Source organism: Bufo bufo, chromosome 2 (assembly GCF_905171765.1).
Source record: "Bufo bufo chromosome 2, aBufBuf1.1, whole genome shotgun sequence".
Lineage (NCBI taxonomy): Eukaryota > Metazoa > Chordata > Amphibia > Anura > Bufonidae > Bufo > Bufo bufo.
The window spans coordinates 381785153-381929331 of NC_053390.1; positions in this window are offsets into that span (position 1 = coordinate 381785153).

A 144179-nucleotide genomic window follows, 5' to 3' on the forward strand; every position below is an offset into this window, starting at 1 on the left:
GTTCTAGGATGCTCCAGTCGCTTGCAACCCCATTACATGTTGAAATAGCAGCTGGCTAGTTTCCTGCTGCTGCTTGTTATCCTCCCGCTGCTGCAAGTTAGCCTTCACGAGTGCTTTCACGACCGCCTCCATATTATCCGGGGACACGGGTCGTAACCTTGCCGGGCTTAATATAGGACATGCACCTGTGCCCGGGAAAAAAAATAAAAATGTCGGCCTTCAGGCCTGCCTCACTGTGTTTGCCCACATCTGACACCAATTGTGGGGTTTTGCTCTGGTAGACAGGCTAGCGGACACAGTATAGAGGCAATCACAAAGTCTTTAACTTAAACAGTTTGGTGTTTATTCACACATAAGGAAAAACAAAATGACCGTTCACAGTCTTGGTGTTTGTTCATACCATGCAATGTCCATAGAACAAAATCTTCACCTGGTTAGAAGTTTTCCCCCCCGCAGTCCACAGCAGGCTTTAGGGGCCTGTTTCCCGGGATGCGGCTCTCAGCCCTTTAGACAGCACAAAGTCACAGGTCCCAAAACACAGACTCCCCAGATTCTCTGTCAGATGGAGGATAAACCACCACCAGCTGAGACTGCTGGCTGGGTTTTATATAGGCTAAAAAAGACCCAGCCTGGAGCGTGGGGAGAGGCAACCCACCCAGCACTTTGGCTACTCCCAGTAAGAGACGGCCCAGATGGGCTTTAAAGCCATGCTAACAACAAACTGTCAGTCAGCACTAGCACTTAAAACTACTGGCTCTTACCTCACTGAGGCCAGGATTCTCAGTGACACATACCTTCCATCAATGACGACCCCTTGCGCCTTCCTACAATATCTACATACACTCACCTAAAGAATTATTAGGAACACCTGTTCTATTTCTCATTAATGCAATTATCTAGTCAACCAACCAAGGGAAAAACATCCAGTATGCGGCAGTCCTGTGGGCAAAAATGCCTTGTGGATGCTAGAGGTTAGAGGAGAATAGGCCGACTGATTCAAGCTGATAGAAGAGCAACGTTGACTGAAATAACCACTCGTTACAACCGAGGTATGCAGCAAAGCATTTGTGAAGCCACAACACGCACAACCTTGAGGCGGATGGGCTACAACAGCAGAAGACCCCACCGGGTACCACTCATCTCCACTACAAATAGGAAAAAGAGGCTACAATTTGCACGAGCTCACCAAAATTGGACTGTTGAAGACTGGAAAAATGTCACAAGTTAGCGGAAAATGATGATTTTTTATTTTTATTTTTTTCTTACAAAGTCTCATATTCCACTAACTTGTGATAAAAAAATAAAAACTTCCATGAACTTACTATGCCCATCACGAAATACCTGGGGGTATCTTCTTTCCAAAATGGGGTCACATGTGGGGTAGTTATACTGCCCTGGCATTTTAGGGGCCCGAATGCGTGAGAAGTAGTTTGAAATCAAAATCTGTAAAAAATGGCCGGTGAAATCCGAAAGGTGCTCTTTGGAATGTGGGCCCCTTTGCCCACCTAGGCTGCAAAAAAGTGTCACACATGTGGTATTGCCGTACTCAGGAGAAGTTGGGCAATGTGTTTTGGGGTGTCATTTTACATATACCCATGCTGGGTGAGATAAATATCTTGTTCAAATGCCAACTTTGTATAAAAAAATGGGAAAAGTTGTCTTTTGCCAAGATATTTCTCTCACCCAGCATGGGTATATGTAAAAAGACACCCCAAAATACATTGCCCAACTTCTCCTGAGTACGGTGATATCAAATGTGTGACACTTTTTTGCAGCCTAGGTGGTCAAAGGGGCCCACATTCCAAAGAGCACCTTTCGGATTTCACCGGACATTTTTTACAGATTTTGATTTCAAACCTCTTCTCAAGCATTCGGGCCCCTAAAATGCTAGGGCAGTATAACTACCCCACAAGTGACCCCATTTTGGAAAGAAGACACCCCAAAGTATTTTGAGATGGGCATAGTGAGTTCATGGAAGTTTTTATTTTTTGTCACAAGTTAGTGGAATATGAGACTTTGTAAGAAAAAAATAAAAAATAAATAAATCATCATTTTCCGCTAACTTGTGCCAAAAAATAAAAAATTCTAGGAACTCACCATGCCCCTCACGGAATACCTTGGGGTGTCTTCTTTCCGAAATGGGGTCACATGTGGGGTATTTATACTGCCCTGGCATTTTAGGGGCCCTAAAGCGTGAGAAGAAGTCTGGGATCCAAATGTCTAAAAATGCCCCCCTAAAAGGAATTTGGGCCCCTTTGCGCATCTAGGCTGCAAAAAAGTGTCACACATGTTTTGGGGTGTCTTTTTACATATACTCATGCTGGGTGAGAGAAATATCTCGGCAAAAGACAACTTTTCCCATTTTTTATACAAAGTTTGCATTTGACCAAGATATTTATCTCACCCAGCTTGGGTATATGTAAAATGACACCCCAAAACACATTGCCCAACTTCTCCTGAGTACGGCAATACCACATGTGTGACACTTTTTTGCAGCCTAGATGCATAAAAGGGGCCCACATTCCTTTTAGGAGGGCATTTTTAGACATTTGGATCCCAGAGTTCTTCTCACGCTTTAGGGCCCCTAAAATGCCAGGGCAGTATAAATACCCCACATGTGACCCCATTTTGGAAAGAAGACACCCCAAGGTATTCCGTGAGGGGCATGGTGAGTTCCTAGAACTTTTTATTTTTTGTCACAAGTTAGCGGAAAATGATTTTTTTTTGTTTTTTCTCACAAAGTCTCCCTTTCCGCTAACTTGGGACAAAAATTTTTTTGGGACAAATCTTTCATGTGACAAAAAATAAAAAATTCGAGGAACTCGCCATGCCCCTCACGGAATACCTTGGGGTGTCTTCTTTCCGAAATATGGTCACATGTGGGGTATTTATACTGCCCTGGCATTTTAGGGGCCCTAAAGCGTGAGAAGAAGTCTGGAATATAAATGTCTAAAAATTTTTACGCATTTGGATTCCGTGAGGGGTATGGTGAGTTCATGTGAGATTTTATTTTTTGACACAAGTTAGTGAAATATGAGACTTTGTAAGAAAAAAAAAAAAAGAATTTCGGCTGACTTGGGCCAAAAAAAATGTCTGAATGGAGCCTTACAGGGGGGTGATCAATGACAGGGGGGTGATCAATGACAGGGGGGTGATCAGGGAGTCTATATGGGGTGATCACCCCCCTGTCATTGATCACCCCCCTGTAAGGCTCCATTCAGATGTCCGTATGTTTTTTACAGATCCACGGATACATGGATCGGATCCGCAAAACACATACGGACGTCTGAATGGAGCCTTACAGGGGGGTGATCAATGACAGGGGGGTGATCAATGACAGGGGGGTGATCAATGACAGGGGGGTGATCAGGGAGTCTATATGGGGTGATAACCCCCCTATCATTGATCACCCCCCTATAAGGCTCCATTCAGATGTCCGTATGTGTTTTGCGGATCCGATCCATGTATCCGTGGATCCGTAAAAAACATACGGACGTCTGAATGGAGCCTTACAGGGGGGTGATCAATGACAGGGGGGTGATCAATGACAGGGGGGTGATCAGGGAGTCTACATGGGGTGATCACCCCCCTGTAAGTCTCTAGTCAGACGTCTGTATGTGTTTTGCTGATCCGATCCATGTATCCGTGGATCCGTAAAAAACATATGGACGTCTGAATGGAGCCTTACAGGGGGGTGATCAATGACAGGGGGGGGATCAATGACAGGAGGGTGATCAGGGAGTCTATATGGGGTGATCACCCCCGTCATTGATCACCCCCCTGTAATGCTCCATTCAGACGTCCGTATGTGTTTTGCGGATCCGATCCATGTATCCGTGGATCCGTAAAAAACATACGGACGTCGGAATGGAGCCTTACAGGGGGGTGATCAATGACAGGGGGGTGATCAGGGAGTCTATATGTGGTGATCACCCCCCTGTAAGGCTATATTCAGACGTCTGTGTTTTGCGGATCCGATCCATGTATCCGTGGATCTGTAAAAAACATACGGACATCTGAATGGAGCCTTACAGGGGGGTGATCAATGACAGGGAGGTGATCAATGAAAGGAGGGTGATCAGGGAGTCTATATGGGGTGATCACCCCCGTCATTGATCACCCCCCTGTAATGCTCCATTCAGACGTCCGTATGTGTTTTGCGGATCCGATCCATGTATCAGTGGATCTGTAAAAAACATACGGACGTCTGAATGGAGCCTTACAAGGGGGTGATCAATGACAGGGGGGTGATCAGGGGTTAATAAGGGGTTAATAAGTGACAGGGGGGGTGTAGTGTAGTGGTGTTTGGTGCTACTTATTACTGTGCTGCCTGTGTCCTCTGGTGGTCGATCCAAACAAAAGGGACCACCAGAGGACCAGGTAGCAGGTATATTAGACGCTGTTATCAAAACAGCGTCTAATATACCTGTTAGGGGTTAAAAAATCGCATCTCCAGCCTGCCAGCGAACGATCGCCGCTGGCAGGCTGGAGATCCACTCGCTTACCTTCTGATCCTATACGTCTCGCGAGATGACGCGTATATGCGTGACTCTGCGCAGGGCTGCCGCCTCCGGAACTCCATCCTGCGTTAGGCGGTCCGGAGGCGGTTAAGGACCTGTGATCTGCTAAATCCTGTGATCAGTAGTTATGGCAACCTGGAGTAGGACTGCAAGCTTCTATTGGCTGATAAGGGAAGATCGATCCAGTCGTTTGGTCGCGCATAAAGAACGTCCAGACAGACTTCTAGACAGACAGACAGAAACTCATTTTTATAATATAAGAGATATATATACATATATTTCTGTTGTCTGTCTGTCTGTCTGTTCTTTATGCACGGCCAAACCACTTGACCAATCTACACCAAATTTGGGCAGATAGTTAAGTAAAGTGCTAAGTTTTTAAACCAGGTTTTAGCTCTCTAGGACGTACTGTACCTCAAAAAAGCGACTATGGCACCATGACATGACCAGTAATAACCAAAAAAGACTTGCAACTCCTTCACTCATTCCCTAACCAACATACACATGGTCACATGACCTCTATTGGCCAATAGAAACCCGTAGGTCCTTCAGTCTTCACCTCACTGACATGCACACAGTTTTACACTATGTTCCCATAACAACTGTGACTGTTATAGAGCTCTGTGGATGTCACTGGTATGGGAGCGCTGTGGATGTCACTGTTATGAGGACACTGAGGATGTCACTCATATGGGGACACGGTGGTTGTCACTGTTATGGGGCCACTACACAAACAATAAATGAAGTACACTCATGAGAAGCTGAGAATTTTTGCCAGGATATATCTATATATATATATAGTGGAGACTCGCTCTAGTAGACAGGATTAGCGAATGCAGTATAGAGGCAACACCAAGTTCTTTGGATCAAACAGTTCAGTGTTTTATTCACACTTTAGGCAAGTGACAAAACAAGCAGTCATGTTCAAACAAAAAGTCACCTTACGGTGTTGGTGGTAATTCACACCATGCAGGAATTCTGCCTCAAAGAGTCCTTGCTCATAGCGGCACCAACCTGTTTTCACGCCAAACAGGTAGCAAGCCTTCATCCAGACACAAGGCTCCCAGATCCCAATACAGAGACATGGCTTCTGAGCCCAGCTGCCTATTTAAGGACGCCAGGTGCTGCCAAAACCCGGACCAGCATTTAAAATCCGGTCCGGTATTTGACTTAACCTGGCTGTAAATCAGCCCAGCAGCACATGCTGGGAGGAAAATACCTGTTTTCCCAGACCAAACCTCTCAATGTACCACATTCCCCCCCCCCCTCTTTATTCAACCCTGAGGGGGTGAACACATACCAGACAGTCTACCCGGGACAGGCCATGCACATTTCCCTGTAATCGGTCTGCCCTGTGTTCCACCAAAAACTTAAAGTTTTGTAGGGAGAGAAACCATCGGGTAACCCAGGCATTTCTGTCCTTGGCCTGGCTCATCCACTTGAGAGGGGAGTGGTCAGTCACCAGGCGAAATTTTCCCCAATAAATAATAGCAGAAATATTCTAGTGCCCACTTGATAGCCAGGGACTCTCTCTCCACTATACTATACCGGATCTCAGCTGAGTTGAGCTTACGGCTGAGGAAGACAAGGGGATGCTCCTCCCCGTTGACTGTACAGGTCTGTACTATAAACTCCCTTTTGAAGTCGGGCGCGTCACCAAAACCGGGAACCTGCACAGGGCCGACTTTAAAGTGGAGAAAGCCTCTTCCGCCCAATCATCCCAGCTAACCATCATTGACTTGTGTCCCTTCAAGAGTCCTGTCAAGGGCACGGCTAGAGTAACAAAGTGGGGAACACACGTCATGTAATAGCCCACCATTCCCAGGAATGACTTTTTTTGCCTAGTGGTGACAGGTTGGACCAATTCTGTATCACCTCTATTTTGTTCACTTGGGGTCTGATGACTCTGCGCCCAATGACATACCCCAGGCACTTAGTCTCCTCTAACCCAATCGCACATTTTTTTGGGTTAGCGGTTAGGCCAGCTTTCCAAAGGGAGTCCACTACAGCCTGCACTTTGGGTAGGTGACTTTCCCAGTCGTGGATGACAATATCGTCCAGGTAAGCCGGAGCGTACCGGCGATGTGGATGAAGCACAATGTCCATTAGTTGCTGAAAAGTGGCGGGGTGCTATGCAGACCCAAGGGTAAGACCTTAAATTGATACAGCCCCTCAGGCGTGATGAAGGCAGTTTTCTCTTTGGCAGCCTCCGTTAAAGGCACCTGCCAGTACCCTTTCGTGAGGTCCAAAACAGAAAAATACCGGGCTTGTCCTAACCTCTCGATGAGTTCATCCACCCGGGGCATGGGATATGCATCGAATTTGGAAACCTCGTTAAGTTTTCGAAAGTCGTTACAAAAGCTCAATGTCCCATCCAATTTGGGTATCAATACTATAGGACTGGCCCACTCACTTTTTAATTCCTCAATGATGTCTAGCTGCAACATTAGCTGCACCTCCTCCGATATGGCTTGTCGCCGAGCCTCGGGTACCTGGTATGGTTTTAATTAGACTTTTGCCTAAGGCTCAGTAACAATGTCATGCTGAATTATGGAAGTGCGTCCGGGGAGGTCCGAGAACACATCCGTGTTCCGAGTAAAGAAATCCCTGGCCTCCTGAGTCTATTTAGAGGAGAGGCTGTCAGCAATTTTTACTGTGGCAGCTGCCTCTCTTGCATCAGAACGAGGAGCCGGTACCTCTTCTGTACAGGTTTCCCTATCTTTCCACGGTTTGAGTAAATTCACATGGTAAATCTGCTCTGGCTTTCACCGCCCTGGCAAGTGTACCTTGTAGTTTACATCTCCAATTTTCTTGAGTACCCCATAGGGCCCCTCCCAACTAACCAGGAACTTATTGTTCACGGTCGCACCAGAACCAAAACCCGATCACTGGGGTTAAGGATCCGGACCCGAGCCTGCCGATTATAGACCCAACTCTGGGCTTGCTAAGCTGCCTGGGTAACGTACTCAATGACACTTTTATGTGGAGTGGGTTGTTGTTCCCACGCCTCTTTGGCCACAACCAAAAGACCGCAAGGGTGTCTGCCATGTAGCAGGTGAGAACCCAGTAGAGGCTTGGGGTACCTCTAGCACTGCGAACATGAGATAGGGCAGAAGGAGTTCCCAGTCCTTCCCATCTTTAGACACTAACTTTTTAACATATTTTTTTATGTTTGGTTAAACCGTTCTACCAGACCGTCCGTTTGCGGATGGTAAACGGACATCCGTAGTTGTTTTATGTGCAGCAATTTGCAGAGTTCCCTCATCACTTTGGACATAAATGGGGTCCCTTGGTCGGTTAGAACCTCTTTAGGTAGTCCTACTCGGAAAAACATCTCCATTAACTCCTTAGTTATGAGTTTTTCCGAGGTAAGTCACAGTGGCACTGCCTCCGGGTACTGAGTGGCGTAGTCTAGAATGACTAAGATGTGTTGATGCCCTCTGGCGGACTTCGGTACTGGGCCTATGAGGTCCATAGCTATTCAGTCAAACAGTATTTTGATAATTGGGAGAGGTACTAGGGGACTATGGAAATGTGGCTGGGGGCTAGTTATTAGGCAGGTCGGGCAAGACTTACAAAACTCTTCCACTTCTTTGAACGTGCTGGGCCGGTAAAAAAACGCTGTAGAATACGACCCTGAGTTTTCTGCAGCCCCAGGTTACCCCCGAGAATGTGTTGGTGGGCTAGATCTAACACAAGCTTGCGATAAGCCTTGGGGACCACCAACTGTTCAATAGGCTGACCCCATAGTTGGTTTACCCGATACAACATATTTTGCTGAACCACAAAACAGGGAAACACTGACTCTTCCCCAGGTTGTTGTGGTGCACAATCTACTATTAACACATTTTCCCAGGTGTGGTATAGGGTTGGGTCGTGACTAGGGATGAGCGAACCCGAACTATACAGTTCGGGTTCGTACCGAATTTTGGGGTGTCCGTGACACGGACCCAAACCCGAACATTTTCGTAAAAGTCCGGGTTCGGGTTCGGTGTTCGGCGCTTTCTTGGCGCTCTTTGAAAGGCTGCAAAGCAGCCAATCAACAAGCGTCATACTACTTGCCCCAAGAGGCCATCACAGACTTGCCTACTATTGGCATGGCTGTGATTGGCCAGTGCAGCATGTGACCCAGCCTCTATATAAGCTTGGGTCACGTAGCGCTGCACGTGACTCTGCTGATTCAAGCATAGGGAGAGGTTGCTGCTGCGACGTTAGGGCGAGATTAGGCAGATTAACTCCTCCAAAAGACTTCATTCTGTGATCGATCTGCAGCTGTGGATCATTGAAGTGCTAATATCGACTTGCTCACTTTTTTTTGGCTGCCCAGAGCGTTTTATATCACTTTTTTCTGGGGTGATCGGCGGCCATTTTGTGGCTTGTGGTGCGCCAGCACAAGCTACCACCAAGTGCTTTTAACCATCAATAGTGTGGTTATTTTTTGCTATATCCTACATCAGCTGCAGGCTGAGCTTATGTCACCGAAGTGCATTTAACTATCAACAGTCTGGTTATTTTTTGGCCATATACTACATCAGGTGCAGGCAGAGCCTGTGTCACCCAAGTGCATTTAACCATCAACAGTGTGGTTATTTTTTGGCCATATACTACATCAGGTGCAGGCTGAGCCTGTGTCACCCAAGTGCATTTAACCATCAATAGTGTGGTTATTTTTTGGCCATATACTACATCAGGGGCAAGTTGAGCCTGTCACACAGCGCCTAAAAAATAGACCTGACATTTCTATTAAACCAAATCTGTACTGTTTTAGCTGGTCAAGTTATTTGTAGTGACCGTAAAAGCAAAGTTTTTGTTCTGGGTTGAAAAACTATTCCCAAATTTGCCATTCTCAAAATAAGTAGTTTCTGCTATATCAGGCCTACTTTAAATCTATCCCAAAAAGGATATCTTAGATTCTTGGTGCTGATAGTGTCATTCAGAAAAACTTAACACACACGCTACCGTGCAGATACAAGTCTAATTCTGTGATTAAACGTATACCTGTCACACAGCGCAAAAAAAATAGGCCTCACATTTCTATTCAACCAAATCTGTACTGTTTTAGCTGGTCAAATTATTTGTAGTGACCGTAAAAGCACAGTTTTTGTTCTGGGTTGAAAAACTATTCCCAAATTTGCCATTCTCAAAATAAGTAGTTTCTGCTATATCAGGCCTACTTTAAATCTATCCCAAAAAGGATATCTTAGATTCAAGGTGCTGATAGTATCATTCAGAAAAACTTAACACACATGCTACCGTGCAGATACAAGTCTAATTCTGTGATTGAACGTATACCTGTCACACAGCGCAAAAAAAATAGGCCTCACATTTCTATTCAACCAAATCTGTACTGTTTTAGCTGGTCAAATTATTTGTAGTGACCGTAAAAGTACAGTTTTTGTTCTGGGTTGAAAAACTATTCCAAAATTTGCCATTTTCAAAATTGTGGTGAACGGGAACAATGAGGAAAACATCTAATAAGGGACACGGACGTGAACGTGGACATGGTCGTGGTGGTGTTAGTGGACCCTCTGGTGCTGGGAGAGGACGTGGCCGTTCTGCCACAGCCACACGTCCTAGTGAACCAACTACCTCAGGTCCCAGTAGCCAGCAGAATTTACAGCGATATTTGGTGGGACCCAATGCCGTTCTAAGGATGGTAAGGCCTGAGCAGGTACAGGCATTAGTCAATTGGGTGGCCGACAGTGCATCCAGCACGTTCACATTATCTCCCACCCAGTCTTCTGCAGAAAGCGCACAGATGGCGCATGAAAACCAAGCCCATCGGTCTGTCACATCACCCCCATGCATATCAGGGAAACTGTCTGAGCCTCAAGTTATGCAGCAGTCTCTTATGCTGTTTGAAGACTCTGCTGCCAGGGTTTCCCAAGGGCATCCACCTAGCCCTTCCCCAGGGGTGGAAGACATAGAATGCACTAACGCACAACCACTTATTTTTCCTGATGATGAGGACATGGGAATACCACCTCAGCACGTCTCTGATGATGACGAAACACAGGTGCCAACTGCTGCGTCTTTCTGCAGTGTGCAGACTGAACAGGAGGTCAGGGATCAAGACTGGGTGGAAGACGATGCAGGGGACGATGAGGTCCTAGACCCCACATGGAATGAAGGTCGTGCCACTGACTTTCACAGTTCGGAGGAAGAGGCAGTGGTGAGACCGAGCCAACAGCGTAGCAAAAGAGGGAGCAGTAGGCAAAATCAGAACACCCGCCGCCAAGAGACTCCGCCTGCTAATGACCGCCGCCATCTGGGACCGAGCACCCCAAAGACAGCTTCAAGGAGTTCCCTGGCATGGCACTTCTTCAAACAATGTGCTGACGACAAGACCCGAGTGGTTTGCACGCTGTGCCATCAGAGCCTGAAGCGAGGCATTAACGTTCTGAACCTTAGCACAACCTGCATGACCAGGCACCTGCATGCAAAGCATGAACTGCAGTGGAGTAAACACCTTAAAAACAAGGAAGTCACTCAGGCTCCCCCTGCTACCTCTTCTGCTGCTGCCGCCTCGGCCTCTTCTGCTGCTGCCGCCTCGGCCTCTTCCTCCACCTCTGGAGGAACGTTGGCACCTGCCGCCCAGCAAACATGGGATGTACCACCAACACCACCACCTGCGTCACCAAGCATCTCAACCATGTCACATGGCAGCGTTCAGCTCTCCATCTCACAAACATTTGAGAGAAAGCGTAAATTCCCACCTAGCCACCCTCGATCTCTGGCTCTGAATGCCAGCCTTTCTAAACTACTGGCCTATGAAATGCTGTCATTCAGGCTGGTGGACACAGACAGCTTTAAACAGCTCATGTCGCTTGCTGTCCCACAGTATGTTGTTCCCAGCCGGCACTACTTCTCTAAGAGAGCCGTGCCTTCCCTGCACAACCAAGTGTCCGATAAAATCAAGTATGCACTGCGCAACGCCATCTGTGTCAAGGTCCACCTAACCACAGATACGTGGACCAGTAAGCACGGCCAGGGATGCTATATCTCCCTAACTGCACACTGGGTAAATGTAGTGGCGGCTGGGCCCCAGGCGGAGAGCTATTTGGCGCACGTTCTTCCGCCGCCAAGGATCGCAGGGCAACATTCTTTGCCTCCTGTCTCCTCCTCCTCCTACTCAGCTTCCTCCTCCTCTTCTTCCACCTGCTCATCCAGTCAGCCACACACCTTCACCACCAACTTCAGCACAGCACGGGGTAAACGTCAGCAAGCCATTCTGAAACTCATATGTTTGGGGGACAGGCCCCACACCGCACAGGAGTTGTGGCGGGGTATAGAACAACAGACCGACGAGTGGTTGCTGCCGGTGAGCCTCAAGCCCGGCCTGGTGGTGTGCGATAATGGGCGAAATCTCGTTGCAGCTCTGGGACTAGCCGGTTTGACGCACATCCCTTGCCTGGCGCATGTGCTGAATTTGGTGGTGCAGAAGTTCATTCGCAACTACCCCGACATGTCAGAGCTGCTGCATAAAGTGCGGGCCGTCTGTTCGCGCTTCCGGCGTTCACACCCTGCCGCTGCTCGCCTGTCTGCGCTACAGCGTAACTTCGGCCTTCCCGCTCACCGCCTCATATGCGACGTGCCCACCAGGTGGAACTCCACCTTGCATATGCTGGACAGACTGTGCGAGCAGCAGCAGGCCATAGTGGAGTTTCAGCTGCAGCACGCACGGGTCAGTCGCACTGTGGATCAGACACACTTCACCACCAATGACTGGGCCTCCATGCGAGACCTGTGTGCCCTGTTGCGCTGTTTCGAGTACTTCACCAACATGGCCAGTGGCGATGACGCCGTTATCAGCGTTACAATACCACTTCTATGTCTCCTTGAGAAAACACTTAGGGCGATGATGGAAGAGGAGGTGGCCCAGGAGGAAGAGGAGGAAGAGGGGTCATTTTTAGCACTTTCAGGCCAGTCTCTTCGAAGTGACTCAGAGGGAGGATTTTTGCAACAGCAGAGGCCAGGTACAAATGTGGCCAGACAGGGCCCACTACTGGAGGACGAGGAGGACGAGGATGAGGAGGAGGTGGAGGAGGATGAGGATGAAGCATGTTCACAGCAGGGTGGCACCCAAAGCAGCTCGGGCCCATCACTGGTGCGTGGCTGGGGGGAAACACAGGACGATGACGATACGCCTCCCACAGAGGACAGCTTGTCCTTACCTCTGGGCAGCCTGGCACACATGAGCGACTACATGCTGCAGTGCCTGCGCAACGACAGCAGAGTTGCCCACATTTTAACGTGTGCGGACTACTGGGTTGCCACCCTGCTGGATCCCCGGTACAAAGACAATGTGCCCACCTTACTTCCTACACTGGAGCGTGATAGGAAGATGCGCGAGTACAAGCGCACGTTGGTAGACGCGCTACTGAGAGCATTCCCAAATGTCACAGGGGAACAAGTGGAAGCCCAAGGCGAAGGCAGAGGAGGAGCAAGAGGTCGCCAACGCAGCTGTGTCACGCCCAGCTCCTCTGAGGACATGGTGGAACAGTACCTGTGCACACCCCTCCACGTACTGACTGATGGTTCGGCCCCATTCAACTTCTGGGTCTCCAAATTGTCCAGGTGGCCAGAGCTAGCCTTTTATGCCTTGGAGGTGCTGGCCTGCCCGGCGGCCAGCGTTTTGTCTGAACGTGTATTCAGCACGGCAGGGGGCGTCATTACAGACAAACGCAGCTGCCTGTCTACAGCCAATGTGGACAAGCTCACGTTCATAAAAATGAACCAGGCATGGATCCCACAGGACCTGTCCATCCCTTGTGCAGATTAGACATTAACTACCTCCCCTTAACCATATATTATTGTACTCCAGGGCACTTCCTCATTCAATCCTATTTTTATTTTTATTTTACCATTATATTGCGGGGCAACCCAAAGTTGAATGAACCTCTCCTCTGTCTGGGTGTCGGGGCCTAAATATGTGACAGTGGCCTGTTCCAGTGGTGGGTGACGTGAAGCCTGATTCTCTGCTATAACATGAAGACTGATTCTGTGCTGACATGAAGCCAGATTCTCTGTTACGGGACCTCTCTCCTCTGCCTGGCTGCCTGGGCCTAAATATGTGACAGTGGCCTGTTCCAGTGGTGGGTGACGTGAAGCCTGATTCTCTGCGATGACATGAAGTCTGATTCTGTGCTGACATGAAGCCAGATTCTCTGTTACAGGACCTCTCTCCTCTGTCTGGGTGCCAGGGCCTAAATGTGTGACAGTGGCCTCTTCCAGTGGTGGGTGACGTGAAGCCTGATTCTCTGCTATGACATGAAGACTGATTCTGTGCTGACATGAAGCCAGATTCTCTGTTACGGGACCTCTCTCCTCTGTCTGGGTGCCGGGGCCTAAATATGTGACAGTGGCCTGTTCCAGTGGTGGGTGACGTGAAGCCTGATTCTCTGCTATGAAATGAAGACTGATTCTGTGCTGACATGAAGCCAGATTCTCTGTTGCGGGACCTCTCTCCTCTGTCTGGGTGCCAGGGCCTAAATGTGTGACAGTGGCCTCTTCCAGTGGTGGGTGACGTGAAGCCTGATTCTCTGCTATGACATGAAGACTGATTCTGTGCTGACATGAAGCCAGATTCTCTGTTACGGGACCTCTCTCCTCTGTCTGGGTGCCGGGGCCTAAATATGTGACAGTGGCCTGTTCCAGTGGTGGGTGACGTGAAGCCTGATTCTCTGCTATGAAATGAAGACTGATTCTGTGCTGACATGAAGCCAGATTCTCTGTTACGGGACCTCTCTCCTCTGCCTGGGTGCCTGGGCCTAAATGTGTGACAGTGGCCTCTTCCAGTGGTGGGTGACGTGAAGCCTGATTCTCTGCTATGACATGAAGACTGATTCTGTGCTGACATGAAGCCAGATTCTCTGTTACGGGACCTCTCTCCTCTGTCTGTTTGCCGGTGCCTAAATATGTGACAGTGGCCTGTTCCAGTGGTGGGTGACGTGAAGCCTGATTCTCTGCTATGACATGAAGACTGATTCTCTGCTGACATGAAGCCAGATTCTCTGCTATGGCATGAAGAGACTGATTCTCTGCTGACATGAAGCCAGATTCTCTGCTATGGCATGAAGAGACTGATTCTCTGCTGACGTGAAGCCCGATTCTCTGCTATGGGACCGCTGTCCAATTGAAATTGGTTAATTTTTATTTTTTTTATTTTTATTTTAATTCATTTCCCTATCCACATTTGTTTGCAGGGGATTTACCTACATGTTGCTGCCTTTTGCAGCCCTCTAGCTTTTTCCTGGGCTGTTTTACAGCCTTTTTAGTGCCGAAAAGTTCGGGTCCCCATTGACTTCAATGGGGTTCGGGTTCGGGACGAAGTTCGGGTCGGGTTCGGATCCCGAACCCGAACATTTCCGGGAAGTTCTGCCGAACTTCTCAAACCCGAACATCCAGGTGTTCGCTCAACTCTACCTGTAAATAATCACACAATTTTAAGAATTTAGATCAAAAACTCAGAATTCATAACAAAGTAATAGATCAAGAAATTCTGAGATGTATTGCTCTGCTTGGGATTATGATTATACACATGGTGTATTTTCCTAAATTAGTGGTTTTATAATATGCGAAAAACAAGTGTTATAGATGGATAGAACTAGTCGAAGTTACTAGGTACGATGAGCTAACAAGCGGATTTGTTAGGAGGATGTGCTATAGGGCAGAGGACCGGGCCTTGGAAGATTGTTTGCCAGGCCGCGGCGATCAGGGCCGTCTTTAACGCGGTACTAATAAAGCGCTTCCATTATGGAAGCGCTTCATTAGTACAGGAGGACCAGGAAGCGGTGAAGGATCTGTACTCACCGCTTCCTGGTCGTCGGCTATGCAGGGCTGCGCACAGCGTGAGGTCGCTGTGTGACCTCACACTGTGCGCCGCGATACACAGCCGACAGCAGAATGAAGAGGTTCGCGATGGTGACCAGGAGCAGGAGAGGTAAGTGTTTTTTTTTATTTTTATTTGCACTGGGGGCTGACATGGGGGTCTGATGCCTGATATGGGGGCTGATAGATGGCTAAAGGTTGGGGGGTTGATCTGAGGCATTGGGGGACTGATCTGAGGTCTGATTAACATTGGGGGTCTGATTGCTGGTCTGACCTGAGGTGTAATGAAAAATATTTTTTTCTTATTGTTGTACTCTAAAACCTAGGTGCATCTTATATAGGGCGAAAAATACGGTACAGTGCAGCACAGATCAGTGCAGCATAGACCCTAGTCAGTTTATATAGTCGTTATATAGTGTTATATATTTTAACCGTCTCCGGACCGCCTAACGCAGGATCGCGTTCCGGAGGAGGCAGTCCCAGGCACAGTCACGCATATATGCGTCATCTTGCGAGACGCGAGATGACGCGCTTTGCCAGCCCGCGCATGCGCATGGCGGGCCGGCAAAAGTTAGAGGGGGGTCACGTCATCAGCTTGCCAGCCAATGATCGTGGCTGGCAAGCTGATGATTTAAAAAAAAACGAATCAGAAGCCAGTTAACACATATATATATGGCTTCTCTGCTCCTCTGCTGGTCCTTTTCGTCGGTTGGTCCCAGCAGAGGAGCAGACATCACAGTGAGTACACACCAAACACCACACCACGAGTCTCTAATACATTTTACCGGGCGCCTTGGCTTCAAACAATACATCCCAAGCAAGCGCGCCCGGTATGGGGCCAAATTGTATAAGCTCTGTGAAAGGGCCACAGGCTATACCCACAAATTTCGGATCTATGAGGGAAAAGATCAGACCCTGGAGCCGGTCGGTTGCCCTGACTACCTGGGGAGCAGTGGGAAGACAGTCTGGGACTTGGTGTCACCCTTATTTGGCAAGGGGTACCATCTTTATGTGGACAATTTCTACACAAGTGTGGCCCTCTTCAGGCATTTGTTCCTAGAACAGATTGGCTGCTGTGACACCGCGTGGGCTTCCCCCAACGGCTCGTTACCACCCGTCTTGCAAGGGGGGAGAGGGCTGCCTTGTGTAACGAAGAACTGCTCGCGGTGAAATGGAGAGACAAGCGTGACGTTTACATGTTCTCCTCCATTCACGCAGACACGACAATACAAATTGAGCAAGCAACCAGTGTCATTGAAAAGCCCCTCTGTGTCCACGGCTATAATTTGCTCATGGGAGGGGTGGACTTCAATGACCAGATGTTGTCTCCGTATTTAGTTCCCCGACGCACCAGACGCTGGTATAAGAAGGTGTCTGTATATTTAATTCAATTGGCTGCATATAATAGTTTTGTTCTCCACAGTAAGGCTGGGAGAACACGATCCTTCCTCAAATTTCAGGAAGAGATCATCGAGAACCTCCTGTATCCAGGAGGTTCCGTGGCCCCATCCACCAGTGTAGTTAGCCGTCTACACGAGCGACATTTCCCCAGTGTCGTTGCCGGCACCTCAACCCAACCGTCACCCCGAAAAAGATTTTGTGTCTGTAGCAGGAGTGGAATAAGGCGTGACACCCGCTATTTCTGTCCTGACTGCCCTGACCACCCTGCCCTATGCTTTGGAGAGTGTTTCCGGAAGTACCACACACAGGTACACTTAGCATAGGGATTGCATCTCACAGGACAGGTACACAGGGCTATTAGAGCCCTTACACTCACAGCTGCTGCAAACCTCTCCTTTCACCTGGGACAAAGTGCATAATGTACTTCGCCACATCTTTGGGCGATTTGCACTTTGCACATTGTCCCATGGGGAAGGAGAGGTTTGTCCTATAAAGTAAAAAAAAAAAAAAAAAAAAAAAAAAAACACCAGTAAGCAAAAAAGTTAACGTTCAGTTCAAAAAGTTAAATAAAGTTTATATGTTCTGTTCAAAAGTTATTATAAAGTTAATAAAATTAATTGCGTTGCGGCCTGGTTTTTTCTTTTTTGTTTAGTTTTTTTTACCTTCCAGGTGGACCAACCGATCGACTAGCTGCAGCACTGATGTGCATTCTGACAGAAGCATTGCGCTGCTGTCAGATTACACACAAGTCGGTGTATGCGGCGCTGCAAGACGAGATTTCTCCTCTGCAGTAAAAGATACGTTTGCCGAGGCATATGAGCTGAGGAGGCGGCGGTGTTCATATGCTTTGGCAAACACTTTGTATATCTAAAAAAAATAAAAAAATCCCGGCAATGATTTATTCATCCCCATTGATTGATGTGAATGGAGAAATCGGGTTTGCCAGGGCATACGAGCTAAGTGGGTATGGATGTTGGGCGGAGCTCCTATGTCCTGGCAGACGCCTTTCCCCTCCTTTTTTTTTTTTGTCAGAGATTTTTTCATCCACATTGATCGATGCGAATGAATAAATCTGTGCCGTTCATTTTTTCTTTCAGCCCAGAGGCTGAACGGAAAAAACAAATCTCATTACCCGTATGCTCAATATAAGGAGAATAGCAGAAACTCCTAATGCTGGCCATACATGTAATGATTGCGGAGACCCTCAAATGCCAGGGCAGTACAAACACCCCACAAATGACCCCATTTTGGAAAGAATACACCCCAAGGTATTCACTGAGGGGCATATTGAGTCCATGAAAGATTGAGATTTTTGTCCCAAGTTAGCGGAAAGGGAGACTTTGTGAGAAAAAAAAAAACAATTTCCGCTAACTTGTGCCAAAAATAAATAAAATCTATGAACTCGCCATGCCCCTCATTGAATACCTTGGGGTGTCTTCTTTCCAAAATGGGGTCACATGTGGGGTATTTATACTGCCCTGGCATTTTAGGGGCCCTAAAGCGTGAGAAGAAGTCTGGGATCCAAATGTCTAAAAATGCCCTCCTAAAAGGAATGTGGGCCCCTTTGCGTATCTAGGCTGCAAATAAGTGTCACACATCTGGTATCGCCATACTCAGGAGAAGTTGGGGAATGTGTTTTTGGGGTGTCATTTTACATATACCCATGCTGGGTGAGATAAATATCTTGGTCAAATGGCAACTTTGTATAAGAAAATGGGAAAAGTTGTCTTTTGCCGAGATATTTCTCTCACCCAGCATGGTTATATGTAAAATGACACCCTAAAACACATTGCCCAACTTCTCCTGAGTACGGCGATACCAGATGTGTGACACTTTTTTGCAGCCTAGGTGGGCAAAGGGGCCCACATTCCAAAGAGCACCTTTAGGATTTCACAGGTCATTTTTTACACATTTTGATTTCAAACTACTTACCACACATTAGGGCCCCTAAATTGCCAGGGCAGTATAACTACCCCACAAGTGACCCCATTTTGGAAAGAAGACACCCCAAGGTATTCCGTGAGGAGCATGGCGAGTTCCTAGAATTTTTTATTTTTTGTCACAAGTTAGTGGAAAATTATGATTTATTTATTTTTATTTTTTTCTTACAAAGTCTCATATTCCACTAACTTGTGACAAAAAATAAAAACTTCCATGAACTCACTATGCCCATCATGAAATACCTTGGGATGTCTTCTTTCCAAAATGGGGTCACTTGTGGGGTAGTTATACTGCCCTGGCATTCTAGGGGCCCTAATGTGTGGTAAGTAGTTTGAAATCAAAATCTGTAAAAAATGCCCTGTGAAATCCGAAAGGTGCTCTTTGGAATGTGGGCCCCTTTGCCCACCTAGGCTGCAAAAAAGTGTCACACATCTGGTATCTCCGTACTCAGGAGAAGTTGGGGAATGTGTTTTGGGGTGTCATTTTACATATACCCATGCTGGGTGAGATAAATATCTTGGTCAAATGGCAACTTTGTATAAGAAAATGGGAAAAGTTGTCTTTTGCCGAGATATTTCTCTCACCCAGCATGGGTATATGTAAAATGACACCCCAAAACACATTGCCCAACTTCTCCTGAGTACGGCGATACCAGATGTGTGACACTTTTTTGCAGCCTAGGTGGGCAAAGGGGCCCACATTCCAAAGAGTACATTTAGGATTTCACAGGTCATTTTTTACACATTTTGATTTCAAACTACTTACCACACATTAGGGCCCCTAGAATGCCAGGGCAGTATAACTACCCACAAGTGACCCCATTTTGGAAAGAAGAGACCCCAAGGTATTTGTTGATGGGCATAGTGAGTTCATGGAAGTTTTTATTTTTTGTCACAAGTTAGTGGAATATGAGACTTTGTAAGAAAAAAAAATAATCATTTTCTGCTACCTTGTGACAAAAAATAAAAAGTTCTATGAACTCACTATGCCCATCAGCGAATACCTTAGGGTGTCTACTTTCCAAAATGGGGTCATTTGTGGGGGTTTTCTACTGTCTGGGCATCAGGAAACATGACAGGTGCTCAGAAAGTCAGAGCTGCTTCAAAAAGCGGAAATTCATATTTTTGTACCATAGTTTGTAAACGCTATAACTTTTACCCAAACCATTTTTTTTTACCCAAACATTTTTTTTTTATCAAAGACATGTAGAACAATAAATTTAGAGAAAAATGTATATATGGATGTCGTTTTTAAAAAAAAAATTTACAACTGAAAGTGAAAAATGTCATTTTTTTGCAAAAATTTCGTAAAATTTCGATTAATAACAAAAAAAGTAAAAATGTCAGCAGCAATGAAATACCACCAAATGAAAGCTCTATTAGTGAGAAGAAAAGGAGGTAAAATTCATTTGGGTGGTAAGTTGCATGACCGAGCAATAAACGGTGAAAGTAGTGTAGTGCAGAATTGTAAAAAGTGGCCTGGTCATTAAGGGTGTTTAAGCTAGGGGGGCTGAGGTGGTTAATATGCACCTTGTGTTTTGTTGTGCGAGTGAATCAATCAGGGCCGACTAGCATCAGCTAAGTCCCGCTCCCACCCCTAAGCGCCCCCCAGTGTCAGGGGCACTATTTGCTGGGCGCAGTTATTTTAGGGCACTGTGTGCCAATAATTATTGAAGGGTACTATCTGCATGGTACTACTATTATCAGGGGGTTTATCTGTTTCTGCAGTATAGTATTGGGGAGCACAGCGGCACAGTATTGGGGGTGGTAGGATGATTTGTAGTAAACTAAGATTTTGTTTGTCAAACTGCTGAGACGACAAATGGCTGAAAAATGGTCTGGTCTGAAGGTCTGAAAGGAGAAGATGAGGAAAGAGAACATCTACATCAAAGAGACATCACTGGATGTAAGGCTACTTCCACACCTGCGTGAAGTTCAGAAGAGACAAAAAAATTAGACTATAAAAAAAAAGATTATAGCACTATAAGAGCTAATTTGCAGTCTACTGTATATGTGTATTTTACGAATATTCGCTATATTGCTATAACTTTGTTTTTTAGAATATGACGAATATTCTAAAAAACGAAGTTATAGCAATATAGCGAATATTTGAAAAATAGTTCAGAAGAGACAAAAAAATAAGACTATAAAAAAAAGTTTATAGCACTATATTAGCTAAATTATTTGTATTTACGAATATTCGTGATATTGCTATAACTTCGTATTTTAGAATATTCGTAATAGCAAGTTATAGCAATATAGCGAATATTCGTAAAATACACATATTAGCGATAGCCATAGCCAACCAATATGAAAGTTGCCTTATACAGTTTAAAGAAAATCGCAATACGCGAATAATTAAATCGTATATTATTTGAGATAAATAGAATGACGAATATTTGATTTCGACTAATATTTGACGAATATTCAATTGAATATTTGCGAAATATAGCGAAATCGAATATGGCACCTCCCGCTCAACACTACCTAATTATATGTTTAGTGTGTCTCTTGCTAAACTCATACGGAGCTACCTAGCAGCTCCACACTGGTGGCTCAGTGCAGAGCAATGGAGAAAGTGCTGGGCAGAGGTTCCGGGCAAAATGCTTGTAATCCGGGGCCTAGGCCCCAGATCTAGGTGCCTAGCGACGAGCCTGCTACTAGCCCCTCCATCCACCCCTACATACAGGGTAATACAGCACCACATACCTCTTAGGCTACTTTCACACTGGCGTTTTGAATTCCATTTGTGATATCCGTTTCAGGGATCTCACAAACGGTTCAAAACGGATCAGTTCAGCCCCAATGCATTCTGAATGGATAAGAATCCGTTCAGAATGCATCAGTCGGGCTCCATTCCGCCTCCATTCCGCTCTGGATGCGGACACCAAAACGCTGCTTGCATTGTTTTGGTGCCCGCCCGGCGATGCAGAGCCAAGCGGATCCGTCCTGACTTACAACGTAAGTCAATGGGGACTGATCCGTTTTCACTGACACAATATTGGTGCAATTGAAAACGGATCCGTCCCCCATTGACTTTCAATGTAAGTCAGGACAGATCCGTTTTGACTTAGACTTTTTTTTAAAAAAAGAATAATGAAAACGGATCCATTCTGAACGCATACAAGCGTTTGCATTATAGGTGCAGATCCGTCTGTGCAGATACCAGACGGATCCGCACCTAACGCAGGTGTGAAAGTAGCCTTACATCCAGTGATGTCTCTTTGATGTAGATGTTCTCTTTCCTCATCTTCTCCTTTCAGACCTTCAGACCAGACCACCATTTTTCAGCCATTTGTCGTCTCTGCAGTTTGACAAACAAAATCTTAGTTTACTACAAATCATCCTACCACCCCCAATACTGTGCCGCTGTGCTCCTCAATACTATACTGCAGAAACAGATAAACCCCCTGATAATAGTAGTACAATGCAGATAGTACCCTTCAATAATTATTGGCACACAGTGCCCTAAAATAACTGCGCCCAGCAAATAGTGCCCCTGACACTAATAGTGTAAACATAACTTCCCCCAAAAATAATTGTGGTAATCTGATACTGTGCCAAGGTGCCCCCACAGTAATAGTGCTCCCAAAAGTCCCACCAATAGGAATAATTCTCTGCTAGAGAACACATAGTAGTAATAGTGCTCCTACAGTACCCCCAACATGTCCCTACTGTGCCCCAGAAGTAATAATGCTCCCATAGTAGGATTAATTCACAGATAATGGGTCGCACTACTGTATGGAAAAACCCGGATGGGTGCTCACAGCCCGCAGATTCACCCAATCTAACAAGCAAAAAATTATACAAAAGAAAAGGGCTGGGCACTCACTATATCTAGTAGCCGTGGTGCTTTATTAATTAGAATCAATTATTATAATATTAAAAACACATATTCTAACACACATTCATACTGTACACATCAATAATAGTATCTAAAATATAAATATAATCACTGTAACACAATAGTAAAAGGACCTATTTGATATATATAGGAGTCAGATATGATCAGTAATTCGCATATGACCAATAATCCGCATATATGGAGGACGAAAACAGTCCAAAACTATCCGAATGTTCAGTCCAATATCAGAAGTGTGCCATATACAAAAAGGACGGATGAAATAGTTGATCCGATATCCTGAGATCTTTTACAGAGACGAATAGTCCTGAATTCAAATATTCGCACAGTTCAAAGTTGTCACGGAACCATGAACCAGACGTACAACAAGAGATGAGTGAAAATAAGAAGGCTTTATTGAAAATAAAGCTGTAAAGCAAAAGTCCAAACGGATGGCGAAACCGAAGCAGAGTCTTTGCGAAGCCAGAGGTCAGGAACCAGAAGGGTAGTCAGACGAAGCCAGGATCAGGAACCAGCAGGGTAGTCGGACGAAACCAGGATCAGGAACCAGCAGGGTAGTCGGACGAAACCAGGATCAGGAACCAGAAGCAGCAGCAGTCTAGAAGCATGTGAACACAGGAGGACCAAGCAAGGAACTGAAGCCACAGACCTCCTATATATATGAGCTAGGCATCCAGCTCCTCCCAGTGGGAAGGAGGAGCCGCAGGGTGGGAGGCTACAAGAAACCCAGAAACCAAGATGGCCGCCAGCACATGTCAAACGAAGGAGAACAGCAAGAAGGTAAGACCATGACAAAAGTAACAGCGTTAATTTCCAAATGGATAATGTGTCAGTTGTATTATAGTCTACTCACATAATAAATGTACTTAGGCGGCTCAGATCAGCAATCCGCGGCGTCCCGCGTAATAGTCAGGGTATGATCTCCGCTTGTACGTGTGAGCCACAACTTCACAATGGAATAGTCTTTGATAACTCCTAGTAGGTTTCACAGAGAGTTTTCAACAAGCTGTTTTTCAATTGAACAATCAAAGTTCCTCACTTACTGGCGCCAGTAGTATCTTTGTATTCCACAGCTCTGCAGATATGCGTTCCACCTTCAATTTATTTTCTCCAAGAAGGGGCGAAGCTATACTTGAAGAAGTCTCCATAAAAATTAATGAAATTAAAGAAATTATTATGAAATTACCGAAAAATGATGAATACAACCTGTGGCAGGGGAGACTGTGTAATAATTTAGATAAAGTAGAGTTTGATATAGTAGATAAAAAGACAAATAAAATGAGACAGAATAATAGTAAAAATAGATATAGACCCAACCAGATGAACAGAAATGACCAGCTGAGCAGCAATAGAGATACATATTATGGTAGAGATGAGTTGACTGACACTCCCACCCAAAGGGATATTGTAGCTCAGATTCCGGTCCATAATAGATTTGAGGCTTTGGAAGAACGGGGGCATTTTTTAGACCAGACCCCACCCCATCACAGATCACGAACACGACAAAAGACCCCCCAATTAAGAACGCACACTCACAATTTAATTTCTCCTCAGAATCACAAATACAATCTGAGGAACAAACATCACAATCCACAACAGGAGCACAAACCACGTTATCAACAAAGAACTCCAAAACGAGATACACATCAGGAGAACCATCACACTCAGAGGCACCGATCACCCATAAGGAAAGACAGAGGAAGAGGAAGATTAGAAGAGGAGGAAGGAAGAATAAGGGAACACTACAGATAGACCAATCAGGGTCAGATTTGGATTCTATTTTAAATTTGAGCACATTCCAACTCACAGACACTCAGAGAAATTTATTAAATAAGGGTCTAAAATTTGCCCCCATGAAAAAACTCAATAAATTTGAGATGTTCATAGGTGTTGAGAAATATATAAGACGACTATGTCTCAAAAAATACTATATTAGAAATAATAGGAATGAAGAAGAGATCCCCAGGGCTGAGTATATCCATACCTCCCTAAAAAGAAAATCTAAAAAATATCCACGCAATGAGATAGGTCCTGAATTGACCTTGTTTAAAAAGTCTGTCGAAAATGATATAAGGAATTTGAAAGAGAACCCTAGATTTAAGAGGAAGAATCTAACAAATTGTGAAGTAAAAGCGATTAGGGAATTACAGGAGGAAAATAACATTATTATCCGGCCAGCCGATAAAGGCGGTTCTATTGTCATCCAGGATAAGGAGAGATATGATGCTGAATGTATACGCCAATTGTCTGACACGAGCACATATATACCTATGATAGGAAACCCAATTGAGATGTTTCAGAAAGAATTAAAGATGCTATGTGACAGAGGCGTAGAGAGAGGCATCTTGACTAATGATGAATATCTCTTTATCCTGAATGACACTCCAAGAACACCCATCTTTTATTGCCTCCAAAAGATTCATAAGGACAAAGTAGATCCACCTGGGAGACCTATAATTTCAGGTATTGGGTCACTAACTGCCAATTTGTCCCAATATATTGACACATTACTTCAGCCCAAGGTTAAAATGACACCATCGTACACAAAAGATACGACCCAAATTATAAAGATAGTAGAAAACTTAGATGTCAAATCAAATTGGATAATGGGTACCTTGGATGTACAGTCTCTGTACACAGTAATTGATCATGAACAGGGGAAAGATGCAATAAGAGATATGCTCCTCAAAGATGGGGCTCTCCCTAATGCACAAATTGACTTTATCATCAATGGGATTGATTTTATCCTTAAACATAATTATTTTAATTTTAATGGTCAATTTTACCTACAGACCAGGGGTACTGCCATGGGCACCAGGTTTGCCCCCAGTTACGCCAATTTATTTATGGCTTACTGGGAAGAGTCAATCATCACTCCCAGACTGGGGACAGACCTGGTGCTCTGGCAGAGATATATTGACGATATATTCTTTGTCTGGCAGACAGGCCAACAAAATCTGGATCAATTTTTAATGGATATTAATAATAATAATTTTAACCTAAAATTTACCTCCATGACTAGCCAAATGAAAATTGAGTTTTTAGATTTACAGAATCAGATAGAGGATACAAAAATGAAATGTAGTACTTTTGTTAAACCAACAGCTCGTAATAGTTTCATACTGTATAATAGTTGTCATCTTCCAAAATGGCTCCTCAATATTCCTCAAGGACAGTTTAGAAGGATAAAAAGAAATTGTACAACAGATCAACAATTTGAGGAGGAAGCAACCAAAATGAAACAACAATTCCTAGTAAAGAAGTACCCTCTAAAAGTGCTAGATGAAACTATTGATAAGGTCCGTAATATGGACAGGAGCTCTTTCTTTGATGACAATACTTTACTCCAAAAAGGGAAAGGGGATGAACAGATTAGGATGATCTTGCCATATAATGAGCAATATGGAAAGATTCGCAAGATCATCAAGAAATACTGGCATATGGTCCGGAAGGACAAAATCATTGGGAGCATGATGCCAGAATTTCCACTTGTATCATTCACAAAAGCTCCAAATTTGGGCCTTAAAATAGCGCCAACAGTTAAACCTAAAAAAGGAGCCTAAACGTTACAAAAATGGGCCGACATCACAGGTTTTTTTAGGTGTGGACAATGTAATAATTGTAAATCAACATCCTTCCCTAAAAAAACAATGGAGATTGTCTCGACCTCAAACGGATTTAGACACAAGATTAAAGAGTTTTTGTCCTGTGATACAAGTGACGTTATACATGTCATTGAATGTCCCTGTAAACTACAATATATCGGGAGAACAAAGAGATTACTTAAGAAAAGGATAGCGGAACATATTAGTAAAATCAAAAAGGGCTTCGAAAATCACTCCCTCTCAAGCCATTTTAAAGATGCACATCATCAGGATCCCTCAGGCCTTAAGTTTGCAGCCCTGGAAAAGATACAGAGAGATTGGAGAGGAGGTGATCACATAGCCAAGATGTCAAGAGCAGAAACTCAAAATTTTTTTGAATTTGACACATTACTCCCAATGGGATTAAATTCTGAATTTGAATTGTTTGGCTTTCTATAGGGGAGAGCGCCATCGGCCGACTAGTGACCGTACCATATTTAAGGTGGTCGGTCCCTCTCTGCCGCTGACGCTCCCCCCAATATACTACAATAAGATCTGAATTTGAAATAGAACGCCATTACAAGAGGTTTGTTTATATATAAGTATGAAATGTAATTTAGGACTACCTCTTAGGAACCTGACATGGAGGTTTTTTATAAATATTTTTTATAAATACTTTTTATAACTTTTTTATATTAAATGGTTTTAGTTAACCAGTTTTTCCTTAAACATGAGTAAGGAAATACCAATCTTCATACATTCACTATTATATATTTTACATGTTTTTATGGGATATTTGCGTGTATTTTTTGGGAATTTGATGTTATTTATGCATTATATAACATGTTTTACTGTTTTTTAGAAAAAACGCATTGAAAACGCATCAAAACCGCATATGCGTTTTTTGGAGACCATGCTTTTTTTTTTTTTTTTTTTTTTTTTAAATCTCCAGCTTATTGTAATAAGGATATATAACATAGCCTGACACGATGGTGACCTATTTGATATTTATATATTTTTATAGATATGTATATGAGGGATCTACACAGTTATGAAATCTGGATCGTTTTGAATATAAATGCAACAAAAAATGCAACAAAGACGCATCAATACCGCATAAGCGGTTACTTTATATTTGGTGTATCTTTGATATATACAATCCAGATCTATACATATCTAATGAAAACTATGGAAAGGAGTATGGAGGATATTTTGGTGTATCTAATATTGATTCATTCGAAGAGATCCCAATATTGAGATCCACCACAGATTTTGAGGAGAACCCGATCCATTTCAGAATTTGAGGAATACTTGGCTCATTTCCAAGTTGGATTAATTACTGAAGTCCTCTATAAAAGGAGAGACATTAGGGAGGGGAGGTCAACCACTGAGGAAGGGGCCACTAAGAGCCCCGAAACGCGTCTGGTACTGGACCCCCCGACTGGACCTAAGGACCACCAACCTTTGCAGCTTCGCCCCTTCTTGGAGAAAATAAATTGAAGGTGGAACGCATATCTGCAGAGCTGTGGAATACAAAGATACTACTGGCGCCAGTAAGTGAGGAACTTTGATTGTTCAATTGAAAAACAGCTTGTTGAAAACTCTCTGTGAAACCTACTAGGAGTTATCAAAGACTATTCCATTGTGAAGTTGTGGCTCACACGTACAAGCGGAGATCATACCCTGACTATTACGCGGGATGCCGCGGATTGCTGATCTGAGCCGCCTAAGTACATTTATTATGTGAGTAGACTATAATACAACTGACACATTATCCATTTGGAAATTAACGCTGTTACTTTGAACTGTGCGAATATTTGAATTCAGGACTATTCGTCTCTGTAAAAGATCTCAGGATATCGGATCAACTATTTCATCCGTCCTTTTTGTATATGGCACACTTCTGATATTGGACTGAACATTCGGATAGTTTTGGACTGTTTTCGTCCTCCATATATGCGGATTATTGGTCATATGCGAATTACTGATCATATCTGACTCTTATATATATCAAATAGGTCCTTTTACCATTGTGTTACAGTGATTATATTTATATTTTAGATACTATTATTGATGTGTATGAATGTGTGTTAGAATATGTGTTTTTAATATTATAATAATTGATTCTAATTAATAAAGCACCACGGCTACTAGATATAGTGAGTGCCCAGCCCTTTTCTTTTGTATAATTTAATGCTCCCATAGTGCCCATTCTAGTAATCATGTTCCCCATAGACCTCCAGTAGTAATAAAGCCCACCATAATGCCCCCCCCAGTAGTAATAATGCTCCTTATAATGTGCCAGTGCAAAAAATAGCCCCTTTTAATGCCCCCAGTTGAGCTAGTGCTTTAATGCCCCCATAATGTGCCAGTATTAAATAAACCTATATAGTGGCACCAGTAAATGCCCCATAGTGCTCCTCTCCCCCTTCTTCCTAGTGCCACCCATAATGTGCCAGTATAAAATGACCCATATACAGTGCCCCAGTAGATGCCCTCAGTGTTCTCCATAATTTGCAAGTATAAAATACCCCTTCTTAGTGCCCCCCATATATGAGCCCATAGTACTCCTCTCTCCCCTTTCCCATAGTACCCACCACAATGTGCACCAGTATAAAATACCTCTATACAGAGCACCCCATAAAAAATACCCCTTCTTTGTGGCCTCAGTAGATGCCCCATAATGGCTCCAATAATATGCCAGTAAGAAGTGCCCCCATAGTGCCACCCAATAATGTGCCAGTAAAAAGTGCCACCAATAATGTGCCATTAAGAAGTGCCATCACAGTGCCCCAATATTGAGCCAGTAAGATGTGCCCCCATAGATGCCCCCCAATAATGTTCCAGTAACAAGTGCCCCCATAGATGCCCCCCAATGAAGTCCTAGTAACAAGTGCCCCCATAGATGCCCCCCAAACATGTGCCAGTAACAAGTGCCTCAATAGATGCCCCCCAATCATGTGCCAGTAACAAGTGCCCCCATAGATGCTCACCGATCATGTGCCTGTAACAAGTGCCCCCATAGATGCCCCCCAATCATGTGCAAGCAACAGGTGCCACCATAGATGCACCCCAATCATGTGCCATTAACAGTTGCCCCCATAGATGCCACCAATCATGTGCCAGTAACAGGTTCCCCCATAGATGCCCCCCAATTATGTGCCACTAGTAGTACCATATAAAAATAATAAACACTTATACTTGCACTTGCGATGCAGGCCTCTTCCAGCCTGTGTCCCGCGCTGTACGGCTTAGGCGGCTCGATGACGTCATTCCGCCGCCTGCACAGTCCTCTGATAGGTCTGATAGGCCTAGTGCCTGCAGCCTATCAGAGGAACAGGGAAGGAAGACGCCTCTCTCTCCCCTGCCCCGCTGCAGCACTTCCATCTGCATCGCTGTCCTGAGGACGGCGATACAGATGACTATGGAGATGAGCGCTTCCACAATGGAAGAAATCATCTCCCTGTGCCCTGCCGCCGCCCCCCACATCACCAGTGGCCAACAGGGCTCAAGAGGCAGCTGCCTTGGGCCCCGCAGAAGCAACTGGGCCCGGGGCAGCTGCCCCTTTTGCCCTGCGTTAAAGACGGCCATGGTTAGTATTATATATCACTAAACTGGGTAAAAGAGTATTGGGGCAAGAGCATGGGGTACAGAGCAGAGGGAACACAACATGTAGCACAATATAACGGCCATAGAGCATGAGAGCAGAGAGTGGGGGCACAGAACATGAACTATACAGCATGAGGGCACAGAGCATTGAGCCCAGAAAATGAAGAAACAGAGATGAGGAAACACATAATGGGGGCACAGACCAAGGTGGTACAGAGCATATGGGCAAAAAGCAGGGGGCACAGAGCATAGAGGCACAGATCAGGGGGACACAGATCAGAGGGCAAAGAGCATGTAATACTATATACCGTAAGGAGGCATGGGGCACAGAGCATGTAATACTATATAAGGGGTCACAGATCATGGCAGCACAGAACATGTGGTACAGTGTGAGGGCATATAGCATTTAGCACTATATAAGAGGGTGCAGAACGTGTGGCACAGCATGGTGGCATAGCGTGTGTAGCATTATCTATAGGGTGAACTACCGTTAGGGGCATTGTTAGATACATTATTTTCAGGGAGCATAGTATGTGACATAATTGTATTTAGGGGCACAGCGTATGCTGCTATAATATCAAGGGCACTGTGTGTGTCTCTTTTGTGAAGCCATGACTCCCAGAATACCTTTACACCTGGGAGCCGTAGTTTCACACTGTACTGTGCTTATTTCTTGTGCTGTACTTATGCAGTGTGCTTGGTTCTGGCACTGTATTTATGTAATGGGCTTGGTTCTGGTGCTGTATTTACAGTATGTAATGTGTTCGGTTCTGGTGCTGTATTAGTGCAATGAGCTTGGTTCTGGTGCAGAATTTATGTGATGAGCTTGGTACGGCACCACAATCACAGTGGCGTAACTACAACTGATTGGGCCCCACAGCAAATTTTCGAATGGGGTCTCCCTCCCCTAGCAACTTCTTTGTAACCCCAAACTCACGTGCAACCCCCCACTCCTGTGGCTAGTCAAGATTGAGCTCTCAGACAAGGCCCTGCAGCCGCTCTATCGATTTTCTACAGAGTTACTGTATATAATGTAATTGCATAATAATGTTGAGGGGTCCCTGACAATAAATTATTTTAGTCTTTCCTCCTGAAGGGGCCGCTTGTAGGTCTGGGCCCCAAAGCAGCCACTTCCCCTGCTTCCCCAATAGCTACGTCCCTGTCAGTCACCGTATCTTAAATAGCACACTATCTATGCACTGCATCTTCGCCAGGGCTCAGCTATTATCAGAAGTCACATAACGGTGAATACTGGGGTGGCCGCCCATGTGTGGTGTGCTCTTAATTCACTTTGGGGCCCCTTTCTTGAGATAGGAGAGAGCCCCCCAGGGATGAGACCTGGACACTCACTTATCAGACATGTATGGCATATCCTATTGATCTATCCCAGATGGGAATAACCCTTTAAGTATTAGCTATGCATTCTTTTCTCTGTAAAATGAGGTTACATTTTTAATTCATTGCTACTAATTTAGTGCATTTAATTCCATATAATGGTTGTGGAGGTCTGTTTGTTTGGGGGAAACCAAAAAGAGCTCTGCCATGAAACCTAAGGCTGCCCCTGGCTTGCGGGAAGAGCACCCTGGAGTAAGGCGCATGGCTTTCAGTGCCATGAGGTGCAATGGTGATGCTGTCATTGCAATGAACAGTTAATTTGCATTTCTGTGGGATGTGGGTGTGGCGAAACCAACCTCGCCACTGGGTTTTGGAGAGGACTGGCTGCTGGCCTCTTGCCCCTGGATTATGGGCCATATACTAACTTTTAAATCCCTGAACCTATTCAAGTGAATTTTGGATAGGTTTGTCCCCAAGTTATACTGTTTAAATTGTTGTAAGTTATATGTATGGCCAATGTAAACTCACAAAGTTGTAACAATTTATAATAAGTGTAACTTGTCAGCTTGGGAGGAAAATGCTGGGTGTGTTTCTATTGTGCCATTGTCCCATTGTGTGTTTAAATGGTGATGTCTGTCCTGTTGTCTGCGCATGTGTATTGGTGACTTCTCTTTGTCTTGAGAGATAATTGGATTGCTCCTCAGGTTGTCTCCGGGGCAGAGAGGAGGAAACCATGATGCATTGTGGGGATATGTTGTCCTATGTCACAGTCTTCATTCTGGTCCTCTGGGGGCGGGAACGATTGGTTGCTGTAGTTACATTGTATGTGTTGTAAATTACTGATTGGTTGTATTTCAAACCCCTGTGGGCAGTACTATGTTTGTGGTTTATGAATAAAAGAGGCTGTACTTGAAGTACAGTCAGACCACTGCTTGACCCTCAACACGGAGCCTTGTCTCGTTATTGGGGGGATTCACTGTATGCTGTTAGAAGACCGATTGCCAGAAGTGTAAGCTGATCCCTGTTCGTCTGCTAGCAGCTATTCGTGAGGTTCCAGTTTGGAGTGCTATTTTGTATCCAGTTCGGGACATTGGTGTTCTGCAGTAGCTGTGCCTGTCTCTCAGAAAGGGGCTTATCGCCTAAACGGATTTTAACCCCTTGTCTGCTGAAACGGTCCGTTACATTGGTGGCAAGCAGCAGGATCGTTCCTACAGCCAGAAGGACAGCTACAGGAGACACCATTTCTGTGGATTCTACAATTTAAGGACAACGCATGTCCCAGTACAGCGTCCCTGACAGCAGCAGGATGGAACCAGCAGTGTTATACGAGGAGGAGGACCTGGATGGCCGGGATGCATTAAGGAAAGGCATCTGGTACCAGGCCCTGGATAATCTACAATACCAGCGGGGTGAGAGTCTCCCCAGTGAAGAGCAGCGGTTGCAGAAGCAAGTGGCCCTGCGGATGCCCTTCCTGGGAGAGCAGCCCCTGGAGGAATGGGTGAAGGAACTAGAGCACCGGGTATGGCAGGAGCTATGGCTGGAGGATGCCTACCAGGCGCTTTGGTGGTATATGGCACAGTATATACCCTGGACAGCCGAACATGACAAGCCAGAGGGAGAGGAGTTTTATGGTCCTGGCTTGTTATGGGAGTCCTTTGCAGAGCCTGACTTCGGGAACCCTGTACAGTCCAGACTTCAGGACATTTTCTATGAGAGGGAGGCTAGGCATGAGTGGGATGACCCCCATGAGGTAGAGCAAGACCTGGCTCACCTAGCAACCCTGGAGTGGGAACTGGAGCAGGACTACCGAGATCTCTTCCACTCCATTGAGAAGGCTCAGCAGGACGGTAAGGTGACAGACCCAGATCCAGACCCATTCAGCTGTGCAGATATTGTAGAGTGTTACTGGGAAGGACCCCAGGTGGCCGGTAGAGATGGGACCGAGGTCTCTCCACCGGTCCTGCAGGGAATTGGGAGCCCAGTCTCCATTCCCCATCGGCAGTGTGAAGTGCAGGGAGAGGAGAGCAGCGCCCTCCCTCCCCAGCGGCAGGCTGAGTTACAGGGGGCAGAGGTAGTTGTTCCTGCCCCCCAGCAGCAGAGTGATATGCCGGGAAGGCAGTGTGAAATGCAGGGAGAGGAGAGCAGCGTCCTCCCTCCCCAGCGGCAGGCTGAGTTACAGGGGGCAGAGGTAGTTGTTCCTGCCCCCCAGCAGCAGAGTGATATCCCAGGAAGGCAGTGTGAAATGCAGGGAGAGGAGAGCAGCGTCCTCCCTCCCCAGCGGCAGGCTGAGTTACAGGGGGCAGAGGTAGTTGTTCCTGCCCCCCAGCAGCAGAGTGATTTTTGGGGAATTGGGAGCCCAGTCTCCTTTCCCCAGCAGCAGGACACTGTATTGGGAGCGGAGACGGTCGGTCGCCCTCCCCAGCGGCTGTAAGTATGTATGGGAGAGGAGCTCGTTACCCCCTCTCCCCAGTGGCAGCTTAACGCACCAGGGGGAGACAGTAAGCCCCACAACAGTGCAGATGGGACCGTGGTCTCTGCACTTACAGCACAGGGGGTAGAGACAGTCGGTCTCCCCCTCCAACAGCCAGACTCTAAGCCAGGGAGCAACACAGAGACTGGGAGTGCCAGCTTCCAGCATAACCTTGGTGGACTCACTGGACAGAGACAGACTACCCAATGCAACAGGTCCAGTATTGGGTTGTGGGTGGGCTGCCAGACTAACTCAGGTACCGACCGGCGTGAGGTCAGGTATCTGGTTAGTCTTCCCTGGGGGGGGAGATGTGTGGCGAAACCAACCTCGCCACTGGGTTTTGGAGAGGACTGGCTGCTGGCCTCTTGCCCCTGGATTATGGGCCATATACTAACTTTTAAACCCCTGAACCTATTCAAGTGAATTTTGGATAGGTTTGTCCCCAAGTTATACTGTTTAAATTGATGTAAGTTATATGTATGGCCAATGTAAACTCACAAAGTTGTAACAATTTATAATAAGTGTAACTTGTCAGCTTGGGAGGAAAATGCTGGGTGTGTTTCTATTGTTCCATTGTCCCATTGTGTGTTTAAACGGTGATGTCTGTCCTGTTGTCTGTGCATGTGTATTGGTGACTTCTCTTTGTCTTGAGAGATAATTGGATTGCTCCTCAGGTTGTCTCCGGGGCAGAGAGGAGGAAACCATGATGCATTGTGGGGATATGTTGTCCTATGTCACAGTCTTCATTCTGGTCCTCTGGGGGCGGGAACGATTGGTTGCTGTAGTTACATTGTATGTGTTGTAAATTACTGATTGGTTGTATTTCAAACCCCTGTGGGCAGTACTATGTTTGTGGTTTATGAATAAAAGAGGCTGTACTTGAAGTACAGTCAGACCACTGCTTAACCCTCAACACGGAGCCTTGTCTCGTTATTGGGGGGATTCACTGTATGCTGTTAGAAGACCGATTGCCAGAAGTGTAAGCTTATCCCTGTTCGTCTGCTAGCAGCTATTCGTGAGGTTCCAGTTTGGAGTGTTATTTTGTATCCAGTTCGGGACATTGGTGTTCTGCAGTAGCTGTGCCTGTCTCTCAGAAAGGGGCTTATCGCCTAAACGGATTTTAACCCTCTGTCTGCTGAAACGGTCCGTTACAGTGGGTAATGATGGCATCAAAAGTGTTTTACAAAGGGGACCAGTGTACATCTAACAAGTCATTTAGATTAATATGAAAAATGAACGTATACAGTCAAGGCACATTATTATTAGAGATGAGCGAATCGAAGCTGACGAAGTGGAATTCAACCTGAATTTCAGTAATTATTCGATTTGCACCGAATTTCCTCACGCTTCGTGGTAACGAATCACATTTTTCTTAAAATGGCTGCTGCACGTGTTAGGACATGGAGCAAGGAACTCTGGGAACAAGGGATCACCCACAATGCCAAGCGTGCAGCCAATCAGCAGCCAGCCAGCCCTGTGATGTCACAGCCCTATAAATAGACTCAGCCATATTGGATTCAGCCATTTTCCAGTGTACTTAGTGCAGGGAGAGACGTTAGCAGGCGCTAGGGACAGTGCTAGGAAAGACTTGAAAACTCAATAGAAGTTCAGAGAAAGAGCATTAGAAGTATAGGGAAATGATAGGGAGGAATTATTCTACAGTATTGAAGCAGAACAGGGATCAATAGGGGTGTTTAAAGCCTGGGTAATAGGAACAATCCAATTACACCTTGCTGCACTGACTGCGGATCCAAATTGCCATTATACTGCTGCTCATTTCAGGTTTGCAATACCTCTGTAATTCCAGCAAACCGTTCTTGTTATTGGGGTCTTATTAGCCCTTGTGATGTGCAGTTATATATATGTTCTAAAGCCTTTTTTTTCTGTGTATTAGTTTGGAAGGGGGGGGGGGGGGCTTATTAGCCATTGTGTGCTGAAGTGAGAAAATTACAGCTCTTTTTGGTGTGTATTAGTGTCAAAAAATATATATTATTTGCTGTTCACGGCCACGTTGACATGTTTTGAAGCCTTTTTTTGTTTTGTATTAGACTTATTAGCCGTTGTGTAATGAAGTGAGAAAATGACAGCCCTTTTTGGCATGTATTAGTTTAAAAAATATATATTATTTGCCCTTCACGGCCGCAGTTATATGTTCTGAAGCCTTTTTTGGTGTGTATTAGTGGGGAAAAAGAAAAAGTGCCTATTAAACCGTTGTATGGTAAAGTGGGAAAATTGCAGCCCTTTTTGGCGTGTATTAGTGGCAAAAAAAAAATTATTTGCCATTCACGGCCACGGTTATATGTTCTAAAGACTTTTTTTGTTGTGTATCAGTGGAGGGAAAAAATGGGCTTATTAGCCATTGTGTGGTGAAGTGGGAAAATTAAAACCCTTTTTGGTGTGTATTAGTGGCAAAAAAAAGTATTATTTGCCGTTCACGGCCGCAGTTATATGTTCTAAAGCCTTATTTTGGAGTCTATTAGTGGGGGGGGGGGAACGAACGGGCTTATTAGCTGTTGTGTGGTGAAGTGTGAAAATTAAAGCCCTTGCAGGGCAGACAGTACTCGATGATGATGTAGCCGATTGCAATTGGGAGCTTGGTGACGAAGGGGCTTCATCATCATCGGGAGAAGAGGGTGGCAGCTTGCGCATGAGGCAGCGGTGGAGCCAGCAAGTTGGTAGCGTTGCCGGGAGTCAACAGGGACGCAGCAGTGGGAGGTCGGGAGCCAAACGTGCTAGGGGTAGACCACCTGCTTCGCTGGAGCCTACCGGCCCGGAAAGTAGTGTTGCAGGGGTTCACAGAGGCAATGGCGGTAGCAGTCAGTCAGTGCGTAGTGTTGGGGGTAAAATCACCTACTCAGCGGTGTGGCAGTTTTTTGTTAAGCCGCCAGAGGAGGTGAACATGGCCATTTGTCGAATCTGTGGGCTGAAGGTGAAGTGTGGCCAGGGTGCCAATGTTGGCACCACGGCCCTACATCAACATATGCAGCGTCACCATAAAGTGGCCTTGGAGAACCGTGGCATCAATGTTGTGGTCCAGACTGCCGCAGAAACCGCTGCATCACCCAGTGGCACACACCCAATTGTAGGCAGTCAAGGCTCCCCCACCTCAGCCGAAGGAAGCTTTCTGTCCTTCCCATCATCTGCTGGTCCTGATGCTCCTGCTCCTCCTCCTCCTCATAGTCAGTCATTCCATCAGCATTCAATCACCAAAGCGATTACCAAGAGACAACGATATGCGTGCACTCATCCAACGGCGCAGAAGCTGAATGTGCTCCTGGCCAAGTTTTTGGTACTGCAGTCCCTCCCTTTCCCAGTGGTGGACTCTGTAACTTTCAGAGAACTGATGGCTTGTGCCGAGCTGAGGTGGAGAGTCCCAAGCCATAATTTTTTTGCCAAAAAGGCTGTACCAGCCCTGCACACATTTGTAGAACAGAAGGTGGGACAGTCCTTGAGCTTGTCGGTGTCTGCCAAAGTGCACGGCAGCTCCGACGTGTGGATCTGTAACAACGGTCATGGAAAATATATGTCCTTTGCGGCCCACTGGGTAAACGTAGTTCATGCTCATCCAAACCAGCAACTTGACCAGGTGACGCCGCTTCAGTCTCCACGTTCTCACACCGTTGGTCCTGCGACAATGTCCGCCTCTGCCTCCTCATCCTCCACCGTGTCCTCAGCCTCCACTGCAGGGACAATTCCAGCATACCACTTGTGCAGGGCACGGTGGTGTCATGCTGTTCTACACCTCATTTGCCTGGGCGAACGGAGTCACACAGGGGAGGAACTGCTCCATGTCCTGCATCAAAAAATCAAATCCTGGCTTTCTCCGCGACACCTCAAAATCGGAACCATGGTGACCGACAACGGGAAGAACATGGTGTCGGCGCTGCATCAAGGAGGGCTGAGCCCTGCGCCCTGCATGGCGCACGTGTTCAATCTGGTTGTCAAGCGGTTCCTGCAGTCTTCCACCCATCTGCAAGACATCCTAACAATGGCCAGGAAACTTTGCATGCACTTCAGCCACTCGTACACCGCCAAGCACACCCTCCTTGAGCTGCAGTGGCAGAACGACGTCCCCCAACATAGGCTGATATGCAACGTTTCAACCCATTTGAATTCCACCCTCCATGTGTTGGACCGACTATACAAACAGAGAAAGGCCATAAATGATTTCTTGATGATGCAGACGGACAGAGGTACTCCCCTGTGCAACTTTCATGTTAGCCAGTGGCAGCTCATGCGTGACACCTGTCGTTTGCTCGTGCCCTTTGAGGAGGCCAATTTATTTGTCAGTCCCCAAGACTACGGGACGCACAACGTCATTCCACTGATTCATGTCCTAAAAAAGATGCTGGTAAATCTGGCTGGTCAGGGGACTGGAGACGTGGTGCCTATATCTCATGGCCACATGAGCCCTGTTGGGGTTGAACTGGAGGAGGAGGGCATTGGAGCACAAGCAATGTGTAGCGAAATGGGTGGTTTTTCTACACAGGTGACAGGAGAGGAGATGCAGGAGCAGCCAGAGGAGCAAGAGGGAGATAAGGAAGAGGAGGCAGAGGACCCAGATACACCATGGCAGTATGCAGTGGAGATGGAGGCAGGGAGTCCCTCTGAGTCATTTGCGCAAATGGCCCGATGCATGCTCAGTTGCTTGCACAGTAACAGCCGAGTTGTCACCATTCGGCAGAGGGATAACTACTGTCTCTCCACCATGTTAGACCATCGCTACCGGTCCAAAATGGGGGCCTTTTTTACACCCACTGAGAGGGAGGACAAACTGAACTACTATCGAGACATCCTTTGTAGTCAGTTAACAGCTGCCTATATGCGCCATCGCCCATCCTCTCGCAGGTCTGATGGGGGAGGCCCTCTGGACTCACGTTCTACTGCCATGGCTGCTGAGGCGAGGTAGGGGGGTAGGAGCAGTACCATCTCCATCAGCAGCAACTTGAGTCTAGAGTCGCTGATGAGCTGCTTTATTTACCCGCCTAGTGAAGAAACTACTCACCAGCAGCTAGATATGGAACAGAACCTGAACCAGCAGGAGATCGCATACTTGGACAGTACCCTGCCACCCCACATTGAAGATTCGCTGGACTACTAGGCAGCCAAACTGGATTTGTGGCCGCAACTGTCCGAGTTTGCACTGGAAAAGCTGTCCTGCTCGGCCAGTAGTGTGGCATCAGAGTGGGTGTTTAGTTGTCACGCCCTGACCTGTGAGAGGCCTGAGAAGATCTGACAGACTTGCTACTCATGAGTATATCTGACAGATTGTTCTGTTCCTCTTTGTTGTGGTTTTGGGCAGGATCCCACCTCCTACAGGTTCTGCTCATTAGCTATTTAGTGGTGCTATTTATACCCCTCTCACTATAGCCCTTGCGGGGTTTTTTTTGCTTCTGGAGTTTTCTGCTGGTGTTTAGTGGATCTCCTGCTCCCCGTCCGTCTTAAGCTAAGTCCTATTCCTTCCCTTTTGTTGTGTGTTTTGGCTAGGCCTCAGGAAGACGCTGGTTCCTGCACCAAGCGTTAGTATTGGAACAGGTTGTCTTATCTCCAGCTCCCTAGCTGAGGGTTTGTTTCCGTTTCAGCTAGGCTTTGGTTCCAGCACATGAGCACTTCCGCCTTTAGGATTTGCTCATGTTGTCAGCAGTCAGGGAAAGACTGAAAGAATTGTCAGGTGTTGACCTTTCCCTGTTCCCTAGCTTTGGGGCCTAGCCTGGTGTTTTGTTGCTTTTGTTGAATTTCGTTTGCTTCCCTTCCCTCAACTACCATGACATTAGCGTGGAGGGGGCCATAGTTACCCAAAGGAGAACTCACCTGTCCACCCAAAATATGGAGAGACTGACCTTTGTCAAGATGAATCAGGCGTGGATCAGCTAGGATTTCCACCCGCCAATGCCTGATACATCAGATTAGATCATCCATGCTGCCTCACCCAAACCTTGACAAAAGAGACCAGTTACTTCTGGCTACCTGTCTCAGCTACTATTCTGATGCTGCCACCTGCCTGATGCCAAGTGCTCCTTCTTAAACCTACCATCATCAGCGGGTACTGTTATTGCTACCCACCTCCCCACTGTGTCACCAGGTCACTCTGTGGTCTACTGATGCTGCTGCCACCTCCACACTATGTCACTCTGTGGTCTCCTGATGTTGCTTCCACCTCAACACTCTGTAACTTTGCCACTCTGTGGTCTCCTGATGCTGCTGCTACCTGAACACCATGTCACCTTGCCACTCTGTGGCCTCCTCATGTTGCTGCTGCCACCTCCACACTCTGTCATTGTGCCACTCTGTGGTCTCCTGATATTACTGCTACTGCCACACTATGTCACCTTGCACTCTGTGGTCTACTGATGCTGATGCTACCTCAACATTATGTCACCTTGCCACTCTGTGGCCTTCTCATGCTGCTGCTGCCACCTCCACACTCTGTCATTGTGCCACTTTGTGGTCTCCTGATTCTGCTGCTACCTCCATGCTATGTCACCTTCCCACTCTGTGGTCTCCTGATGCTGCTGCCACCTCCACACTTCATGACTGAGCCACTATTTTGCCTTTTTGGCCTGGCTAACATCATCATTTATTTGACCCTTCTTCTGATCTGTCAGAAGGAAGGGAAAATGAGACACACAACGGATACGGTCTGTGTAGCAGCTGTAAGGCCTCTATGGTCCCATCAGAATTGGATTATGATTTGGTAGCCAAAAGAAGGAGTGGGTACAAAACACAGAAGACATGCAAAAATTCAATTCACTGTCATCTCTGTTTTGGATCCACTCCTGTTATTTTTTATTTTTTTGGGCATTATCAATACTGATGGATTACTGACCAAATGCTGACCGAGTGAAGGCGGGTGCTCAACAGACAGGATCCGTTTTTTTGGGTGTTATTGTTTTGATGGATCAGAGGAAGGGCAAAATAATCAGTGACGTAAACACAAGCTTACTGCTGACATCCTCTCCACTCTGTCAGGGGGGCTCTACTTGTATAAGCGTTTTTTTAAAACAGGTTCTGGTGGTGATACAGAGGGTTTAACTGTGCAAGGCCTGGAGAGGGTTACTCCACCATTAAGGGGTGGTAATTACAAAAAGAAGCTTTTGAATCATGAGTCGTTCTGGATCTTCAAAATGGGGTCCACCATACCGAGTGGACTTAATTGGAAACACGATTTGATGTTACATTACTGAATTTTTGGATCCATAAGCTATGTGTGTTCTTTTGTTTTAATTCATCATGCCTTTCAGCATGTGTTGTCAATTTCATTTAAAGGAGGAGCTTGTAGTTAGTGCGTCCACCTGCTTTCAGGTGGAGGCGCTATATATTCAACCTCCTTCTCAGTATGTGTATGTCATGAGGAAGGATCGCTATTGTCCTTGATCCGAAACATGTAGACTGGAGTGTAACTGGCTTTTAATCTGCACTGAAAAATAAAGGTAACATTTTAATCGAGCTGGACTTTTCTCTCTCCTTTACTATTGCACACCTTATATACCACACCCCTCCCCTTAACAGTGGCCTCTACAGCAATCTGCCCCTTAACACTGACCTCCATAATGGACAGTCCCCTTAACTGCGACCTTCAGAGCAGCCTGCACCTAGGGTAGCCAGAGATCCGGTTTTGGGCCGGACAGTTCGGCTTTCAGACTCCCTGTCAGGGATGTCCTTTTGAACAACACAACCCAATGTTGATCGGATCCCCAAATTGTGTTATAGAACTGTCCCCAATCCCATGTTTTATCCCCCCTCAGCTGAGGGGTGGGCTATGAAGGGACCTTCTTCCATTCTGGGCCAGCCTTTTGGGAAGGCCTCTCATTATTTATGGACACTCCACCTCCCCATATAGCTAGCCGATATGTAAATATGAACCAGTGCCCGTATCTCCTGCCCGCATGAAAGCATGACAGGTATTAATCTGCAATTTACCAGGGATGAGTTACAGCTTAGGATATATCTCATTCTTTTTCTGGTAGTCAAGCTGAAAAGCTTCTGGGTGCCTGTGTGCATAGGTGCAACCATGTCTAAGGTGTCATGCATTTCCATGAGGCTGTAGTATCTCATCCAGGAAACCTCGTTACCACTAGATTTCTGCCAAAGCTGAATGAATGTTCTCTCCTACAGGTTCAGATTGAATGTCATCATACAGACAATAATACAGAATGGCATTTAAATATATACACTGCTCAAAAAAATAAAGGGAACACTTAAACAACACAATGTAACTCCAAGTCAATCACACTTCTGTGAAATCAAACTGTCCACTTAGGAAGCAACACTGAGTGACAATCAATTTCACATGCTGTTGAGCAAATGGGATAGACAACAGGTGGAAATTATAGGCAATTAGCAAGACACCCCCAATAAAGGAGTGGTTCTGCAGGTGGTGACTACAGACCACTTCTCAGTTCCTATGCTTCCTGGCTGATGTTTTGGTCACTTTTGAATGCTGCCGGTGCTTTCACTCTAGTGGTAGCATGAGACGGAGTCTACAACCCACACAAGTGGCTCAGGTACTGCAGCTTATCCAGGATGGCACATCAATGCGAGCTGTGGCAAGAAGGTTTGCTGTGTCTGTCAGCGTAGTGTCCAGAGCATGGAGGCGCTACCAGGAGACAGGCCAGTACATCAGGAGACGTGGAGGAGGCCGTAGGAGGGCAACAACCCAGCAGCAGGACCGATACCTCCGCCTTTGTGCAAGGAGGAACAGGAGGAGCACTGCCAGAGCCCTGCAAAATGACCTCCAGCAGGCCACAAATGTGCATGTGTCTGCTCAAACAGTCAGAAACAGACTCCATGAGGGTGATATGAGGGCCCGACGTCCACAGGTGGGGGTTGTGCTTACAGCCCAACACCGTGCAGGACGTTTGGCATTTGCCAGAGAAAACCAAGATTGGCAAATTCGCCACTGGCGCCCTGTGCTCTTCACAGATGAAAGCAGGTTCACACTGAGCACATGTGACAGACGTGACAGAGTCTGGAGACGCCGTGGAGAACATTCTGCTGCCTGCAACATCCTCCAGCATGACCGGTTTGGCATTGGGTCAGTAATGGTGTGGGGTGGCATTTCTTTGGAGGGCCGCACAGCCCTCCATGTGCTTGCCAGAGGTAGCCTGACTGCCATTAGGTACCGAGATGAGATCCTCAGACCCCTTGTGAGACCATATGCTGGTGCGGTTGGCCCTGGGTTCCTCCTAATGCAAGACAATGCTAGACCTCATGTGGCTGGAGTGTGTCAGCAGTTCCTGCAAGACAAAGGCATTGATGCTATCGACTGGCCCGCCCGTTCCCCAGACCTAAATCCAATTGAGCACATCTGGGACATCATGTCTCGCTCTATCCACCAACGTCACGTTGCACCACAGACTGTCCAGGAGTTGGCAGATGCTTTAGTCCAGGTCTGGGAGGAGATCCCTCAGGAGACCGTCCGCCACCTCATCAGGAGCATGCACAGGCGTTGTAGGGAGGTCATACAGGCACGTGGAGGCCACACACACTACTGAGCCTCATTTTGACTTGTTTTAAGGACATTACATCAAAGTTGGATCAGCCTGTAGTGTGTTTTTTCACTTTAATTTTGAGTGTGACTCCAAATCCAGACCTCCATGGGATAAAAAATATGATTTCCATTTTTTTTTTTTTGTGTGATTTTGTTGTGAGAACATTAAATTATGTAAAGAACAAAGTATTTCAGAAGAATATTTAATTAACTTAGATCTAGGATGTGTTATTTTTGTGTTCCCTTTATTTTTTTGAGCAGTGTATAATCACAAGTGTTGGGCAAGTATGCTCGGCCGAACACCAGTTCGGCTCGAGCATCGCTATGCTCTGAACATTGCAGTGTTCGGCCGAACACCGCGTGTGCTTGAGCGCAATGCTAGAGTCCCCTCCCCACGCGTTTGTTGACTGCTACGCAGCCAATAAACATGCAGGTAAGTACTGCCATTCACTGTAATGCCATAGCCATGTTGTCTACTGGCTTTACAGTGATTGGCTGGCCGGAACAAGTCATCGGGTGCTATATAGCACCCGATGACACGTGTTTGGCTCAGTCTTAGTCAGGAAGAGCTGTGCTGAAGAAGGGACAGATAGTGTAGGGAGTGAAATACTAAAATTTTTATTGAAAAAACTTGCTAGAGACCCAAAAGTGCTTTTAAGGATTATTATTATATCTGGCAGCAATATAATTATTAGCGCAACCTGCGCTAAATTGGGTGGAATTGTTAGAGAGACCCAAAAGTCCTTTTAAGGACTATTGCTGTATCTGGCAGCAATATAATTATTAGCGCAACCTGCGCTAAATTGCGTGTAATTGTTAGAGACCCAAAAGTCCTTTTAAGGACTATAGTTGCATCTGGCAGCAATATATATTTTTAGCGCAACCTGCGCTAAATAACTTGCAATTGTTTGGCCGCTGCAGACAGCGACATTATCGGCGCTACATCTCGTGTCTAATGTGTGCGCAGCCTAAAAATATCTGTGACATCCTTTTTCCATAGACGGTGTCCGTTGCGGAGAGTTACATTACCTGCGCTACATCTCTTGTGTGTGTATCTGAAATATCAGTGACATTCAGTCAAATTTTTTTGCTGCTGGTGGCAGCGACTTTACCTGCGCTACATCTCCAGTATAACGTTAGCGCATCCGAAATATCAGTGACATTCAGTGTCATTTTTTTCACCGCTGGTGACAGCGACATTATCTGTGCTACATCTCCTGTGTAACGTGTGCGCAGCCTAAAAATATCTGTGACATCCAGTGTACTTTTTTTGTAGATGGACAGTTACATTACCTGCGCTACATCTCCTGTATAACGTTTGCATATCCGAAATATCAGTGACAATAATTCAGTGTAATTTTTTATTAGCCGCTGGTGACAGCAACATTACTTGCGCTATACCTCCTGTATAATGTTTGTGCATCCTAAATATCAGTGACTTTAATTCCGTGTCATTTTTTATTAGCTGCTGGTGACAGTGACATTACTTGCCCTGTACCTCCTGTGTAACGTTTGTGCAACCTAAATATCAGTGACATTCATTCAGTGAAATTTTTTATTAGGCGGTGGTGACAGCTACATTACTTGTGCTATACCTCCTGTATAACGTTTGTGCAACCTAAATATCAGTGACATTCATTCAGTATAATTTTTTATTAGGCGGTGGTGACAGCGACATTACTTGCACTATACCTCCTGTATAACGTTTGTACAACCTAAATATCAGTGACATTTATTCAGTGTAATTTTTTATTAGGCGGTGGTGACAGCGACATTACTTGCACTATACCTCCTGTATAACGTTTGTGCAACCTAAATATCAGTGACATTCATTCAGTATAATTTTTTATTAGGCGGTGATGACAGCGACATTACTTGCACTATACCTCCTGTATAACGTTTGTACAACCTAAATATCAGTGACATTTATTCAGTGTAATTTTTTATTAGGCGGTGGTGACAGCGACATTACTTGCTCTATACCTCCTGTATAACGTTTGCGCATCCTAAAATTATCTGTGACATTCAGTGTACTTTTTTCATAGACGCTGCGGACAGCAACATTATCTGTGCTACATGTCCTGTTTAACGTGTGCACATCCTAAAAATATGTGTGACATTCTGTGTACTTTATTTGCGCATACACTTACAAAACCTGTGCTACTGTACGTGTGACATACTTGCAAGCATATATACCATTTAATATGCGCAAGGCGAGCAGTAAGTGATGGGTAAGTGGCCGTGCTGCTGATGGTGCACTCAGAGGCCGTGGCCTTGGGCGCGGTGGAACTGTGCTTGCCGCCAGAGCACAAGAAACACACTCATCCATGATACCTAGCTTAATGTCCCAGTTTTCCACAAAGTCCAGTCTCAGGAGCCAAGAGTCTGGTCAACAGAATCCTCACCCTAATCCTCCTTCCTCCCACCATGGAGTGTCTCGGCAAACAAGTGATCCCACATTCGGATATTCCGAGGAGCTCTTTTTAGCACCATTCCTTGATTTGGCCCTCTTGCCAAGGCCACTTGAAGAGGGATATGAGGAGATATTGTGCCCTGATTCCCAAACTCTTGAGCATCCATAGTCACAAGAAGATGACAGTGGGGAACGGCAATTAGTGTTTCACGAGGTGGATGATGATGATGAGACACAGTTGCCAATAAGTCAACCGCAATTAGTGTCTCAAGAGGTTGATGATAAGGATGAGACACAGTTGTCAACTGAGGTTGTTGTTAGGTCAACAAGTCAGGAGGATAACCAGAGTGAGGAAGTAAAAGAGGAGGTGGTGGACGATGAAGTCACTGACTCAACCTGGGAAGGTGGCAAGCCAAGCGAGGACAGCAGTACAGAGGGGGAGGGATCCACAGCACCGCAATAGGCTGGAAGAAGCAGTGGGGTGGCAAAAAGGAGAAGGAAGGCCACACCAAACAGGCCCCCAACTGTTCCCTGGAGCACCCCCTTGCGGCAATCTCCCTTGCCAAAGGGTAGGTGTTCCGCAGTCTGGCACTTTTTTAAGGAAAGTGCTTACAATAAAAGAATTGTCATCTGCAACATGTGCAATACCAAAATGAGCAGGGGCGTAAACACTATCAACCTCACCACCACCAGCATGATCCGCTACATGGCATCAAAGCACCCTAATAGGTGGGCCAAACACCTGGATCCACATTCAGTGTCTGCAGGTCACACCACTACCTACTCTTCCCCTGTGTAATGTGCTGGCCAATCCCCTGTCCAAGACGCAGGCCCAGATGCCTCTCGCCATGCACCTGGACCTTCGCAAGCATCATCAGCTAGCACATCTACTTCTGTGTCCCAGCGCAGCGTACATATTTCTATACCCCAGGCTTTTGAACAAAAGCGCAAATATCCTGCCACCCACCCACCGGCCATAGCACTAAATGTGCACCTTTTCAAATTGCTGGCCCTTGAAATGTTGCCATTTAGGCTTGTGGACACTGAGGCTTTCAGCAGCCTGATGGCGGTGGCCATCCCGCGTTACTCTGTCCCCAGCCGCCAATATTTTTCACGGTGTGCAGTCCCAGCATTATACCAGCATGTGACCCGTAACATCACCCATGCCCTGACCAATGCAATTATTGGAAAGTCAACTTAATGACTGGCACATAGACAAGTGCTTTTGGCCAGGGATGCTACATTTCCATGACGGCACACTGGGTGAACGTTGTGGAGGCCGAGAAGCAAGTCGTACCCTGGGATGGCACAGGTGCTACCGACGCCAACGATTACGGTCCCTACTTCCATCAAGGTTTCTGCCACCACCTACATTAGTGGCTGCAACTCCCACTTCTCCTCCTACGCCTCCTCCTCCACTTCCACCTCTGAATTATCATCTTGCAGCACCAGTCAGACATCAGTCAATAGCTGGAAGCAGTGCAGCATTGCAGTGGGGAAGCGGCAACAGGCCGCGCTTAAACTGATCTGCTTAGGTAACAAACAGCACACCACCGCAGAGCTGTGGCAGGGGATAAGGGACCAGATTGAGCTGTTGATCTCGCCACTCAACCTACAACCAGGCATGGTTGTGTATGATAATGGCCTTAAATTGGTGACGGCTTTGGAGCTTGGCAAGCTCACACACATACCATGCCTAGCCCACGTGTTCAACCTAGTGGTTCAGCGGTTTCTCAAAACCGACCCCAATGTCTGTTGGGACTCTGGCACACATGCCTGACTTTATGTTAGGCTGCCTTTCCCATGACCCTCGCATTGTATGCATTTTGACCAACACCGATTACTGGTTGTTCACCCTTCTTGACCCCCGCTACAAAGAAAGGTGGAGAGGACGAGCAAAATGGTGCAATACCAGAAGGTCCTTTTGGAAAAATTGCTCCAAAAACTTCCAGCTGACAACGGTGGCTTCAGAGTACGTAGTTCCTTGGCCAACCGAGGAGGGGATACAAGGGGAACACTCAGCCGTTCCAACAAAGGCATGGCAACACTCTCCAAGGCCTAGGACTAGGGATGAGCGAACCCGAACTGTATAGTTCGGGTTCGTACCGAATTTTGGGGTGTCCGTGACACGGACCCGAACCCGAACATTTTCGTAAAAGTTCGGGTTCGGGTTTGGTGTTCGGCGCTTTCTTGGCGCTTTTTGAAAGGCTGCAAAGCAGCCAATCAACAAGCGTCATACTACTTGGCCCAAGAGGCCATCACAGCCATGCCTACTATTGGCATGGCTGTGATTGGCCAGTGCACCATGTGACCCAGCCTCTATTTAAGCTGGAGTCACGTAGCGCCGCACGTCACTCTGCTATGATCAGTATAGGGAGAGGTTGCAGCTGCGACGTTAGGGCGAGATTAGGCAGATTAACTCTTCCAAAAGACTTCATTCTGTGATCGATCTGCAGCTGTGGATCATTGAAGTGCTATTATTGACTTGCTCACTTTTTTGAGGCTGCTCAGAGCGTTTTTAGATCACTTTTTTTCTGGGGTGATCGGCGGCCATTTTGTGACTTGTGGTGCGCCAGCACGAGCTATCACCAAGTGTATTTAACCATCGATAGTGTGGTTATTTTGTGCTATATCCTACATCAGCTGCAGGCTGAGCCTGTGTCACCGAAGTGCATTTAACCATCAACAGTCTGGTTATTTTTTGGCCATATACTACATCAGCTGCAGGCTGAGCCTGTGTCACCCAAGTGCATTTAACCATCAACAGTCTGATTATTTTTTGGCCATATACTACATCAGCTGCAGGCTGAGCCTGTGTCACCCAAGTGCATTTAACCATCAACAGTGTGGTTATTTTTTGGCCATATATTACATCAGGGGCAAGTTGAGCCTGTCACCCAGCGCCTAAAAAATAGACCTGACATTTCTATTCAACCAAATCTGCACAGTTTTAGCTGGTCAAGTTATTTGTAGTGACCGTGAAAGCAGACTTTTTGTTCTGGGTTGAAAAAGCATTCCCAAATTTGCCATTCTGAAAATAACTATTTTGTGGTATTTGAGGCCTACTTGAAATCTATCCCAAAAAGAAAATCTTACATTGAAGGTATTGATAGTGTCATTCAGAAAAACCTAAGACACACGCTAGCGTGCTGATAGAAGTGTCATTCTGTGATTAAACCTATAACTGTCACACAGCGCAAAAAAAAACAGGTCTCACATCTCTATTCAACCAAATCTGCACAGTTTTAGCTGGTCAAGTTATTTGTAGTGACCGTAAAAGCAGACTTTTTGTTCTGGGTTGAAAAAGCATTCCCAAATTTGCCATTCTGAAAATAACTAGTTTGTGGTATTTGAGGCCTACTTAAAATCTATCCCAAAAAGAAAATCTTACATTGAAGGTATTGATAGTGTCATTCAGAAAAACCTAAGACACACGCTAGCGTGCTGATAGAAGTGTCATTCTGTGATTAAACCTCTAACTGTCACACAACACAAAAAAAACAGGTCTCACATCTCTATTCAACCAAATCTGCACAGTTTTAGCTGGTCAAGTTATTTGTAGTGACCGTAAAAGCAGACATTTTGTTCTGGGTTGAAAAAGCATTCCCAAATTTGCCATTCTGAAAATAACTAGTTTGTGGTATTTGAGGCCTACTTGAAATCTATCCCAAAAAGAAAATCTTACATTGAAGGTATTGATAGTGTCATTCAGAAAAACCTAAGACACACGCTAGCGTGCTGATAGAAGTATCATTCTGTGATTAAACCTATAACTGTCACACAGCGCAAAAAAAAACAGGTCTCACATCTCTATTCAACCAAATCTGCACAGTTTTAGCTGGTCAAGTTATTTGTAGTGACCGTAAAAGCAGACTTTTTGTTCTGGGTTGAAAAAGCATTCCCAAATTTGCCATTCTGAAAATAACTAGTTTGTGGTATTTGAGGCCTACTTGAAATCTATCCCAAAAATAAAATCTTACATTGAAGGTATTGATAGTGTCATTCAGAAAAACCTAAGACACATGCTAGCGTGCTGATAGAAGTGTCATTCTGTGATTAAACCTATAACTGTCACAAAGCGCAAAAAAAAAACAGGTCTCACATCTCTATTCAACCAAATCTGCACAGTTTTAGCTGGTCAAGTTATTTGTAGTGACCGTAAAAGCAGACTTTTTATTCTGGGTTGAAAAAGCATTCCCAAATTTGCCATTCTCAAAATTGTGGTGAACGGGAACAATGAGGAAAACATCTAATAAGGGACGCAGACGCGGACGTGGACATGGTCGTGGTGGTGTTAGTGGACCCTCTGGTGCTGGGAGAGGACGTGGCCGTTCTGCCACAGCCACACGTCCTAGTGAACCAACTACCTCAGGTCCCAGTAGCCAGCAGAATTTACAGCGATATTTGGTGGGGCCCAATGCCGTTCTAAGGATGGTAAGGCCTGAGCAGGTACAGGCATTAGTCAATTGGGTGGCCGACAGTGGATCCAGCACGTTCACATTATCTCCCACCCAGTCTTCTGCAGAAAGCGCACAGATGGTGCATGAAAACCAAGCCCATCGGTCTGTCACATCACCCCCATGCATATCAGGGAAACTGTCTGAGCCTCAAGTTATGCAGCAGTCTCTTATGCTGTTTGAAGACTCTGCTGCCAGGGTTTCCCAAGGGCATCCACCTAGCCCTTCCCCAGGGGTGGAAGAGATAGAATGCACTAACGCACAACCACTTATTTTTCCTGATGATGAGGACATGGGAATACCACCTCAGCACATCTCTGATGATGACGAAACACAGGTGCCAACTGCTGCGTCTTTCTGCAGTGTGCAGACTGAACAGGAGGTCAGGGATCAAGACTGGGTGGAAGACGATGCAGGGGACGATGAGGTCCTAGACCCCACATGGAATGAAGGTCGTGCCACTGACTTTCACAGTTCGGAGGAAGAGGCAGTGGTGAGACCGAGCCAACAGCGTAGCAAAAGAGGGAGCAGTGGGCAAAATCAGAACACCCGCCGCCAAGAGACTCCGCCTGCTACTGACCGCCGCCATCTGGGACCGAGCACCCCAAAGGCAGCTTCAAGGAGTTCCCTGGCATGGCACTTCTTCAAACAATGTGCTAACGACAAGACCCGAGTGGTTTGCACGCTGTGCCATCAGAGCCTGAAGCGAGGCATTAACGTTCTGAACCTTAGCACAACCTGCATGACCAGGCACCTGCATGCAAAGCATGAACTGCAGTGGAGTAAACACCTTAAAAACAAGGAAGTCACTCAGGCTCCCCCTGCTACCTCTTCTGCTGCTGCCGCCTCGGCCTCTTCTGCTGCTGCTGCCGCCGCCTCGGCCTCTTCCTCCACCTCTGGAGGAACGTTGGCACCTGCCGCCCAGCAAACATGGGATGTACCACCAACACCACCACCTGCGTCACCAAGCATCTCAACCATGTCACATGGCAGCGTTCAGCTCTCCATCTCACAAACATTTGAGAGAAAGCGTAAATTCTCACCTAGCCACCCTCGATCCCTGGCCCTGAATGCCAGCATTTCTAAACTACTGGCCTATGAAATGCTGTCATTTAGGCTGGTGGACACACACAGCTTCAAACAGCTCATGTCACTTGCTGTCCCACAGTATGTTGTTCCCAGCCGCCACTACTTCTCCAAGAGAGCCGTGCCTTCCCTGCACAAACAAGTGTCCGATAAAATCAAGTGTGCACTGCGCAACGCCATCTGTGGCAAGGTCCACCTAACCACAGATACGTGGACCAGTAAGCACGGCCAGGGACGCTATATCTCCCTAACTGCACACTGGGTAAATGTAGTGGCGGCTGGGCCCCAGGCGGAGAGCTATTTGGCGCACGTTCTTCCGCCGCCAAGGATCGCAGGGCAACATTCTTTGCCTCCTGTCTCCTCCTCCTCCTACTCAGCTTCCTCCTCCTCTTCTTCCACCTGGTCATCCAGTCAGCCACACACCTTCACCACCAACTTCAGCACAGCACGGGGTAAACGTCAGCAGGCCATTCTGAAACTCATATGTTTGGGGGACAGGCCCCACACCGCACAGGAGTTGTGGCGGGGTATAGAACAACAGACCGACGAGTGGTTGCTGCCGGTGAGCCTCAAGCCCGGCCTGGTGGTGTGCGATAATGGGCGAAATCTCGTTGCAGCTCTGGGACTAGCCGGTTTGACGCACATCCCTTGCCTGGCGCATGTGCTGAATTTGGTGGTGCAGAAGTTCATTCGCAACTACCCCGACATGTCAGAGCTGCTGCATAAAGTGCGGGCCGTCTGTTCACGCTTCCGGCGTTCACACCCTGCCGCTGCTTGCCTGTCTGCGCTACAGCGTAACTTCGGCCTTCCCGCTCACCGCCTCATATGCGACGTACCCACCAGGTGGAACTCCACCTTGCATATGCTGGACAGACTGTGCGAGCAGCAGCAGGCCATAGTGGAGTTTCAGCTGCAGCACGCACGGGTCAGTCGCACTGCGGATCAGACCCACTTCACCACCAATGACTGGGCCTCCATGCGAGACCTGTGTGCCCTGTTGCGCTGTTTTGAGTACTCCACCAACATGGCCAGTGGCGATGACGCCGTTATCAGCGTTATAATACCACTTCTATGTCTCCTTGAGAAAACACTTAGGGCGATGATGGAAGAGGAGGTGGCCCAGGAGGAAGAGGAGGAAGAGGGGTCATTTTTAGCACTTTCAGGCCAGTCTCTTCGAAGTGACTCAGAGGGAGGTTTTTTGCAACACCAGACGCCAGGTACAAATGTGGCCAGACAGGGCCCACTACTGGAGGACGAGGAGGACGAGGATGAGGAGGAGGTGGAGGAGGATGAGGATGAAGCATGTTCACAGCGGGGTGGCACCCAAAGCAGCTCGGGCCCATCACTGGTGCGTGGCTGGGGGGAAACACAGGACGATGACGATACGCCTCCCACAGAGGACAGCTTGTCCTTACCTCTGGGCAGCCTGGCACACATGAGCGACTACATGCTGCAGTGCCTGCGCAACGACAGCAGAGTTGCCCACATTTTAACGTGTGCGGACTACTGGGTTGCCACCCTGCTGGATCCCCGTTACAAAGACAATGTGCCCACCTTACTTCCTACACTGGAGCGTGATAGGAAGATGCGCGAGTACAAGCGCACGTTGGTAGACGCGCTACTGAGAGCATTCCCAAATGTCACAGGGGAACCAGTGGAAGCCCAAGGCGAAGGCAGAGGAGGAGCAAGAGGTCGCCAACGCAGCTGTGTCACGCCCAGCTCCTCTGAGGGCAGGGTTAGCATGGCAGAGATGTGGAAAAGTTTTGTCAACACGCCACAGCTAAGTGCACCACCACCTGATACGGAACGTGTTAGCAGGAGGCAACATTTCACTAACATGGTGGAACAGTACCTGTGCACACCCCTCCACGTACTGACTGAATGGTTCGGCCCCATTCAACTTCTGGGTCTCCAAATTGTCCACGTGGCCAGAGCTAGCCTTTTATGCCTTGGAGGTGCTGGCCTGCCCGGCGGCCAGCGTTTTGTCTGAACGTGTATTCAGCACGGCAGGGGGCGTCATTACAGACAAACGCAGCCGCCTGTCTACAGCCAATGTGGACAAGCTGACGTTCATAAAAATGAACCAGGCATTGATCCCACAGGACCTGTCCATCCCTTGTGCAGATTAGATATTAACTACCTCCCCTTAACAATATATTATTCTACTCCAGGGCACTTCCTCATTCAATACTATTTTTAATTTCATTTTACCATTATATTGCGGGGCAACCCAAAGTTGAATGAACCTCTCCTCTGTCTGGGTGCCGGGGCCTAAATGTGTGACAGTGGCCTGTTCCAGTGGTGGGTGATGTGAAGCCTGATTCTCTGCTATGACATGAATACAGATTCTGCGCTGACATAAGGCCAGATTCTCTGTTACGGGACCTCTCTCCTCTGCCTGGGTGCCTGGGCCTAAATGTGTGACAGTGGCCTGTTCCAGTGGTGGGTGACGTGAAGCCTGATTCTCTGCTATGACATGAATACAGATTCTGCTCTGACATAAGGCCAGATTCTCTGTTACGGGACCGCTCTCCTCTGTCTGGGTGCCGGGGCCTAAATGTGTGACAGTGGCCTGTTCCAGTGGTGGGTGACGTGAAGCCTGATTCTCTGCTATGACATGAAGACAGATTCTGCGCTGACATATGGCCAGATTCTCTGTTACGGGACCTCTCTCCTCTGCCTGGGTGCCTGGGCCTAAATGTGTGACAGTGGCCTGTTCCAGTGGTGGGTGACGTGAAGCCTCATTCTCTGCTATGACATGAAGACAGATTCTGCGCTGACATAAGGCCAGATTCTCTGTTACGGGACCTCTCTCCTCTGCCTGGGTGCCTGGGCCTAAATGTGTGACAGTGGCCTGTTCCAGTGGTGGCTGACGTGAAGCCTGATTCTCTGCTATGACATGAAGACAGATTCTGCGCTGACATAAGGCCAGATTCTCTGTTACGGGACCTCTCTCCTCTGCCTGGGTGCCTGGGCCTAAATGTGTGACAGTGGCCTGTTCCAGTGGTGGGGGACGTGAAGCCTGATTCTCTGCTATGACATGAAGACAGATTCTGCGCTGACATAAGGCCAGATTCTCTGTTTCGGGACCGCTCTCCTCTGTCTGGGTGCCGGGGCCTAAATGTGTGACAGTGGCCTGTTCCAGTGGTGGGTGACGTGAAGCCTGATTCTCTGCTATGACATGAAGACTGATTCTGCGCTGACATGAAGCCAGATTCTCTGCTATGGCATGAAGAGACTGATTCTCTGCTGACATGAAGCCAGATTCTTTGCTATGGCATGAAGAGACTGATTCTCTGCTGACGTGAAGCCAGATTCTCTGCTATGGGACCTCTGTCCAATTGATATTGGTTCATTTTTATTTTTTTAATTTTAATTTTAATTCATTTCCCTATCCACATTTGTTTGCAGGGGATTTACCTACATGTTTCTGCCTTTTGCAGCCCTCTAGCTCTTTCCTGGGCTGTTTTGCAGCCTTTTTAGTGCCCAAAAGTTCGGGTCCCCATTGACTTCAATGGGGTTCGGGTTCGGGACGAAGTTCGGTTCGGGTTCGGATCCCGAACCCGAACATTTACGGGAAGTTCGGCCGAACTTCTCGAACCCGAACATCCAGGTGTTCGCTCAACTCTACCTAGGACCATTTTATGACACCCCGCCAGCACCTTCAACCTGATGTGTGGAGGGAAAAATTTTGGAAGATGGTGAAGGAGTACTTAGCAGACCGTGTCAGCATCCTCAGTGATCCCTCTGTGCCTTACAACTATTGGGTGTCCAAGCTGGACACATGGCACGAACTGGCACTTTACGTCTTGGAGGTGCCGGCCTGCCCCGTCACCAGCGTTTTGTCAGAGCATGTATTTAGTGCTGCTGTGGGCATAATAACTGATAAGTGCATCTGACTGTCAACTGAAAATGCTGACCGGTTGATTCATAAAAATGAACAAGGCCTGGATTGCCCCTGACTTCTCTACTTCACCAGAGGAAAGAGGCTGAACATAAAGGCACTCTAAATGTGGCCATCATATCAACATGCTTATTAGGCTGCCCTCGCTCCTAATGTTTTAGAGGGTCAGCTCAGCAGCAAGCCCTCACCCATAATGTTTTTGAGGGTCACCAGCAGGCCCTTAACCATAATGTTTTTGAGGGTCACCAGCAGGCCCTCGCCCATAATATTTTTGAGGGTCCCCAGCAGGCCCTCACCCATAATATTTTAGAGGGTCACCAGCAGGCCCTTGTTCTTAATGTTTTAGAGCAGGGATACTCAACCTGCGGCCCACCAGCTGTTGTAAAACTACAACTCCCACCATGCTCTTCTGTAGGCTGATAGCTGTAGGCTGTTTCAGATGGTAAGCTCAGCAGCAGATCTTCACCCCTAATATTTTAGATGGTCAGATCAGCAGCAGGCCCTCGCCCCTAATGTTTTAGATGGTCAGATCAACAGCAGGCACTCGCCCCTAATGTTTTAAAGGGTCAGCTCAGCAGCAGGCCCTCGCCCCTAATGTTTTAGATGGTCAGATCAGCAGCAGGCACTCGCCACTAATGTTTTAGAGGGTCAGCTCAGCAGCAGACCTTCGCCCCTAGTGTTTTAGATGGTCAGATCAACAGCAGGCACTCGCCCCTAATGTTTTAGAGGGTCAGCTCAGCAGCAGGCCCTCGTCCCTAATGTTTTAGATGGTCAGATCAGCAGGTCCTTGCTCAAATAGTTTTTGAGGGTCACCAGCAGGCCATCAATCATAATTTTTCAAGGGTGTGTATAATGCCCTCCTTTATGTTAAATAAATGGTGTATTGTAGTGCCGGTTCCTTGTAATTTTTGACAGCTCTTTCACTTAGTGCATAGGCTTTATGAGGGTAGGAGTCCCACTACCTGAACAATTGTACCACAATGTGAGTGAGGCCCTCCTTTATGTGATATACAGGTTGTATCGGAGTGCCTCTTCCTTGTAATTTTTGGCAGCACTTGCACTTTATATACAAAGTGCGGTATCTGTGGATCACTACAGCTGAGTAATGGATTTAAGGTGCTCTTGGTTTATGTGACCCACCCAGTCACAAAGAGGAATATAAAATTATATAGGATAAACCAGGCACTCAAGTATGGAGTAAATTGATAAAGATATTTATTCCCACAATGACAATAGAATATAACAATAAAATTCACCAATAAAATACTATAAAATATTATAAAACACTTTAAACCGTAATAGCAGCAATATTAGACATATACACTAAAATCAATGCGTTAATTGAATAGCAGCGGCATATATGTTAAAATCAATACATAAATTAATAATTAATTTATGTATTGATTTTAACATATATGCCGCTGCTATTCAATTAACGCATTGATTTTAGTGTATATGTCTAATATTGCAGCTATTACGGTTTAAAGTGTTTTATAATATTTTATAGTATTTTATTGGTGAATTTTATTGTTATATTCTATTGTCATTGTGGGAATAAATATCTTTATCAATTTACTCCATACTTGAGTGCCTGGTTTATCCTATATAACTTTAGATACAAGTAAATATACAGGAACAAATTTTTCCTAACAATTTTTCCTCTAAAATCGATTTTATCTTTGGTTTTGTTCATATTATTGTCAGTCTGTAAAAGTGGAGTACTACTCGGTCAACATCGTTCCCAGCAGCAACCTGGGAGTCCAAGATGCATCCAGACATCCTTTCCATGCTGTTTCCAAACCATTTTAGTGGGGTTTCCATCAATTTCTGACTTTTTCATGTGAACCAGACACCCTCCCCTCTTCAGAACAGGGGGTGCCTGGTTTAATGCTTGGGTTCTCCCATTGACTTCCATCGTGCTCGGGTGCTCGTTAGAGCACCCGAGCATCCCAAGGTGTGTTCTACTCAAGCACCCGAGCACTTAGATGCTCGACCAACACTAATAATCACACAACATAGACATAGACATAAAGCCACACACAGATAATAAAGGCTATGAAAAAGATTGTCAATATCTCACAATCATAACTTCAACATTGGTAAGCAATGTGTATCTGAAATGTAAAAATAATAGACCCTGGGAAAGACTGTGAAGAGGACTGTAAGACTTTACAAAATAAGGAAGAACATTGTTAAGTGTGTTATCTTATTCAAAGTACTTTCTTGTAGGTTCTTGGGGTTCTATTTATAAGTGTAACCACAGAAATACATGTATTACCTTATTCTACTTTGATGTTCAGCTTTGAAAGCCTGTGTTACACTATGAAAGCTAATGAATGCTTTTGACTCTGTATGAATGCAGCAAGCTAAATTGTTGGTAATAGAATCTCCTATTCTGTTTCTCTTGTTCTCCTCGTGATTGCAACAATCTGCTTTGATACCCTGCCATAGTTCTCTGACAATGCTTTTTTTCCCCAAAAGGAAACTTAGGACATTTGTAGTTTGTAAGATTACTTTCATTTGGTATCAGAGCAGTTTAAGAGAATTTTGCCAATGGAGCAAAAAAATCTTGCACACTTAAAATGTTTTTCACACTTTTAAGCAAATGTATTTTCGGATCACAAGTTCTACATTAAAAAAAAAACTGGGATGTCTGCCGATACAAGATATGGGCCCTGATTGCATCAAATAAATTCCCTGTAATGCAAGCAAAGGGTGCTCGCTCAGTCTCTGTGGATCATATTTATCATCCAGCTTGAGCCACAGTGATAAATCTGACTCATCCTTACACTTTCTGCTTAACCCTTTAGCTACCAGCCCTGTACATGTACAGTGCTGGAGCGATAGGCAAACATGGCGCCCGCTCGCACGTGCAGTGGGCGTCATGGTCGGCATGTCTTTGTTGTTTCAAACAGCAGAGACATGCAGCTAATTACCTGCTCGCGCTTCCAGGCTTGTTACTGGCATCCTCTGTGGCCAGTGAGGATGCCAGTAATTGATTTGAATGCGCTCAGCCTCGCAGAAGAGGCCGAGGGCATTCATGCTGCAATTCTTATTTTGGACACCAGGTGGCAGGCCAACATAAGAAATAAGCAATAGTCAGAAATAAATACATTTTAAAAATCTATGATTGTTCAAAATTAAAAATAAAAAAATGGATTTTATACGCTCAAATATGAGCTTCAGAATCATTACAAAAAAGTAAAAAAAAGTAATATATATAAAAAATAAAAAATATAGAAGTTTTAATCACCTCCCTTTGCGTATAATAAAAAAAAAAATCTAAATAGCAAAAAATATAAACATCACGGGTATCACCGTGACTGAAAATGCCGTACTAAATTAAAATATAAAAATATTTTTCTAATACGCCTGTGGCGTAATAGAAAAAAGGGTCAAAATGTCCAATTTGCCATTTTTTCATTGCTTCTCTGTAATAAAATTGTGATCAAAAAGTCACACACAGTCTAAAAGGGTATTAATAATTAACTATAGATTGTCCTGCAAAAAATTAGCCCCCACACAGCTCAGTAGTTATAACTGTAAAAAAGTTATGGGGGACTCGTAAATTGTACTGACCTAGAGAATGAAGTACATGGGTCAGTTTTGCCGCAAACAGAACACTGTGGGAAGAAAACCCGTAAAACGGTGGAGGAATTTTTTTACCACTTCCCACTAGATTATATGCCATAATTAGTTGTGTCATTAGAAAGTACAACTTGTACCGCACAAAATAAGCCCTCATACAGCTATGTGAACAAAAATATTAAAAAGTTATGGCTAAAGGATGATAGTGAAGAAAAATGAAAACGTGAAAATGAAAAAACCCCTGATATCCTAAGGGTTAAGGGTCTTTTACTAGGCTGATACATAAACAATCATTCATTCATTCATGAGTATTGCCCAATCTTTGAGCCCCACTAGTGCTGCATTTACATTTATTAACCCCTTAAGGACCGGGTCATTTTTCACCTTAAGGACCAGACTGATGATTTTTGCAAATCTGACATGTGTCACTTTATGTGGTGATAACTTTAAGGCTAGGTCTACACGACAACATTTGTCGCGTGACATTTTGTTGCATCAATGTCACGCAACAATTTTTATATTGGTAGTCTATAGTGTCGCAGTGCAACATGCAACATGACAGTCGCAGAAAAATCCATCTTGAATGGATTTTTTGCAACTGTCGCTTCGCAGTCGCAGTATATCGCATGTTGCAGTGCGACACCATAGACTACCATTATAAAAATTGTCGCGCGACAATGGTGCAACAAAATGTCACGCGACAAATGTCGTCATGTAGACCTAGCCTAAAACGCTTTTACTTATCCAAGCCATTCTGAGATTGTTTTCTCGTCACATATTGTACTTCATGACAGTGGTAAATTTGAATGAAAATATTTCATTTTTATTTATAAAAAAATTACCAAAAATGTGGAAAAATTCGCAACTTTCCAAATTTCAAGTTCTCTGCTTTTAAAACAAATAGTGATACCTCATATAATAGTTATTACTTTACATTTCCCATATGTCTATTTCATGTTTGGATCATTTTGTGAATGCCATTTTATTTTTTGTTGACGTTAGAAGGCTTAGAAGTTTAGAAGCAAATCTTAAAATTATTCAGAAAATTTCCAAAACCTTCTTTTTAGGGACCAGTTCAGGTCTGAAGTCACTTTGTGAGGCTCACATAATAGAAACCAACCAAAAATGATCCCATTTTATAAACTACACCCCTCAAGGTATTAAAAACTGATTTTACAAACGTTGTTTACCCTTTAGGAGTTCCACAAGAATTTATGTTAAATGAAGTTGAAATTTCAGAATTTCACTTTTTTGGCAGATTTTCCACTTTAATCATTTTTTTTCCGCTAACAAAGCCAGGATTAACAGCAAAACTAAACTCAATATTTATTGCCCTGATTCTGTAGTTTACATAAACACCCCATATGTGGTAAACTGCTGTACGGGTACAAGGCAGGACACAGAAGGAAAGGAACGCCATATGGTTTTTGGAGGGCAGATTTCACTGGGATAATTTTAACTTGCCACGTCACATTTGAAGACCCCTAGAGTAGAAACTCAAAAAAAGTGACCCCATTTCGGAAACTATGGGATAAGGTGGCAGTTTTGTTGGTACTATTTTAGGGTACAGATGATTTTTGGTTGCTCTATATAACAGTTTTTGTGAGGCAAGGTAACAAATAGTTGTTTTGGCACAGTTTTTCTTTTTTGTTATTTACAACGTTCATCTGACAGGTTAGATCATGAGCTATTTTTATAGAGCAGGTTGTTGCGGAAGCGAAAATACCAAATATGACAAAAAATTTTGGTTGTTTGTTTCAGTTTTACATAATAAAGCATTTTTGAAAAAAGATTTTTTTTGTGTCTCCATATTCTGAAAGCCATAGTTTATTTTTTATTTTTTGGGCGACTGTCTTATATAGGGGCTCATTTTTTTCAGTATGAGATGACGGTTTGATTGGTACTATTTCAGGGTGCGAATGATTTATCGCTTGCTATAACACTTTTTGTGATGTAAAGTGACAAAATGGCTTTTTGATACCATATTTTTTTTACGGTGTTCACCTGAGGGGTTAGGTCATGTGATATTTTTATAGAGCATGTACTTATGGACGTGGCAATACCTAATATGTATACTTTTATTTATTTAAGTTTTACACAATAACAGCATTTAAAAAAAAAAAAAAAATCATGTTATAGTGTCTCCATAGTCTGAGAGCCATAGTTTTTTTTATTTTTTGGGCAATTGTCTTAGGTAGAGTATAATTTTTGTGGGATGAGAAGACGGTGTGATTAATACGATCTTGGGGTGCTTATGACTTTTTGATTGCTTAGTATTACACTTTTTGTGATGTAAGGTGACAAAATAATGGCTTTTTTGACACAGTTAATTTTTTCTTTTTACGGTGTTCACCTGAGGGGTTAGTTCATGTGATATTTTTATAGAGCAGGTCGTTACGGACGTGACAATACCTAATATGTATACTTTTTTATTTATTTAAGTTTTATACCAATAATATCTTCTTTGAAACAAACAAAAAAATTATGTTTTAGTGTCTCCATAGTCTAAAAGCCATAGTTTTTTTTTTTTTTTTAGCGATTGTCTTAGATAGCGTATTATTTTTGCGGAATGATATGACGATTTGATTGGCACTATTTTGGGGTGAGTATAACTGTTTGATCGCTTGCTATTACACTTTATTAGCTTTTTGATACCATTTTTATTAGATTTTTTTTACGGTGTTCCCCTGAGGGGTTAAATCATGTGATATTTTTATAGAGCAGGTCGTTACAGACGTGGCGATACCTAATATGTATACTTTTCTTTATTTATTAAAATTTTATAACTAATATCATTTTTGAAACAATTCTCTTCGGTAGGGTATACATTTTGCTGGATGAGATGACAGATTGATTGGTACAATTTTGGGGTGCGTATGACTTTTTGATCACTTGCTATTACACTTTTTGTGATGTAAGGTGACAAAAAAGAGCTTTTTTGACACCGTTTATTTTTTTTACAGTGTTCACCTGAGAGGTTAGGTCATGTGATATAGAGCAGGTTGTTACAGACACGGCGATACCTAAATATGTATACTTTATTATTTTTTACATTTAACACAATAAAAGCATTTTTGAAACAAAAAAAAATCATGTTTAAGAGTCTCCATAATATGAGAGCCATAATTTTTTTATTTTTTGGGAGATTGTCCTATGTAGTGGCTCATTTTTTGCAGGATGAGGTGACGGTTAGATTGGTACTATTTTTGGGGGCATAGGCTTTTTTGATCGCTTGGTATTGCACTTTAAGTGATGTAAGGTGACAAAAATGTTTTTTTTTTTACACAATTTTTATTTATTTATTTTTATGGTGTTTATCGGACAGGGTGCATCATGTAATATATTAATAGAGCCGATCATTACGGACGCAGCCATACCTAAAATGTGTGTTTTTTGTTTTTTTTTACTATTTTTATTATAAAATCAGGGGAAAGGGGCGTTTTAATCTTTTTTTTTTAATTAAAAACACTTATTTTAAAACTTTTTTTTATTTTTTTTACTTTTGTTCTGTCCCATTCTGTGACTTCAACTTTTGGGGGTCTGATCCCCTGTGCAATACATTACAATACATCTGTATTGTAGAAGGCAGGTCCCGATGCCATGCAAGGCATTGGGAAGCCTCTGCATGGCATCAGGCTGCCTTGTCACACATCGGGTCCCCGCCACAGCAGCGCGGGGACCCTATGCGCTCCTTCACCCGCCGCAAACCACTTTTATGTCGCGGTCAGCGCTGACCATGGCATCGAAGGGGTTATTCCGCTGGCATTGCTGTAAACAGCGATGTCAGTGGATACAGCAGGGGCCCGGCTACCAGGGACTGCCGGACCCCTGCAGTGATCGGGCGCAGCTCCTGCACCAGCCCGATCAGCCCGCTGTGCATGTACGGCGGAATACATTCTGGCAATGCATCCCCTGCCGTACATCCACAGCGTTTTGCGTTAAGGGGTTAATTATCCCCTTATGTGATCATATATCCTAATAGAGATTCATGGTTTGTGGGTAGCACCTCATAGTCAGTGAACACATGCGGGCTGCCATCTTGACTCACCCCTCCGGCGATGCACAGGTAAGCCCTTACCTGTGCCTGTGTCAGGAGCCGGTCTGAAATCAAATGCGGTCACCGGGAGCAAGCAGTTCCGAGAACAGCTGCCGGGGGCCTTAATCGGGCTGTTCTCGGAACTTCCTGCTCTCGGTGACCGCATTTGATTTCAGACCGGCTCCCGACACAGGCGCAGGTAAGGCGGCCTTACCTGTGCATCGCCGGATGGGTGAGTCAAGATGGCAGCCCGCATGTGTTCACTGGCGAACACTGCGAACTGACCATCACTGCTCATAGTTCAGCCAATGTGCTGCCAATAATGATGATTTTATGTGCCAAATTAAAGAAATGATCACCTGGACTGTAATAATATTACAGGCTATAGCTACTAGAGAGGGGTCGTTGATCCAGGGAGTTATTCTGATTGCCTGATTGGAGTCGGGAAGGAATTTTTTTATTCCCCTAAAGTGAGGAAAATTGGCTTCTACCTCACAGTTTTTTTTTTTTTGCCTTCCTCTGGATCAACTTGTAGGATGACAGGCCGAACTGGATGGACAAATGTCTTTTTTCGGCCTTATGTACGATGTTACTATGTTACCTGACAACTAAGCATTTGCTCAATCGTTGGGTGATTGGCGTCATCTTTACACAGGACAATTATCAGGAATTGTCAGCAATGATCATTCATCCTCTATTGTCTACATTTTAGACAGGATTAGTAAATCTGCCCCAATGTGTTAAATTACCTGATTTGAATAAACCTGAAGTGCTCTTTAAATAACATTAATAACTTGGATCTACAAGGTTTTTGCATTACCTTACTACCCAAATGCTTATATTTTTCACAAAATTCCCTGCTGTTTGCTTTTGTTGAAATTATTGATTTAATACTTGTTATAGCAAAAATTTCTGATATGGAGAAAAATAATAGCAATTCTATGGGATTCAAATGTTCAAATGTCTCAGTAGAAGAGAAAATCAAACTATGACTAATATGTAGTGGAATGACTTTCCTCTGCATTGACATAAGTACATTTTTGTCCTTAGAATAAAAGCAGTTATTGAGATCAATGTGAAAATGTAAAGATAGTTTAGTATTTCTGTACAATTACATTGTAGTCAACTGTTGGAAAGCACTGTCAACACCTGCTATTTACTAAATCTCAATCTCCAAATTATGAAAAATAGAAAAGAAAGACCAAAATGTGACTGAAATTGCTCTTTTCTGCTTCTGTTTGGTAAAGTTGTTCATTTTGAAACAATTGAAATATTAACCCAGTCAAAACTGCAGTGAAAGCAAAGTTACCTGGAGCAATGTCTTCTGGAAAGATGTAGATATAGATGTGGAAGGAATAAATAATCCACTTCCAGATAACCAATGACCTCCAGGAAATCAAATCAAATCAAATCACCCTATGACATGGGCATTGTGACAGGCTTCAGTGAACATACAACTTGACCTAGTTATGTTCAAATATACTTCACTGACCTTTCAGTGCAATTATGAATACTAATCCTTATAAACATGTTTCCATTTCTTATATTCTTATTTTATAAGGTTATATATACTGCTGTAGAGAGTGGATTGCATGATTAGATTTGAGAGGAATATGGAAGTTCACTTTGAACTTATACTCATTTATCTCACTATGAGGGTTGATTCACATCTGCGTTTAATTGATCCGACAGGCTCTGCCGGCAGAGGAACAGCCTGCCAGAGTTTACTGTATCAGACATAGTCGGACACGGCCGTGCACTGCCGAATCCTATTGACTCTCATGGGGTCCGTCGGTGATCTGGCCACTTTCCAGGATACTCTAAGTGCTGGCTTTAGCCAGACAAAAACCCATGCATGCAGGACTTGGTCAGATCACCGCTGGATCCCATTATAGTCAATGGATTCCAGTAGTACATGGCCATGTCCATCTATGCTGGATCCAGTGAACAGATCTGGTGCCCCCATTCCCCGATTTCTAGACATAACTACAAAAAAGTATAGGGGTCATAATATGACAGCAAAAAATAAAAGTTTTTAATATATTTTTTCAGCATCAAAACACAAGGAAAAATATACATATGTGGTATCGCCAGATTCGTACTGACCTGGAGAATGAATATCATAAGTCAGTTTTACTGCATAATAAACGCCTTAAAAGAAATGTGGCAAAATTGAATTTTTTTTTCCAATTCCACCACTTTGGAATTTTTTTCCCACTTCCCACTACATTCTATGCAATATTAAATGATTGTCCCGCAAAAGATAAGCCCTCATACAACTATGTGAATGGAAAAATAAAAAAGTTATGGCTCTGGGAAGGCGAGGAGTGAAAAACAAGTCAAAAAAACTTCATCTTCATGTTTTGTGATAAATGGACCTTCAAAACATATGGTGTCCATCCCAATGAAGGCATAAAACACTGATAAATCTTCCTCATAATTCTTACACATGTATTACACTACTTCAGAACAAAAATCACTTTGATTAAACATAGATTGAAAATGTACAAGCTCTATTTTTCCTCTCTCTTTCAATTGACATGTGAATACACCAATCATGATATAACTACATGGAGAAATAGGCATTTATATGAAGTTGTTGATAGTCTTAAAGTATTTGACAGGAAACACAAATACAGTCCTGATCAAAAGTTTAAGACCACTTGAAAAATGGCAAAAAATACAAGGTTCCAAGTAGAGCTTCAACATGCAACAAGAAGAAATGAGAGTCAGAGAAAAATTTTTTTGAGCATTCAATTAATTGAAAATAACGATTAAACTGAAACAGGCTGTTTTTCAGCTGATCCAAATTTTAGGACCACGTGCCTTTAAAAGGCCAAATCTGTGCAAAGATGTGGATTCATTGTCATTTTCTGTCAGGTAATCACACGTGATGGCAAAGGCAAAAAAAACTCTCCCTTTTTGAACGTGGTCAGGTTGTTGAACTGCATAAGCAGGGTCTCTCACAGCGCGCCATCGCTGCTGAGGTGGGACGCAGTAAGACAGTCATTTGGAATTTCTTAAATGATCCTGAGGGTTATGGAACAAAAAAGTCAAGTGGAAGACCCAAAAAAATTTCATCAGCACTGAGCCGGAGGATCCAATTGGCTGTCCATCAAGACACTGGACGATCCTCGACCCAAATTAAGGCCCTTACTGGTGCTGACTGCAGCCCCATAACCATCAGACGGCATCTGAGACTGAAGGGCTTCAAAAACAAAAAACGTCTTCAAGGACTTTGTCTCCTTGAATGCCACAGAACTGATCGTTTGGACTTTGCAAAAGAGCACCAAACATGGGACTTTCAAAGGTGGAAGAAAGTTTTATTCTCTGATGAGATTTTTTTTTACCTTGATGGTCCTGATGGTTTCCAACGTTACTGGCATGACAAGCAGATCCCACCTGAGATGTTTTCTACGCGCCACAGTGGAGGGGGCGCCATAATGGTCTGGGGTGCTTTTTCCTTCAGTGGAACAATGGAGCTTCAGGAAGTGCAGGGGCGTCAAACGGCCGCTGGCTATGTCCAGGTCATTATTATGTGATATCAGTGGACAGTGGAGAGGGAGGAGGTATAAGAGAGAACTACAACTCCCATCATGCTTTTGCCAGTATTTTGTGATATCAGAAGACATTACAGGGATGAGGTATAAGAGGGGAGGACTAATACTTCCAGCACGTTAAGGCCATTATATGATATTAGAGGACAATACAGGGGGAGGTATGAGGAAAGGACTACAACCCCCAGCATGTCCAGGCTGTTATTATGCTATATAAGAGGACATTACAGGGATGAAGTATGATAAAATAAAACTACAAGTTCCAACATTTCTCTGACTCCAGCATTTCTCTGACATTGAATTCATCGCTAATCCACCTTCTTTTCCTCCACATAAAGCTCTCCTCATGTCACATGATGTTATCACAGGACTTTAACCACCATTTGTTCTCCACTCTGCTAAGCTCTGTCCCCTCTTACACTAATCACATGGGGGTGAAGTCTTCACACGTCCTTCACCACCACTTCTCCTCTCCACTGCTGTGCACCGACCCTGCAGTGATCACATGGCAGTGACATCCTCATAGGTCCTTCAGCTCCTGCTGTGTAGCAGATACTGAGCAGATACTGGACGGTAGTTACTGCTGTTACTGTCTGTTATCAGCCATTAACAGAGCCTAGCAGCCAGGCCCCTTGCAGATTCCAGATGTGTAGCAGCCGCTGTGGTGATAGTTACGCCCCTGTATGGAACTGAAAATCTGTAACGGAAAGTCTGGTCTAGACCAGACTTCTTAAAGAGATGGTGTATTTGGAAGGTTTCATTGTATTTAGCTTTCCGTTTTGACTGGTCTCATTTATTACCTGGCAAGTTCCATTGTTAGAGATTGGCAGTGAACTCCTTGAACTTTTGCCACCCTGACACCAGTTTTCAAACTAGGTGATTAGATATTATTAATGGATCTCTTATTTCTTACTAGATGTCCAGCATGTACAAACCGGATTCCAAAAAAGTTGGGACACTAAACTAATTGTGAATAAAAACTGAATGCAATGATGTGGAGATGGCAAATGTCAATATTTTATTTGTAATAGAACGTAGATGACAGATCAAACGTTTAATCCGAGTAAATGTATCATTTTAAAGGAAAAATACGTTGATTCCAATTTTCACGGTGTCAACAAATCCCAAAAAAGTTGGGACAAGTAGCAATAAGAGGCTGGAAAAAGTAAATTTGAGCATAACAAAGAGCTGGAAGACCAATTAACACTAATTAGGTCAATTGGCAACATGATTGGGTATAAAAAGAGCTTCTCAGAGTGGCAGTGTCTCTCAGAAGCCAAGATGGGTAGCGGATCCCCAATTCCCACAATGTTGCGCAGAAAGATAGTGGAGCAATATCAGAAAGGTGTTACCCAGTGAAAAATTGCAAAGACTTTGCATCTATCATCATCAACTGTGCATAACATCATCCGAAGATTCAGAGAATCTGGAACAATCTCTGTGTGTAAGGGTCAAAGCCGTAAAACCATACTGGATGCCCGTGATCTCCGGGCCCTTAAACGACACTGCACCACAAACAGGAATGCTACTGTAAAGGAAATCACAGAATGGGCTCAGGAATACTTCCAGAAACCATTGTCAGTGAACACAATCCACCGTGCCATCCGCCGTTGCCAGCTGAAACTCTACAGTGCAAAGAAGAAGCCATTTCTAAGCAAAATCCACAAGCTCAGGCGTTTTCACTGGGCCAGGGATCATTTAAAATGGAGTGTGGCAAAATGGAAGACTGTTCTGTGGTCAGACGAGTCACGATTCGAAGTTCTTTTTGGAAATCTGGGACGCCATGTCATCCGGACCAAAGAGGACAAGGACAACCCAAGTTGTTATCAACGCTCAGTTCAGAAGCCTGCAACCTGAGAAATAACCTGTTACCACTCTGTCCACCAGGTTTTAGGTTAAATACCTTGTTCACCTCCCATAAACGAAAAGAGAGAATTTATAGGGTCTCATAATGAAGCTGCTTGATACATCTTAGAGATGGAGCTCAGGGTTATTAACAATGTGCATTACAGTTCCTCACAGGAAGTGGTTGATCAAAAACTAAGGTAGTCATTTATGAAGATTGGCGTTTTAGACTGGCTGTGGATCCGCCAAAGCTGTGTAAAGGCGCCGGTCTAAATGTAAGCTAGCTTCCTTGCTGGCTTAAATTTAGACAATTTTCTACGCTTAAAACAGGTGTAGAATACAAAAAGTTAAACTGGCCTTCCCTGCCCAGGCCACGATCCCCTTTTTTAGACCTGACGTGAGCAGGCAAAAGTCGCAGATTGCACAATCTGCAACAGATATACACCAGAAAACTGGCATATATCACTTAGTAAATGACCCCCTAATGACCCCCTAAATCTCTTCAGTGCCGAATTAACAGCTCAACTAATTCAGTCAAACCATTCAGCGGCTAAATGCCTTCAAACTGGATTTTCCCTCTAAACTTTGATGCCTACCAATTGAATACCCTTAATATTGTTCTTGTATTAGGAATTTAACTGCGTGTATGTGGTCATAGTCAAAGTGTCTCCACAAACTATTGTACCATCAGACAACTGTTCTAAAAAATTATTGATGAAAATACTTCAAATCTTTTTAGATCACTCCCTTAATCATGGCAGCAGCTTTGAGGCCTCCCAGGAGCATTCTGGAATAAATGGAGTTTCCATCTTTCATTGGCAATACAGAACACATTCAGGTCTAACAAGTGCCAGTGTGAGATTTGTACCATTGCCCCATTCAATCAACCAAGCGGTTGACATTAATCAAAACTTTCTAGAAGTATAAGTTTCAAAACTGTAGGTTGAAGAGATATTTAGATTAAGCTATGGCTCACAGAGATGAAAATTAGTCTGTGCTAGATATGAGTGAAGTTACTGAAATTATTTAGATTAAGTTAAAAACAATTCTACTCAAATCAGTTATGCTTCAATTAGTATGAAAATTGGTATATGGCACTTTGAGGTCTTCTAAGACTTACATTTTGTATATATATATATATATATATATATATATATATATATATACAGTACAGACCAAAAGTTTGGACACACCTTCTCATTCAAAGAGTTTTCTTTATTTTCATGACTATGAAAATTGTAGATTCACACTGAAGGCATCAAAACTATGAATTAACACATGTGGAATTATATACATAACAAACAAGTGTGAAACAACTGAAAATATGTCATATTCTAGGTTCTTCAAAGTAGCCACCTTTTGCTTTGATTACTGCTTTGCACACTCTTGGCATTCTCTTGATGAGCTCCAAGAGGTAGTCCCCTGAAATGGTTTTCACTTCACAGGTGTGCCCTGTCAGGTTTAATAAGTGGGATTTCTTGCCTTATAAATGGGGTTGGGACCATCAGTTGCGTTGAGGAGAAGTCAGGTGGATACACAGCTGATAGTCCTACTGAATAGACTGCTAGAATTTGTATTATGGCAAGAAAAAAGCAGCTAAGTAAAGAAAAACGAGTGGCCATCATTACTTTAAGAAATAAAGGTTAGTCAGTCAGCCGAAAAATTGGGAAAACTTTGAAAGTAAGGGCTATTTGACCATGAAGGAGAGTGATGGGGTGCTGCGCCAGATGACCTGGCCTCCACAGTCACCGGACCTGAACCCAATCGAGATGGTTTGGGGTGAGCTGGACCGCAGAGTGAAGGCAAAAGGGCCAACAAGTGCTAAGCATCTCTGGGAACTCCTTCAAGACTGTTGGAAGACCATTTCAGGGGACTACCTCTTGAAGCTCATCAAGAGAATACCAAGAGTGTGCAAAGCAGTAATCAAAGCAAAAGGTGGCTACTTTGAAGAACCTAGAATATGACATATTTTCAGTTGTTTCACACTTGTTTGTTATGTATATAATTCCACATGTGTTAATTCATAGTTTTGATGCCTTCATAGTCATGAAAATAAAGAAAACTCTTTGAATGAGAAGGTGTGTCTAAACTTTTGGTCTGTACTGTATATATATATATATATATATATATATTTTTTTTTTTACTTTTAACACATTTTTGTGTTTATATCCTTCTCCTCCCTCCCTTTTAAGCTTTTTAATGCAGTCATCGCATAGCAAATAATGTAATAGCTTTTGGTAAATACATGGTTGACAGTGTTCATAGCTTGTTTAAAAACACACTAAGTCACTGCATTTGTTATGCTTTTTCATATTAAAAACCTTCCAAAAATTGTCGCTTATTGGGCACAGATAGTTCTACAGGTAGTGGTCATAGTAGTGATGGCTGCATAGGGGTAATGCTAGTGGCAATAGGGTGCTTAGCAGCAGGAAGTAGCAGCAGCCATATGATATGGAACTACTACCCACATTTTGAATCTCAGATGATGAAGCATACGTCTTTCATTTGCCACTTTTCTTTTCATACATTTTATTATGAAGACAATAAATTTAAAGTCACGGGTATGGTACACAGAATATTAAAAGGTACTAATAAAATTGCAAGAGTTTTTTTCTGTAAGTTTACCACTTCCCGACCGTACATGAACTATAAATATCCTGGGCGGTCGGGTTTATCTCTGATCGGACGTTTCTGAACTTCCTTTTAGAGATGGCAGCTGCACCCTAATCGTGCAGCTGCCGAGCAGGGAGCCCGCTGTCAGTGACAACAGGGCAACCCAGAGAGAAGGCAGGGACCATTCCTGGGTGTCCTTGCCTTCTAGATCGCTGTATATACAGATCAGGAAGCGCTATGCCTCTTCCTGTCCCGGCCCGGTGGTCATGTGACCACCGGGGCCGGGGGAGTGCAGGAGCTGTCGGGTCTTCCATAGACCTCGATCAGCCCTGCACTGAGGCTGTACAGAGCGGTATTATGCTGTACAGCCTCTCTGGGAGGTGTATTTCCACTGTAACTGGGGCTACTATGTCAGTTAAACGTCCCCCAGAGGTCTTGTATAGTGTTTAAAAAAAAGCTTCACATTTAAAAAAAAAAGATTTTCCCCAGAATCTGTTATTTAAAAAATGTTAAAAATAGAAGAAAAAAAATTAAATAGACATATTTGGTATCACCGCGTCCACAACGACCAGCTCTATAATAATATCATATTATTGATATATAATATCAATAATATGATCTACCCCATCAGGTGAACGTCGTAAAAAATAAATAAACATTAGCCCAAAACAGATTTTTTCGTTAGCTCACCTCACAAAAAACATAATTTAAATCAATCAAAAAGTCATATGTACCCCAAAATGGTAGCAATAAAAACATCACCTTGTCCCGCAAAAAACAAACCCTTGCACGAGACTATAGCTAGAAAAATGAAAACAATATGGCTCTAAGATCCATATGCCGCACCCTCGCTTCTGAGCCCTGGTGTATCCCCAAATAACAGTTTACGACTACAATTGGAGTGTTAATGCTTTCAGGAGAAAGTGGGTAGCAAATTGTGGGGGGATATTCTCCTGTTAGCTTTTGTTAAAAAGAAAGTTTGGGCCTAAAGCACTATTTTCACACCCAAGTATTAAAAATTATATGAAACATCTGTTGAGTGAAGTGCTTGCTACACCCCTTAAAAATTCCTTAGGTGTTGTATTTTGCAAAATGTGGTCACTTTTTGGGGGCTTTCACTGTGGTGCCCAAAGAGCATTCCAGCATACCTGTGTCACCGCCAGCTCTCTGAGAAGCTCTGGCAGACGTTTTTCTGTACCTCTTGCATGATGTTCTTTGTTTTGGTTTCATTTTGTCATCTCTTTTCCTTCTCCCAGCTGTCATCTATTAACACTGATTGCCTCCCTTTATATTCCTTCCCATACTGCCTCACTTTGCGGTTTATACTACTTCCTGGATTGTGTTCACTGCTAGAGGTTGCAACTGCTGGTTCCTCAGATAAGTCTTTTCCGTTATTTGTGTTTCCGTGCTGGCTTGATTCTAGGTGACCCTGACTCCCTCCGTATTAAGTGCAGGGAGCCGGTGGTCATGTCCCCTCACTATTATAGGGTTTTCAGGTGTCACACAGTCTAGGTACGAGGGCATGCAATTATCTATCATAAAGATCTTTGCATGGGCATAGCAGTCAGGGAGAGCTCTAGGGGTTTTATAGGGCTCACCCATATGTTCCTTAGTTTGGGATCAAGTCAGTCGGATGTTTATTTATAACTTCCAGTTTTCTGCAACACCATCCGTGACAACCTGCCCTCCAAAGACCATATGGCGCTCCTTGCCTTCTGTAGCCCTGTCGTGTGCCCAAACAGCGGTATACGACCACATATGGGGTGTTTATGCAAACTGCAGAATCAGGATAATAAATATTGAGGTTTGTTTTGTTATTAACCCTTGATGTATTCCAGGAAAAAAAATATTAAAATCGAAAAATCTGCAAAAAAATATTACATTTTGAAATTTCACCTCTATTTTGCTTTAATTCCTATGGAATACCTAAAGGGTTAACAACATTTCAAAAACCAGTTCTGAATAGTTTGAGGAGTTTTGTTTCTAAAATGGGGTCATTTATGGGTTGGTTCTATTATGTAAGCCCCACAAAGTGACTTCAGAACTCAACTGGTCCTTAAAAAAGTTGACTTTGCAAATTTTCCTAAAAATTTCAAAAATTGCTTCTAAAATTCTAAACCTCCTAACGTCCTAAAAGAATAAAATTACCTTACCAAAATGATGCTAACATAAAGTAGACATATGGGGAATGTTAATTAATGAATATTTTATGAGACATCACTATCTGTCTTGATAGAGAGATTCAAATTTAGAAAACAGCGAATTCTTTCCAATTTTTGTAAATTTGGGGATTTTTTTTATAAATAAAGGTAAAACATATTGACTCAAATTTACCATTGGCATGAAGCACAATGTGTCGCGAGAAAACAATCTCTGAATGTCTTAGATAAGTAAAAGCGTTCCAACGTTATTACCACATAAAGTGACATACAGTCAGGTCCATAAATATTGGGACATCAACACAATTCTAACAATTTTGGCTCTATACACCACCACAATGGATTTGAAATGAAACTAACAAGATGCGCTTTAACTGCAGACTGTCAGCTTTAATTTGAGGATATGTACATCCAAATCAGGTGAACGGTGTAGGAATTACAACAGTTTGCATATGTGCCTCCCACTTGTTAAGGGACCAAAAGTAATGGGACAATTAGCTTTCTCAGCTGTTCCATGACCAGGTGTGTGTTATTCCCTTATTATACCAATTACAATGAGCAGATAAAAGGTCCAGAGTTCATTTCAAGTGTGCTATTTGCATTTGGAATCTGTTGCTGTCAACTCTCAAGATGAGATCCAAAGAGCTGTCACTATCAGTAAAGCAAGCCATCATTAGGCTAAAAAAACAAAACAAACCCATCAGAAAGATAGCAAAAACATTAGGCGTGGCCAAAACAACTGTTTGGAACATTCTTAAAGAGAAGGAACGCAATGGTGAGCTCAGCAACACCAAAAGACCCAGAAGACCACAGAAAACAACTGTGGTGGATGACCGAAGAATTCTTTCCCTGGTGAAGAAAACACCCTTCACAACAGTTGGCCAGATCAAGAACACTCTCCAGGAGGTAGGTGTATGTGTATCAAAGTCAACAATCAAGGGAAGACTTTACCAGAGTGAATACAGAGGGTTCACCACAAGATGTAAACCATTGGTGAGCCTCAAAAACAGAAAGGCCAGATTAGAGTTTGCCAAACGACATCTAAAAAAGCCTTCACAGTTCTGGAACAACATCCTATACACAGATGAGACCAAGATCAACTTGTACCAGAGTGATGGGAAGAGAAGAGTATGGAGGAAAGGAACTGCTCATGATCCTAAGCACACCACCTCATCAGTGAAGCATGGTGGTGGTAGTGTCATGGCGTGGGCATGTATGGCTGCCAATGGAACTGGTTCTCTTGTATTTATTGATGATTTGACTGCTGACAAAAGCAGCAGGATGAATTCTGAAGGGTTTAGGGCAATATTATCTGCTCATATTCAGCCAAATGCTTCAGAACTCATTGGACGGCGCTTCACAGTGCAGATGTACAATGACCCAAAGCATACTGCAAAAGCAACAAAATAGTTTTTTAAGGGAAAAAAGAGGAATGTCATGCAATGGCCAAGTCAATCACCTCACCTGAATCCGATTGAGCATGCATTTCACTTGCTGAAGACAAAACTGAAGGGAAAATGCCCCAAGAGCAAGCAGGAACTAAAGAAAGTTGCAGTAGAGGCCTGGCAGAGCATCACCAGGGATGAAACCCAGCATCTGGTGATGTCTATGTGTTCCAGACTTCAGGCTGTAATTGACTGCAAAGGATTTGCAACCAAGTATTAAGAAGTGAAAGTTTGATTTATGATTATTATTCTATCCCATTACTTTTGGTCCCTTAACAAGTGGGAGGCACATATGCAAACTGTTGTAATTCCTACACTGTTCACCTGATTTGGATGTAAATACCCTCAAATTAAAGCTGGCAGTCTGCAGTTAAAGCACTTCTTGTTTGTTTCATTTCAAATCCATTGTGGTGGTGTATAGAGCCAAAAATGTTAGAATTGTGTTGATGTCCCAATATTTATGGACCTGACTGTATGTCAGATTTGCTAAATTAGGCCTGGTCAGGAAGGGGGTAAATGGCCCGGTTTGGAAGTGGTTAAAGACAGAGGCATGTCCCTCCCCTTCTACAAGCACACTGCACACTGGTATTGACAATTTACAATGGTAATAATGCAGTTTTGCAGTAAAATGTGTTTGCTGTAACTGAACGGTATCTTGCTGTAATACAAGATGTTTAGTGTTGAGCGAACCCAAACTGTAAAGTTCGGGTTCGTACCAAACTTTAGAATTTTGGACCCCGGACCCGGACATTTCCGTAAAAGTGTTCGGCGCTTTCTTGGCGCTTTTTGAAAGGCTGCAGCCAATCAACAAGCGGTTAACTGTCTGACCTTAGAAGCCATCACAGCCATGCCTACTAATGGCATGGCTGTGATTGGCCAGAGCAGCATGTGAACCAGGCTCTATAAAAGCTTGTGTCACGTAGCGCTGCACGTCACTCTGCTGTTACAAGTGTATGGAGAGGCTGCTGCTGGACTTGTGATTTCAGGGAGAGAATAGGAGAGAATCCAATTTTATGCAAGCTCAGTGCACCAGCACTGCATCTGAGCTTTTGGGACATTGCAAATCACCATTTTTTTGGGCAAACTACAACATCTGGATTAGTCAGTGTGCAATTTAAGGTAGAAATACACCCATCATTTTCTGGGTTTTTAAAAACATACTTTTTTGACAAAACCCACTAATTTCAGGCCTTGCAGGATCAGCACGTGTGAAATTATAGGCTTATATACTGCTGTCAAATTCAGTTGTTAAACAAACACTTGTTTGGGCCAAAGAAATGTAGTTGCCAGTCTTTAATGCAGATGTCATTGTGAGATACACCCTTAATTCATTTGGGTTAGATTCAGAGATTTGAAATACCGCCATTTGGTGCACCAATATTAAATTCAGCCCTACACTGGTTCAGGCTCTGTGAGATACCCCCTCTACATACAGGGGTTTGATTCAGGGATTTGAAATACAGCCATTTGAAATACAGCCATTTTGGGCAAAGAAATATTTACTTTAGGCCTACACTGATTCAGACCGTGTGAGATACACCCTCTACATACAGGGGTTTGATTCAGGGATTTGAAATACAGCCATTTGAAATACATCCATTTTGTGCAAATACATATTTAATTTAGGCCTACACTGGTTCAGGCCCTGTGAGATACCCCCTCTACATACAGGGGTTTGAATCAGGCATTTGAAATACAGCCATTTGAAATACAGCCAATTTGGGCAAAGAAATGGTTGTGCAAATGGTTGTGCAAATGGTTGTGCAAAGAAATATTTAATTCAGGCCTACACTGGTTTAGACCGTGTGAGATACCCCCTCTACATACAAGTGTTTGATTCAGGGATTTGAAATACAGCCATTTGCGTGCTGAAGCTGAAACTCCACTATCGCCTGCTGCTGCTAGCACAGTCCGGCCAGCATGTGCAAGGTGGTGTTCCACCTTGTGGGCACGTCGCATATGAGCGGAAAGGCCAAAGTTACGCTGCAGCGCTGACAGGCGAGCAGCAGCAGGGTGAGAACGTCGAAAGCACAGACGTCCCGCACTTTATGCAGCAGCTCTGACATATTGGGGTAATTTTTAAGGAAACCCTGCACCACCAACTTTAGCACATGCGCCAGGCAAGGGATGTGCGTCAAACCGGCTAGTCCCAGAGCTGCTCCGAGATTTTGCCCATTATCGCACACCACCAGGCGTTGTCCTTGTAACGGAGATCCAGCAGCGTGGCCACCCAGTAATCAGCACAAGTTAGAATGTGGGCAACTCGGCGGTCGTTGCGGAGACACTGCAGCATGTAATCGCTCATGTGTACCAGGCTGCCCAGAGGCAACGAAAAGCTGTCCTTTGTGGGAGGTGTATCATCTGTGTCCTCTGTATCCCCCCATCCACGCACCAGTGATGGCCATGAGCTGGTCTGGGTGCCACCCTTCTGTGAACATGGTTCCTCCTCCTCCATCTCCTCCTCCTCATCCTCCATCTTGTCATCCTCCAGAACTGTGCCCTGGCTGGACAATTGTGTACCTTGGGTTTGTGGGTGCAAGAACCCACCCTCGGAGCCACTTGGGAATGACTGGCCGGAAACCCTACGAAATGATCCCTCTTCCTCCTCCTCCTGTGCCACAACCTCTTTCATCATCGCCAAGGGCGTATTTTCAAGGAGGCATAGAAGTGGGATAGTAACGCTGAGAACGGCGTTATCGGCACTGGCCATGTTGGTGGAGTACTCAAAACAGCGCAACAAGGAACACAGGTCTCGCATGGAGGCCCAGTCATTGGTGGTGAAGTGGTGCTGTTCCGCCGAGCGACTCACCCGTGCGTGCTGCAGCTGAAACTCCACTATCGCCTGCAGCTCGCACAGTCTTGAGGTTGAGTTCCACCTTGTGGGCATGTCGCATATGAGGCGGTGAGCGGGAAGGCCGAAGTTACGCTGCAGTGCTGACAGGCGAGCAGCAGCAGGGTGAGAACGCCAAAAGCGCGCACAGAGGGCCCGCACTTTATGCAGCAGCTCTGACATATCGGGGTAATTTTTAAGGAATCTCTGCACCACCAAATTCAGCACATGCGCCAGGCAAGGGATGTGCGTCAAACCGGCTAGTCCCAGAGCTGCTACGAGATTTCGCCCATTATCGCACACCACCAGGCCGGGCTTGAGGCTGACTGGCACAAACCACTCATCAGTCTGTTGTTCAAGGCCCGTCCACAGCTCCTGCGCGGTGTGGGGTTTGTCCCCCAAATAGATAAGTTTTAAAACTGCCTGCTGTCGTTTACCCCTGGCTGTGCTGAAGTTGGTGGTGAAGGTGTTACGCTGACCGGATGAGGAGCTGGTAGAGGATGAGGAAGCAGAGTAGGAGGAGGAAACAACAGGAGGCAAACTGAAGCGCCCTGCAATCCTCGGTGGTGGAAGGACATGCGCCAAACTGCTATCCGCCTCAGGCCCAGCCGCCACTGCATTTAACCAGTGTGCTGTTATGGAGATATAACGTCCCTGACCGTGCTTACTGGTCCACGTATCCGTAGTCAGGTGCACCTTGCCACAGATGGCGTTGCGCAGTGCACACCTGATTTTGTCCCCTACTTGGTTGTGCAGGGAAGGGATGGCTCGTCTGGAAAAGTAGTGGCGGCTGGGCACGACGTACTGTGGGACAGTCACCGCCATAAGGCCTTTAAAACTATCCGTCTCCACCAGACGGAATGACAGCATTTCAAAGGCCAGTAATTTAGAAATGCTGGCATTCAGGGCTAGGGATCGCGTGTGGTTAGGGGGGTACTTCCTCTTCTTTTCCAGCGTTTGGTAGATGGAGAGCTGAACGCTTCCGTGGGACATTGTGGAGATGCTTGGTGACCCAGGTGTTGGTGTTGCTGGCAGATCCTCTGTTTGCGATGTGGCAGGTGGCACTGTCACGCCAGAGGTGGATGAAGAGGCCGAGACTGCAGCAGAAGAGGAAGCAGCAGGAGCCAGAGACCTTTCTTGGTTTTTGAGGCACTTAAATGCCTGGTCATGCAGGTTTATGCCTCGCTTCAGGCTCTGATTGCACAGCGTGCAAACCACTCATGTCTTGTCGTCAGCACATTGTCTGAAGAACTGCCACGCCAGGGAACTCCTTGGAGCTGGCTTTGGTGTTCTCGGTCCCTTGCTGCGGTTGGCAGTAGCAGGCGTACTGTCTAGAGGACGGCCGCTCCGCTTTTGCACCATGCTACCTCTTCTGCTGTGCTGGTGTCTCTGTACGACCACCGCCTCTTCCTCCGAACTACATAGGTCACTCGTATGACCTTGATTCCATGTGGGGTCAAGGACCTCATTGCCATCCACATCATCTTCCACCCAGTCTTCACCCCTGCCTTCCTTGTCGGTCTGCACACTTTCAAAAGCCCCAGCAGTTGGCACCTGTGTTTCGTCATCATCCGAGACGTGCTGCGATGGTCCTCCCATGTACTCATCTTGAAAGATAAGTGGTTGGGCATCGGTGCACTCAATCTTTTCCACTTCTGGGGCAGGGCTAGGTACATGGCCCTGGGAAACCCTTCTAACAGAGTCATCAAAAAGCAGAAGAGACTGCTGCATGACTTGGGGCTCAGACTGCTTGGCTGATTTGCAAGGGGGTGAGGTGAAAGACTGATGGACATCGGCTGCAGGTGCCAACTGTGGTCTTTCAGCAGGAGACTGGATGGGAGAAAATGTGAAGGAACTGGATCCACTGTCAGCAACCCAATCTACTATCGCCTGTACTTGTTCAGGCCTCATCATTCGTAGAGCCGCATTAGGCCCGACCAAATACAGCTGCAGGTTCTTTCACCTACTCGCACCTGAGGAAGGGGTTTCACTTGTGCGTTTAGCTGGCACAGATCGACCACGTCCTCTCCCTGCAACAGAAGCTCCACCAGCAGCACCACGACCGGGGCCACGTCCCTTATTTGACGCTCTCCTCATATTTTTCAAATTTATGATCTTGCCCTTAATGGGTGTTTAATTAATAGTAGAATAGAACGACAGTATGTAAATGGTGTATCTAACACGGCTTGAACCACTGTAGGCCTGAATTAAAGATTTCTTTGCCCAAAATGGCTGTATTTCAAATGCCTGAATCAAACCCCTGTATGTAAAGGGTGTATCTCACACGGCCTGAATCACTGTAGACCTGAATTAAATATTGGTGCACCAAATGGCGGTATTTCAAATCTCTGAATCTAACCCAAATGTATTAAGGGTGTATCTCACAATGACATCTGCATCAAAGGCTGCCAACTAAATTTTTTTTGTTTGACAACTGAATTTGACAGCAGTATATAAGCCTGTAATTTTACACGTGTTGATGCTGCAAGGCCTGAAAATAGTGTTTGTTGGCAAAAAAGTGTGTTTTTAAAACCCCAGAAAATGATGGCTGTACTTCTAGCTTAAATTGCACACTGACTAATCCAGATGTTGTATATTGCCAAAAAAGTGTTTTTTTGGTAACAGAATATGAAAGCTGTTTATATTAAACTTGAATTTAACACTTGCAGATCCGGAAAATAGTGTTTTTGGCAAAAAAGTGTTTTTAAAACCCCAGAAAATGATGGCTGTATTTCTAGCTTAAATTGCACACTGACTAATCCAGATATTGTATATTGCCAAAAAAATTGTGTTTTTCAATGTCCCAAAAGCTCAGATGCAGTGCTGGTGCACTGAGCTTTCATAAAATGGCCGCCGCCGCAGCCCACCTAACTTATTTATTAAAGTTATTTTTTTTAGTCACTGGGCTCAGGGCAGGATAATAAAATTGTGCCCTGCACCCACAAAACACAATGGGCCAGATTTATCATTAGCTCAGGTCAGAATAATGGAGTGAAAAAGTCCCCAAAAAAGTCCCAAACGCTAAAACTGCGCACAAATTTGCGACTTTTTTCTGCTCTGCACTATGCTCGCCAGTTTTCTGAAAGTGGGCGTGTTTTCTTATGTAAATTAATCTCTAGACAGATTTACTATTGGGATTATTTAAAAAGTTGCAAAAAAGTCGCAAAAAAGTCGCAATTTCACTCCAGTGAGGACCATGCTTATCTTATGAGACTTTTTAATAGAACATGCGACTTTTTCATAAAAACGCGTGACTTTTTCGTAAAGATGTGCGACTTTTGTAAAGCTGCTTACGGACGGATAAACTTCTACCGCCGATCATAAATCTGACTTGGCTAAAACTGACTTTAGCCATATGTGAAAGTGGGGTGAGCTGGCCCAATGTATGTAGATCGCTGAGTTAGATTCAGATTTTGAGCAAAGAGTCTCTCCTATTCTCTCCCTGAAATCACCAGCAGCATCCTCTCCCTACACTAAGCACAGCAGAGTGACGTGCAGCGCTACGTGACCCAGCTCCATGCTACACTGGCCAATCACAGCCATGCCATTAGTAGGCATGGCTGTGATGGCTTCTAAGGTCAGACAGTTAACCTCTTGTTGATTGGCTGCTCTGCAGCCTTTCAAAAAGCGCTGAGAAAGCGCCGAACACCGAACCCGAACTTTTACTGAAATGTTCGGGTTCGGGTTCGGGGTCCAAAAATCCTAAAGTTCGGTACGAACCTGAACTTTACAGTTCGGGTTCGCTAAACCCTAATTCTTACCAATGAATGTAGGAGACACAGCTGTTTTTAAAACACTATGCTTGCCAATACATTTATGTAGTCTCTCAGTTGATATTTGGAAATCAGGTAGAATGTTTCCTTGATTGAGAGTTGGAAACTCTATATACCGATACATTGTTTGCTTCTAGTGCTGTGTTCAATTGATAATGAGTTCCACAGAGAACACAGTTCATTTTTTACCAACTGCTAGGAGGCAAAAAGGACTTTAAACTGGGGAATATTGGTGATGATAAGTGGTTCTGATGCATTGTTTATGTTTTGCAAAAAAAAAATGTTAACCTTGCATTAGTGTCAAAACAGTTTGGATGTGAAGATCTGGTGGAGAATTCCAGCAGAGCCACAGCATCCTGTAAAAATTACTGACTACAGCAAAAAAACAAGAAGACATCACTTACAGTGTCTTATTTTTGTCCTTCTGGACAGCAGATAAAGCCATAATCTACCCACTGTGTGTATAGTCTTGTCTCTGTATATGAGAAACCAGTAACTGGAGGCAGGTGCGTAGCTAGAAATGCATGGGCCCCATAGCAAAAAAATGTTATGGCCCCCCCCTCCCCCACATATCTATCGGGCCTCCCACCACCCTTTCCAGAGCTCCCACCCAAACACCCATCCTAGTTCTCCCACCGCTCAATGGGGACGGAGCAGCGATCCAGCGAAATAGTGGCAGGACGGATCCGACAGGCTGAACAGCCTGCCAGATCCGTCCTGCCACAAGTGTAAAAGTACCCTTAGTCTGTCATATAAGGGGGGGGGGAAGAAACCCCAGAACTAGAGTGTGCCCCCCAAAAGAAGGAGGGGGCGCCCTCCTTATCACTGCTGGCATCTCTTTTTAACTTCAGATCATCAGACTCTCACTTACTAATTACAGCACACACCTAGGGTTGCCACCTTTTCTTCAAGCCAAACCTGAACACTTTAGCACCTCGCGGCAATTTTTGGGTAAATTCACTTTTTTGTAGGTGGCGAGCCTTCCTGAATAGAGTTGAGCGAACACCTGGATGTTCGGGTTCGAGAAGTTCGGCCGAACTTCACGGAAATGTTCGGGTTCGGGATCTGAACCCGAACCGAACTTCGTCCCGAACCCGAACCCCATTGAAGTCAATGGGGACCCGAACTTTTGGGCACTAAAAAGGCTGTAAAACAGCCCAGGAAAGAGCTAGAGGGCTGCAAAAGGCAGCAACATGTAAGTAAATCCCATGCAAACAAATGTGGATAGGGAAATGAATTAAAATAAAAATTAAAAAAATAAAAATGACCCAATATCAATTGGACAGAGGTCCCATAGCAGAGAATCTGGCTTCACGTCAGCAGAGAATCAGTCTCTTCATGCCATAGCAAAGAATCTGGCTTCATGTCAGCACAGAATCAGTCTCTTCATGACATAGCAGAGAATCTGGCTTCATGTCAGCACAGAATCAGTCTTCATGTCATAGCAGAGAATCAGGATTCACGTCACCCACCACTGGAACAGGCCACTGTCACACATTTAGGCCCCGGCACTCAGACAGAGGAGAGCGGTCCCGTAACAGAGAATCTGGCCTTATGTCAGCGCAGAATCTGTCTTCATGTCATAGCAGAGAATCAGGCTTCACGTCACCCACCACTGGAACAGGCCACTGTCACACATTTAGGCCCCGGCACCCAGACAGAGGAGAGAGGTCCTGTAACAGAGAATCTGGCCTTATGTCAGCGCAGAATCAGTCTTCATGTCATAGCAGAGAATCAGGCATCACGTCACCCACCACTGGAACAGGCCACTGTCACACATTTAGGCCCAGGCACCCAGGCAGAGGAGAGAGGTCCCGTAACAGAGAATCTGGCCTTATGTCAGCGCAGAATCAGTCTTCATGTCATAGCAGAGAATCAGGCTTCACGTCACCCACCACTGGAACAGGCCACTGTCACACATTTAGGCCCCGGCACCCAGACAGAGGAGAGCGGTCCCGTAACAGAGAATCTGGCCTTATGTCAGCGCAGAATCAGTCTTCATGTCATAGAAAGAGAATCAGGGTTCACGTCACCCACCACTGGAACAGGCCACTGTCACACATTTAGGCCCCGGCACCCAGACAGAGGAGAGAGGTCCTGTAACAGAGAATCTGGCCTTATGTCAGCGCAGAATCAGTCTTCATGTCATAGCAGAGAATCAGGCTTCACGTCACCCACCACTGGAACAGGCCACTGTCACATATTTAGGCCCAGGCACCCCGGCAGAGGAGAGAGGTCCCGTAACAGAGAATCTGGCTTCATGTCAGCACAGAATAAGTCTTCATGTCATAGCAGAGAATCAGGCTTCACGTCACCCACCACTGAAACAGGCCACTGTCACATATTTAGGCCCAGGGACCCAGGCAGAGGAGAGCGGTCGCGTAACAGAGAATCTGGCTTCTTGTCAGCACAGAATAAGTCTTCATGTCATAGCAGAGAATCAGGCTTCACGTCACCCACCACTGGAACAGGCCACTGTCACACATTTAGGCCCCGGCACCCAGACAGAGGAGAGGTTCATTCAACTTTGGGTTGCCCCGCAATATAATGGTAAAATGAAATTAAAAATAGTATTGAATGAGGAAGTGCCCTGGAGTAGAATAATATATTGCTAAGGGGAGGTAGTTAATATCTAATCTGCACAAGGGATGGACAGGTCCTGTGGGATCCATGCCTGGTTCATTTTTATGAATGTCAGCTTGTCCACATTGGCTGTAGACAGGCGGCTGCGTTTGTCTGTAATGACGCCCCCTGCTGTGCTGAATACACGTTCAGACAAAACGCTGGCCGCCGGGCAGGCCAGCACCTCCAAGGCATAAAAGGCTAGCTCTGGCCACGTGGACAATTTGGAGACCCAGAAGTTGAATGGGGCCGAACCATCAGTCAGTACGTGGAGGGGTGTGCACAGGTACTGTTCCACCATGTTAGTGAAATGTTGCCTCCTGCTAAAACGTTCCGTATCAGGTGGTGGTGCACTTAGCTGTGGCGTGTTGACAAAACTTTTCCACATCTCTGCCATGCTAACCCTGCCCTCAGAGGAGCTGGGCGTGACACAGCTGCGTTGGCGACCTCTTGCTCCTCCTCTGCCTTTGCCTTGGGCTTCCGATCCTACACGGGGTGCAGTGGGTGCCCCGCACCCCAGCGCTGTCACCCGAAAGGCGCCGAGCGAGCCGCCGGGACTTTTTTTTTTTTGATTTATTTTTTTTTTAAGCCGAGCAGCCGAGCCGCCGATTCGCCGAGGAATCTGCGAGCCGAGCGGGATGTCAGTGACGACCAGTGTTCCCTCTAAGCTGCGCGGGTGGGCGGCCGCGCAGCAATTATTGTGGCCCCGCCCCGCTCACAATTTTATAATGCCCGCTCACTCAGCTGTGCCGGCCCCCAGTTGATTCCCCCGCTGTTTTGCTGGCTGACGCCGCCCGCCGCACGGTCAGTTCATTTACAATACCTGGCTGTGGGCTGCCGGTGGGCGGTGGCTAGTATTCAAATAGGGGGGCGGAGTTTTGGACCCGCCGGAGGCAGAGAGGGAGTGCGTGCTGTGCGGCGCAGGCTGAGGTCACGTCACGTCACGTCACGTTACGCTACATCTGAGTACCCTGCGCGCCTGGCCGCCTGCTAGCTGGTGAGGTGAGGGCATATAAAAAAAGAAGTATGTACCCCCCCCCTGTCCCACAGTGCTACGAATCCTCTGTTGTCCCCTGTATTACCCTGATACCCATCAGTTATATAATATATCTGAGGGGTATCAGGGTAAATTATACAGGGGGTAATATAACTAGGGGTATCAGGTACATGAGGGGTAATATAACTGAGGAGGAGGGCTAGGCTACTATCAGACATTATACAGGGGTAATATAACTTATCTTACCCCTCACCCCTGTATTATGTCCCTGATAGCCCTCCTCACTTATATTACCCCTGTATAATGTACCCTGATAGATACCCCTTAGTTATATTACCCCTGTATAATGTACCCTGATACCCCTCAGTAATATAATATAACTGAGGGGTATCAGGTTAAAATATACAGGGTGGGGTAATATAACTAAGGGGTATCAGTGTACATTATTATACAGGGGTAATATAACTAAGGGGTATCAGGGGACATTATTATACAGGGGTAATATAACTTATATTACCCCTGTATAGTGTACCCTGATACCCCTTAGTTATATTACCCCCTGTATAATTTACCTGATACCCCTCAGTTATATTACCCCTGTATAATGTCCCCCATAACAGTGTGTGTTATCCACAGGTCCCCCATAACAATGTGTCATCCACAGATCTCCCATAACAATGTGTCATCCACAGATCCCCCAAATTATTTTAAAAACCTGCTGTTTCTCTAGATGACCTTATGTTTATGGTAGTGGTAATAGAGTCTCAATGGTCTATAAAAGCAGCTACACTATTTTTACAGACCTTTGAGACTCTATTAACACTACTATTAACTATTAACATAAGGTCATCTAGACTAGAAAAAGCAGGTTTTTAAAATTCTCTTTTTTTCCCATTTAGGTGTTAGAGCAATCTAATTAAAGTTATGTTTTAACACCTAAAGAGAAAGAAAAAATAAATAAAAACCTACGGTTTCTCTAGATGACCTTATGTTGATAGTAGTGTTAATAGAGTTTCAATGCTTTGTAAAAATAGTGTAGCTGCTTTTATAGACCCTTGAGACTCTATTACCACTACTATCAACATAAGGTCATCTAGAGAAACAGCAGCTTTTTTTAATTATTTTTTCCTTTAGGTATTAAAGCAATCAAATGAAAGTTATGTTTTAACATAAGGGTCAGAAACTGGGTTTTGACTAAGTTATTGTCAAAGCAAATTGGTGGGGCTGAAGTTGGGGGCTGAAGTTGTTGCCATAGAAACATTGTAAAGGGGAGGAGTTAGTAAGATAACCACGCCCATGTGGGGGCGCCAGAAATATTTCTGCACCCAGGCGCCTGTGACCCTAGGATCGGCCCTGCCCCTGTGACATTTGGGAATGCTCTCAGTAGCGCGTCTACCAACGTGCGCTTGTACTCGCGCATCTTCCTATCACGCTCCAGTGTAGGAAGTAAGGTGGGCACATTGTCTTTGTACCGGGGATCCAGCAGGGTGGCAACCCAGTAGTCCGCACACGTTAAAATGTGGGCAACTCTGCTGTCGTTGCGCAGGCACTGCAGCATGTAGTCGCTCATATGTGCCAGGCTGCCCAGAGGTAAGGACAAGCTGTCCTCTGTGGGAGGCGTATCGTCATCGTCCTGTGTTTCCCCCCAGCCACGCACCAGTGATGGGCCCGAGCTGCTTTGGGTGCCACCCCGCTGTGAACATGCTTGATCCTCATCCTCCTCCACCTCCTCCTCATCCTCGTCCTCCTCGTCCTCCAGTAGTGGGCCCTGTCTGGCCACATTTGTACCTGGCCTCTGGTGTTGCAAAAAACCTCCCTCTGAGTCACTTCGAAGAGACTGGCCTGAAAGTGCTAAAAATGACCCCTCTTCCTCCTCTTCCTCCTGGGCCACCTCCTCTTCCATCATCGCCCTAAGTGTTTTCTCAAGGAGACATAGAAGTGGTATTGTAACGCTGATAACGGCATCATCGCCACTGGCCATGTTGGTGGAGTACTCAAAACAGCGCAACAGGGCACACAGGTCTCGCATGGAGGCCCAGTCATTGGTGGTGAAGTGTGTCTGATCCACAGTGCGACTGACCCGTGCGTGCTGCAGCTGAAACTCCACTATGGCCTGCTGCTGCTCGCACAGTCTGTCCAGCATATGCAAGGTGGAGTTCCACCTGGTGGGTACGTCGCATATGAGGCGGTGAGCGGGAAGGCCGAAGTTACGCTGTAGCGCAGACAGGCGAGCAGCGGCAGGGTGAGAACGCCGGAAGCGCGAACAGACGGCCCGCACTTTATGCAGCAGCTCTGACATGTCGGGGTAGTTGCGAATGAACTTCTGCATCACCAAATTCAGCACATGCGCCAGGCAAGGGATGTGCGTCAAACCGGCTAGTCCCAGAGCTGCAACGAGATTTCGCCCATTATCGCACACCACCAGGCCGGGCTTGAGGCTCATCGGCAGCAACCACTCGTTGGTCTGTTGTTCTATACCCCGCCACAACTCCTGTGCGGTGTGGGGCCTGTCCCCCAAACATATGAGTTTCAGAATGGCCTGCTGACGTTTACCCCGTGCTGTGCTGAAGTTGGTGGTGAAGGTGTGTGGCTGACTGGATGAGCAGGTGGAAGAAGAGGGGGAGGAAGCTGAGTAGGAGGAGGAGGAGACAGGAGGCAAAGAATGTTGCCCTGCGATCCTTGGCGGCGGAAGGACGTGCGCCAAACAGCTCTCCGCCTGGGGCCCAGCCGCCACTACATTTACCCAGTGTGCAGTTAGGGAGATATAGCGTCCCTGGCCGTGCTTACTGGTCCACGTATCTGTGGTTAGGTGGACCTTGCCACAGATGGCGTTGCGCAGTGCACACTTGATTTTATCGGACACTTGTTTGTGCAGGGAAGGCACGGCTCTCTTGGAGAAGTAGTGGCGGCTGGGAACAACATACTGTGGGACAGCAAGTGACATGAGCTGTTTGAAGCTGTGTGTGTCCACCAGCCTAAATGACAGCATTTCATAGGCCAGTAGTTTAGAAATGCTGGCATTCAGGGCCAGGGATCGAGGGTGGCTAGGTGAGAATTTACGCTTTCTCTCAAATGTTTGTGAGATGGAGAGCTGAACGCTACCGTGTGACATGGTTGAGATGCTTGGTGACGCAGGTGGTGGTGTTGGTGGTACATCCCATGTTTGCTGGGCGGCAGGTGCCAACGTTCCTCCAGAGGCAGAGGAAGAGGCCGAGGCGGCGGCAGCAGCAGCAGAAGAGGCCGAGGCGGCGGCAGCAGAAGAGGCAGCAGGGGGAGCCTGAGTGACTTCCTTGTTTTTAAGGTGTTTACTCCACTGCAGTTCATGCTTTGCATGCAGGTGCCTGGTCATGCAGGTTGTGCTAAGGTTCAGAACGTTAATGCCTCGCTTCAGGCTCTGATGGCACAGCGTGCAAACCACTCGGGTCTTGCCGTCAGCACATTGTTTGAAGAAGTGCCATGCCAGGGAACTCCTTGAAGCTGCCTTTGGGGTGCTCGGTCCCAGATGGCGGCGGTCAGTAGCAGGCGGAGTCTCTTGGCGGCGGGTGTTCTGATTTTGCCCACTGCTCCCTCTTTTGCTACGCTGTTGGCTCGGTCTCACCACTGCCTCTTCCTCCGAACTCTGAAAGTCAGTGGCACGACCTTCATTCCATGTGGGGTCTAGGACCTCATCGTCCCCTGCATCGTCTTCCACCCAGTCTTGACCCCTGACCTCCTGTTCAGTCTGCACACTGCAGAAAGACGCAGAAGTTGGCACCTGTGTTTCGTCATCATCAGAGACGTGCTGAGGTGGTATTCCCATGTCCTCATCATTAGGAAACATAAGTGGCTGTACGTTAGTGCATTCTATCTCTTCCACCCCTGGTGAAGGGCTAGGTGGATGCCCTTGGGAAACCCTGGCAGCAGAGTCTTCAAACAGCATAAGAGACTGCTGCATAACTTGAGGCTCAGACAGTTTCCCTGATATGCATGGGGGTAATGTGACAGACTGATGGGCTTGGTTTTCTTGCGCCATCTGTGCGCTTTCTGCAGAAGACTGGGTGGGAGATAATGTGAACGTGCTGGATGCACTGTCGGCCACCCAATTGACTAATGCCTGTACCTGCTCAGGCCTTACCATCCTTAGAACGGCATTGGGCCCCACCAAATATGGCTTTAAATTCTGGCGGCTACTGGGACCTGAGGTAGTTGGTACACTAGGACGTGTGGCTGTGGCAGAACGGCCACGTCCTCTCCCAGCACCAGAGGGTCCACTAACACGACCATGTCCACGTACGCGTCCGCGTCCCTTATTAGATGTTTTCCTCATTGTTCCCGTTCACCACAATTTTGAGAATGGTAAATTTGGGAATAGTTTTTCAACCCAGAACAAAAAGTGTGCTTTTACGGTCACTACAAATAACTTGACCAGCTAAAACAGTACAGATTTGGTTGAATAGAGATGTGAGGCCTGTTTTTTTTTGCGCTGTGTGACAGGTATAGGATTAATCACAGAATCAGACTTCTAACTGCACGCTAGCGTGTGTCTTAGGTTTTTCTGAATGACACTATCAGTACCTTCAATGTAAGATATCCTTTTTGGGATAGATTTCAAGTAGGCCTCAAATACCAGAAACTAGTTATTTTGAGAATGGCAAATTTGGGAATAGTTTTTCAACCCAGAACAAAAAGTGTGCTTTTACAGTCACTACAAATAACTTGACCAGCTAAAACAGTACAGATTTGGTTGAATAGAGATGTGAGGCCTGTTTTTTTTTGCGCTGTGTGACAGGTATAGGTTTAATCACAGAATCAGACTTCTATCTGCACGCTAGCGTGTGTCTTAGGTTTTTCTGAATGACACTATCAGTACCTTCAATGTAAGATATCCTTTTTGGGAAGATTTCAAGTAGGCCTCAATAACCAGAAACTAGTTATTTTGAGAATGGCAAATTTGGGAATAGTTTTTCAACCCAGAACAAAAAGTGTGCTTTTACGGTCACTACAAATAACTTGACCAGCTAAAACAGTACAGATTTGGTTGAATAGAGATGTGAGGCCTGTTTTTTTTTGCGCTGTGTGACAGGTATAGGTTTAATCACAGAATCAGACTTCTATCTGCACCAACCTCGCCACTGGGTTTTGGAGAGGACTGGCTGCTGGCCTCTTGCCCCTGGATTATGGGCCATATACTAACTTTTAAACCCCTGAACCTATTCAAGTGAATTTTGAATAGGTTTGTCCCCAAGTTATACTGTTTAAATTGATGTAAGTTATATGTATGGCCAATGTAAACTCACAAAGTTGTAACAATTTATAATAAGTGTAACTTGTCAGCTTGGGAGGAAAATGCTGGGTGTGTTTCTATTGTGCCATTGTCCCATTGTGTGTTTAAATGGTGATATCTGTTCTGTTGTCCTCACATGTGTATTGGCGATCTCCCTTTGTCCTCAGAGATAATTGGATTGCTCCTCAGGTTGTCTCCGGGGTAGAGAGGAGGAGACCATGATGCATTGTGGGGATATGTTGTCCTATGTCACAGTCTTCATTCTGGTCCTCTGGGGGCGTGAACGATTGGTTGCTGTTGTATCATTGTATGTGTTGTAAATTACTGATTGGTTGTATTTCAAACCCCTGTGGGCAGTACTATGTTTGTGGTTTATGAATAAAAGAGGCTGTACGTGAAGTACAGTCAGACCACTGCTTGACCCTCAACACGGAGCCTTGTCTCGTTATTGGGGGGATTCACTGTATGCTGTTAGAGGACCGATTGCCAGACGTGTAAGATTCCTGTTCGTCTGCTAGCAGCTATTCGTGAGGTTCCAGTTTGGAGTGCTACTTTGTATCCAGTTCGGGAGTTTGGTGTATCCTGCAGTAACTGTGCCTGTCTCTCAGAAAGGGGCTTATCGCCTAAACGGATTTTAACCCCTTGTCTGCTGAAACGGTCCGTTACAGGCCTCAAATACCAGAAACTAGTTATTTTGAGAATGGCAAATTTGGGAATAGTTTTTCAATCCAGAAAATAAAAAGTGCTTTTACGGTCACTACAAATAACTTGACCAGCTAAAACAGTACAGATTTGGTTGAATAGAGATGTGAGGCCTGTTTTTTTTTGCGCTGTGTGACAGGTATAGGTTTAATCACAGAATCAGACTTCTATCTGCACGCTAGCGTGTGTCTTAGGTTTTTCTGAATGACACTATCAGTACCTTCAATGTAAGATATCCTTTTTGGGATAGATTTCAAGTAGGCCTCAAATACCAGAAACTAGTTATTTTGAGAATGGCAAATTTGGGAATAGTTTTTCAACCCAGAAAAAAAAGTGTGCTTTTACGGTCACTACAAATAACTTGACCAGCTAAAACAGTACAGATTTGGTTGAATAGAGATGTGAGGCCTGTTTTTTTTTGCGCTGTGTGACAGGTATAGGTTTAATCACAGAATCAGACTTCTATCTGCACGCTAGCGTGTGTCTTAGGTTTTTCTGAATGACACTATCAGTACCTTCAATGTAAGATATCCTTTTTGGGATAGATTTCAAGTAGGCCTCAAATACCACAAACTAGTTATTTTGAGAATGGCAAATTTGGGAAAAGTTTTTCAATCCAGAAAATAAAAAGTGCTTTTACGGTCACTACAAATAACTTGACCAGCTAAAACAGTACAGATTTGGTTGAATAGAGATGTGAGGCCTGTTTTTTTTTGCGCTGTGTGACAGGTATAGGTTTAATCACAGAATCAGACTTCTATCTGCACGCTAGCGTGTGTCTTAGGTTTTTCTGAATGACACTATCAGTACCTTCAATGTAAGATATCCTTTTTGGGATAGATTTCAAGTATGCCTCAAATACCACAAACTAGTTATTTTGAGAATGGCAAATTTGGGAATAGTTTTTCAATCCAGAAAATAAAAAGTGCTTTTACGGTCACTACAAATAACTTGACCAGCTAAAACAGTACAGATTTGGTTGAATAGAGATGTGAGGCCTGTTTTTTTTTGCGCTGTGTGACAGGTATAGGTTTAATCACAGAATCAGACTTCTATCTGCACGCTAGCGTGTGTCTTAGGTTTTTCTGAATGACATTATCAGTACCTTCAATGTAAGATATCCTTTTTGGGATAGATTTCAAGTAGGCCTCAAATACCAGAAACTAGTTATTTTGAGAATGGCAAATTTGGGAATAGTTTTTCAACCCAGAAAAAAAAGTGTGCTTTTACGGTCACTACAAATAACTTGACCAGCCAAAACAGTACAGATTTGGTTGAATAGAGATGTGAGGCCTGTTTTTTTTTTGCGCTGTGTGACAGGTATAGGTTTAATCACAGAATCAGACTTCTATCTGCACGCTAGCGTGTGTCTTAGGTTTTTCTGAATGACACTATCAGCACCTTCAATGTAAGATATCCTTTTTGGGATAGATTTCAAGTAGGCCTCATATAGCAGAAACTAGTTATTTTGAGAATGGCAAATTTGGGAATAGTTTTTCAACCCAGATTAAAAAGTGTGCTTTTACGGTCACTACAAATAACTTGACCAGCTAAAACAGTACAGATTTGGTTGAATAGAAATGTCAGGTCTATTTTTTAGGCGCTGGGTGACAGGCTCAACTTGCCCCTGATGTAGTATATGGCCAAAAAATAACCACACTGTTGATGGTTAAATGCACTTGGGTGACACAGGCTCAGCCTGCACCAGATGTAGTATATGGCCAAAAAATAATTAGACTGTTAATGGTTAAATGCACTTCGGTGACACAGGCTCAGCCTGCAGCTGATGTAGTATATGGCCAAAAAATAACCAGACTGTTGATGGTTAAATGCACTTCGGTGACACAGGCTCAGCCTGCAGCTGATGTAGGATATAGCACAAAATAACCACACTATTGATGGTTAAATACACTTGGTGATAGCTTGTGCTGGCGCACCACAAGTCACAAAATGGCCGCCGATCACCCCAGAAAAAAAGTGATCTAAAAACGCTCTGGGCAGCCTCAAAAAAGTGAGCAAGTCAATATTAGCACTTCAATGATCCACAGCTGGAGATCGATCACAGAATGAAGTCTTTTGGAGGAGTTAATCTGCCTAATCTCGCCCTAACGTCGCAGCAGCAACCTCTCCCTATGCTTGAATCAGCAGAGTGACGTGCAGCGCTATGTGACCCAAGCTTATATAGAGGCTGGGTCACATGCTGCACTGGCCAATCACAGCCATGCCAATAGTAGGCAAGGCTGTGATGGCCTCTTGGGGCAAGTAGTATGACGCTTGTTGATTGGCTGCTTTGCAGCCTTTCAAAAAGCGTCAAGAAAGCGCCGAACAGCGAACCCGAACACGGACTTTTACGAAAATGTTCGGGTTCGGGTCCGTGTCACGGACACCCCAAAATTCGGTACGAACCCGAACTATACAGTTCGGGTTCGCTCATCCCTATTCCTGAACAATTAGGAGGCTGGGACGCGAGTCATGACATACTGCCCAGCTGACATACTGCCCAGCTGACATACTGCTGATTGGTTAGGAAGCCAGGCTGCCTAGAAACAAGTGAAGCAGGCTTCCTAGCCAATTAGGAAGCCAGAAGGCGGATGATAACCCACCTCCCGGCTTCGTGTTTGCAAAGGAAGTCGACTGTATGCTCCCTTGGCGCTGCCAGTCAGAGGGACATCTCCCTCCGACCGGAAGTTCCAATATCGGGGAAGGTATCAGAGCATTTGGGCGAGTACAAGTACTCGCCCAAATATTCTGTATTGGTAGCGATATTAGTATCGGTAGTTTGGCGGTACATCTATAGTGCAAATCTATTTTATTGATAGTTGTCATTGAAACGACAAGCGCATTTCTGGGCCTGATGAAGGTGACCCTGCACGGCCCCAAAAGCACTTGCCGATTGGACGACAACTATCAATAAAAATGGATTTTGCACTAACATGAAATTTGGATGTCTGTATTTGGGCGATATGTAGTATTGCACATATAAGATGCCCCCACAAAACATGTCACACTGGTTACCTGTGGCATTTTTTTATGGGGGCATGTTTTATGTGCAATACTAACAAGTGCCGTGCGTGCCCACTGCCCCCTTCCAATTAATATTTTTTATTAAAAACTGTCTTCAAATGTTTTAAATACCTTTTTTACTGACTGTCTCCCTCCCAGTCCCAGACGAAAAGAAGAAGAGTCTGCTGCTGGGCTGCCTGGAGTGGAGCAGCTCCATGAGCAGGCGGCTGCCAGAAAATGATTTCACCTTTCCCAGACTCCCATGCTCCCTCCCTCTCTGATGTCACTTCCTCTAGTACTGACTAGCAGAGAGGAGAGGGAGGGAGAGGATTGCTTCTTTAGAGAGCTGCCTTTACACACAAGCTCCTGCTGGTTCTGTACAGGAGTCCGTTGGCTGCAATTTTCTTGTAGTCTGTTATTTATTAATAGGGGGTTCCGGAACTTAGGATTCCAATTTCCTGCGTGGCGGCGCTGGTGCCTGGCTTTGCCTCCGTCCCTCAGGTACGACTACGCCCCCGTTGCGGCCCCCTCCACCGCCTACCTCATCTGCTGCAGCCTGCTCGTGCGCCCTGCTCCAGTCCTGACTCCTTCCCCCCAGCCAGGCCCGAGCCGCGGACCGCCCGCGCCCCGCCCATTACACTAGTCTAGTGTAGTGGGCGGCGGTCCGCGGCTCGGGCCTGGCTGCCTGTGTGTAGTGTGTGTGTGTAAATAAAAATAAAATAAAATCAACAGAAGGCTATGGTTGCTATGGCAATCCCTACGCCACTGACTGGAGGCACAGGGATCAAGCCATTAATAGTACTACTTCTACTTCAAGCAGGATGAGAAACTATGAACAGCAAGTTACTTATGGCATGGGATAAACCATCTCCAGTTTCCTATTTTATTGGTAAGTAGTAATTAGTAAGGGCAAATGTGACATATTTTCCGGTGATGCCAATTTTGCTGCTGATTTTCTTACGGATTTGTTATCGATTTCACCCTTTGCAATGCATAAATTAAAATGCTGATTTTAAATCTGCACCAAAGGTTAATTTACACTGCACATTTTTTTGCAGAGTGTAGATGAGATTTCGAGTACTGTACAAGGGCTCACTCGTATGGCTTTTTCAGTGTTTTGAGGGCCGCTTTTTTAACAGATCTGCTTTTCCGTTTTTTGTTTCAGTAGTGTTTCAGGTTCCGTTCCATTTTCCATTCCGTTTTTTTATATGGAATATACAGTATACAGTAATTACATAGAAAAAATTGGGCTGGGCATAAAATTTTCAATAGATGGTTCCTCAAAAAAGGAACAGATACGAAAGACATACGGAGTACATTCCATATGTGTTCCGTTTTTTTTGTGGACCCATTGACTTGAATGGAGCCACAGAACATGATTTGCGGGCAATAATAGGACATGTTCTATCTTTGAACGGAACGGAAAAACGGAAATACGTAAACGCAAAAAAACGGCCCGTATACGGAATGCAAAAAACGTTCATGTGAACGAGCCCCAACACTGCAGATTTACTGCCTGCAAGTCCATGGCGGCAAATATGCAGCATTTATGTTCTATGTGGATGTATCCTTATAAAACGCATTTCTAACCACCAGCTCAGTGCATTTCTTATTAACAGAAAACAACTTACACGGTACACGGTATGTACATTTTAAATTCTTAAAGGGGTTGTCTTACTCTTTGCAAGCAGTGACTAACTGATTTGTAGGGTACTTCCGGCACCCAGTGGCAGTCTTGACCACCACGCAAACTGCGCAAACCATAGGCAGCACCACATGATAGCTCCTCTTGTTGCCTCATGTCTTGTTGCCAAGGGGGCAATGCTGGCAACTAGTGATGGACGAACATCGGCCGGCACGATTCGCAAACTCGATCAAATGTTCGAGAACCACAAGTTCGCCGCGGGCCCCATTCATTTAAATGGGAGGCGAACCTGAAAAACCTTCAGGTAATATTCGCAGCCACCAAATACTTACTAGAAGTGCACAGATAGTCCCACAACATGGACAGTGACATACTAGAGGGGGATCAATGACAAAAATTCCCACAAAAAATATGTATTTTAATCATGGGCCATTTTTGTGTGTCTTAAAAGGGAAATTCTCAAAAATGTGCCCTGCTGGAGCCTAGAGAATTTTTATTTTAGGCCACGGGAGTACGGGTCCTAAAAATTGGGCACTCACCTGACATAAAAGAAATTGTGATTATGTGGCTTGAGGTACATTATGCGGTCACTGAATAACAATTTTACTGTTGCCCACTGGAGTACAGGCCCCAAACATTAGGCATTCACCGTACAGAAAACATCAAGTGATTATGTGGCTAGAGGTATATTAGACGGTCATTGGATATAAATTTTACTGTAGGCCAGTACAAATACATTTCAAATACATATGTTTAAAAAGAACTAAAAATATAACATTGGATTAAAAACATGGCTAACGAAATCCCCCCTCTTGAATAAACCCCAAATCATAATAGGTTAAATTCGATAACACGTGGTCGTCACGGGTGTTGAATTCCTCCGAGGCCCCAACAATTAGGCATTCACCGTACAGAAAAGATCGAGTGATTATGTGGCTTAAAGTATATTAGACAGTCATTGGATAACAATTTTACTGCAGGCCAGTGGAGTACAGGGCCCAAATATTAGGCATTCACCGGACAGAAAAGATCAAGTAATTATGTGGCTGGGGGTATATTAGCCGGTCATTGGATAATAATTTTACTGTAGGCCAGTCAAATACATGTTTAGAAAAACAAAAAATATAAAATTTGACTAAAAACATGGCTAACGAAATCCCCCCTCTTGAAAAAACCCCAAATGATAATAGGTGAAATTCAATAACACATGGTCGTCACAGGTGTTGAATTCCTCCGAGGCTCCAACAATTAGGCATTCACCGTACAGAAAAGATCAAGTGATTATGTGGCTGGAGGTATATTAGACGGTCATTGAATATAAATTTTACTACAGGCCTTTTATGCCTCTATATTTACATAAGACAGGGACCATTCTTAGTTCTGGGTGGTGGAGGATATGTTTGGGCTGGCATGAGGAAATTCAATTAAATGTGATCGTCACAGGTGTTGAATTCCTCAGAGATCTATGCCTCATTTATTTTTAGAAATGTGAGGTAGTCCACACTGTCGTGAGCTAGGCGAGAGCGCTTATTGGTCATGATCCCCCCTGCTGCGCTGAACATCCTTTCGGACAGGACACTCGACTAGGGGTAAGCCAAGAGTTCCATGGCAAATTGTGCCAGCTCTGGCCACAGGTCAAGCCTGCACACCCAGTAGTCAAGGGGTTCCTCGCTTCTCAGAGTATCCACATCGGCCGTTAACCCGATGTAGCCAGACACCTGTGGGTCTAGGCATTCCCTGAGGCTGGATCCAGAGGGTGGCTGTCGATAGGTTGGCTGCAAAAATAATCTCATATCCGAAGTGACCAACACATCTTCAAACCGCCCTCTTCTTGCATGCGCTGTAGGATTGGTACTCGCAACTGTTTCTCGCAAAAGCACAATGCAGCATCTCTCAAAGCAAGGCCTGGAAATGCTGCATTCTGCCAGCCCTCTGTGATGCTGGTAACATGTCCGCCATTTTGTGTTTGTACCGGGGGTCTAAGTACGTTGCCACCCAGTACTGGTCCTTGCCCTTTATGCTTTTTATACAGGGGTCTCTCTTCAAACACTGGAGCATGAAGGCCCCCATGCACACTAAATTGGAAGCGGTGTAGCGACCTGGCTCCTGCTCATCGTCCAGGAGAGTGTCTTACTCGGTCTCCTCCCCCCAGCCACAGACAACACCAGGGATTCCAGAAAAGTTTAAAGCCTGCTCTTTTTGCTCCTCCTCCTCCCCACAAGCACCATCCTCCTCTGACTCCTCTTCAGACTCCTGCTGACTTGTCTCAGATGGAGTAGCCCCCCCAGGAATTAATTTAGCATTGCGACTTCCTCATCTTCCAGCTCCTGCTCCTCGACGGCTTGATCAATGACATGATGCAATGCACGCTCCAGAAAGAAGGCATAAAGTACGATGTCACTGATGGCGCCCTGGCTGCGACTGACCAGTTTGGTGATCTTATCAAATGGCCGCAGAAGTCTGCATGCGTCGCGCATGAGCAGCCACTGGCGCGGTGAAAAGAAACCAAGCTCCCCAGAACCTGTCCTGCTGCAGAGTTCATATAGGTAGTCATTAATGGCACGTTGCTACTGCAACAGTCTATCAAGCATATACAAGGTGGAGTTCCAGTGTGGGCAGGTGGTGTCGCCGCTAAATGTTAGCGAGGCGAGCCATGGCCGTGTAAGATCTTTCCTTGCCTGCCGCAAGACGTCCTGAACCCCAGGGTATTTGGCAGCGAATCGCTGCACGACTAAGTTCAGGACGTGTGCCATGCACGGCACGTGTGTGATTTTGCCCTGTTTTGGCACACTCATCAGATTGACACCGTTGTCGCACACCACTTTACCAACTGTCAAATTCAGCCTGTGAACGCAGAGCTGAAAGGAGTGCAGGATCGGTTTGGCTCTTGGCTTCCAGGCACAGCAGCCGCAGCAAAGCATGACAACGTCTCACCTGGCACGTCAAATAGGTTCTGGGGAGCTTGGCGGGTGCAGCGAAGAGGCGGTAGCAGTGGAAAAAGAGGAGCCACCCAAGGAGGAGACGGAGGATGAAGTAGGAGGAGAAGAAGAAGAGGCAGGCCTCCATGCAATCTGTGGCGGTAACACCAAATCCACACGGGTGCAACGGGTTGCATGCTTGACAGTCGTCAGAAGGTTAACCCAGTGGGCAGTAAAAGTTATATACCATCCCTGCCCGTATTTGCTAGACCACGTGTCTGTGGTCAGATGTATCTTGGCACCGACACTGTGTGCCAGAGATACATTCACTTGCAGCTGAACGTGGCCATATAGCTCTGGGATGCCCTTCTGGGAGAAATATTTCCTTCCGGAGACCTTGCCAATGGTCACAAATTTCCTAAAGGCCTCAGAGTCCACCAGTTAATATGGCAGTAGTTGGCAGGCTAGCAGTTCCGACAAGCCAGCGGTCAGCCGTTGGGTAAGAGGGTTATCTGGCGTCATCAACTTTTTACGTTCGAACATTTGGGCCACGGAAGCCTGCCTTTTGCCAGATGAATGTGACGACGGCATGGTGGAAGGTGGAGTGGAGGACAAATGGGAGGAGAGAGAAGAAGGAGAAGAGGCAGGACGTGGAGCGCTGGGAGTGTGGCTTTGTGGGTTTTGATGGTGTTGCTCTCACTGGGCTCGGTGATGGGAGGCCAGATGCATTCTTAAGGCAGTCGTCCCTAGGTGAGTGTTGGGCTTACCGCGACTTATGCGTTGATAGCACAGGCTGCAGATGGCAGCACTATTGTCAGCAGCTGACACGTTAAAAAAAAGCCCACACTGCGGAGCCATGTGCCGGAGTCCTGGGAGCGCCAGATGTGACCGTACATGGTGGATGGCTCACTCCAGATACATTTGCAGTCTGCTTTTTTCCTCCTGTGCACTGCAAGTTCTGCCTGCTTCTCCTACTTCTACCCCTATCTGCTGATCTGTCTCTCCCTCTGTACTCCCCTCCTCTTCCTCTCCTGTGGGCACCCAAGTGACATCCATCGACACGTCATCATCATCACCTTCACCACCACTGACATTAGAGATCTCGGAGTAGGCAGCAACAGAGGGGACCTCCGTCCTTGGGCTGATCTGGGTACTGTCATCAGACTGCTGGGTGGCGGCCGTTGCTACCTCCTCTTCTTCATCCGATGCCAAGAATGGCTGCGCATCGGTAAGGTCTTGGAATAGATTGGAAATTAATTCCTCTGACTCGAGTAGAGGGGCTATGGTGGTGGTGGTGGTGTCTTTGGGGGTGCACACAGCAGAGAGTGAGGAGGGTGCAGATACAGAGGATGAGGAGGGTGCAGAAGCAGAAGGCTGAGTGAGCCACTCAACCAACTCTGGTGAGTCCTTTGACCTATAATCGCATGCACCTTCTCCAACTTCCCACTTAGGCTCCGGCCTGGTGCACTTGTCCGACCCCTACCACCCCTGCAGAACGGCCTGCCTCTTCCTCTGCCTGTCATTTTTAAAATGACCCTGTGCTAAATTCCCTATAGAAGAGCAGTATTTGTGGAAGCAGGTATATCGCAGGCCTCAATCAGTATTTGGTGGAAGCTGGTATATCAAACACCTTAATCAGTACTTTGTGGAAGCAGGTGTATCGCAGACCTCAATCAATATTTGGTGGAAGCAGGTATATCAATCACCTTAATATTTGGTGGAAGCCGGTGTAACGCAGGCCTCAAACAATATTTGGTGGAAGCCGGTATATCTATCCCCTCTATCAGTATTTTGTGGAAACAGGTATATAGAACCCCTTAATGAGTATTTGCTGGAAGCCGGTAAATCAAAAACCCTTTACTAATATTGGGTGGAAGCCGGTGTATCGCAGGCCTCAATCAATATTTTGTGTAAACTGGTGTATCACACCACTTAATCAGTATTCTGTAAAAGCAGCTATATCGCACCCCTTAATTAGTTTTTTTGGGGGCAATAAGTATATCACACCATTTGCAATTAGTTATTCCAATAGCTTTTGTCCCTCTATCTAGCTGCGGTATCTCAGCAGAACTGCACACATCTGCTGCACAATACAAATGCACCATAATATACTTTCTATGTTAGAAGTTATATTATAGGTATATCACACCCCTCAATCAGTTTTTTTTTGGCGGGAAACAGGTATATCACACCAGTTTCAATTAGTTATTCCAATACCGTTTGTCCCTCTATCTAGCTGCGGTATTTCAGCAGAACCGCACACAACTGCTGCACAATACAAATGCACTATAATATACTTTCTATGTTAGAAGTTATATTATAGGTATATCACACCCCTCAATCAGTTTTTTTTGGGCGGGAAACAGGTATATCACACCAGTTGCAATTAGTTATTCCAATACCGTTTGTCCCTCTATCTAGCTGTGGTATTTCAGCAGAACCGCACACAACTGCTGCACAATACAAATGCACTATAATATACACTGTCCGTCCACTATATTATACACTGTCCGTGTAAAGTTCGGGTTCGTACCGAACTTTAGGGTTTTCGGCACCCGAACCCGAACATTTACGTAAAAGTTCGGGTTCGGTGTTCGGCGATATTTATGGCGCTTTTTGAAAGGCTGCAAAGCAGCCAATCAACAAGCGTCATACTACTTGCCCCAAAAGGCCATCACAGCCATGACTACTATTGGCATGGCTGTGATTGGCCGACTGCAGCATGTGACCCAGCCTCTATTTAAGCTGTATTCACGTAGCGCCGCCCGTCACTCTGCTCGGATTAGTGTAGGAAGAGGCTGCAGCTGCTGAGAGGGAGAGATCAGGGAAAAATCTTATCAAGAACTGGTTTATGTACTCAGCGATCTACAGAAAAAGTGTTTTGTGGGTGCAGTGCACAATTTTTTTAAGCCTGCCCTGAGCCAACTACTGCTGAAAACGAACTTTTTTTTCTTCAGTTAGTCAATATCAATACATGATCCGCAGCCATTTTATGCAACGATAGTGCACCAGCATAGGCGATCTGCAAGTCCAGAAATACAGCTTTGGCATACTGGGGTGAAAAAAGCCTCTAATATACTGCACATCTGGGATTAGACAAGCGTAAGTGACTGTCACATTTAGGACAGAAATACAGCTTTTTGGTTAGGGTGAAAAAAGCCTCTAATATACTGCACATCTGGGATTACACGTGCATAAGTGACTGTCACATTTAGGACAGAAATACAGCTTTTTGGTTAGGGTGAAAAAACCCTCTAATATACTGCACATCTGGGATTAGACAAGCATAAGTGACTGCCACATTTAGGACAGAAATACAGCTTTTTGGTTAGGGTGAAAAAACCCTCTAATATACTGCACATCTGGGATTACACGTGCATAAGTGACTGTCACATGTAGGACAGAAATACAGCTTTTTGGTTAGGGTGAAAAAACCCTCTAATATACTGCACATCTGGGAATACACGTGCATAAGTGACTGTCACATTTAGGCCATAAATACGGCTTTGGCATACTGGGGTGAAAAAAGCCTCTCATATACTGCACATCTGGGATCAGACAAGCATAAGTAACTGTCATATTAAGGCCATAAATACGGCTTTGGCATACTGGGGTGAAAAAAGCCTCTGATATGCTGCACATCTAGGATTACACGTGCATAAGTGACTGTCACATTTAGGACAGAAATACAGCTTTTTCATTAGGGTGAAAAAACCCTCTAATATACTGCACATCTGGGATTACACATGCATAAATCAGTCACATTTAGGCCATAAATACGGCTTTTTGGTTACTGGGATGAAAAAGCCTCTAATATATTGCACATCTGGGATTACACGTGCATAAGTAACTGTCACATTTAGGCCATAAATACGGCTTTGGCATACTGGGGTGAAAAAAGCCTCTGATATACTGCACATCTAGGATTAGACGTGCATAAGTGAGTGTCACATTTAGGCCACAAATACCGCTGTCATATAGAGTTAAAAAAAAAAATATAGAGTGCAATACCCTACATCAGGGTTTATATTGGCGGTTAATTATTTTTAACATACTTAACCACTTTTTACTTTGCTTTGTGAACGCTAACGATGAGGCAAACATCTAATAAGGGACGCGGTCGTGGTGGTGGTGTTGGTGGAGCCTCTGGTGCAGGGAGAGGACGTGGCCGTTCTGCCACAGCTACACGTCCTACTGAACCTACTACCTCAGGTCCCAGTAGCCGCCAGAATCGACAGCAATATTTGGTCGGGCCTAATGCCGTTCTAAGGATGGTAAGGCCTGAGCAAGTACAGGCGCTAGTCAATTGGGTGGCTCCAGTGGATCCAGCACGTTCACATTATCTCCCATCCAGTCTTCTGCAGAAAGCGCACAGGTGGTGCCTGAAACCCATGCCCATCAGTCTGTCACATCACCCCCGTGCATATCGGGGAACCTGTCTGAGCCTCAAGTCATGCAGCAGTCTCTTATGCTGTTTGAAGACTCTGCTGGCAGGGTTTCCCAAGGGCATCCACCAAGCCCTTCCCCAGGGGTGGAAGACATAGAATGCACTGATGCACAACCACTTATGTTTCCTGATGAGGACATGGGAATACCACTTTAGCACGTCTCTGATGACGAAACACAGGTGTCAACTGCTGCATCTTTCTGCAGTGTGCAGACTGAAAAGGAGGAAGACTGGGTGGAAGACGATGCAGGGGACGATGAGGTCCTAGACCCCACATGGAATGAAGGTCATGCCACTGACTTTTAGAGTTCAGAGGAAGAGGCAGTGGTGAGACCGAGCCAACAGCATAGCAAAAGGGGGAGCAGGGTGCAAAAGCAGAGCAGCCGTCTCCAAAACAGTTCGCCTGCTACTGGCCACCGTCAACAGTGACCGAGCACACCAAAGGCAGCTTCAAGGAGTTCCCTGGCATGGCACTTCTTCACACAATGTGCTGACGACAAGACACGAGTGGTTTGCACGCTGTGCCATCAGAGCCTGAAGCGAGGCATTAACGTTCTGAACCTTAGCACAACCTGCATGACCAGGCAGCTACATGCGAGACACGGGCTGCAGTGGAGTAAGCACCTTCAAAACCAAGAAAGGGCTCAGGCCCCTCCTGCTCCCTCTTCTGCTGCTGCTTCGGCCTCTTCCTCCACCTCTGGAGGAACGTTGGCACCTGCCGCCCAGCAAACAGAGGATGTGCCATCAACAACACCACCTCCGTCACCAAGCATCTCCACCATGTTACACGGAAGCGTTCAGCTCTCCATCTCACAAACCTTTGAGAGAAAGCCTAAATTCCTACCTTGCCACCCTCGATCCCTGGCCCTAAATGCCAGCAATTCTAAACTGCTGGCCTTTGAAATGCTGTCATTCAGGCTGGTGGAGACCGACAGCTTCAAACAGCTCATGTCGCTTGCTGTCCCACAGTACGTCGTTCCTAGCTGCCACTACTTCTCCAGGAGAGCCGTGCCCTCCCTGCACAACCAAGTATCCAAGGTCCACCTAACCACAGATACGTGGCCAGGGACGCTATATCACCCTAACTGCACACTGGGTAAATGTAGTGGCGGCTGGGCCCCAGCGGAGAGCTGTTTGGCGCACGTCCTTCCGCCGCCAAGGATCGCAGGGCATCATTCTTTGCCTCCTGTTGCCTCCTCTTCCTACCCAGCTTCCTCCTCCTCTTCTACCACCTCCTCATGCGGTCAGCGACAGACCTTCACCACCAACTTCAGCACAGCCAGGGGTAAACGTCAGCAGGCCGTTCTGAAACTGATGTGTTTGGGGGGACAGGCCCCACACCGCGCAGGAGTTGTGGTGGGGTATAGAACAACAGACCGACGAGTGGTTGCTGCCAGTGAGCCTCAAGCCCGGCCTGGTGCCGTGTAATAATGGGCGAAATCTCGTTGCAGCTCTGGGACTAGCTGGTTTGACGCACATCACTTGCCTGGCGCATGTGCTAAATTTGGTGGTGCAGAAATTCATTCACAACTACACCGACATGTCAGAGCTGCTGCATAAAGTGCAGGCTGTCTGTGCGCGCTTCCTGCGTTCTCATCCTGCAGCCGCTCGGCTGTCTGCTCTACAGCGTAACTTCAGCCTTCCCGCTCACCGCCTCATATGTTACGTGCCCACCAGGTGGAACTCCACCTTGCACATGCTGGAGAGACTGTGCGAGCAGCAGCAGGCCATAGTGGAGTTTCAGCTGCAGCACAAACGGGTGGGTCGCACTGTGGAACAGCACCCCTTCACCACCAATGACTGGGCCTCCATGCGAGACCTGTGTGCCCTGTTGCGCTGTTTCGAGTACTCCACCAACATGGCCAGTGGCGATGACGCCGTTATTAGCATTACAATACCACTTCTATGTCTACTTGAGAAAACACTTAGGGCGATAATGGAAGAGGATGTGGCCCAGGACGAGGAGGAGGAGGAGGAAGAGGGGTCATCTTTAACACTTTCAGGCCAGTCTTTTAGAAGTGGCTCAGAAAGAGGATTTTTGCAACAGCAGAGGCCAGGTACAAACTTGGCCAGCCAGGGCCCACTACTGGAGGATGAGGAGGATGATGAGGAGGAGGAGGAGGAGGATGAAGCATGTTCACAGCGGGGTGGCATCCAACGCAGCTCGGGCCAATCACTGGTGCGTGGCTGGGGGGATACGGAGGACGCAGACGATACGCCTCCCACAGAGGACAGCTTGTCCTTACCTCTGGGCAGCCTGGCACACATGAGCGACTACATGCTGCAGTGCCTGCGCAACGACTGCAGAGTTGCCCACATTTTAACGTGTGCTGAGTACTGGGTGGCCACCCTGCTGGATCCCCGTTACAAAGACAATGTGCCGTCCTTAATGCCCTTACTGGAGCGTGATCGGATGATGCGCGACTACAGGCTCACGCTGGTAGACGCGCTCCTGAGAGCATTCCCGACTGACGCCGGCGGACAAGTGGAAGCACAAGGCGAAGGCAGGGGAGGAGGAAGAGGTCGCCAACGCAGCTGTGTCAGCGCCAGCACCTCAGAAGGCAGGGTTAGCATGGCCGACATGTGGAAAAGCTTTGTCACCTCGCTGCAACAACCGGCCCCAACTGTTGATATGGAGCGTGTTAGGAGGCAGCATTTGAACAACATGGTGGAACAGTACCTGTGCACACGACTACACGTACTGACTGATGGTTCTGCCCCATTCAACTTCTGGGTCTCCAAATTGTCCACATGGCCAGAGCTTGCACTGTATGCCTTGGAGGTGCTGGCCTGCCCTGCAGCTAGTGTACTCTCTGAACGTGTATTTAGCACGGCAGGAGGAGTCATTACAGACAGACGCAGCCGCCTGTCCACAGCCAACGTGGACAAGCTCACGTTCATTAAAATGAACCAGGCTTGGATCCCACAAGACTTGTCTGTACCTTGTGCAGAATAGACATTTATACCACCATCAAACATACATTCTTGTACTCAAGTCAAGTGCAATGATTCTTTTTTTTTTTTATTTGTCCCAATATTTTGGGGGCTACCTACCCCAATAAAAAAAAATAAAAAAACATTGTTGGCTACCTCCTCCATTGCTGTCTCCACCTACAACACCACATCCACCGCCTCCTCAACCTCCGACTCCATATGCACCTCCTTCTCTGAGTTGCAGGTTAATAATTTTTAATTTTTAATTATTTTATTTCATTTTAAGATATTTACCTATCCACATTTGTTTGCAGAGCAGTTGCCATGCTCTTAAGCACATTTTACTGCCATTTACATCCCTCTAGCCTTTTCAAGGACTATTTTAGAGCCATTTTAATAAATAAAAAAAGTGCCAATTTTAGTGCCCTAAATTGAAAAAATACTTATTTTCAATTGTCGGGTGACATTTTACCATTTTTGGCAAATACAAACCCCTGCTCTGCCTGGGTGACAGGGGCATAAATCTCTCAAAATCCTTTGTTCTATTGCTGGGTGACATGAACCCCCTTTTTCCGTGAATGAACCCCTGCTCTGCCTGGGTGACAGGGGCCTAAATCTCTCAAAATCCTCTGTTCTATTGCTGGGTGACATGAACCCCCTTTTGCCGTGAATGAACCCCTGCTGTGCCTGGGTGACTGGGGCCAAAATCTCTCAAAATCCTCTGTTGTATTGCTGGGTGACATGAACCTCCTTTTGCCGTGAATGAACCCCTGCTCTGCATTGCTGGCAGGGGCCTAAATCTCTCAAAATCTTCTGTTCTATTGCTGGGTGACATGAACCCCCTTTTGCCATGAATGAACCCCTGCTGTGCCTGGGTGACTGGGGCCAAAATCTCTCAAAATCCTCTGTTTTATTGCTGGGTGACATGAACCCCTTTTGCCGTGAATGAACTCCTGCTGTGCCTGGGTGACAGGGGCCAAAATCTCTCAAAATCCTCTGTTTTATTGCTGGGTGACATGAACCCCCTTTTTCCGTGAATGAACCCCTGCTGTGCCTGGGTGACAGGGGCCTAAATCTCTCAAAATCCTCTGTTCTATTGCTGGGTGACAAGAACCCCCTTTTGCCGTGAATGAACCCCTGCTCTGCCTGGGTGACAGGGGTCTAAATCTCTCAAAATCCTCTGTTCTATTGCTGGGTGACATGATCCCCCTTTTGCCGTGAATGCACCCCTGCAGTGCCTGGGTGACAGGGGCCTAAATCTCTCAAAATCCTCTGTTCTATTGCTGGATGACATGAACCCCCTTATTCCGTGAATGAACCCCTGCTGTGCCTGGGTGACAGGGGACTTAATCTCTCAAAATCCTCTGTTCTATTGCTGGGTGTCATGAACCCCCTTTTGCCGTGAATGAACCCCTGCTCTGCCTGGGTGACAGGGGCCTAAATCTCTCAAAATGCTCTGTTGTATTGCTGGGTGACATGATCCCCCTTTTGCCGTGAATGAACCCCTGCTGTGCCTGGGTGACAGGGGCCTAAATCTCTCAAAATCGTCTGTTCTATTGCTGGGTGACATGAACCCCCTTTTGCCGTGAATGAACCCCTGCTCTGCATTGCTGACAGGGGCCTAAATCTCTCAAAATCCTCTGTTCTATTGCTGGGTGACATGAACCCCCTTTTGCCGTGAATGAACCCCTGCTCTGCATTGCTGACAGGGGCCTAAAGCTCTCAAAATGCTCTGTTCTATTGCTGGGTGACATGAACTCTCTTTTGCTGTGAATGAACCTCTGCTCTGCATTGCTGACAAGGACCTAAATCTCTCAAAATCCTCTGTTCTATTGCTGGGTGACATGAACCTCCTTTTGCCGTGAATGAACACCTGCTCTGCCTGGGTGACAGGGGCCTAAATCTCTCAAAATCCTCTGTTCTATTGCTGGGTGACATGAACCCCCTTTTGCCGTAAATGAACCCCTGCTGTGCCTGGGTGACAGGGGCCTAAATCTCTCAAAATCCTCTGTTCTATTGCTGGGTGACATGAACCCCCTTTTGCTGTGAATTAACCCCTGCTCTGCCTGGGTGACAGGGAACTAAATTTTGTAAAAACATCTGTTACTGATCGGAAGATGCGCGACTACAAGCGCACGCTGATGATAGCATTCCCACCTAACAGCGGGGGCACAGTGGAAGCACAAGGCGAAGGCAGAGGAGGAGGAAGAGGTCGCCAACGCAGCTGGGGCACCACCAGCACCTGAGAAGGCAGGGTTAGCATGGCCAAAATGTGGAAAAGCTTTATCAGCCTTGGAGGTGCTGACCTGCCCTGCAGCCAGTGTATAGTGTGAGCGTGTGTTTAGCACGGCAGAGAGCATTATCACAGGCTTCAGCCAATGTGGACAAGCTCAGGTTTATTAAAATGAACCAGGCATGGCTCCCACAGGACTTGTCCGTACCTTGTGCAGAATATTCATTTATACCAGCCTCAACCATGCATTCTTGTACTCAAGTGTACTTATTCTTTGTTTTATTTTGTTATATGTCCCAATATTTTGGGGGATACCCCAATTTAAAAATAAAAAATAACACAAATCAGTGTTGGCTACCTATTCCTTCTTCACCGCCGCTTCCACCTACACCGCCACATCCACCGCCTCCTCAACCTCCTACTCCTAGATCCAGATTGTTATTTTTAATTTTTCTGTATTTTATGTTATTTTAAGTAATTTCCCTATCCACATTTGTTTGCAGAACAGTTATCATGCTCTTAAGCACATTTTGATGCCTTTTGCAGCCCTCTAGCCCTTTCCAGGACTATTTTAGAGCCATTTTAGTGCCCAAAAGTTCGGGTCCCCATTGACTTCAATGGGGCTCGGGTTCGGGGTCAAGTTTGGGTTCCGACTTGTTTCAAGTTTGGCCGAACCCGAACATCCAGGTGTCCGCTCAACTCTATTGATTGCGGCACGCAATTGCTGTGGCATTGTTTCGATAACCTTCTGCAATGTCACAAGATTTATTTGCATCCAGTGTTGCATTAATTTTTCACCAAGATCTTGCATTGATGATGGTAGAGTCTGATTGCTGTGCAAAGCCTTCTCCAGCACATCCCAAAGATTCTCAATGCGGTTAAGGTCTGGACTCTGTGGTGGCCAATCCATGTGTGAAAAGGATGTTTCATGCTCCCGGAACCCCTCTTTCACAATTTGAGCCCGATGAATCATGGCATTGTCATCTTGGAATATGCCCGTGCCATCAAGGAAGAAAAAAATCCATTGCTAGAATAACCTGGTCATTAAGTATGTTCAGGTAGTCAGTTGATCTTATTCTTGGAGCACATACTGTTGCTGAACCTAGACCTGACCAACTGCAGCAACCCCAGATCATAGCACTGCCCCTACAGGCTTGTATAGTAGGCACTAGGCATGGTGGATGCATCACTTTATCTGCCTCTCTTCTTACCTTGTTGCGCCAATAACTCTGGAACAGGGTAAATCAGACCACATGACCTTCTTCCATTGCTCCAAAGTCCAATCTTAGCAAATTGAAGCCTTTTTTCTGGTTTGCCTCACTGATTAGTGGTTTTCTTACGGCTACACAGCTGTTCAGTCCCCATCCCTAGAGTTAGCTTCGCATTGTGCATGTGGAAATGCTCTTACTTTCACTATTAAACATAGCCCTGAGTTCTACTGTTTTTCTTCTTCAATTTGATTTCACCAAACGTTTAAGTGATCACCGATCACGATCAGTCAGGATTTTTTTCCTGGACAGTTCTTAACCCAATTCAGTAGTTTCTGCAATCTCCTTAGATGTTTTCTCTGCTTGATGCATGCCAATGATTTGACCTTTCTCAAACAGAATAACATCTTTTCCACGGCCACGAGATGTGTTTTTCGACATGGTTGTTTAAGAAATGAGAAGCAACTCATTGCACCAGTTGGGGTTAAATAACGTATTGCCAGCTGAAAGATAATCGCCCATGCAGTAATTATCCAATAGGAGGCTCAGAACTATTTGCTTAGTTAAATCCAGATGGCGAATTTTTTTTGGGACAGGCAGTGTACTTTCTATGTTAGAAGGTATATTATAGGTATATCATACACCTCAATTTTTTTTAATTTTTTTGGGCAACAGGTATATCACACCAGTTGCAATTAGTTATTCCAATACCGTTTGTCCCTCTATCTAGCTGCAGTATCGCAGCAGAACCGCACACAACTGCTGCACAATACGAATGCACTAGAATATACTTTCTATGTTAGAAAGTATAAGTATGTCACACCTATCGATAGAACACCTATATCAGTCCTTAATAGGACTTTTGTGGCCCTATTAGCTAGCATTTGGTGTCCCTAACAGTCTGTCCCTGCTCCACACAGCAACCTCTCCCTACACTGGCCAAAAGACGTGGAGCTACACCATGGACAAGCCTGCCCGATCTCAGGTGTATGACCTCATCCATCTCTTACGGAAGTGGCTGGAACCTGAGTCCTCTACACCAGCCCAGATTGTGGAATAAGTGTTGGTGGATTATTATTTCAGAGCCCTCCCTGCGGAGCTACAATGGTGGGTCGGACATGGAGACCCTAAAACTGCTGACCAGCTCGTCAACCTGGTAGAAAGGTTCCTGGCAACTGAGGACTAGCTCTGTGATGTCCCTGCCAGTCCAACACCTCTCCGGAGTATCAGACCCATGTCATCTGTGGGTAAGAGAGTTTCGGCTGTTGGGGGTGTGTGGAAGGGTGCAAGAGGGAGCAAAGCTCTAGAAGTGGGGCGTAAGCAATTGAGAGACCCCACTCTAGTGAATGCTCGAGGAAACATTACAATGTTAGATGGTGTACCACAGGAACCAGAAGCTGACCAGAAATTTCCGCATTTTGCCATGAATGGAAACCTAGTGTACCGAGTTACCAAATGCAATAACAAAATTGTAGAGCAGCTTCTGGTACCAAAACCCTACTGATGTATGGTACTAGATCTAGCACATAACCATGTACTTGGGGGTCATTTGGGGACTAGCAAAACACAGGAGAGGGTACTACAAAGGATTTACTGTCCTGGAATGTATGAGGAAGTAAAATAATACTGCAAGTCGTGCCCCACCTGTCAGATAAGTGCCCCAGCATCACAATTCCATAGTCCATTTGTACCTCTTCCTGTCATTGAGTTACCATTTGAAATGCTATGGATTTGGTGGGTTCCATTGTCAATTCGACTAGGAGACACCAATACATTTTGGTTGTATTGGACTATGCCACTCAGTACCCGAAAGCGGTGCCCCTACAAAATATGGCGTCCAAAAATATTGCCCGGGAATATATTCACATACTTTCCCACACAGGGATACCTAAGGAGATTCTTACTGACCAGGGTACACCCTTTATGTCTAAGGTAATGAGGTAACTATGCAAATAATTGGTGGCCACACAGACCATGATTAAGGAGGCGTTGCAACCAATTCCCCCGGTAAAAATTTGGGAGGAACTGTCAGTGCTACAGAAACAAGAAGTAAAGGAGTTTCTGCAGAAAAATAGAAGGAGGTTTTCTGACCTACCAGGCCGTACCCACCTGATAAAACATCACGTGAGAACTAGTGATGGACGAACATTGGCCGGGATGTTTCACGAAAACGCGCTCGCGATGAAATGTTCAAGAACCGTGCGTTCGCGGCGTGCCCCATTCACTTTAATGGCAGGCGAACCTGAAAAACCTTCAGGTCATATTTGCAGCCACCAAATACTTACTAGAAGTGCACAAATGGTCCCACAACATGGACAGTGACATACCAGAGGGGGATCAATGGCAAAATTCCCACAAAAAATATGCATTTTAAATCATGGGCCATTTTTATGTGTCTTAAAGGAAAAATGTCAAAAATGTGCCCTGCTGGAGCCTAGAAATTTTTTATTTTAGGCCACGGAAGTACAGGCCCCAAAAATTAGGCATTCTCCTGGCAGAAAAGAACAAGTGATTATGTGGCTGGAGGTAAATTAGACGGTCAGTGGATAACGATCTTACTGTAGGCCAGTACAGGCCCCAAAAATTAGGCATTCACCTGACAGAAAAGGCCTTTTATGCCGCTGTATGTATATAAGACAAGGACCATTCTTTGTTCTGGGTGGTGGCGGATATGTGTGGGCTGGTATGAGGAAATTCAATTACACGTGGTCGTCACAGGTGTTGAATTCCTCTGAGATCATGCCTGTTGTGAGCTAGGCCTGTGCGCTTATCAGTCATGATCCCCCCTGCTGCGCTAAACGTCCTTTCGGATAGGACACTCGACGAGGGGCAAGCCAAGGCATGCCAGTTCCATGGCAAATTGTGCCAGCTCTGGCCACAGGTCAAGCCTGCACACCTAGTAGTCAAGGGGTTCCTCGCTTCTCAGAGTGTCTACATCGGCCGTTAACCCGATGTAGTCGGACACCTGTCAGTCTAGGCGGTCACTGAGGCTGGATCCAGAGGGCAGCTGTCGATGGGTTGGCTGCAAGAATGATCTCATATCCGAAGTGACCAACATATCTTCAAACCGTCCTCTTCTTGCAGGCGCGGTAGCATTGGTATCCGCACCTGTTTCGCTGTGGGTGGATTGCAGCATCTCTCACAGCAAGGCCTGGAAATGCTGCATTCTGCCAGCCCTCTGTGAAGCTGGTAACATGTCCGCCATTTTGTGTTTGTACCAGGGGTCTAAGTACGTTGCCACCCAGTACTGGTTCTTGCCCTTTATGCTTTTTATACGGGGGTCCCTCTTCAAACACTGGAGCATGAAGGCCCCCATTTGCACTAAATTGGAAGCGGTGGAGCGCTCTGGCTCCTGCTCATTGCCCAGGAGAATGTCGTCCTCGGTCTCCTCCCCCATCCACGGACAACACCAGGGATCCCCAAAAAGTTTAAAGTCCCCTTCAAAGCCTGTTCTTCTTGCTCCTCCTTTCTCCTCCCCCCAGGCACCATCCTCCTCTGACTCCTCTTCAGACTCTGCTGACTGTCTCAGATGGAGTAGCCACCCCTGGGAATTCATTCAGCATTGTGACTTCCTCTTCTTCCAGCTTCTGCTCCTCAACAGCTTGATCAATGACACAACACAATGCACGCTCCACAAAGAAGGCGTAAGGTACGATGTCACTGATGGTGCCCTGGCTGCGATTGACCAGTTTGGTGATCTCCTCAAATGGCCGCAGAAGTCTGCATGCGTCACGCATGAGCAGCCACAGATGAAAAGAAACCAAGCTCCCCAGAACCTGTCATGCTGCAGAGTTCCCACAGGTAGTCATTAACGGCACGAAGCTGCTGGAACAGCCTATCAAGCATATACAAGGTGAAGTTCCAGTGCGTCGGGCTGTCACAAATCAGATGTCTGACGGGCAGGTGATGTCGCCGCTGAACGCTATGGCCGTGTAAGATCTTCTAAAATGGCCAGAAATTTTCCTGGCCTGCTGCAAGACGTCCTGGACCCAAGGTATTTTGCAATGAACGAATTGCTGCATGACTAAGTTCAGGACGTGTGCCATGCATGGCATGTGTGTCATTTTGCACTGTTTCAGCGCGCTCATCAGATTGGTACCGTTGTCGCACACCACTTTACCAACTGTCAAATTCAGCGGGGTTAGACACTGATCGGCTTGTGAACACAGAGTTGAATGCAGTGCAGGACAGGTGTGGCTCTTGGCTTCCAGGCACAACAGCTGCAGCACAGCATGGCAACGTCTCACCTGGCACGTCGAATAGGTTCTGGGGAGCTTGGGGGGTACAGCGCAGCGAAAGAGGCGGTAGCAGTGGAAAAAGAGGAGTCAGCCGAGGAGGAGATGGTGGATGGAGTAGGAGTAGGAGGAGGAGAAGAAGAGGCAAGCCTGCATGCAATCCGTGGCGGTAACACCAAATCCACACGGTGCCACGGGTTACATGCTTGACGACGGTCAGAATGTTCACCCAGTGGGCAGTAAAAGTTATGTACCTTCCCTGCCCGTGTTTTCTAGAGCACGTGTCTGTGGTCAGATGTAGCTTGGCACCGACACCGTCTACAAGAGATATATTCACTTGCAGCTGTACGTGGCCATATAGATCTGGGATACCCTTCTGGGAAAAATATTTCCTTCCTGGGACTCTACATTGTGGTTTGCCAATCGCCACTAATTTTCTAAAGTCCTCCGAGTCCACCAGTTTATATGGCAGTAGTTGGCAGGCTAGCAGTTCCGACAAGCCAGCGGTCAGCCGTTGGGCAAGAGGGTTATCTGGTGTCATCAACTTTTTACGCTCGAACATTTGGGCCACGGAAGCCTGCCTTTTGCCAGACAAACATGACGATGGCATGGTGGAAGTTAGAGTGGAGGAAAAATGGAAAGAGAGAGGATAAGGAGAAGAGGCAGGACATGGAGCGCCGGGAGTGTAGTTTTGTGGGTTCTGACAGCGTTGGTCCCACTGGCTTCGGTGATGGGAGGCCAGGTTCCTTCTTAAGGCGGTTGTCCCTAGGTGAGTGTTGGGCTTACCGCGATTTATTCTTTGATAGCACAGGCTGCAGATGGGGACACCCCTTTGCTCGGTTTTCCTTCTTTTGAGGGATATCTGGCTTTTACTGTGTTGAAGACCCATAACTGGGCCTCCACGGTTATTTTGCATATTATTGTTTCCGAGGGAGCTTTGCACTTTGGATTGCTGTGTCGAGACTCTTAAATGAGGCTCCACAGTGTTTTCTGTAGATGGTCTCCCTAAGATCAGCTATTGTTTTGTTTGGACAGGCTGCAGATGGCAACACTATTGTCAGCAGCTGGCACGTTAAAAAACGCCCACACTGCGGAGCCATGTGTCGGCATCCTGGGAGCGCAAGATGTGACCATGCATGGTGGAACGCTCGCTCCAGATACATTTGCAGTCTACTTTTTGCCTCCTGTGCACTGCAAGTTCTGCCTGCTTCTTCTTCTTCGCCCTATCTGCTGCTCTGTCTCTCCCTCTGAACTCCCCTCCTCTTCATCTCCTGTGGGCACCCATCTACACATCATCATCGTCACCTTCACCACCACGGACATTAGAGATCTCGGAGTAGGCAGCAACAGCAGGGACCACCCTCCTTGGGCTGATATGGGTGCTGTCGTCAGACCGCTGGGTGGCGGCCATTGCTACCTCCTCTTCCTCATCCGATGCCAAGAATGGCTGCGCATCGGTAAGGTCTGGGAATGGATTGGAAAATAATTCCTCTGACTTGAGTAGAGGAGCTATGGTGAGGGTGGTGTCTTTGGGGGTGCACACAACAGAGAGGAGGAGGGTGCAGATATAGAGGATGAGGAGGGTGCAGAAGCGGAAAGCTAAGTGAGCCACTCAACCAACTCTGTTGTGTCCTTTGATGTAATTGCATGCACCTTATCCAACTTCCCACTTATGCTCTGGCCTGGTGCACCTGCCCAACCCCTACCACCCCTGCGGAAGAGCCTGTCTCTTCCTCTGCCTGTCATTTTCAAAATTACCCTGTGCCAAAGTCTATAGAGAAGAGCAGTATTTGTGGAAGCAGGTATATTGCAGGCCTCAATCAGTATTTGGTGGAAGCTGGTATATTAAACCCCTGAATCATTATTTTGTGGAAGCAGGTGTATCGCAGGCCTCAATCAATATTTGGTGGAAGCATGTACAGTCGTGGCCAAAAGTTTTGAGAATTACATAAATATTGGAAATTGGAAAAGCTGCTGCTTACGTTTTTATAATAGCAATTTGAATATACTCCAGAATGTTATGAAGAGTGATCAGATGAATTGCATAGTCCTTCTTTGCCATGAAAATTAACTTAATCCCAAAAAAACCTTTCCACTGCATTTCATTGCCGTTATTAAAGGACCTGCTGAGATCATTTCAGTAATCGTCTTGTTAACTCAGGTGAGAATGTTGACGAGCACAAGGCTGGAGATCATTATGTCAGGCTAATTGGGTTAAAATGGCAGACTTGACATGTTAAAAGGAGGGTGATTGTAACGGTCACGTACACACACACACAGGGGGAGGGAAGTGACCACTGCGCTCCACCCTCACCCCTGGCCCTGCCTACTTGCCTCGCGAGTCCTAATGACAGGGGACAACTGGACGGCAATCCCTAGCTTGGAATAAGTGCAGGGATGACAGACAGACAAACAACAGAACGTGAACGGACCGAGTCAATACCAGGAAATCTACAAAGTACAAATGGAGCAAGCAGAGAATAGTCAGGAGAAGCCGGGGTCATAAATACCAGGAGAGTCGTGAAGTACCAAAGGAGTCAGCAGAGGTTCATCAGGAGTTCAGCAGGGGGTCAGTACGCCAGGAAAGACAAAATCGCAGGTGGAACCTAAATTAACAGGCAACCTGTGGCCAGCAGGCTGCCTGTATTTATAGTGGGGAGTGAGGGTCATGTGACGTGGCCAGCGTCACATGACCGACAGACCAACCAGTCGAGCACCGAGTGATCAGCTCGGTGTTCAAGGCAGACTAGGAGCAGGGAGCCACCCAGCTAGTAAAGCCGCCCTGGGAATGAGGTCAAACACAGATCCTCATTCCCAAAGCTAAGCAACAGTTCTGCGGGCAATGGGGGACCGAGTGCACCTTCGGAACCCCGTTACAGTGATGCTTGAAATCATTGTTCTTCCATTGTTAACCATGGTGACCTGCAAAGAAACGCGTGCAGCCATCATTGCGTTGCATAAAAATGGCTTCACAGGCAAGGATATTGTGGCTACTAAGATTGCACCTCAATCAACAATTTATAGGATCATCAAGAACTTCAAGGAAAGAGGTTCAATTCTTGTTAAGAAGGCTTCAGGGCGTCCAAGAAAGTCCAGCAAGCACCAGGATCGTCTCCTAAAGAGGATTCAGCTGCGGGATCGGAGTGCCACCAGTGCAGAGCTTGCTCAGGAATGGCAGCAGGCAGGTGTGAGCGCATCTGCACGCACAGTGAGGCAAAGACTTTTGGAAGATGGCCTTGTGTCAAGAAGGGCAACAAAGAAGCCACTTCTCTCCAAAAAAAACATCAGGGACAGATTGATCTTCTGCAGAAAGTATGGTGAATGGACTGCTGAGGACTTGGGCAAAGTCATATTCTCCGATGAAGTCTCTTTCCAATTGTTTGGGGCATCTGGAAAAAGGCTTGTCCGGAGAAGAAAAGGTGAGCGCTACCATCAGTCCTGTGTCATGCCAACAGTAAAGCATCCTGAGACCATTCATGTGTGGGGTTGCTTCTCATCCAAGGGAGTGGGCTCACTCACAATTTTGCCCAAAAACAAAGCCATGAATAAAGAATGGTACCAAAACACCCTCCAACAGCAACTTCTTCCAACAATCCAACAACAGTTTGGTGAAGAACAATGCATTTTCCAGCACGATGGAGCACCGTGCCATAAGGCAAAAGTGATAACTAAGTGACATTTTGGGTCCATGGCCTGGAAACTCCCCAGATCTTAATCCCATTGAGAACTTGTGGTCAATCCTCAAGAGGCGGGTGGACAAACAAAAACCCACTAATTCTGACAAACTCCAAGAAGTGATTATGAAAGAATGGGTTGCTATCAGTCAGGAATTGGCCCAGAAGTTGATTGAGAGCATGCCCAGTCTAATTGCAGAGGTCCTGAAAAAGAAGGGCCAACACTGCAAATACTTACTCTTTGCATAAATGTCATGTAATTGTCGATAAAAGCCTTTGAAACGTATGAAGTGCGTGTAATTATATTTCACTACATCACAGAAACAACTGAAACAAAGATCTAAAAGCAGTTTAGCTTCAAACTTTGTGAAAACGAATATTTGTCATTTTCAAAACTTTTGGCCACGACTGTATATCAACCCCCTTAATCAGTATTTTGTGGAAGCTGTTGTATCGCAGGCAGGAGCGTAGCTATAGAAGAAGCAGGGGAAGCGGCTGCTTTGGGGCCCTGACCCAAAAGGGGCCCATCCATGAGGTGGAGGACTAAAAGATTTTGTCTGGGCCCCCTCAACAGTATTACACAATAAAATTATATACAGTGACAGTACAGAAGTAGATTACACAAAGAGAATGGCGTAAAGCCGCAGTAAAGGCCCCTCAAAAGAGCTTAACTCAGAAACTAAATAGAAAACCTACAAAAGAGCACTGAAAGCTGATGAACTATAGAAATATTGTTTTATTGGGTACATAATTAAAAGCATATATGGAGATGACAGACAAATGCACGAAGTGCAGCACAATCCTGGGAGAGCTGGTAGAGTACAAAAATGGTAAAAAGACAGAAGTGACCCGGGTAGGGATATATCTGAATAAGGCAAAGTTACCATGTAAAATATATGTTAAAGGGATGCCCACTATTGATGGGAATATGCATGATCTCGTCAAATATAAAGTGCAAGTGCAAGCTTATATATAAGCAAAAAAGAGGAGAAATAACCCCTCAATGTGGGTCCCTAAACACATATATATATATATACCTATTCAAGTGGTCTAAGCGGGTAAATAAAGTGCATGTGCAGATCACATAACAGTTTGTAAGAGAAAACACTTGGTAAGTGTTTGATCAAAAAACACAAGACAACCGCAGAAGTTTAACAGGTAAGTAAATGAACAGGAATGAGGTCACATACCGTGTGTAAAATGATGGTAAGTCCACAGGAAGACTGCACACCCCGACGCGCGTTTCGATTTGAAACCTTCCTCTGGGGGTACGATATATATGTGTTTAGGGACCCACATTGAGGGGTTATTTCTCCTCTTTTTTGCTTATATATAAGCTTGCACTTGCACTTTATATTTGACGAGATCATGCATATTCCCATCAATAGTGGGCATCCCTTTAACATATATTTTACATGGTAACTTTGCCTTATTCAGATATATCCCTACCCGGGTCACTTCTGTCTTTTTACCATTTTTTGTACTCTACCAGCTCTCCCAGGATTGTGCTGCACTTCGTGCATTTGTCTGTCATCTCCATGTATGCTTTTAATTATGTACCTAATAAAACAATATTTTTATAGTTCATCAGCTTTCAGTGCTCTTTTGTAGGTTTTCTATATACAGTGACAGTATAGACCGTGTAGAAAACGGATGGAACAGCTGCCGGGCCTGGCCTGAGAGAGCGATCTTTAGTATGAAAGGATGGGGTTGCGAAAATATTACTGGGGGAGGGGGGCCCCATTCAAAATTTGCTGTGGGGCCCAGTCATTTCTAGCTACGCCACTGATCACAGGTCTCAATCAAAATTTCATGGAAGCAGGTATATCAATCCCCTTAATCAGTATTTTGTGGAAGCAAGTATATCGCACCCCTCAATCAGTATTTTTTGGAAACAGGTATATAGTACCTATTAATCAATATTTGGTGGAAGCAGGTATATCGCACCGCTCAATCAACATTTGGTTGAAGCAGTTATATCACACCCCTCAATCTGTATTCTGTGGAAGCAGGTATATAGAACCCCTTAATCAGTATTTTGTGGAAGCAGGTATAGCGCACCCCTCAATCTGTATTTTGTGGAAGCAGGTTTATTAAACCACTTAATCAGTATTTTGCGGAAGTAGGTATATTTCAGACCTCAATCAGTATTTGGTGGAAGCAGGTATATCAATCCCCTTAATCAGTATTTTGTGGAAGCAGGTGTATCGCAGGCCTCAATCAATATTTGGTTGAAGCAGGTATATCAATCCCATTAATCAGTATTTTGTAGAGGCAGGTATATAGAACCTGTGCCGAATATCATACCCCGACTGACGTCAGACCTCAAATACGTAGAGCCAGCGAGATACGGTATAGTCACTGGTTACCAATGCGTGACGTTATGCCGTCCCTGAGGAGCAGGTGAGGTCAGCTTGGTACAGTGTCCACAGACTCCTCCTGTCAAAAAACGGTCACAGAGAGGCAACAAGCTGAGGGAGCCTTTTCACTGCCCCAGTGAAAGATCGCTTCCTCAGCACGGGAAGACTGCCACCAGCTTCTCATTATATAAGCCCGATCCGCTAACAGGATTATATAGGGTGAGAAACCAGCCCGCAGTAGCGTATAACTAGGCCGAAAGACGGCCCGGTAAGCCTCCTCCCTGAGGATGATTTTGATCACCTTTACCCTTCCTCCCTTCTGTGCACAGGGGGTTTGGTTCCTTTCTTTCTGGGTGACAGCTCTCTATTATGGCTGTATTTATTTCTAATTAGCTCCCTACATGCTTGGGTCTTCCTAGAGGAGAGAGAACATTAAAGGGGAACCGCCCCAAAAGAAGAAATGTTCCTTATGTAAAAAGGGGCTCTCTGCTTCTTCCAAAAAATCTCTGTGCCCAAGATGTATTAACAGAGTGGTCTCTGAAGAAACTCCTTCCCTGATTGACAGCTTAAGATCCCTAATTGAAGAGGAAGTTGGTGCGGCAGTTGAAGCAAAACTTTCTGCCGTCCCTCCTAAAGCCTCCACTTCTAAATCCTTTATTTTCGGAGGAGCAGGCTTCTGATTTTGATGAAGGGGAAACTTCTTCTGACACGGACTCTCAGAGAATACTTCAGGACGTCCGCTTTGTTCCATTGAGGATACTGAATCTCTGTTTAAAACCTATCAGAGCAACGATGAATTTGGAGGAACCCAAAGAGCCTCTCTCTGTCCAGGACCAAATTGTCACGGGGTTCCGAAGGTGCGCTCGGTCCCCCATTTCCCGCAGAACTGTTGCTTAGCTTTTGGAATGAGGTTCTGTGTTTGACCTCATTCCCAGGGCGGCTTTACTAGCTGGGTGGCTCCTTGCTCCTAAGTCTGCCTTGAGCGCCGAGCTGATCACTCGGTGCCCGACTGGTTGGTCTGTCGGTCATGTGACGCTGGCCACGTCACATGACCCTCACTCCCCACTATAAATACAGGCAGCCTGCTGGCTACAGGTTGCCTGTTAATTTCTAGGTTCCTGGCTATTTGTTGGACTGCTGAATACTTACCTGATCCTGTTCCTTGACCATCCTTTTGCCTGATCCTCCTGTACTGCGCATCCGTCCTGGTATTGTGACCTCGGCTCCCACCTGACTACTCTCTTAGGACTCCTCTTGTACTTCTCTGCTCTCCTGGTATTTATGACCCCGGCTTCTCCTGACAATTCTCTGCTTGCTCCATTTGTACTTTGCAGCTTTCCTGGTATTGACTCGGTCCGTTCACGTCCTGTTGTTTGTCTGTCTGTCATCCCTGCACTTACTCCAAGTTAGGGATTGCCGTCCAGTTGTCCCCTGTCATTAGGACTCGCGAGGCAAGTAGGCAGAGCCAGGGGTAAGGGTGGAGCGCAGTGGTCACTTCCCTCCCCCCTGTGTGTGTGTGTACGCGACCGTTACACAAATGTTTTGGGTGCTTGCGGACAGGAAGAAACAAGTTTTTCCTGTTCACAGTAATATTAAGACTCTTATACAAAATGAGTGGAGGGATCCGGAAAAGAGGCAGTCGACTTCTAAAATGTTTAAGAGGAAGTAACCTTTTGCTGAGGAAGATTCCAGTTCTTGGGACAAACCTCCTGAAGTCGATGCTCCGGTAGCAAGGATTTCCAAGAAATCCTCTCTGCCATCTTTAAAAAGACCTGGGAGTCATCCACGGCCACGTTAAGACCTGGAATATCAGCCACCTACACAGTAACAACTCTGTCGTTGTGGTTGGGCAAACTTGAGTAGCACATTGAGTCTGTTACTCCCAGGGAAGACATCATTGCTTTCATCTCTATGCTTAAACAGACCTAAAATTTTCTGGCAGACGCCTCAGTAGACATTGTAAAGCTATCAGCTAAAATGGCAGCATTATCCAATGCTTCCCACAAGGCGATTTGGTTGAGATCATGTTCAGGGGATGCAGCGTCTAAAAATAGATTGTGTTCTCTACCATGTGAAGGCGAATGTGTGTTTGGTACTGCCTTAGACGACATATTAGAAAAGGCCTCTGACAGGAAAAAGGGGCTTCCCACGGAGTCAAAATTCTTTCACCAAAGACGCTCCTTTCGCCCCCAAAAACGTGCTAGATTTGACCAGAAGAAAAAAAGACCCAATTCCTGGCAATCATCTAAAAGGAAAAATAGAGGTTTCCTATTCAACTCTGACAAATCCGCCCGTCCTTCCTCCCAATGACGCCAGAAGTCCGGTGGGGGGAAGGCTGAAGCATTTCAGTTCTGCCTGGGAAAGAATCCGTGCCTCTCCATAGAGATGGCCTTGCGGTTCGCCCGGCGGTCGTTTCGCAGTGATTTTTGCGTGTTCGTGATTCGCCGAACATGCGAACATATGGAGAAATTCGCTCCCGCCATATTCTTTTACATTGTGAAGAACTTTGACCCATGACACATCCATCAGGTGGTACAGGACAGCCAATTGAGACATTTCAGCACATGGACATACCCCCTACCTTATAAATAAACCTGATCTGGCCGCCATTTTACATTAAGTGTTTTGCCAGTGTAGGTAGAGGTTGCTGTGTGGAGCAGGGACAGGCTGTTGGGGACACTAAGAGGGGTGCGATATACTTATAATATACTTTTATAATGAGTCAAAAACACATAGATCTATATAGTGATCACCTGGAAGTCAGGGGCCTAGGGGCTTACTAGGGCCATTTTTATATAGGGTAAGGTTCCGGACGGGGTCGCTCTTATCAGGGCGAGTGGTCTGTGGTTAGGCTATCAGGGCCAGAATAGCACCCCCCTGTAGGGCAATATCAGGGACAGTTCTTTGCCCACCCTGTCCTTCAATACCACATCATCATCTAGCCCAGGGATGGATATTTTTTTGCTTTCCCTCCTGGATTCATCAATGTGCACTGGAACCCCCCAGATTGTGGTAGGACATATGGTTTCTGATTTGGTGCTGCCGAGCACCTCATTTAGTGCCGCCGAGCACTTGTTATTGCCTACCACATCTATGCTTTTTGGTTAACTTTAATAATTTCATTTATTTTCATTTTGAGGGATATCTTTTCCATTCACACGTCCGCAAAATGGGTCCACATCCGTTCCGCAAAATTGCGGAACGGATGCGGACCCATTTTGCGGATGTGTGAATGGAAAAGATATCCCTCAAAATGAAAATAAATGAAATTATTAAAGTTAACCAAAAAGCATAGATGTGGTAGGCAATAACAAGTGCTCATCGGCACTAAATCAGGTGCTCGGCAGCACCAAATCAGAAACCATATGTCCTACCACAATCAGGGGGTTCCAGTGCACATTGATGAATCCAGGAGGGAAAGCAAAAAAATGCAGACCCATTCATTTTCAATGGGGCCGGAATGTGCTGTCCGCATCCGCGGATCCGCACTTCCGCATCTGTGCTTCCGTTTCCGCAAAAAAATAGAACATGTCCTATTCTTGTCCGCAATTGCAGACAAGATTAGGCATTTTCTATTATAGTGCCGGCGATGTGCGATCCACAAATTGCGGAATGCACATTGCCGGTGTCCGTGTTTTGCGCATCCGCAAAACACTTACGGACGTGTGAATGGACCCTCATAGTAAAATTATTAAAGGTTACGTTTTATCTTCATGTATATTCTAATGGATTGCCTTCCTTATACAATGTTATAATATACTTTCTATGTTATAAAGTATATTATAGTGCATTTGTATTGTGCGGCAGTTGTGTGCGGTTCTGCTGTGATACTGCAGGTATATAGAGGGACAAGCATTATTGGAACAAATAATTTCTACTGGTGTGATAAACCAGTCGTCCCCCAAAAAAACAGATTGAAGCGGGGTGTTATATATCAATATACTTTCTTTATAGTGCATTTGGGTACTGTATAGTGCATTTGCGCATGCGCGTACGCAAAAATTATATTGCCGATATTTTGCATTGAAAACCAAAATGAATGGAGATCGCAAATTCGAATAATACATCTGGTATGTCACTGTCCATGTTGTGGGACTATTTGTGCACTTCTAGTAATTATTTCTTGTCTGCAAATATGAGCTGAAGGTTTTTCAGGTTCGCCTGGCATTAAAATGAATGGGACCCGCAGCGAACTTGCGGTTCGCGAACATTTGATCGCGTTCGCGAACCGCCCAGGCAGATGTTCGTCCATCACTACCTCTCCATTGGTGCTCTCAACCATAATCGTGGGGGACCGTTTAGAATTCTTGCAAGTCCCTCCAGACAGGTATCTAGAAAACTTAAATTTAAAAGGAGAAAATCAGGAAGCAATGGACCACAGATCTCGCTACTTCTGCAGGAAGATTCCATAGTACAAGTCCCTATAGAAGAATAAGGGAAGGGCTTTTACTCCTCAATCTTCCTGATCAAGAAGCCAAATGGTTCCCCTCGGGCAATAATAAATCTCAGGAATCTAAACAGGTACATAGTGTACAGGAAATTCTAAATGGAATCAGTAAGGTCTGTAATCAATCTCCTGTCAAAAGACTGGTTCATGGTCACGATAGACCTTTCAGATGCCTATGACCATGTGCCAATTCACATGGATTACCAGAAATATTTGAGAATGGCAGTATGGTTCAAGGGAAGATTACATAATTTTCAATTTCAAGTTCTGCCGTTCGGTCTGTGCTTAGCACCAAGAATCTTTGCAAAGATTTTAGCTGTTGTAGCAAAGTTCTTCAATCTGGCAGGAATCTTACTGAAATCTTACTTAGACGACTTCCTAATTTCACCTCCGACTGAGAATCACCTGCATGTTCAACTTCAGGCGGTGTTAGACACCCTTTCAGATCTGGCTTGGATCATAAATCTTCAGAAGTCTTGTCTTCTTCCCGAGCAGAAGAGAATATACTTAGGAGTACTTCTAGACTCTCATCAGATGTCTTCTTTCCTTCCCTTACAAAAACAGGAAGATTTGATTCAGAAGATTCTAAAGTTTCAGCGGTTACACATATCCTCAATCAGGGAAATTATGACAATTCTGGGCCTCATGACCTCCACCATTCTGTAAGTGGTCGCAAGCCTTGAAAGGGTTCTTCAGTCTTTCCTGTTACAGGCCTGGGACAAGAAGCAGACGTTTTTAAACAAGAGAGTAAAAGTTCCAGAAGGGGTAAAGTTCTTTTTATCATGGTGGAACACACGGGAAAATCTGTCCCGAGGAGTAGAGAGGCGGCAGACAAATCAGATAGTAATTACAACCGACGCGAGCAAGCAGGGTTGGGGAGCACACATGAACGGTACCATGAAACAAGGTTTATGGCAGGCGGATATGGAGCGGGCATCTTCCAACATGCGGGAACTGAGTGCGGTTTGGCAAGCCCTAAAAGCCTTTGCTCCCTCGGTCCGGTTAAGCAATGCAAGAATTCTTTCAGACAACACCACCACTGTAGCTTATCTAAACAAGAGCGGGGGGGGGGGGGGGGGGGACGAGAAGTAATTCTCTCTGTGATGGCAAAGAACATCTTTGTCTGGGCTGAAGAAGATTTGTTGTCCCTTTCTGCCGTGCATGTAAAAAGAAAGGAAAATCTAGTGGCGGATTTTCTGAGCAGGGAAACGCTAAAAGAACGGGAATGGAGTCTGAATCCAGTGGTGTTCAGTCAGATTTTTGCGAGATTGGGACTTCCAAGGATCGACTTGTTTGCTTCAAGGAAGAACAAAAAGGTGGGAAAGTTCTATTCTCTGTCCCTCTAGAATCAGCCTCTACAAGTAGACGCTCTGTCAGTTCCTTGGCCCAGGGATCTCCTTTACGCCTTTCCTCCATTCCCTCTAATTCCCAAGGTGTTGACAAAGATCATAGAAGAAAAAGCTCAAGTCATCTTGATAGCACCGTTCTGGCCCAGGAGGACTTGGTTTCCTGTACTGAAGAATTTAGCGAGAGAAGATTACTGGACTCTTCCTCTCCGGCCAGATGTCTTATCTCAGGGTCCGGTCCTGCATCCCAAAGTTCCTCAGCTCCATCTGATGGCCTGGAGACTGAGAGAGCCATCTTAAAAAGGAAGGGCCTTTCAGATGCAGTCATCAACACTCTTATGCGGAGCAGAAAATCGGTGACTTCGAAAATTTGCCTGAGAACCTTGGGAAGCCTTTTTACATTTCGTGAAACACACCTGGGACCCCTACATGGTTCCAAAGGTCAGATTGATCCTGGACTTCCTGCAAGCAGGCTTTGACATGGGTCTGAGAGCGGTTTCTGAAAGAAAGAAGTTGTTCCAGAACCTGGACGTGAGGAGAAGTGTTCTTCAATACCTAGAATTGACTAAAAACCTCAGGAAGTCAAATCAACTGCTGATTCAGTATCTCAGACTAAATCAGGGGAATGCGACAAGCAAGGCATTTATAGCTCGGTGGATTAAGTCTTGTATTGTTTTCTCTGACTAAATCGGGGGAATGCGACAAGCAAGGCATTTATTGCTCAGTGGATTAAGTCTTTCTATTGTTTTTTGTTATGACAAGAGGGGAATTTCACCTCCTTCTGGAATAAAGGCTCATTTCACCAGAGCATTGGCCGCATCTTGGGCTGAAGGCGCCTCTGCTTCTCTTGAGGACATTTGTCGGGCTGCCACCTGGTCGAGTCCGTGTACCTTCTTTAGACACAATAAATTAGATGACTTTGCCAGCAAAGACTTATCTTTTGTCAGGAAGGTTTTGTCTGCTGTAGTGCCCCCCTGATTGTTATTCCTCCAGTAGTGTTGAGTGCGAATATTCGAATAGCAAATTTTAATCGCGAATATCGGCACTTCGTGAATTCGCAAATATTTGTTTAACACAGTAAACATCAGGTGATAATCACTACCTTCTTCTAGCTTGTGGGCCAATGAGAAGGTTTTGTCACAGCTTAGCAACATCCCTAGCAACCAATAGAAAAGTTGCCTACCCCTTACTATTACCAAAAATTCGCAAGCACAAATATATTGGAGCACTCTACCTGCATATAAAGCTATTCTAATCTTCTGCCGTACCAGCCATTTTCTCCAGTCTCAGGAAACTTATACCAGCTTGAAAAATGTAGCATAAGTGACCCCCGCCTGTATTTCGTGCGCATTACGCGAATATTACATTGACGATTTTCGCAATCAAGAATATAATCTCAAATTTGCAAATATATGACAAATATTCTACAAAATATTCATGAAATATCGGAAAATTCGAATATTGCCCCTGCCGCTCATCACTATCCTCCAGGTGGTGCCCTTGTGGAGGCGTGGGGAAAAGAAGATAATTACTCTTACCGGTAATTGGATTTTCATTTAGCCTCCACAACGGCATGAGGAATTCCCGACCAATTATTCTCTATAACAGATAGTTTTTTCTGTTGATTTCATATAACTAGATCAAGTTATGTTTTTTTTGTTATGTTTAAACATTATTAAATGATGGCATATACTTCTGAGTCCTAGGTTATTAACTGGAGAAGGTAAGAGTCTTTTATTGCCTGATCTCACAGTTGTTTCCTGTCCCTAAGAAGGAGGGTTACCCTCCAGGTGGTGCCGTTGTGGAGGCTAAAGTAAAATCCAATTACTGATAAGAGTAATTATCATCTTTTCCACCTGATTGGAAAAGTAATCTCTTGAAAGTACAGGCCTTAATAGACTCCAGTAGTGATACGGGCCTAACCATAAACCCTGAGAAGTGTGCAGTAGGTCTAGAGGAAGCAAAATACCTGGGCTACATTATTGGTAAAGGGCTGGTTAAACCCCAGGTCAATAAAGTAGAGGTAATACAGAACTGGAAAAAGGCTTATAGATAATCTAGAATTAGGTCACCTATATTCATCAAGTACAAAAGAAGGTTGGAGTGGTGATCTTAGTTAAAACGTAACTTCTAATTGTTCTAAGGATAGAAAAAAGTCCCTAAATTTAAACAAAAGATATATAGTGCACACTTATACATTTAGTAATTGGTACACGGCGGCACCTGAAAATTTAACCGGTTGTCCTACCGTAACCCAGGTGTCTTCCAGTCTTTGTAGATATTCAGGAGATGTTGATCTTACTGAAAAAAATTTTTGGGCAGGAACCAGACGTGGATGATGGCGGGCTCTAAGTCCCTGTTTCACCCTAGGATAGGGGTACTACCATATCCCTGGCGTCCTAACCACGGAGCACCCGTCCTAAAAAGAATGACCCCGTCCGGAACCTTACCCTTACGCTACTTGGCCCTGTTGTGCCCTAGTGCAGCTGATCCCTACATGCATGTTTCATGTAACAATCATCAGGGGTAGTGTTGTGCAATCTAGCAGGGCATGAATCACATAGAGTGTTTAATCCAGATGATTCTATATAGTTAACACTGAGGATATTCAGGTGTAACAAAGTAGAGGATACTTAAAATAAATACAAATGGTAGGCCCATGGTGTGGGGCCCATTGAGTATCAGGGCGAACGCAGGCCTAAAAGATATAAAGCTAAATATATTACAGGGAGGTCTGTTGATGTGCAGCTCCTTGCTATACAGGGGATCCCCAGGTGCAATCCAGCTGGGATTGTTAGTGGGGAAAAAAGCCCATCCCAGGCTGTCAGTCTGGGGAGTTATGCCTGGAAAAGCCTGGGAAGCTGCCTGGCTTGCTAGCTATTGAAGCCAGTTTCCCTGTGTGTGACCTGCGCTCAGTAGGTGAGCTAGAGACAACTTTTGTGTTAGTTAGAGCCCAGACAGGCAGGAGTTTATTTTGTTTTGCTTATGTTTTTGGTGGTGCTAGAACCTCACCTCACCCAGTGAGTTATAACTGGGAAGGAATCACCTGTCTTTGCCGAGGTGCCTAAAAATAAAGCACAGTTTGGACATTAAATCCGTTGTCTGAGAAGGAATCTGTCATCGCCGCCCTACTTGAGAGAGCAAACCCTTACAATATGTATACACCAGAATGTTATCCACAACTTTTCAGTTGCGCTGTCACTTTGTCATATTTCAAGGTTTCCAAAACGTGTTCCTTAGCGGTTGCAGATAGTGTTTAAACACATACCATGTTATGGCAAAAAGACAGTGGCTTGTTTGGACCGAGCTTTCAAAAATTTGGTCTCAAAGGGGCAGATCCCTGCCCCTGTTTATACACACGTTGATGTCAGAAGAAAGAGAGGTTTTTTTATAAGCAACCAAAAATAATGCCTTAACAGGGGCAGAATGCCTGCCCGTATTTATACACGCACAAGTGTTAATTGTCCCAAAGAACAATCCTGGCAAAACCTCTCTTTTAGGCAGTATCAGACTGGGCTGTCTAGGGCCCACCAGTAAAATTTATTTTGGGGGCCCACCAAATGGATACATCAAAATAGTACCTGCTCACACAGCAGCAGACAGTAGCAAGACATTACAAGATGATTTATTATGAGTAGAGATGACCAAATTTTTTGAAAAAATTGGGTTTGCGGCGACTCACATAAAAAAATAGCTATTTTCTGGGTGCAGAGAGCCTTTATAGTAGTACACTGTGCCTTGCAGTAACACACATAGGGAGTCTGCTGTGTTAGTGAAATTATACTGTGAGTCAGTATGACATGCAGATGACAGGCGTTGCTCTTAGAATCACTGCACACTTCACTTATTTGGGCAGTAACGGGGCCAAAAGTGACCAAATAACTCAAGTATGAACTCAGCCTTACAGGTTGATGTTAGCGCCAAGAAGAAGCACACTCCTTTTACACCGTCGTCAGCTGAGTCCACATAGATGCCAACAGAACCTGTTCTATTAAACGCTTATACAAGTAGAGCCGCCGACAGAGTGGAGAGGGTGTCAGCAGTAAGTTTATGTTGATGTCACTGATTTTTTTGCCCTTCCTCTGATCTGTCAGAACAATAACCCCCCCAAAAATGGATCCTGTCTGTTGAGCATCCGCTTTACTCGGGCAGCATTTGGTCAGTAATCCATCAGTATTGCTAATGCCCCAAAAAAACAGGAGTGGATCCAAAACAGAGATGACACGTGAATGGAATATTTGCATGTCTTCTGTGCTTTGTATCCACTCCTGCTTTTGGCTACCAAATCACAAGCTAATTCTGATGGGACCCTACAGGCCTTACAGCTGCTACACAGACAGAATCCATTGTGTGTCTCTATTTTCCTGGATGAGGAGTCCACAAAGTGGCTCTATGACATAGTGGTGAGGTGGAAGCAGCATGACGAGACCACCGAGTGGGCCAATGACAGAGTCTGGAGATGGTGGCAGCATCAGGAGGCCACAGAGTGGCAAGGTGAGATAGTGTGGAGGTGGCAGCAGCATGAGGAGACCACAGAGTGGCAAGGTGACAGTGTGGAGGTGGGTGGCAATACCTGTACTCGCTAAAGATGGTAGGTGAAAGAAGGTTTGACATGGCATCAGATGTGTGGCATCAGGTGGGTAGCAGTATCAGAATAGTAGCTGAGGCAGGTAGCCAGAAGATACCGGTCTCTTTTGTCAAAGTGTTAGTGTGGCACCATGGATGATCTAGTCTCATGCATCAGGCATTGGTGGGTGGAAATCCTGGCTGATCCACGCCTGATTCATCTGTCTCTCCACATTTTTGGTGGACAGAAGAGTTCTTCTTGGGTTAACTAGAACTGGAACTGCAGAGGAACGTGAGCGCAGAGGGCCCCCCCAGTCAGACCTGCAAGAGTATGGACTATGGCGCAGATAGGCAGCAGCCAACTGACTACATAGGATGTCTCTATAGTGGTTCAGTTTGTCCTCCCTGTCAGTGGGTGTAAAAAAGGCGCCCATTTTGGAACGGTAGCGAGGGTTCAACAAGGTGGAGAGCCGGAAGTCATCCCTCTGCCGAATGGTGACAATTCGGCTGTCACTACGCAAGCAAGTGAGCATACATCAAGCCATTTGTGCAGGTGACTCACAGGGACTCCCTGCATACTGTCACGGTGTGTCTGAATCCTCTGCCTCATCTTCCTCATCGCCCTGTAGCTCCTCTGGTTGCTCCTGCATCTCCACTCCTGTCACCTGTGTGTAAAAACCACCCATTTCGCTACACATTACCAATGTCCTCCTCCTCCTCGACGTAATTTGGTCCATACAGCAAAAGGAAGTCTACAATCACCCATCAATTTTCCCAAAAAAGGCTGTATCAAACACAAATTTCACCACTGAATGACAATGTAAATTCACCGCAGAACGGCTAATAACACGCACTTATTTTTTCTATTAATACACCACAACAATGGCAGTATAGCAATGTCGGTTCACTGCAGACAGGCTAATAAGACGTATTCTTTTTACTATTAATACACCCCAAAAATATAAATATAACAATTACAATTCACCTGTAAATGGCTGTAGTACAATGGAACAATGGAACCGCTGAACGGCAAATATTTATTTTTTGCCACTAATGCACATCAAAAAGGGCTTTAATTTTCTTACTTCACCTAATAAGCCTTTTTTCTTTTTCCCCACTAATACACGCCAAAAAGGGCTTTAGAACATTTAACTGCAATGCTGAACGGCAAATATATATTTTCTTTTTCCACTAACACACGCCACAAAAGGCTTTAGAACATATACTGTGCCTTGCAAAAGTATTCACCCCCCTTGACTTTTTCGTGTTTTGTTGCATTACAGCCATAAGTTCAATATTTTGTTAATCTGAATTTTATGTGATGGATCAGAACACAATAGTCTAAGTTGGTAAAGTGAAATGAGAAAAATATAAATAAAACTATTGTTCAGAAATATAAAACAGAAAATTGGCATGTGTGTATGTATTCACCCCCTTTGTTAGGAGGCCCATAAAAAGCTCTGGTGCAACCAATTACCTTCAGAAGTCACATAATTAGTGAAATTATGTCACCTGTGTGCTAAGTGTCACATGATCTGTCATTACATATACATACCTTTTTTTAAAAGCCCCAGAGGCTGCAACACCTAAGCGAGAGGCATCACTAATAGGGATGAGCGAACCCAAACTGTATATATTTTTGTAAAAGTCTGGGTTCGGGTTCGGTGTTCGGCGCTTTCTTGGCGCTTTTTGAAAGGCTGCAAAGCAGCCAATCAACAAGCGTCATACTACTTTCCCCAAGAGGCCATCACAGCCATGCCTACTATTGGCATGGCTGTGATTGGCCAGTGCAGCATGTGACCCAGCCTCTATTTAAGCTGGAGTCACGTAGCGCCGCACGTCACTCTGCTCTGATCAGTGTAGGGATAGGATGCAGCTGCTGCTGTTAGGGCCAGATTAGGCAGTGATTTACTTACTGAAGTGATCGATGTACAGCTGTGTATCATTCAACCTCTGTTATTTAATTGCTCACTGTTTTAAGGCTGCCCAGAGCGTTTTTCAGTCACTTTTTTCTGGTGTGATCGGCAGCCATTTTGTGTCTTGTGGTGCGCCAGCACAAGCTGCCACCACGTACATTTAACCATCAATAGTGTGTTGTTTTTTTTTGCTATATCCTACATCAGGGGCTTGGCTGTGCTTGCTATTTTATTGAAGGGTAAAACACAATAGCCAAAATAGCAGTACCCTAAGGCCCCTTTCACACGGGCGAGTATTCCGCGCGGATGCGATGCGGGAGGTGAACGCATTGCACCCGCACTGAATACCGACCCATTCATTTCTATGGGGCTGTTCACATGAGCGGTGATTTTCACGCATCAGTTATGCGTTGCGTGAAAATCGCAGCATGTTCTATATTCTGCGTTTTTCACGCAACGCAGGCCCCATAGAAGTGAATGGGGTTGCGTGAAAATCGCAAGCATCCGCAAACAAGTGCGGATGCGGTGCGATTTTCACGCACGGTTGCTAGGAGACGATCGGGATGGAGACCCGATCATTATTATTTTCCCTTATAACATGGTTATAAGGGAAAATAATAGCATTCTGAATACAGAATGCATAGTAAAACAGCGCTAGAGGGGTTAAAAAAAATAAATAAATAATTTAACTCACCTTAATCCACTTGCTCGCGTAGCCCGGCATCTCCTTGTGTCTTCTTTGTTGAAGGACCTGTGGTGAGCATTAATTACAGTTCAAGGACCTGGGATGACGTCACTCCGGTCATCACATGGTACGTCACATGATCTTTTACCATGGTGATTCACCATGGTAAAAGATCATGTGACGTACCATGTGATGACCAGAGTGACGTCATCCCAGGTCCTTGAACTATAGTTAATGCTCACCACAGGTCCTTCAACAAAGAAGACACAAGGAGATGCCGGGCTACGCGAGCAAGTGGATTAAGGTGAGTTAAATTATTATTATTATTTTTTTAACCCCTCTAGAGCTGTTTTACTATGCATTCTGTATTCAGAATGCTATTATTTTTCCTTATAACCATGTTATAAGGGAAAATAATGCTATTTACAGAACACCGATCCCAAGCCCGAACTTCTGTGAAGAAGTTCGGGTTTGGGTACCAAATACGCGCGATTTTTTTCACGCGAGTGCAAAACGCATTACAATGTTTTGCACTCGCGCGGAAAAATCGCGGGTGTTCCCGCAACGCACCCGCACATTTTCCCGCAACGCCCGTGTGAAAGAGGCCTAAACCTGGTGTTTCAGCTGTGGCTAGCCAATTGTAATACTGTCTGCTGTCTGGCAAAGGATATATTTTTTTCTGGGTTAAAATACAATTCCCAACTTAGCAATTCCCTAAATCAGTGGTTTCTGCTGTATCAGGCCAAGTTTAAATCTATCCATAAAAGGGTATATTACATTGAAGGTGCGGATAGGGTCATTCTCAATAACTTCAAATGCTACCGTGCATCTCCAAGTCTAATTCTGTCCGTAAACGTATACCTGTCATCCACCGCCTAAATACTAGGCTAACAATTTATATTCAGCTAAATCTGTGGTTACTGCTGTGCCTGTATTAGTGTAATACGGTACCTAAGTAGATAGCCAGATAGTGTTAGGTGCCTGTAAAAAAAAGGCCTGAATTAGAATTCAATACATTGGGCCAAATAATTTTTTTCTTATTGTGGTGAACGGTAACAATGAGGAAAACATCTAGTAAGGGACGCGGACATAGTCGTGTTGGTGTTAGTGGACCCTCTGGTGCTGGGAGAGGACGTGGCCGTTTTGCCATAACCACACGTCCTAGTGTACCAACTACCTCAGGTCCCAGTAGACGCCAGAATTTACAGCGATATTTGGTGGGCCCAATGCCGTTCTAAGGATGGTAAGGCCTGAGCAGGTACAGGCATTAGTCAATTGGGTGGCCGACAGTGTATCCAGCACGTTCACATTATCTCCCACCCAGTCTTCTGCAGAAAGCGCACAGATAACGCCTGAAAACCAAGCCCATTAGTCTGTCACATCACCCCCATGCATATCAGGGAAACTGTCTGAGCCTCAAGTTATGCAGCAGTCTCTTATGCTGTTTGAAGACTCTGCTGGCAGGGTTTCCCAAGGGCATCCACCTAGCCCTTCCCCAGTGGTGGAAGACATAGAATGCACTGACGCACAACCACTTATGTTTCCTGATGATGAGGACATGGGAATACCACCTCAGCACGTCTCTGATGATGAAACACAGGTGCCAACTGCTGCATCTTTCTGCAGTGTGCAGACTGAACAGGAGGAAGACTGGGTGGAAGACGATGCAGGGGACGATGAGGTCCTAGACCCCACATGGAATGAAGGTCGTGCCACTGACTTTCAGAGTTCGGAGGAAGAGGCAGTGGTGAGACCGAGCCAACAGCGTAGCAAAAGAGGGAGCAGTGGGCAAAAGCAGAACACCCGCCGCCAAGAGAGTCCGCCTGCTACTGGCCACTGCCATCTGGGACCGAGCACCCCAAAGGCAGCTTCAAGGAGTTCCCTGGCATGGCAGTTCTTCAAACAATGTGCTGACGACAAGACCCGAGTGGTTTGCACGCTGTGCCATCTGAGCCTGAAGCGAGGCATTAACGTTCTGAACCTTAGCACAACCTGCATGACCAGGCACCTGCATGCAAAGCATGAACTGCAGTGGAGTAAACACCTTAAAAACAAGGAACTCACTCAGGCTCCCCCTGCTACCTCTTCTGCTGCTGCCGCCTCGGCCTCTTCCTCTGCCTCTGGAGGAACGTTGGCACCTGCTGCCCAGAAAACAGAGGATGTACCACCAACACCACCACCTCCGTCACCAAGCATCTCAACCATGTCACACGGCAGCGTTCAGCTCTCCATCTCACAAACATTTGGGAGAAAGCGTAAATTCCCACCTAGCCACCCTCTATCCCTGTCCCTGAATGCCAGCATTTCTGAACTACTGGCCTATGAAATGCTGTCATTCAGGCTGGTGGACACAGACAGCTTCAAACAGCTCAAGTCGCTTGCTGTCCCACAGTATGCTGTTCCCAGCCGCCACTACTTCTCCAAGACAGCCGTGCCTTCCCTGCACAACCAAGTATCCGATAAAATCAAGTGTGCACTGTGAAACGCCATCTGTGGCAAGGTCCACCTAACCACAGATACGTGGACCAGTAAGCACGGCCAGGGACGCTATATCTCCCTAACTGCACACTGGGTAAATGTAGTGGCGGCTGGGCCCCAGGCGGAGAGCTATTTGGCGCACGTCCTTCCGCCGCCAAGGATCACAGGGCAACATTCTTTGCCTCCTGTAGCCTCCTCCTCCTACTCGGCTTCCTCCTCCTCTTCTTCCACCTGCTCATCCAGTCAGCCACACACCTTCACCACCAACTTCTGCACAGACCGGGGTAAACGTCAGCAGGCCATTCTGAAACTGATATGTTTGGGGGATATGCCCCACACCGCGCAGGAGTTGTGGCGGGGTATTGAACAACAGACCGATGAGTGGTTGCTGCTGGTGAGCCTCAAGCCCGGCCTGGTGGTGTGTGATAATGGGCGAAATCTCGTCGCAGCTCTGGGACTAGCCGGTTTGACGCACATCCCTTGCCTGGCTCATGTTCTGAATTTGGTGGTGCAGAAGTTCATTCACAACTACCCCGACATATCAGAGCTGCTGCATAAAGTGCCGCTGCTCGCCTGTCTGCGCTACAACGTATCTTCGGCCTTCCCGCTCACCGCCTCATATGCGACGTACCCACCAGGTGGAACTCCACCTTGCACATGCTGGACAGACTGTGCGAGCAGCAGCAGGCCATAGTGGAGTTTCAGCTGCAGCACGCACGGGTCAGTCGCACTGCAGAACAGCACCACTTCACCACCAATGACTGGGCCTCCATGCGAGACCTGTGTGCCCTGTTGCGCTGTTTCGAGTACTCCACCAACATGGCCAGTGGCGATGACGCCGTTATCAGCATTACAATACCACTTCTACCACGCAGGACGATGACAATACGCCTCCCACAGAGGACAGCTTGTCCTTACCTCTGGGCAGCCTGGCACACATGAGCGACTACATGCTGCTGTGCCTGGGCAACGACAGCAGAGTTGCCCACATTTTAACGTGTGCGGACTACTGGGTTGCCACCCTGCTGGATCCCCGGTACAAAGACAATGTGCCCACCTTACTTCCTGCACTGGAGCGTGATAGGAAGATGCGCGAGTACAAGCGCACGTTGGTAGACGCGCTACTGAGAGCATTCCCAAATGTCACAGGGGAACAAGTGGAAGCCCAAGGCGAAGGCAGAGGAGGAGCAAGAGGTCGCCAACACAGCTGTGTCACGGCCAGCTCCTCTGAGGGCAGGGTTAGCAAGGCAGAGATGTGGAAAAGTTTTGTCAACACGCCACAGCTAACTGCACCACCACCTGATACGGAACGTGTTAGCAGGAGGCAACATTTCACTAACATGGTGGAACATGACGTGTGCACACCCCTCTACGTACTGACTGATGGTTCGGCCCCATTCAACTTCTGGGTCTCCTAATTGTCCACGTGGTTAGAGCTAGCCTTTTATGCCTTGGAGGTGCTGGCCTGCCCGGCGGCCAGCGTTTTGTCTGAACGTGTATTCAGCACGGCAGGGGGCGTCATTACAGACAAACGAAGCCGCCTGTCTACAGCCAATGTGGACAAGCTGACGTTCATAAAAATGAACCAGGCATGGATCCCACAGGACATGTCTATCCCTTGTGCAGATTAGACATTTATAACTACCTCCCCTTAACCATATATTATTGTACTCCAGGGCACTTCCTCATTCAATCCTCTTTTTATTTTCATTTTACCATTATATTGCGGGGCAACCCAAAGTTGAATGAACCTCTCCTCTGTCTGGGTGCCGGGGCCTAAAAATATCTGACAGTGGCCTGTTCCAGTGTTGGGTGACATGAAGCATGATTCTCTGCTATGACATGAAGCCTGAATCTCTGCTATGGGACCTCTCTCCTCTGTCTGGGTGCCGGGGCCAAAACATATCTGACAGTGGCCTGTTCCAGTGTTGGGTGACATGAAGCCTGATTCTCTGCTATGGGACCTCTCTCCTCTGTCTGGGTGCCGGGGCCTAAACATATCTGACAGTGGCCTGTTCCAGTATTGGGTGACATGAAGCATGATTCTCTGCTATGACATAACATAGTAACATAGTACATAAGGCCGAAAAGGGACATTTGTCCATCCAGTTCGGCCTGTCATCCAGCAAGTTGATCCAGAGGAAGGCAAAAAAAAACTGTGAGGTAGAAGCCAATTTTCCTCACTTTAGGGGAATAAAAAATTCCTTCCCGACTCCAATCAGGCAATAGGAATATCTCCCTGGATCAACGACCCCTCTCTAGTAGCTATATCCTGTAATATTATTACACTCCAGAAATACATCCAGGCCCCTCTTGAATTCCTTTATTGTACTCACCATCACCACCTCCTCAGACAGAGAGTTCCATAGTCTCACTGCTCTTTCCTCCAAACACAGAGGATGTCCCCTCGTCACAGTCACTGTCCTGGGGATAAATAGATGATGGGATAGATCTCTGTACTGACCCCTGATATATTTATACATATTAATTAGATCTCCCTTCAGTCGTCTTTTTTCTAACGTGAATAACTCTAATTTTGATAATGCCCAATTCCAGTTATTACTTTAGTTGCCCTTCTCTGGACCCTCTCCAGCTCTGCTATGTCTGCCTTGTTCACTGGAGCCCAGAACTGTACACAGTACTCCATGTTTGGTCTGACTAATGATTTGTAAAGTAGTAGGAATATGTTCTCATCACAGGCATCTATGCCCCTTTTGATGCAACCCATTATCTTATTGGCCTTGGCAGCAGCTGCCTGACACAGTTTTTTGCAGCTTAGTTTGTTGTTTATTAAAATTCCTAGATCCTTTTCCATGTCAGTGTTACTGAGTGTTTTACCATTTAGTATGTACGGGTGACTTGCATTATTTCTTCCCATATGCATAACCTTACATTTGTCAGTGTTAAACCTCATCTGCCACTTATCTGCCCAAGCCTCCAGTCTATCCAGATCCCTCTGGAGTAGTATACTGTCCTCTTCAGTGTAAATTACTTTACACAGTTTAGTGTCATCTGCGAAAATTTATATTTTACTATGCAAGCCTTCTACAAGATCATTAATAAATATACACTGCGTGCAGAATTATTAGGCAAATGAGTATTTTGACCACATCATCCTCTTTATGCATGTTGTCTTATTCCAAGCTGTATAGGCTCGAAAGCCTACTACCAATTAAGCATATTAGGTGATGTGCATCTCTGTAATGAGAAGGGGTGTGGTCTAATGACATCAACACCCTATATTAGGTGTGCATAATTATTAGGCAACTTCCTTTCCTTTGGCAAAATGGGTCAAAAGAAGGACTTGACAGGCTCAGAAAAGTCAAAAATAGTGAGATATCTTGCAGAGGGATGCAGCACTCTTAAAATTGCAAAGCTTCTGAAGCGTGATCATCGAACAATCAAGCGTTTCATTCAAAATAGTCAACAGGGTCGCAAGAAGCGTGTGGAAAAACCAAGGCGCAAAATAACTGCCCATGAACTGAGAAAAGTCAAGCGTGCAGCTGCCAAGATGCCACTTGCCACCAGTTTGGCCATATTTCAGAGCTGCAACATCACTGGAGTGCCCAAAAGCACAAGGTGTGCAATACTCAGAGACATGGCCAAGGTAAGAAAGGCTGAAAGACGACCACCACTGAACAAGACACACAAGCTGAAATGTCAAGACTGGGCAAAGAAATATCTCAAGACTGATTTTTCTAAGGTTTTATGGACTGATGAAATGAGAGTGAGTCTTGATGGGCCAGATGGATGGGCCCGTGGCTGGATTGGTAAAGGGCAGAGAGCTCCAGTCCGACTCAGACGCCAGCAATGTGGAGGTGGAGTACTGGTTTGGGCTGGTATCATCAAAGATAAGCTTGTGGGGCCTTTTCGGGTTGAAGATGGAGTCAAGCTCAACTCCCAGTCCTACTGCCAGTTTCTGGAAGACACCTTCTTCAAGCAGTGGTACAGTGAGAAGTCTGCATTCTTCAAGAAAAACATGATTTTCATGCAGGACAATGCTCCATCACACGCGTCCAAGTACTCCACAGCGTGGCTGGCAAGAAAGGGTATAAAAGAAGAAAATCTAATGACATGGCCTCCTTGTTCACCTGATCTGAACCCCATTGAGAACCTGTGGTCCATCATCAAATGTGAGATTTACAAGGAGGGAAAACAGTACACCTCTCTGAACAGTGTCTGGGAGGCTGTGGTTGCTGCTGCACGCAATGTTGATGGTGAACAGATCAAAACACTGACAGAATCCATGGATGGCAGGCTTTTGAGTGTCCTTGCAAAGAAAGGTGGCTATATTGGTCACTGATTTGTTTTTGTTTTGTTTTTGAATGTCAGAAATGTATATTTGTGAATGTTGAGATGTTATATTGGTTTCACTGGTAAAAATAAATAATTGAAATGGGTATATATATTAGGTAAGTTGCCTAATAATTATGCACAGTAATAGTCACCTGCACACACAGATATCCCCCTAAAATAGCTAAAACTAAAAACAAACTAAAAACTACTTCCAAAAATATTCAGCTTTGATATTAATGAGTTTTTTGGGTTCATTGAGAACATGGTTGTTGTTCAATAATAAAATGAATCCTCAAAAATACAACTTGCCTAATAATTCTGCACTCCCTGTATTGAAGAGAATAGGGCCCAATACTGACCCCTGCGGTACTCCACTAGTGACAGTGACCCAATCTGAGTATGTACCGTTAATTAGCACCCTCTGTTTTCTATCATTGAGCCAGTTACTTACCCACTTACAGACGTTTTCTCCCAGTCCGAGCCTTCTCATTTTATATACTAACCTTTTATGTGGTACAGTGTCAAATGCTTTGGAGAAGTCCAGATACACGACATCCATTGATTCGCCGCTGTCAAGTCTAGAACTTACCTCCTCATAGAAACGGATTAAATTAGTTTGACATGACCGATCCCTCACGAAGCCATGCTGATATGGCGTTATTTGCTTATTTCCGTTAAGATGCTCTAACATAGCATCTCTCAGAAAACCTTCAAACAGTTTACCCACAACAGATGTTAAACTTACCGGCCTATAGTTTCCAGGCTCTGTTTTTGGACCCTTTTTGAATATTGGCACCACATTTGCCATGCTCCAATCCTGTGGGACATTCCCTGTCAGTATAGAATCTGCAAATATCATAAATAAGGGTCTGGCTATGACATTACTTAATTCCCTTAGGATATGGGGGTGTATGCCATCCGGTCCTGGTGATTTGTCTATTTTAATCTTTTTAAGTCGCTGTTGTACTTCTTCCTGGGTCAGACAGGACACTTTTAATGGGGAATTTATTTCAACATTCAGCATTTCAGCTGACAGTTTATTTTCCTCAGTGAATACATTGGAGAAAAAAAATATTTAACAGCTTTGCTTTCTCCTCGTCGCTCTCTGCGACTCCCCCCTCATTACTCTTTAAAGGGCCGACACCTTCAGATTTATACTTTTTAACATTTATATAATTAAAGAACATTTTATGGTTAGTTTTACTCTCTTTGGCAATTAATCTCTCGGTCTCTAGTTTGGCCGCTTTTATTTGTTTTTTACATGTTCTATTTTTTTCCTTATAGTTTTTCAGTGCTTCCGTGCTACCCTCCTGTTTTAGTGTTTTATATGCTTTCTTTTTGTCATTTATTACTTTCTTTACAGTTCTGTTTATCCACATTGGTTTCTTTTTGTTCCTTAACCTTTTATTCCCATACGGTATGTACCAGTCACAATGAGCTTTTAGGATGCTTTTAAAGATATCCCATTTTGTGGCTGTATTTTTATTTGTGAGGACTTTATCCCATTTAGTTAGGCCTATGGCCTCTCTTAGTTGGCTAAATTTAGCTTTTTTGAAGTTTGGTATTTTTGTTCCTCCCTGTAGAAATGCTCTTTTGAATGATAATTGGAAGGTTATTACTTTATGGTCACTATTTCCCCAGGTGTCCCCCAACCTGCACGTCTGTTGTTCTGTCAGGTCTATTGGTTAATACTAAGTCCAGTATGGCTGTCCCTCTAGTCGGGTCCTGAACCAGTTGGGAGAGGTAATTGTCTTTGGTTATTGCCAAGAACCTGTTTCCTTTATGAGATATACAAGTTTCAGTTTCCCAGTCTATAACTGGGTAGTTGAAGTCCCCCATAATAACCACCTCATTATGATTTGCCGCCTTGTCTATCTCATTTAGTAGTCGATTTTCTGTGGACTCTGGTATATTAGGTGGTTTATAGTAAACTCCTATTAGTAATTTATTGTTCTTTTTAGCTCCATATATCTCTACCCACAGTGACTCCACATGTTCATGTCCCTCACTTATATCTTCACGGAGTGTGGGCTTTAGACAGGACTTTACATAAAGGCAGACCCCTCCCCCTCTCCGGTTTTGACGATCCTTTCTAAACAGACTGCAACCCTGTACAGTAACTGCCCAGTCATAGCTATCATCCAGCCATGTCTCAGTTATTCCCACTATGTCATAGTCCTCCTCACACATCACTAATTCCAGTTCACCAGTTTTATTAGTCAAGCTTCTGGCATTAGTATACATACATTTGAGAGGTTTATGTATATTTTTTACCCTACACCTTTACCTCTGAACTGTTCTAGTCCCTCCTTCCATTCCTCCCCAAGTCCCACTACCATGCCCCCGGTCTCTATCTGCACTATCTTCCCATCCTGTAACGTAATTACCCTCCCCCCAGACATGAAGCCTGAATCTCTGCTATGGGACCTCTCGCCTCTGTCTGGGTGACGGGGCCTAAAAATATCTGACAATGGCCTGTTCCAGTGGTGGGTGACATGAAGCCTGATTCTCTGCTATGACATGAAGCCTGAATCTTTGCTATGGAACCTCTCTCCTCTGTCTGGGTGTAGGGGCCTAAAAATATCTAACAATGGCCTGTTCCAGTGGTGGGTGACATGAAGCCTGATTCTCTGCTATGACATGAAGCCTGATTCTCTGCTATGGGACCTCTCTCCTCTGTCTGGGTGCCGGGGCCTAAACATATCTGACAGTGGCCTGTTCCAGTGGTGGGTGACATGAAGCATGATTCTCTGCTATGACATGAAGCCTGATTCTCTGCTATGGGACCTCTCTCCTCTGTCTGGGTGCCGGGGCCTAAAAATATCTGACAGTGGCCTGTTCTAGTGTTGGGTGACATGAAGCATGATTCTCTGCTATGACATGAAGCCTGATTCTCTGCTATGGGACCGCTCTCCAATTGATATTGGTTAATTTTTATTTATTTTATTTTTATTTTAATTCATTTCCCTATCCACATTTGTTTGCAGGGGATTTACCTACATTTTGCTGCCTTTTGCAGCCCTCTAGCCCTTTCCTGGGCTATTTTACAGCCTTTTTAGTGCCGAAAAGTTTGGGTCGCCATTGACTTCAATGGGGTTCGGGTTCGGGTTCAAAGTTCGGGTCAAGTTCGGATCCCGAACCCGAACATTCCCGGGAAGTTCGGCCGAACTTCTCGAACCCGAACATCCAGGTGTTCGCTCAACTCTAATCACTAACTAAACACTGCCATTAAGACCAAGGAACTCTCCAGACAAGTAAGGTACAATGTTGTTGAGAAGTACAAGTCAGGGTTAGGTTATAAAAAAATATTCAAATCTTTGACGATCCCCAGGAGCACCATCAAATCTATCATAACCAAGTGGAAAGAACATAGCACAACAGCAAACCTGCCAAAAGAAGGACGCCCGCCAAAACTTATGGACCGGTTAAGAAGGGCATTAATCAGAGAGCCAGCACTGAGACCTAAGGTAACCCTGGAGGATCTGCAGAGTTCCACAGCAGAGACTGGAGTATCGGTACATAGTACGACAATAAGACGTACGCTCGATAGAGTTGGGATTTATGGCAGAGTGGCCAGAAGAAAGCCATTACTTTAAGCAAAAAACAAAACGGCACGTTATGAGTTTGCGAAAAGGCATGTGGAAGACTCCCAAAATGTATGGGGGAAGGTGCTCTGGTTTAATGAGACTAAAATTGAAGTTTTCGGCCATCAAAGAAAACGATATGTCTGGCACAAACCCAACACATCACATCAACCAAAGAACACCATCCCCACAGTTAAACATGGTGGTGGCACACAGCTAAAGCAACGCGGTTAAAGGGAAAACATGTAAATGTGTTGGAATGGCCTAGTCAAAGCCCAGATCTCAAATCCATTAGAAAATCTTTTGTCAGACTTTCACACTAGCGGCAGGACGGATCCGACAGCCTGTTAACCCTGTCGGATCCGTCCTGCCGCTATTTCGCGGTGAGAAGCCGCCGGACTAAAAAGTCGGACATGCAGTACTTTTAGTCCGGTGGCCTTTCACCGTGCACTGCCTTTTAATAAACCCTGTTAATGCCTGCATCAATCAGCACTTTCACCCTAATAAGAATGGTTTGCTGGAATTACAGAGCTGTATAATGGCAAATTTGGATCCCCAGTCAGTGTAGCAAGGTGTAATAGGATTGTTCCCATTACCAAGGCTATAACCTACCCTACTGACCCCTGTTCAACATAAATGCTGTGGAATGATTCCTCCCTTGCCTTTCCCTACACCTTGAATAATCTTTCCCTGCACTTGTAAATCTTTTTTTTTTTTTGCAGAATGAGGTTTTTCCTAGGACTGTCCCTAGCTCCTGCCGAGTCAGGGTTGATCGAGCATGCTTGAGCTTCCACAATCACAAGAAGATGACAGTGGGGAACGTCAATTACTGTTTCAGCCCAACCTCCAGCAGCCTCCAGGCTGCTCCCACACCAGTGTCTCTTGGGGGATAGTGGTCTCTCAGCCCTCCCGGCTCAGTCCACACAGAGCCACTCCAGCCTTCTGTGTGCCCACCGCCTCTCACTCTGAGGATTCATTTATCCCCAGGTGCAGTAATCACCTGGGGATTACTTCAGACCTGGTGATTCTGGGGAAGACACAGCAAATCCTGCCATATATCTCCCCTAACAAACATGAGGCCTGTCACTGCCTCACATACCCCCCTCATTTGCTCAAGCCCATAGGGGTGAACACTAGCATCAAATCCAGATGCTCGTGAATGGGCATCGACCTGGCCTACAGTCTTCCCCTTATTCTGCCAGAGCCAGGACAACAGCGCTTGGTTTGCCACCCTCATGAGTTTATTACAGAGCTGACAAGGCCTCTGAGATTTTCTTGCCCATCTCATGAGCAGGTACTGTCTTTTTATATTTCCTGGCTTCTGCACAAGCCCCTCACGTCCTTTCTTGGACTGCGGCAACTCTTGACTGAACTGGTCCCAGTCATAGTCGTGTCCAGACCCTTTCTCTTTTGCCTTGCGGAGCTCCTTCAGCAGAGCAGGTTTCTTACGTCTCCCTCCTTTTCCACGCATCTGGACCCCTTTAACATTATTCTCAGCAGGGGTTTCTTCAGGTTTGGGGCCAGCTTTAGAGTTTTCTGCATCTTTAGTGGCTTTTCTCACTTCAGCAGTCGCTCCTTCCGCCCTAACCTTGGTCTCTGGAACATCCAAGGATTTCTCCCATTTCAAGACCTCGGCCTTAGCTTCTTTGGCCTCTATTTCTTTGGAGTCTCCATATACTTTATTAGCCTTTTCATCCTTCACGGACATGACATCATATCCTTGCCTTCCTAACTCTTCCATCTCATCAAGGTTGGAGGCACTGGGGACATCAGGATCTTCACCCGACTCGTTGCCTTCCGGCTAACCGCCCAGAGGTTCACTCAGGATATTTTTCCCCAACCGCTTAGGCTCTAGGAAAGCCATCTCACAGTA